The sequence below is a fragment of the Orcinus orca genome, chromosome 7 (genome assembly GCF_937001465.1).
Source record: "Orcinus orca chromosome 7, mOrcOrc1.1, whole genome shotgun sequence".
NCBI lineage: Eukaryota > Metazoa > Chordata > Mammalia > Artiodactyla > Delphinidae > Orcinus > Orcinus orca.
Window position 1 is genome coordinate 63750372 of NC_064565.1, and position 138353 is coordinate 63888724.

General features: G+C 49.2%; 10 protein-coding genes and 2 long non-coding RNA genes across 16 annotated transcripts; 10 read left to right on the forward strand and 2 right to left on the reverse strand.

Moving 5' to 3' along the window:
• Positions 1-7253: 7253 nt before the first annotated feature.
• HOXD13 (homeobox D13) lies at positions 7254-10443 on the forward strand. Its single transcript, XM_004267342.3, has 2 exons — positions 7254-8190; positions 8979-10443. Exons 1-2 carry the CDS (start codon positions 7419-7421, stop codon positions 9227-9229), a joined length of 1023 nt encoding a protein of 340 aa, XP_004267390.2. The 5' UTR covers positions 7254-7418; the 3' UTR covers positions 9230-10443.
• A 3934-nt stretch (positions 10444-14377) lies between these two features.
• Positions 14378-15462, forward strand: HOXD12 (homeobox D12). Its single transcript, XM_004267343.3, has 2 exons — positions 14378-14958; positions 15109-15462. The coding sequence occupies exons 1-2, from the start codon at positions 14385-14387 to the stop codon at positions 15345-15347; spliced, it is 813 nt and encodes a 270-aa protein (XP_004267391.1). The 5' UTR covers positions 14378-14384; the 3' UTR covers positions 15348-15462.
• A 5817-nt stretch (positions 15463-21279) lies between these two features.
• Positions 21280-24591, forward strand: HOXD11 (homeobox D11). Its single transcript, XM_033423622.2, has 2 exons — positions 21280-22656; positions 23413-24591. The coding sequence occupies exons 1-2, from the start codon at positions 21873-21875 to the stop codon at positions 23646-23648; spliced, it is 1020 nt and encodes a 339-aa protein (XP_033279513.2). The 5' UTR covers positions 21280-21872; the 3' UTR covers positions 23649-24591.
• On the forward strand, positions 23645-34433 carry HOXD10 (homeobox D10). 2 transcript variants are annotated; one of them, XM_033423621.2, is made up of 2 exons: positions 23645-23868; positions 25898-33604. In XM_033423621.2, exon 2 carries the CDS (start codon positions 31154-31156, stop codon positions 32489-32491), a length of 1338 nt encoding a protein of 445 aa, XP_033279512.2. In that variant the 5' UTR covers positions 23645-23868; positions 25898-31153; the 3' UTR covers positions 32492-33604. The 2 variants fall into 2 exon arrangements, with proteins under 2 accessions (XP_033279512.2, XP_004267393.2); XM_004267345.3 differs by lacking the exon at positions 23645-23868 and having other exon boundaries at positions 24718-32108; positions 33462-34433.
• A 1785-nt stretch (positions 34434-36218) lies between these two features.
• HOXD9 (homeobox D9) lies at positions 36219-39564 on the forward strand. Its single transcript, XM_004267346.3, has 2 exons — positions 36219-38239; positions 38587-39564. The coding sequence occupies exons 1-2, from the start codon at positions 37450-37452 to the stop codon at positions 38826-38828; spliced, it is 1032 nt and encodes a 343-aa protein (XP_004267394.1). The 5' UTR covers positions 36219-37449; the 3' UTR covers positions 38829-39564.
• Positions 39565-44449: 4885 nt separating this feature from the next.
• On the forward strand, positions 44450-47384 carry HOXD8 (homeobox D8). 2 transcript variants are annotated; one of them, XM_012532159.3, is made up of 2 exons: positions 44450-45547; positions 45918-47384. In XM_012532159.3, exons 1-2 carry the CDS (start codon positions 44998-45000, stop codon positions 46211-46213), a joined length of 846 nt encoding a protein of 281 aa, XP_012387613.1. In that variant the 5' UTR covers positions 44450-44997; the 3' UTR covers positions 46214-47384. The 2 variants fall into 2 exon arrangements, with proteins under 2 accessions (XP_012387613.1, XP_004267395.1); XM_004267347.3 differs by having other exon boundaries at positions 45921-47384.
• Positions 47385-51573: 4189 nt separating this feature from the next.
• On the forward strand, positions 51574-70724 carry HOXD4 (homeobox D4). Of its 2 annotated transcripts, XM_049712040.1 has the most exons (5): positions 51574-51709; positions 62262-62287; positions 63294-63341; positions 64481-66690; positions 67221-70724. In XM_049712040.1, exons 4-5 carry the CDS (start codon positions 66270-66272, stop codon positions 67562-67564), a joined length of 765 nt encoding a protein of 254 aa, XP_049567997.1. In that variant the 5' UTR covers positions 51574-51709; positions 62262-62287; positions 63294-63341; positions 64481-66269; the 3' UTR covers positions 67565-70724. The 2 variants fall into 2 exon arrangements, with proteins under 2 accessions (XP_049567997.1, XP_033279516.1); XM_033423625.2 differs by having other exon boundaries at positions 62262-66690.
• Positions 66081-73720, reverse strand: LOC125964954 (uncharacterized). The gene is made up of 3 exons (XR_007478301.1): positions 70986-73720; positions 67193-67291; positions 66081-66208 (listed from the first exon to the last, which is right to left on the reverse strand). It is a non-coding gene; the product is annotated as an uncharacterized LOC125964954 (long non-coding RNA).
• Positions 73721-82965: 9245 nt separating this feature from the next.
• HOXD3 (homeobox D3) lies at positions 82966-87259 on the forward strand. The gene is made up of 2 exons (XM_033423623.2): positions 82966-83506; positions 85663-87259. Exons 1-2 carry the CDS (start codon positions 82966-82968, stop codon positions 86418-86420), a joined length of 1299 nt encoding a protein of 432 aa, XP_033279514.1. The 3' UTR covers positions 86421-87259.
• A 1975-nt stretch (positions 87260-89234) lies between these two features.
• Positions 89235-90623, forward strand: LOC125964976 (proline-rich protein 18-like). The gene is made up of 2 exons (XM_049712184.1): positions 89235-89769; positions 90389-90623. The coding sequence occupies exons 1-2, from the start codon at positions 89235-89237 to the stop codon at positions 90511-90513; spliced, it is 660 nt and encodes a 219-aa protein (XP_049568141.1). The 3' UTR covers positions 90514-90623.
• Positions 90624-90782: 159 nt separating this feature from the next.
• Positions 90783-92240, reverse strand: LOC125964952 (uncharacterized). 2 transcript variants are annotated; one of them, XR_007478298.1, is made up of 3 exons: positions 92106-92240; positions 91452-91729; positions 90783-90978 (listed from the first exon to the last, which is right to left on the reverse strand). It is a non-coding gene; the product is annotated as an uncharacterized LOC125964952 (long non-coding RNA). The 2 variants fall into 2 exon arrangements; XR_007478299.1 differs by having other exon boundaries at positions 92083-92216.
• An 8992-nt stretch (positions 92241-101232) lies between these two features.
• Positions 101233-103377, forward strand: HOXD1 (homeobox D1). The gene is made up of 2 exons (XM_004267351.3): positions 101233-101959; positions 102308-103377. Exons 1-2 carry the CDS (start codon positions 101314-101316, stop codon positions 102640-102642), a joined length of 981 nt encoding a protein of 326 aa, XP_004267399.1. The 5' UTR covers positions 101233-101313; the 3' UTR covers positions 102643-103377.
• Positions 103378-138353: the final 34976 nt, after the last annotated feature.

Genomic DNA, 138353 nt, shown 5'->3' on the forward strand with positions numbered 1-138353 from the left:
TGCTGCTGCTCCTCCCGACCTGAGCTTGGCGGCTGAGCCTCTTGGCGATAACTTTGATGGTCATAATGACGCTGGTGGCAACCATTTTAACGAAGATCAATCTTCACTCAAGGCCGTTGCACGTCTCCTACCTTGCTTGCGCCCCACGATGCTCTGACCCCCAACGAGCTGTGCGGGTCCACCCACCAGCTGCCCAAGGGGAGAGATCCACGGCCACCGGCAGGAACAAGGGCGGATAGAGACGGGACCCAGAGGTCGGCCTGCGAGCTTCCGAAGCTGCCGAGAGACCCTGGCAATCTGGGCGCTGGTTTCGGGTCTTGCACCGCCAACCCAGACCCCAACCCAGGGCCCCCCCCTTTCCTCCCTGCCGCCACACCCAGCACATCGGGGGTGTGTTAGGGGCAAACCCGAGATCTATTTGCCCATCTCTCTGTTGGCGCTTTCCTTTTAACTTTGGACCCGTTGGGGGCGCGTCAGGAATGTAAGGGGAGGCGAGGTGTGAAGTATATTTATATACATTTATACACAGAGTCAATGCCAAAAGTTTCCCTCCTGTTCCCCTTGGCACCCACTTATTTCAACAACGCGAGTTCTGCTTCGAAAATCAATTCCGCCTCTTTAAGGTAATAAAACGGAATTCTCCCGCAAGGTGAGAAATGGAAAGCTGGATAGGCACCTGGTGACTGGAGAGGTGAGATGTGGGACGCATAATGGGCGTCGGGAGCTCAGAGGAGGACATCACCCGGGTCCACCTCCGCCCCTGCCCCAGAGGCCACCCGACTCCGAGCACTATGAGCCCTTCTCGCGCCGGCTTTCCGGCCATTAACGTGGTCAGAGCTCAGCCTTGCGGATGATCCCACCTCTCCTTCCCTCTCCTTCCACAGTCCAAGTGCCCAGTTCCACCATCCCTGGAAGGCCGCGCCCAGCGGAGGGGGGTTGCTGTCCCAGGAACTTGGTAAGGGTACCCCCTAGTCCCACTTAGCTTTGGGGACTGAATGGGACACTTCGGTCCAGGCTCCGGTCCGTGGGCAGCGGGGGGGGGGGGGGCAAGGCCCTGGCAGGGGTGGGATCGGGCGGAGGCGCGACTTAAGCGGAAGTCGCGGATGCCTTTATTGCTGTCGTTTGGCGCCCCCGTCTGTTTTCCTCGCGGTTTCGGCGGCTGTGAGCTGCTTTCAATCGCAGGAGCCGCCGCTGGGGGCGGGGGTGCTGACGGCAGCCCCTTCCTCCTTCACCCCGCGGGTGGGTCTCCAGCTTCCTCCCTTCCTCGGGGACCCCTCGGCCCTCGTGCCAAAACCTGTGGCAAACCGGACCTCAGTCTGTTGAAAAGGGAAAACACCATTTCTCGGCGACACCTTCATTCATTAGTGGTTTCCAAAACTATTTTGCACCTTTTAAATAACACTAATATTGCGTATTCTAGCACATTTATCATGAAAAGTATGTTCGAGACCATGTCAGGAAAACTACTCACACTAAAAGACACCCATAATTTTTCACTGAACTGCGTTTAGCAGACAGTGTTTCATGGGAGACGGTGAACATTCCATTACAATATTTAATGTCCCTTAATTTATGTAGATTCCACATTTACTAGTAGTAGTAATATTGGCCCACCTATATAGAGCTTTAACTCTGAAATTACAAGTGCTTTTTACATATATTAGCTTCTCTAATGCTCAGAGCAACTCTAGAGATCATTCTATTATTATCCCTTTTTCAGAGATAAGAAAGCTTCTACACAGAGATTAGAGAACTTGCTTGTGATTTAAGTTATCTCTGATAATATCCAAACTATACGGTTTTAAAGCTTTGGGCAGCATTTATTGTTGGTTCTTTTATTTTGCATATGTCTTCTTTAAATACTCAAAAACATTGAGTCTGCATAGAGGTAGTGAGAAAACTGACACGGTTCTGTTGGGGTTCATTATTGAAATGCCCAAACCTTGCACCTCTCCCGAAATGTCCAGGCTGAGACTGGGAACCACCTGTCAAAAGTCTCTGGTTTTCAGACGCAGCCTCCAGGCCACCAAAACCTCCTACTCACTACCAAGGCACAAGACTCACTCAAAAAAGAAAAAAATCAACCGATGCCCGCGTGGTTTGGCAGGAATTTTTAAGATGCGTTGGGGGTGAGGGTTCGGAAAGGGCTTTCTCCAGAAGGGCTGAAAAGCACTTTTTACTCCAAAGGAGGAATTACATGAAAGAGGCCTAAATTTGTTTTTGTTGTTAGGCCTCTAGACTAAATATTTGTTTCTTGAGCAGCGGCGGGTCCTCCGAGGTGAAGTGGTAAACACTTTTGGCCTTCGCCTGAAGGTTGTAAAAATTTGTCCAGGCTGCCCAAGCGGAGGAGCGGCGGTAGAGCCGGAGCTGTCGCTGAGCCCCGCAACCGCCGGGGCCTGGCTCCTGCCTTCGGCGAGGAAGGCTCCGGGTCAACGGGGCCTGAAACCCGCAGGCCCGCAGCCGGACGCAAGCTCGCTCGAGGACTGGGGCCGCCGAGTGCGGCGGGACAGCAGGACGGCTAGAACCCGGGCAGCGAACACCGGGTATGTTTTCTTTAGGCTGAGTGCGGTCCCCACGGCTTGGAGGTTTCGGTTTTTTAGGGAGGATGCGGGTCTGGCGACTGCAGGGAAAACTCTGTACTGGCAACTTTTTGCTGCCATCCCTCGGCAGGCCGGCCTCGCGCCGTCTCCTCCGGGCCTCTTGGGCTGCTTCTATTTCTCCTCCTCCTTTCCCCTACAATCCCGCGCCCACCAGGACCGCCTTGGGTGTGGGCTGGGAGGGTACTTTGTCCCTGGACTCCGGGGCTACCGCGGACTCGCTGCCTGCCTGAAGCTCGTGCGCCCTCGACGCGACAGGAAAACTTGCAGGGACATCTAGCGCCGAGCCTGGGGAACTGCGCGCCGCCCAGCCGGGAAGCTAAGCCGGATCACTTACTCCTCCGCTTCCTTTCCTTGGCCTCCTCCGCCCACCGCGCCCCGCCCCGCCCCGCCCTGCCCCTTCGTGGTTAGGCATTTCCCTAAGCTTCATCCCTTCCTGCTGCCTGTGACCACAGCTGGATTTCCCACCGAGACAGTGGGGCTCTGCGGAATGTGGGTGGGGGTGAGAGAGAGAGAGAGAGAGATATTTATTTTCTTTCATCTCATAGGGCCGACAGACTGAGCACTTACTGGACTTCAGTTAGCAATGATGCTGCTAGAGAAGTATTCTGAGGATAACCCCACACCTTGAGTTGTCGGACAAAACAGCGGAAGATGGTTTTCTGTCCCATCTTTTGTTTTGCGAAAAAAGCAGCAAGTTACCCGGGTCCTCGGGCTCTGCACCCACCCTCCGGGTCCCCCTTCGCAGTGAGATTAGTGCTTCTTTGAGAGGGAAGCCTCTCGCTGTGTTTAATTCCCGCCAGGACTGTAGGAGTTCTCTCCATCCCAAGCAAGGGCTCACCGCCCTGCGGGAGGTAAACCTGGTTTCACCAAATAACGCTTCGGTTTGAAGAGGTTTTTTGTTGTTGCAAACAATTTACATTTAATAAAGCCTAATTGTGCTGTTAAATCCAAATGGAATACATCTCAGACACAGAAAGTGCCTAAACTCAGGATGCCACTGTCTGGCTCTTGCTAGAGACCCCTTTCTTCACCCCGGGTTTGCTGTTTTTTTAAATCCTTTTGGTATCTCCAGCCTGAGTGAAATTGGGTATTGCCTGCAGAGGGAAAATTAGCGCCAAAGTTGGCAGAGCACAGACTTGGTTAAGAGCACTGTCCAGCCAGTTCTGCTGGACTTTACTTTGGAATTAAGACTTTATTTCTACACTGAAGTTTTGGCTTCTTTCAAGTTAATTAGAGTGGTGTCCTGCACTTTCTGCTGTGGCCATCAAGGAAAACACTTTCAAAGGAGTCCCCAGGACCCCATTCTGTTAGGACCCGGCTATTGTTGTCCTGGCCCTAATGGCCACCAATTAGGTGGTTAATTGAGCTCATTTCTGTCTTGGCAAGCAGAGGAACTTATGTTCTTCAATACATCTAAATCGCAGCCTGTATCTACCCCTTCCCCAACCCAGGACAGGGACATGATTTGAAAGATCAGCTACAAGGAGGAAAAGAGAGGATGTGACTTACAGAATATCATCAGTTCCCAAAAAGGGTGCTTGGGCAGGCAAAGGAGGGAAAGGAGCAAGGGATGGGAGGGGAGACCAGAGGTGACCTGATTCTCTCTGGTAGAGTAGGACTTTGGGCAATGAAGGGCCACCTTGAGTTTCTCACCAAAATCAGGAAAGATGGCAAAAATCACTGAATAACAACACATCAGTTTTGGGGGATATTTTTGTTTGCAAAGACTTTCGTTTAACAGAGAGTATTTTTGTTGTTAAAGCCCCAACATAATACACCTACCCACCCACACACAGCGTTCAGTCTGTGCTCCTGGCCAGCTAAAGAAAGTTATTCCCGTGAAGTTTAAACCTAAAATCAGCTTGGATACAGGGTATACAAGCTAAATGAAATGTTCCTGCAAATTCAGCCTCAAAATCCCTCCACTACCTACCACCCCCAGCTTGTAAACTATGTGTCGTCTTAGTTCATAAACAGAGCAGCCCTGACTTTGCCTGGTACTCAACCACTGCCCTATGATCCAATAGCAGCAGCTTCCCTGGGATGCTAGGTTTAGGGGGCCCTCATAGGGTCCAGTCAGAGTCTCTTTCCTAAGGGGAATCCCCTCCCCCAGGGCCAGGACCTAGAAGGCTGTACTGGAAGAAGGTTCAGCTGCAGAATAGCAAGAGGCTATGCTCCTTACTGTTCAAAACTTCCCTGGTCTCTGAATACCTGCTAGGATGGGTAGAGAAGCTCCAAGTCTTGCCAGAGTTCCACAAGGAAACTGGAGGCAAGGCCACCATTGAGAAGTGTCTTTCAACGAGAGCATTAATTCAGACTTTGCTTCCAGTCCTGCACAACTTAATTTGCTGCATGGAAAATTAAGCCAAAAGTGAAGGCTGTCCGAAATCAGCAAAACTTGACAAGTTCTTCCTTCCTATCTTAATTTCACTTTCTTCATTTTTTTAGCATATAATCAGTCATTAAAATATATTTATCAGATAGAAAATGGAGCAGAAATTCCAGGGCACAAAATCACAGAGATATTTAGTTTTGAGAGACTGAAAGTTTGTTGGTTCTAGTTATGTCTTAGAAATATTTCAACAAATGTATTTGAGGTAACAGAAAAAACAATTTTTTAAGTATCTCCATGTTTCCCTCTCTGAGAAAAAGAAGGGGATACAAAGGAAAAATAAGAGCATTTCAGGGGGCGGCATCCCATGACTGGTTTGGTACTGAAATTGTTGGGTAAAGAGAACCCAGCCAAACTCTTCCAAAAAGTCAGCAACCCTGTCACCTGGCTCTGACTGGCATTTAAAAAAACAAACAAACAAACAAATCCAGCTTCTCTTGCTAACTTCTGCCTTCTCTCAAGTAGCCGAAATTGTTCTTACTAGCAAACTTCGATTCTCTGCAATTTTCTGCAGAGGTTTAGGCCCCTCCCATCTTTGATTGATCATGAACATGTCTAGGACTTCAAAAAGGTCAAACAAATTCTCCTGCTTTTCCTTTCCAGCACCCCTCTCATAACTTTCCCCTTTATTTGAGCCTTTTATGGTTACTGCGTTCTGCGTGTCAACACTCTCAACACCAGCAGCCCACCCTGCGATGACGGGCCAGGTCCAAGAGGGCCTCCCTTGCTCTTTTAGTTGCCCCATCTAGGTCCTGTCTTGGTCCAGGAACAGTGGGGCTAGGTGACAAGCTGGCTTCATCAATCACAGGCTCAGGGGAGTGATTTTCTTGGAGGTGGGCTGGACTGGGGTGTTGCTGGTACAGAACGAAATGGGCTCACTCTGAGGGCTCTCCCCCCCACCCCAGTACTGTCGGCTCATCAGATCTAATGTTGCTGCTAAAGTGGAGCCTTAGAGTTGCCGCAGAACTCACATAGGCTCCCCGCTAACGTCTAAGATGGAGGATGATGGACTGGGGTTCTGTGGCTGAGGAATGGAAGGGATGAAGAGGGCTCAGGGTTGCGATCCCTACACCCTGGCGGGACTGCCCGGAGCCCACCCTACCCCCTCGAAGTCAGACCCTGTTGCTCTGGGCTGCTCCCATCACGAGCCCCAAATTTGCTTGGGAAAAACACCCTCTTAATTTGCCCCTCTCACTTCTCTGCAGTTGGCAGCTTGGAAAAGAAAACGAAACAAAGGTCCCTGGGAAAGTGAAGTTTTCAATTAATTGGTGTGAGTAACGGGAGGGGGTGGGTGGTGTCTGCAAAATGCAAGAGGCAGTTCAGCTGCTGGGCGAGGCGCAGAAATTTCCTGGAGGGCGGCAGAGTGGCTTTCTCCCGGCGTCCTTCAGAGGGTCTTTCTGCGGACCCGGGGAGGCTGCGTCAGGGCTGGGGAGCCCAGCTCGGGAGTGCAACTCCCGGCTGGCCTGAGTGTAGAGGCGAATAGCGTGGACCAGGCGTTCGGACTTTTTTCGCTGGGACAGATCCTCTGGTTCGCCGCGCCGAGGACGGGTCTTTTCGTCTGCTTGATTTATTTGTAAGTCTCTGTCCCCGGCCCCAAGGGCGGCTTCGTGGGCATTTTCCGGGTGGACGGTGTGTGCGTATTGGGGGAGGGGGGTCTGCTCCAATTGGTCTTAATTCGGAGGATCGCCCGGGAGAACACGCGTTAAATGCCTTTGCCCCGTAGCAATACGCAAGGTAGAGAAAATTAGCTTCCTCGGGTTTGGGGTCTAGGTCAGCTAATCCGAGGAATTAAACAACAGGATCAAAAATCAGTCTGTTTTCACATCATTCTGATCATCCCTGTCCTTCTCCTTCATTTAGCTGTGCAGCTCAGGGAGCCAAGGAGAGGTGGCAAAAACTGCCGTGGCCGAGACAAGGCGCAGGCCTCGGCGCCCGCCTCAGTCGCAGACGGGGCCTAGGATGGGCGGTCGCGCAATCAGCTCGTGGGGGTGGCTGCGGCGCAAACGCCTGGGTCCGGGGGAGGCGGGAAGGGGCGGTGGGCTGCGCAAGGGCTGGGGAGGAGTAGGGGCCGGAGTGGGTGGGTCCAAGGGGCCGGGGCCCGGAGCCAGGCTGTCCCGCGCCCCCACCCCCACGTGGCCCTGCGCAGCCAATGGCACGGCCCCGAGGGGGAGCCCTCGGGGAGGGAGGCGGCCCCCCGACCGGCTCAGGCCCCCTCCCAACCTGAACTTCGTTTTTATAAACGTCCCGCGATGAGCTAACCTGTTGGAGGGCGGGCTGGCGGGCGGGCGGGAGGCTCGCAGAGGGAGAGAGGGCGAGAGGAAGAGGGCGGGAGCGAGAGAACGAGAGAGAAAGGAGAGGAGGGAGGAGGCGCGTCGCGCCATGGGGTCGTGCACGGGGCCGGGGCCGGGGCCGGGCCAGGCCGGGCCATGAGCCGCGCCGGGAGCTGGGACATGGACGGGCTGCGGGCGGACGGCGGGGCCGCCGGGGCGGCCCCGGCCTCCTCCTCCTCCTCCTCCGTGGCGGCAGCGGCGCCGGGCCAGTGTCGCGGCTTCCTCTCGGCGCCAGTGTTCGCCGGGACACACTCCGGACGCGCGGCAGCGGCGGCGGCGGCGGCGGCGGCGGCGGCGGCGGCGGCCTCTGGCTTCGCGTACCCGGGGACCACTGAGCGCGCGGGTTCCGCCTCGTCGTCGTCATCTTCGGCTGTGGTCGCGGCGCGCCCGGAGGCTTCCTCCGCTAAAGAGTGCCCGGCGCCCGGCGCGGCCGCTGCAGCGCCCCCGGGCGCCCCGGCCCTGGGCTACGGCTACCACTTCGGTAACGGCTACTATAGCTGCCGCATGTCGCACGGCGTGGGCTTACAGCAGAATGCTCTCAAGTCGTCGCCGCACGCTTCGCTGGGAGGCTTCCCGGTGGAGAAGTACATGGACGTGTCGGGCCTGGCAAGCAGCAGCGTACCGGCCAACGAGGTGCCCGCGCGAGCCAAGGAGGTGTCCTTCTACCAGGGCTACACGAGCCCCTACCAGCATGTGCCCGGCTACATCGACATGGTGTCTACCTTCGGCTCCGGGGAGCCTCGGCACGAGGCATACATCTCCATGGAGGGCTACCAGTCCTGGACGCTGGCCAACGGGTGGAACAGCCAGGTGTACTGCGCCAAGGACCAGCCACAGGGCTCCCACTTTTGGAAATCATCCTTCCCAGGTAGGGACGTTGGGAAAAGGGGCAGGACAAGAGGGAGAGATGCAGGGAGGGAGGGAGAGGAAGAGAGAAAAGAAGGAAAAGAATGGACTGGGAGTCTATGCCCCTGCTTGGGAGTTGGGCACCTATCCTCCTCCCCCCAACCATGGTTAACTCAGTGGAGCAGTCGGCCCCGTTTGTGTGAAATCTGTAAATTCATCCTTTGATTTAAATTGCCTCTCTCACAACCCTTTTCTGCCTGTGTGCGGGCATAGGCCTATTTTTCTCCTAAAGTTGAAGGTCTTTGCTGCCCTTTGCTCAGGCCTTGGCCCCTCCTCCCCAAAGAGGTGTCACGGAGTTGAGCCCCACTTTTCAAGGACATGAATAACCCAGAGTGACCACTAAAGCTTCCAAGAGCTCACAAGCTCCAAACGCAGGAACACGAAAAGTCAAAGTTTGAACAAACAGCCTAGCTATTTCTTTTTAAGTCTGTGTATGTTTGTGTGTTTGCAACCAGCATTTGCAGAAACTGTCCTTATGAGAGTCCCCAGCAACTACACCATAAAATCTCAGGCTTGTTAAGATGCCGGTTTGAGAAACCATGATGATCCATCATACTGGCCTTCACTTTGAAGTGTAAACAATCTTTCTTTAATAACATGTAAATAATATGTCTGTGTAAATAATAATAAAGTGTAAACAGCCTGTCTTTCTTCATTCTCTGTACCCCCTCCAAGTCTAAACACACAGTCCCCAGCTGGGTGCTCCAGATATCCCGGTCTAATTTTTCCTGTGCTGTTTTTTTATACCAGGGGATGTGGCTCTAAATCAGCCAGACATGTGTGTCTACCGTCGGGGGAGGAAGAAGAGGGTGCCCTACACCAAACTGCAGCTCAAAGAACTGGAGAACGAGTATGCCATTAACAAGTTCATTAACAAGGACAAGCGGCGGCGGATCTCGGCTGCCACGAACCTATCCGAGAGACAAGTGACCATTTGGTTTCAGAACCGAAGAGTGAAAGACAAGAAAATCGTCTCCAAGCTCAAAGATACTGTCTCCTGATGTGGGCCAGATTGGCCACAGAGAGTTTAAATGCTTCCACTTGCCTCCAAAAGACCTTTGGAAAGACTTGAATATGTATTTAATTCCCCCATTCCCCTGCCAGTAATGGCAAATTTTGTGAATTGTTTTTCTCTCTTCCCCTTATCTGGCTCTAAAAGGTTGCTGCCCAACCTGATTTTGTAGTTCTGTTTCTTACTTGTTTATTTTTTATTTTGCTCTTGTCTAGGTTTATTTTTTATGACTTTTTAATGTTCTGTTTCTCCCTCCAGGCCAGTATAAAGGACTTGAAGTATTTTTAAATAATCCCCCCAGATGAATTTCAGAAGTGCCATTTTGATTTTAGGGTTTTATTTTTTTAAATCACTTTTTATGCCTGTTTCCAGCATTTCTTATCTTCATAATCCATTAGGGCAGAATGATTTGCAGTCATTCATATCCTGTGATTGGGTAATTGAATCATTAGCTCTCAGCAGTCTCCCTGAGGCAAATGGAAACAGCTCTGGGCAAGCAGTGTTCTAGGGTCACTGGGAAAGTCTAAAAATAGGAGGCTGGAGGGACTGTGATGGCTTTAAAAGCAGCTACCTTATTAAATAGGGTTTGTATCAATATTGGAGTGAAGACAATCTTTCTGACTTCGGGTCTTTCACTTGCTGTTGTAATTGTTTGTGTTTAATACACCTTGTAGATGTGTGCTTTTATAATCTTTAATTTGGAAATAATGTGTCCTCATGATGCCTTCATTTCTCTAGATGCAGATATTTAAATGGCTGCAATTGGCAGAGTGACCCACGGATGGTATAAATTCATCCCCTCTCCTTGGCCTCCAGTCTGTGGGGCTAGAATTGAGACCATCTCCTCAGTTCCCTGAAAGAGGCTTGAAGCAGTGTGGCCATGGGTGGGAACTTTTATCCAGAACCCAGCGAAGAACTTGACTGTCTGAACAAATGTATTGGGCTCTCGTGGAGCTTTAAGACATCTAACACATGTGGAGCTCTGAAGTCCAGGAAGAAAAAAAATATGTTTCTGAAAGTGATGATAAATAACTACTTCTAAAGTGCTGCATATTTATACAACTGAGAGATTATTTTTGTAGATGCAATGTCTGTGAGCTGAGATACATGGGCAGTGCTTCAGGCATTTAAAAATCACTTTTTTACTCCTAGGGAGATGCAAATAAACAGAACTCTCTTGTTTCTTCTGAGTCTTTATACACTTGTTTTCTTTTTCCAAGCTTGTGTTGCCTCTAGAAACTGGTCTTATTTATTATAAAATCTTGTTATCCTGAATGCTATGGGATTCCCTATAGATGAAGGAAACTCAACACCAGTTCTGGTCTGTAAAACCTCCAGGCTCTCCACTTCCATCACCCCTTCCCTCTCCTTTTCCTGTGCCTTTAAGATAAATAGTGATAACTTTAAATTAGCATATAATTTGTGGTGTCTAAAATTATATTTTTTACCAGACCAGTTCAAAAAAAAATTCCCAATTAAATTCTACTTCTGAAAAAGAAACATTTCAGGCTTATCCCTTATCGCCTTCTCCCGGCAGCCTGCACACAGCAGTTGAAGACTGAAACCATAATTATACACCCTAAACCTCTAGACGCAATTTTTAGGCACTACTTGCTTTCTGAGGGCTTTTTGCCACTCAGGGAAATGGCCGCTGAGGAGCTGGATGCCTCGTCGTTGTTAGCGCCCGGGCGCGATGAATTCAATGGCTGCTAACTTTTGGTATGTGAGTTAAATACAGTTGTGTAAAACCCCACACGATATGTAAACTCTTCTGGCGGTTGGATTCCCCTATGGATCTGCCAGAGAAGGCTCAGAGACCCAAGGTTCGGAGCTACTTTCGTTTTCTCCTCCTCGGCTTGATTTCTTTCGTATCTTGCAACCGACTTCGAGCAGGCAACTTCGTTTTAATTGAGACAGGCCGATAGAGAGACAGAGAGGCAGAAAAAGAAAAGTGACCACGATTCAATCTTTCAAGAAGAAATAACCCCTGAAAATGGGGCCACACCGTCTCGACCTTCCACTTCGGGAAGAGATACTGACATTTTCTCTCTTTTTCTCACAAGACGTGTTTTCATTTGAAACGGGCCTGTTTCCCCTTCTTCTCCATCGTTCCCCCCACCCCCCACCCCCGCCTTCTTTTTTGTAAATTCCAGACTCCAGGGCCGCATCCTATTTCCCAGGTCCATTTCTCAGGTTTCCTGACGTGGATAGGGAGGATTGCCTCGAGGTTTTCCTTTCATCTGTAGTCTGCCGGTCAGTTTTCCCCGCCTAAGAGAAACGGGAGGTTTGCTGAAGATTAAAACTGCGCTCAAACGCTCTCCAGTGGAATTTGAATTGACGGCTAAATCAATAACAGATGAAGACTTTGTTATTTATATGCATTCCTTTTATATTCTGAATTGAGGAGGGAGGAGCGGAGCCGGTCGGTGGTCGGAGGGCTGATAGGGAGGCCCGCGAGGCGAAGGGAGCTTCAGGGAGAGGCCTTTGCTTCGGGTGGAGACTGAAAGGCCGCAGGAAGAGCGCCTCCAAAACCTGGAAGGTTACGAGCGCCGCCGGTGGAGGATCAAGGCCGGTGCGTCTACGCGTGATTCAAGAGGCGAAGGAGGCTTCGGATCCGAGACGTACTGCCACACAAAGGGGCGGCCGCGACGCTTTCCAGTCTCTGGCAGCCCGCTGGGTCCATCTGACTCCGCTGTCCCGGCCAGCTTTGCAGCTACGATCTCCGGCTTTCCGAGACGCTCGACCGCGCCTGACAGCGGGCCTTGACCGCACGAGCTGGCGACCCCAGGCCGGCTGCGCCGCCCTTCACTGTTGATCTTGACCATGCGGCGGCGCCTCACCAGGCGTGGAGCTCGCTCGCCATCTCCTGGGCAGTCAGCGGCATTGGCAGAGCTCGCCGTTTAGCTCCGCAATCAAATCCTCTTTTCCCATTCTCCAGCTCACCAGCAAAGCCTCCCTCCCTCCCTCCCTCCCTCCCTCCTTCTCTCCCTCCCTCCCTCCTTCTCTCCCTCCCTCCCTCCTTCTCTCCCTCCCTCCCTCCTTCTCTCCCTCCCTCCTTCTCTCCCTCCCTCCTTCTCTCCCTCCCTCTCTCCCTCCCTCCTTCTCTCCCTCCCTCCCTCCTTCTCTCCTCCCTCCCTCCCTCCTTCTCTCCTCCCTCCCTCCCTCCTTCTCTCCCTCCCTCTCTCCCTCCCTCCCTCCCTGTCCCCGTCCCCAGCTGCCAGCTCCACGGTACAACTTTGTCTGCTGGATCTCGGAAATTATAAACCCAGGCGATGAGGTGGGGGCGGCTGGGCATCATCTGAGCCAGAGAAAGGGAGTCTAGTTGTTCTAGTCTTTTCTATTTCTCTTTTAATTCCTTTACATCTCTAGTCCCATAGGGCAAACCGCAGCTATGCGGCTGCCAAAACGTCCGAAGAAGACACACCTGGACCTGGCAATACCGGAGAATCGTTGTATAGTACTGAGGTAGGAAGAGAGAAGACTGCAGGGACCCGTTGGAGCTGGAGCTTTCAGACCTAGGGAGGCTGTAACTCCTCGAAACAGGGCGAGTTTCCCAAAATGAGAGCCTAGGTTCCCTAAGTCCCTAGGAACTGAGGTTGCAGCTTGCGCCTACACCCCGCGCCCCTCCCGCCCCCCCATGAAAGGACAGGGAATGGAATACGTCTCTGTTTCTGAGCTCCTAAAGAAACTCCGACAGAGCCCTGAGGAGCCCAGACTTGCCCAACCCCTACCCCTACCCCCACCCGCACCCCCTACCCCCGCCCTAGAGCAAGAAGAAGAGGCCGACTGTGTTCCCCAGAGCCGCCCAGTTGGTCGCCATAACTCACACAATAAAGTCGCAGCGCGCTGGTCAGCCTTGCCCTCCGGCGGCGCCTGTGTGGTCTCCGTGCCGGAGCTGGCGGTCTAACCAATTCCAGGTTGGCTCGGGGACCGCGAGGCAGGCTGCAAGCTGGGGCGGGCGCCAGTCACGGGGTAGCTAGGGGTCTTGGGACCGGAGGCAGGAAAGGAGGATCCTTAACCCTCCGGGAGGAGCCGTGCCGGGGACTGCCACATTGCTCCCAGCGAGGGAGCGGTGCCGCCCGCCACCCTGTTCGCCAGACCTCCGAACCCGCCAGCGGCCCGTGCGCCCCTGGAGGCGCTGAGCAGAGGAACGCTGCTAGTCCGCTGCCTCGGTGTGCCCCGCTGTTCCCGGCCGGTGGCTCTGGCTTTTCTGTTCTTCCACATCAGATCAGGGGAGCTCGTCCTGCACGCCACGGAGTGGATTAACACCTTGGAGTTCTGGTTTGAAGGGCTGCAGTCTCCAAGGTGACTGCTGGCGATTAAAAGAATGTAGCCTTTGGCCACGACTGGCCAATCAAGCTGTCTGGGTCCCCAGGCCAGCATTCTCCATGGACCTGGATGGTGACTTTCTTAGGAGCAGAGGACTGGACCATGGAGAAGCACACCAGAAGTGATGTGAATCCTCCTTCCTGGGCGCCAAACTTAGGCAGAATTTGTGATGCATTCCTCTTCTATCAGCAAACTATGCCTGCGGCCGGGGACCTAGGGCTCAGGCAGCGCTGGGTCTTCACTGCCAGATCATGCGTGCAGAGTCCAGTCCAGAGGGATGAGGTGGGGAGGGACGGGGTAGGAGTAGCTTTGCTCAGGCCTAGCGACAGAGTTAATGGCCCCACCAGACCAAGGGCTCTCTGGACAAGCCAAGAAGTGCACCGTACTGGAAAAGGCCTCAGCTGCGAGTTAAAGCTGGTAGAAGCAAGCCTGGCCCATGCAGCCAGCGGAAAATGGGAGTGCAAAGCCAGTGAAGACCAAGAAGGACCCCAAGGGACCTTGAGGCAAATGCACCCGATGCCCAATGCCCCCAGCTGCTGAACTCAGCCTGGAAACTCGAAGAGGCTTCACCTTTGCTCAACATGCCTTAGCTCTGCTTGGCAGCCTAGTCATTCGCCATCGAATATTGCGGGTGTTATCATAATACCCTGAATGGGGGGGGAGGGGAGAAACGGGTCGGGGGATGTAGGCGGTGCTGAAATGACCGGCTTTGAAGAACCTGCAGGCAAAGTTTCGTCCAATCGTCTGAGCCTGTCCTCTTATTCCCGGTTGTAACTAAATACTGCTGCAAGCGCAGCCCAAGCCCTTTGTTGGAGATGTGTGAGCGCAGTCTCTACAGAGCGGGCTATGTGGGCTCGCTTCTGAATCTACAGTCGCCCGACTCCTTCTACTTTTCCAACCTGCGGCCGAATGGCGGCCAGTTGGCCGCCCTTCCCTCCATCTCATACCCGCGCGGCGCGCTGCCCTGGGCCACCACGCCCGCCTCCTGCGCCCCAGCGCAGCCTGCCGGTGCCACCACCTTCGGCAGCTTTTCCCAGCCCTACCTGGCTGGCTCTGGGCCTCTTGGCCTGCAGCCCCTGGGCGCCAAGGACGGATCCGAAGAACAGGCCAAGTTTTATACTCCCGACGCGGCCGCCGGGCCGGAGGAGCGTGGTCGTGCGCGGCCTCCCTTCATCCCGGAGTCTAGCCTGGCCCCCGCGGCCGCTGCTCTCAAAGCGGTCAAGTACGACTACGCGGGTGTGGGCCGCGTCGCGCCGGGCTCTTCGGCCCTTCTCGAGGGGACACCCTGCTCCTCCGGCTTCAAGGACGAGACCAAGGGCCCGCTCAACTTGAACATGACAGTGCAGGCGGCGGGCGTCGCCTCCTGCCTGCAACCTTCGCTGCCCGACGGTAAAGGGTGGCCACGCTCCGCGAGCAACGCTCCCCGGGCCGGGGTGGGAGGTGGGGTGCAGGGGAGAGTGTGTAGAGGGAGGGAGCCGCCAGGGGCGGGCAGGCAACCAGGAGCGGGCCGGGCTGATTTGGGTTGGGGCTGTGTTGCAGGCCTGCCGTGGGGGGCGGCCCCGGGGAGGGCCCGCAAGAAGCGGAAACCCTACACTAAGCAGCAGATTGCGGAGCTGGAGAACGAATTCCTTCTCAACGAATTCATCAACCGGCAGAAGCGCAAGGAATTGTCCAATAGGCTGAACCTCAGCGACCAGCAAGTCAAAATCTGGTTCCAGAACCGGCGTATGAAGAAGAAGCGCGTGGTGCTGCGCGAGCAGGCGCTGGCGCTATACTAGCTCCCGGCGTGGCCCTGGCCGGGCCGGGCTGGGCCTGCCTTTTTTCACCGAGGCCTGGCGTGAAGGAAGTGAGGGGATAGGGCTTTTCCTTCTGCTCCTTCTCCGCTGGTTCCAGGTACCCTCCCGCTCAGACAGCAGCTCCAGAAGCCTGCAGGAGATATGTTTGGAGACCTGGCCGGTTGAGCATCCACCCTTTCCCCTTTCTCAGAGAAGCCTGCAGAAGTTGCAGCACAACCTTGGCCTTGAGGCTTCCAGAATGGGGGTCTGGAGTCATCGGTCCTAACTCTTAGCGGGGGGCATTATTATACCCAGGGCTCACTCTAGTGTCCTTGTACTTGGATTTCTGCTTCCACCTGATTAGTCTTCTTTCCCCCCACCCCTCCCCAGCCCTTTCTGCATCTAGCAGGCACCTAACTAGAGCTCAGAGTGGAACTGAATTTAGGTAGAACTCCCGGGCAGATTAGAAAGGGCTGAGGGCACAGTTTTGTCTCTTTGCAGCCAAAGTCCCTTGTGGCAAAGCCAGAATCTCGACTTTGGAGGAGGGAAAGGGCGCCGTCCCCCTCCTGTATGCCCTGGCTGTTTTGGGAGGACAATAGCCATCCTAGACCTTCAGACTTCAGGAGGAAAAGGGAGTAAGGGCATGTTGGCCAAACTCCAGAGACACCTCAGAGTCCGGCTGGACTGACCCCTCCGGCTGGCTGGGCTGAATGGATTGGATAGGTCCTTCCCGTGGATGGGATGAGGGAGGCTGGGGCTCCACAGCAAACTGCAGCTTCCAGAACAGACTGGTAAAATCCCCCTCCTTCTTCCACCTCCTCACACATGCCCAATGCAGAGCCCTTCACTCTGCAACTGGACCCCCAGAGCTGAGCTCTGGTGAGGAGAGCTGCTAGTTCGCTTTGAGGCTGGGCTGCACTCGGAGGAGGGGGAAATATCTGGGGGGAGGATAAGGGAGTGAGCCAGGAAGGGGGGTGTCCTACCTTCCGACTGTAAATATGGCTTTCCTGTCGAGGTAGGCAAAGGTGTCGACTTGTCTGTCTTTCTTGAATTGCGGTAATGGACCACCACAGGGAGAGGTGAAGTCTCATCTCCCCCACCAGTCAACAGTCAGGAGGGCTAGGAAGGAGGCCCTTCAGATCCTCAGCCCCTTCTCTGCTCTAGACCGAGTAGAGAGAAGCAGAAGTTCCCCTCTCATCACTCTCTCCACCGCCCACCGGCCCCACCAGGGGCCCTGCCACTGTGCTCCTTCTGAGGCCATGTCTGACCGGCTCCAGCAGAGCCTTAGAGACCCTGGGCCCTGCCTGGCTTCCTTTGTGGAGACTGAGGTTGCTGAATGCCAGATAGAGATGTCCTGGGTATGCTGGAGTGTCCTGCCTTAGCTTCAGGGAACGCAAGGGCCCCCCAAGCTCCTTCTACCATCTCTGCCCCTTTTCTGTCTCCTTCAGAGAAGTAGCACCCTGCCCCAACTCCTAGCAAGATGCCCAACAGCCAAAGAGTTGAAGATTCCTTACCAAAGTATGATGATGATTTATTTTCGGTGGAGGACCAGGCACCTCATGGGGAGTCCTAAGCCTCATCCCAACTGACCTCAGTTGACGTTTAGATGAATTGCATTTTCTCTGCTATCTAATAGTTTTCTTGCATGTTTTGTTTTGTTTTGATTTTGTCAAAAACAATAGCGTGTATATATCAGACATACAGAAATGTTTTGAGTGGAAATAAATATCCAAGTCCCAGTCATGCTGTCGTGGGACTGATGTCGATTTTTCAAAACGTTTCAGATTCCCTTCTAATGTTTTTCAGGCCACCAAATTCACTTTTCTTTCCTGGTTGCGGCTTCACTATGGGTGCTGACTGTTCATTAAAGGAGAAAATGGCTTCCAAGTCAGTGAGGAAATGGTGTATAAAAGCCTATAAACAAAATGTGTATAAAACATCCAAGGTGGGGGAACCGTGAGCAGATTTCAGCGTGTCTCACACACTAAGCGAACCCTCGGCTTGTTGCTGGCTGGAGCTTCCACATTTTGCCTAAATTCTCAAACTTTGAAGCTTGCTGTTCAGGGGGCTGCCAAGATATGTTCCTCGGGTTTCAATACAAAACATCTCTCCCTGCCATGTTTCTGGGTCAGCCTTCTTGTGGGCAGGCAACGCCCTGTGGAAATCCTCCACACTGGCACCTCTGCCTGAAACCCAGCAGACTCCCTTGGGAAACGTGGCCTCTGCACCCCCTAGGCTTTCAGAGCCTCTATCTCAGGCCAGGAAAGCCAGGGCCTGCTTGGTATTCACCGAGCTCTTGCAGATCCCAGCTCCCAGCTAGCTCAGTGATGGAAACTAAAGAATTGCTAGCTTTTAGTAAGTGGGAGAATTAGCAAAACCGTTAAGTCTCTAATTCCGAGCGTTCAGTGGTTCCAACTCCCCTTCCCTGAAGCTAATTTGATGAAATATATTTTAAACAGCTCCTAAAACAAACAAACAACAACAACAACAAAAAAAACAGGAATAAAGGAAACAAGAAGCTGCCGAGGGAGGCCCTATCATTAGAAATGTTTCCCCGCCTGGTGGGGCTCAGGGAGGTGATGGTACCAGAACTGAGTTTCTCTGAGTCCCAGAAGGTTTGCCCCCTTCAAGATAGCTGAACAAAGGCAGAGGCCACACTCAGACCTCAGGTCTGGAGGGCTGGGTAAAGGACCAGGGAACCAGACTTAGACCCAGGCCTAAGACAACACAGGGAGACCATTTTTTTGCAATATATACCATCAAATCATTGTGTTCTTTTTTCTGTAGCCTGGGATGTAGGGTGGGAGGAGATATTCATGGAGACCACTCCCCAAAGAGATTGAAATTATTCTAAGTGTAAAATCTTGTCTGTTAATTGGAGCTTCAGCAGTGTTTTTCGAATCCATCCTTTCTACTGATCCATACGAATACAAAGGTGGTGGTGTCCTCTCTCCCTTCCTAACCAAAGTCCTGGCAGAGATTTGGAACCACCATGAAATTTGAAAGAAATAAATACCCGAGAGAAATGCTGAAATCGAAGTGTTTAACATTCCCTCGCACAAAGACAAATGCGTCCTCCGAAATGCTGCAGTCCAGGCAGGCCTCTTGACCAAGGAAAAGGTTTTTAAATGAGAAAAAACGGCTTGGTCTGGCATTCAATCGGATGCGAGCTCAGAGGGCCGACCAGGAGACGCTTTTAAGGCCTGGGGGCTCTCCCCTCGGGAGGCGGGCTGGGGAGGCTTCCGGGAGGCGGGCGGGCGGAGGAGAAATCCAGAACCGTTGTAAATATTCATGTCTGTGGAGGTGGAGGGAGGGTGTGCCCCTTCATCCCGCCTCTCCCAGCTGCATCCACCCCCCGTTAGTGGGGAGGGGGGGCTCGATGCCTGTCCGACCGTCCTTGGACAAAGGTAATCTCCCCACATTTTTGTTCTTCAATCACTTGACTTAAGGAGCCCATTCCGAAGGCTCTGCAGGGAAGGGACTGGCTCTGGGTGCTTTCTCCGCGTTTCTCCTCTTCTTTCGTTTCCTAAAAGAGCATAAATAATTAAAGTTTGGCAGGGAGGAAAAGCTTTCTTGCAGAACTGTAGTGGCAATAAATGAAATGACTCAGAATCCCTTCCCCAGTCAGCTTTTACGAGAGCTGCCAGACAGTGTCTGTTCACGTTCTCCAGATACCACGGGCGCCCTGACAAAGTTAAGGTCAAGTTAGTGTCTTATCTTGGGTGGCTCGAAATTACCGCATCGTGTCCGGGCGCCGCGCGGAAAGCTACCGCTCGCGGAGCTGCTGGCTGTGCCCGGAGGGTCCGGTGCGCTCCCTGCGCTTCGAGTGGGGCCGCGCAGGCAAAGACAAGGCCACAGCTCTGGGATCTTCACGGTAGGTTCTCGAGCGGGACGCGCGGGTCGGGAAGCTGCGGTTTTCGGGGAAAGGATGGAGGAAAAAGCTGGGGCCAAAGGGCGAAGCGGACTGGGCCCAGAACGAAAGCCTTGGCTTGGGGGTGGGGGTGGGGGCCCGTGCTAACGCGCAGAGAGGGGCCAGCCGCCCCTTTCCCTCTGCACCCGCGCGCCGCTGCAGATGGCGCACCCTCCCCCGCCAAAGCACGGTTCCAGCCCGAGCGCCGTCGCCATGTCGTTGAACTTGAATGGTTCGTCCTCCCCCACTTCCCTCTTTAGCGGTCAGCAGGCTCCACTTTGGGGGCAGCGGGCTGCCTGCGCCCCACCCGTGCAGAGAGAAGGTACCAGAATCTTGCGCACTTGCAGACACATAAAGACCCAGCCGGGGGCCCCTGCGGTCCCTGCCCTGGGTCCTGAGCAGCCTCTTGGCTTGTGTTTAGTGTCCGGGGAGCCATTTTAGGAGACAGATCCAGGGGCGTCGACTACGAGCCCGAAAGGGAGAGAGGCTTGGGCCGCGGATGGAGATGGGCAGGCAGATAAGTGTGCCGGCGGGCTGGGCTAAGGAGAAGGGGGCGAGCTGGAATCAGGGCGAGAGTGCCAGCTGCGTGGAAGGTGCACACAGGGTGGGCAGTTCTGGGGGGGGGGCTTCTTGCCCTCCAGTCCCACCGACCTGTTTGCACAGTGTTCTGAGAGAAGCTGAGATGGGAGGGGGGCGGAGAAGAGAGAGTGGGAGGGAGAATGCGGAGGGAGGAGAAAAAAGAGGAAGGGGGGAAACATTGGCCAGAAAATAGATATGAGCTCTGATCACCCGCCTTTTTTCTGTCTGTCGGCATGGTGGGCAGAGCTCACGGCACCGGCACTGCAGCGGCCGGGGCCAGGGTGGGAACCGTCTTCACAACCTGCACTGCCTGTCCTGGGCGTAGGGCTGAGGCCCAGGACCAGTGCTGGGATTGCCTGGCAGAGGAATCCTGGGGAGAGGGGCAACTTCCTGCCCACGGTTCTGGGATTTGGGTTTGGGGACCTTCTTTCTGAGACACTGATTTTTACCTTTGGAAAATGCTGGCTTTCCCAAGGCGGGAGCCCAGGCCTCGCTTGGACCCCCCCAGGCTAAAAAAGAGGGACGCAGCCACTGCCGAGGAGACTGAGGCCTCGGGGCGAGTGGATGGGGGGCCCGCAGAGCCGAGTGGAGAAGAGGGGCTTGAAGAAGGAGCCAAGAGCTTCTGAGAGCCCGCCCCCCACCCCCCAGAGCCAACGGACCTCCGGGGGGCCCACAGTGACCCTGCAGGCCCGAGGGTGCCGCAGGAGCCTTGGAAAGGCACGGCACGGATGTGTAGGCCTTGGCGGGGCTCCGACGTCGAGAAGGGGCTGGATGTGAGGCTAGTTGGTCCCAGTCCAGGCCATAAGGCAGAGAGGGTGAGGAGGGCGGAGGCACCGGCGTTTTGTCTCCGCTTTCGGGAAAGCGGGAAGCCAGGCACCCTGAGAGTAGGACTCCAGATCCTTTTGTTCACCAGGCCCCCCAGCTTCTAGAGGGCCACGGGGTATCTTCGCTGGCTGAAGTTCCTTCTTGCTTTAGCACTGGGGGAGAAAAGGCAGAGAGGTGACAGGGAGAGAGATAGAGGCGGTGACACATAGCTAGGGGAAAGGAGGGGACTGAGACAGGAAAGGAGGGGAGTAATAAGAGGAAGGAAGAAGAAAAAAGGAAACGGGGAAGTGAGAGAAGAGAGGACAGGAGAGAAAGAAGTGAGAAGAATGAAGGGAGACAAGGAAGGAGAAAGAGAGACAGAAAGGAGAGAGGGCGACAAGGCCGAGTGGGCACCGAGGCCCTGGGCCGGGTGAGCTCCTGGTAGGGTTTTGGCGTGAGTTTTTTGAGGCTGGCATTCTCGCTCCCGGTCGTCCATGGAGAAAGCCCGTTACTCCGCAGCGTAAGCGCTGGGTAGAGAAATATGTAAATCAGGGCTCCTGGCGCCCCGAGAGAGGCGCAATTACGCCCCTTGAACAAGAAGCAACAAGCTCCCGGCGGGCAAACTGAAAAGGGTGGCGGCGTTGCGGGGGAGGGAGCGCCTGCAGGACGGGGTGTGGGGGGTGGGAAACTCACACCCTCACACCTAGTCCCCTGTGCCCGCAGCTGGGGCTCCCCCCTCAGCTCTCCGCTTCTTTCCCTTCCCCCTTCCTCCGCCTTCCTCCCCCTCCCTCCTCCTCCCAGCCGGCCTCGGTCCGCGTACTTAAAGGCGCGGGCGGGCGCGGGCGGACGGCCCAGCCGGGCGGTGGCAGATGCACCCAGCAGTGGCAGCCGACGGCGGCGCACAGGTGACCTGCCTGAGGCACAGCCTGATCAGGGGGCGCCCGGGGAGAGCTGGCTGTAGAGGGAGGCCGATCCGCCCCCAGCGCGCGCGCGTCTTGGCGCCAGGAACTGTCCCGGAGTGTGTTGGCGAGCACTGATATAGATATAAGGACATTTCTCTCCATGGCGTCACGTGACATAATTACCACCAGAATCAATCAAGATGAATAGCACGTCAGCTCCCGGTGGGGATTTTTGCTTAGTTGATCCTGGCCCAAGCCTCTTGTGCAATCGATGGCTCAGGTTGGCGGCGCGGGGAGCGGCCCGGGGCTCGCCGGCGCGCACGCCGCGGAGCCATGAACGACTTTGACGAGTGCGGCCCGAGCGCAGCCAGCATGTACCTGCCCGGCTGCGCCTACTATGTGGCCCCGTCGGACTTCGCCAGCAAGCCGTCGTTCCTGTCACAACCGTCGTCCTGCCAGATGACTTTCCCCTACTCTTCCAACCTGGCGCCGCACGTCCAGCCCGTGCGCGAAGTGGCCTTCCGCGACTACGGCCTGGAGCGTGCCAAGTGGCCATACCGCGGCGGCGGCGGAGGCGGTGCAGGGGGCGGCGGCGGCGGCGGCGGCGGTCCCGGCGGGGGCGGCGGCGGCGGCGGCGCCGGTAGCTACGCTCCCTACTACGCTGCAGCGGCGGCGGCAGCGGCGGCGGCGGCGGCGGCGGCCGAGGAGGCGGCCATGCAGCGCGAGCTGCTCCCGCCCGCGGGCCGCCGTCCGGATGTGCTCTTCAAGGCGCCGGAGCCGGTGTGCGCCGCGCCCGGGCCGCCGCACGGCCCCGCGGGCGCCGCCTCCAATTTCTACAGCGCCGTGGGCCGCAACGGCATCCTGCCGCAGGGCTTCGACCAGTTCTACGAGGCTGCACCCGGGCCCCCGTTCGCCGGACCGCAGCCCCCTCCGCCGCCCGCGCCGCCGCAGCCCGAGGGCGCCGCCGACAAGAGCAACCCCAAGACGGCGGCCAGTGGCGGTGGGGGAAGTCCCTGCGCCAAGACGAACCACGGCTCGGAGCCCAAGGGGGCGGCAGAGGGCGGCGACGGCGAGGTGCCCCCAGGGGAGGCGGGGGCTGAGAAGAGCGGCGGCGCAGGTAGGCACCGGACGCGGGGTGGGCGGCTGGGTTCGGGGGCCGCGGGCGCGGGGGGGGGCGGAGGGGGCCTTCCTCTGCTTGCGCAGTTTTATGTGCTACTTTATAAGCGTTCGAAGGGGTTTATACATCCTATAAGATTTCCCGGGCCGTTGTAAAGCGTGTTTACGATAGGAAACCAATTTAGGTGGGCTTAAGGTAGACTTCGATGAGGACATTAATCGCTGCAGAGAGCTTTCCCCCAGTTTTGTGCGTGCGGTGAGGGGGATTGGTCCTAGAGACCATGGAAGAAGGGAGGAAGGGAGGAGAGATTTTAAGCCAATTTGTGAGTGTGGACACTCGAGCCTCCTGCTTTTAAAGGGGTGGGGTGGGGGGTTGGGGAGAGTTTGATGCTTGAACTGGACTTTATCCAAGCCGCTGGCTGCCCGGCGCGCTCGTGTTTCTCTCCCTTCCGAGTCCAGCTCAGAGCCTGCCTCGCCCTCTGCTTCCCCACCTCGATGCCAGGCCGTGTGTGTGTGTGTGTGTGTGTGTGTGTGTGTGTGTGCACGTGTGTGTGGCTGGGCGTGAACACACGTCCACGCCCGCACTCTCTACTGTGACCGCCCATATATCATCCCCCACGACGCAGGCAGGGCCTTTCAGCGGCAGCAGGGGACGTCCCCAACGGGCCGAGGCCTGGCCCTCGCGCGGGCCCGGGCGGGCGGCCGGGGGGTGGGCAGGCAAAGGCCTCTCTCACCTCTCGGTCTTTTTGCCTTGCAGTGGCCCCCCAGCGATCCCGAAAAAAGCGCTGTCCCTACACCAAGTATCAGATCCGCGAACTGGAACGGGAGTTTTTCTTTAACGTGTACATAAACAAAGAGAAAAGACTCCAACTTTCTCGGATGCTCAACCTCACTGACCGGCAAGTCAAAATCTGGTTCCAGAATCGCAGAATGAAAGAAAAGAAACTGAACAGAGACCGTCTGCAGTATTTCACTGGAAACCCCTTATTTTGAGAGCTCCAGGAAGCACCCCTCTCCCCTGAGCCCCACTCACCCACTCTCCTCCCCACCAGCCTGCCCTGGGCAGGCCCAATGTCCTTGGGTTTAATGACGCCTCTTCTCTGTGGAACTCCACGATTCCTTCCCACGGTCAACTCGGGACCTCCCAGCGACCACTGCAGCCTGCGGACGAGGTCGGGGACTTGGCCGAACGGATCCTAATAAGGGGAAAATGGTAAATGCAAACGTCCCTTTACAATTTTGCCGCCAATGCGCTGTTGTTCTCCCTCCCTCTCTCTGAGCTCCCGTGGGCACGCTGTGGGATCTGTAGAGAGTTAGGCCGAGGGGCTGGAAGGCGCTTGTTTTTGCTCTGAGTTTAAGGGACCAAATCCCTTCCCCTTGGTGAATGCAGATTATTTAAACTCTGGGGAATGTACCTTTGGTCTGTCGTATCAAGGCATGGGTCACTGTCTTTTGTGTGAATAAATGGTTTCTAGTAAAATGGAGGTTACAGCTTCAATACACTGTATGAATTTTCCTCTTTGAAGAAGTTTAGTGTCTGATTAGGATATTTTAGTGGCCAGAACCTTCCCTTCCAAGCAACTGAAAATCAAGTGAAATGCTTTTTAATCCCGCTAAAATAAGGAGTCGTTCCCTCCCATTCTTTCTAGGCTGCACTGGCATTAAAAATCACTTTAGGGATGAATCTCTGAATTGAAGACGTGAGCCAGCCACACTGGTGCTGCCTTCTTCAGGCCATGAGGTTGGGGCAGCAGGAACCTAAGAAACAAATCTCCTTGCCCACCCCACCCCCAATGTAGTAAACTTGGAATTCCTGAAAAAACAAAAGAAACTTTAAAAAAAAAAACTGCTTAGGAGATCCAAATTCACTCTTAACAAGCTGTCAAGGAGGAAGCGTCCCTTAAAAGAAGAAATTAAAACTAGAACCTGTCATTGGGGAAAAAAAAGTTTGCTAAAGGGAAGGTATCAGTGGGTGGAGAGGGCCTGGGTCCTTGTTAGTGTCACACGGGCCTGGAGCAGAGAAGGTAACCCCTCATCCCTGGAAATAGGGCCCAGGGCTGCAGATCCACTTCTCACCACATTTACTGCTTCAAGGTAAAGAATGTGGTAGGGGCCGCACTGCACTTTATGTTGCAGGGCCAGGCCAGGCTGTTTACAAAACCTTGAACTGTCTAGACAACACCATAAAAGCCAAAGTTCTAAACAGCTTAATTGGGTTATATTATACACCTTCTGGTGGGCCCAAAGGAGATTTCCGCAAATGTGCAATAAACTGGAAGAGTGAGAAGAGCTTCTCTTTCTCTGAAAAGAATAAAGTGAATCTTATGACTCGTAACCTCTCGTAAGCCCAAAGTCAAAAAATAATCCACGAGAGGCACAGCACCCCATGCATCTTCCAAGGGGGCATGCATTTCCAAATGCAAAATTTTTTTGATTACCAAAGCTTTTGGGGGGAAGGAAAAACATAAGTGCATAAGTGTATGCCTTTGAACTTCCAAAATGTCAAGGTCATCACCTTTAACCTTTCTGAATAATTAGGTGCCTTAAGGTTCTTCTGTGATATTCAACTGCCACCCACTGTCATGCACACATGCTCACATACATCCAGACCCACACACACGTTTATGACCACACAGAATCATATCGGGGGCTCACCATAAATCTAAGCCAATTCCTGATTTCAGGATCAATAACAATTTCCCTTCAAACGTTTGTGTAATTCTATAGCAATTGACTGCTTTTAAAAATACTGGTTATATTAAAATGTCTACCAGCATGCTTTTAATACAGCTAAGAAATGCTGAGATTGTTTTGGGTTTTTTTGTGGGGGGAGTCATAGATAGCAGTCCTTTAGCTCTAATGAAGAACCGAGGTTTTAAAAGCAGGTATTTGAAAAAGGAAGGTATTACAGACTTACTTCGTTATATTTGAAAAAATTTGTCACCCTATTAAATAAATTATTGCACTTCTTATGATATGGAACAAAAGAAAATACATTTATACTGTTTCCAAAAATGTTCCTCAACCTTTGGTTAAAGATGCAATAGAAACAAAGCCTACAGTGGAATAACTTCGTTCTGAGGGGGATTCCTTTGTTTGGAATTCTAGGCATCCGTTACAGTGTCAGTGCCCTAGTAATGTGATCGTTCCAGGAGATTAAAACTGGTTTATTTCTTTCTCTCTCCACCTCTCTCTCTCTCTCTGTCTCTCTCTCCTCTCTCTCTAACTGCGTCTAAATGTAGCAAGCTTGTATGTCCACCACCGTAGGAGAGCCGAACCTAGAGATACAATTTCGCGTTTGCCTGGCCTTGGAGAGCCACACGGGGGCGTGCTCACGTTCCAGAAGCCGCATTTGTCGGAGAGGCAGCGGTACCATATCTTTCCAATACTGGATTCTAATAGCGGTTAGAAATCGCGGAGGTGTTTGGTGTTTGTTTATTCTAAGCAGCCGTGAGGTTGGGAAGTTGTATAAAGCCAGAGGAACGGGAGCAGATTCCTGAAACAAGAGATAACCTAATCGTTGTCTTCTTAAAGTTGTTGCAAAGAATACCTCGGTATAACCTGGTGGTGTCGAGGAGAGGGTTTTAAAAGACAAATATGTGCATTTCAAAATAGGTCATGCCACTGCGAGTTAATTAAATTACGGAAATCAATTTTCTTGGTGGTTTGAGTGTGGAGAGCCATAGGAAGGTAGAACCACCCCTGCCCAAAACCGCGTCCTCCTTGCACGCTCTCCGACCGCCTGGGGTGATTAAAAGGCTTTTGTTTAAGACAGATCAGGGCGCCGGCAACTTAGCTGAGTGTGGTCTCAGAAAAATGAGACGCGTGGGGACCTAGCGGGTCATTCTGCGCGAGGAATCCCCCTACCCCCGGTCGTGCCTGGCGCTTGGGGCTACCGGTAGCACCGGGAGGCGCAGGCAGGACTGAGTTGGGGCTCCCGGGCCAGACTGGGCTAATGTGGCTGCGGGGAAAGTCAGGCAGTCCGGGAAACGTTTAAACTTCAAGGCGTCGTGGAATGGGGAATGCATTTGAAGCAAACGGGCTTTGCTTTTGACAGAACCCTGGCCAGCCTTCCAAGCCGTCTGCTGGCCTTGAGCGCCGAATTTGATTTTGGCACAAGCTCTTGGAAGCAGTTTTCTCACTGCGTGCCCTCCTCGACCCCACTCCCACCCTGAAAAGCCCCTGACATTGCGGAGGGCCTGTGCCACCATCCGCCGTCCAAAAGGGAAGTTCCAACATGAAGGGTGGCAGTTCCTTCTTTCCCGAAGTTCATTGTAAGTACATGCAACCTCGGAATTAGTGAGGACCTCCTCAGCCCCGCTGTCTCTGCCCCCTCCCTCCAGGCCCTGGACCAAAGACTCTGGGTCCACCCCTGGGAGTTGGCATCTGCTTCAGTGGAGGCTGGGGGCCATGAGTCTCCCCACCCTATGGGAGGCGCCAGCCAGAGGCATTGATGTTCCCCACGCATACCCTGGCTCCTGCCTGTCTGACCGTGGGTCCAGCTTAGCTATTGTGAATCGACATTTCCGGGAGCCTAACCCGGGCCTCAGTCCAAGTGGGGTGAGAGCCCCCCTCCCCAAATGTCGTTGCGTTCCTCTTTAGGCAGCTCCAGTGGGGGCGCTTGTGGCCTTTCAGGGACCTTTGGCTTTGGCTGGCAGCCTCCCCCAGACCACGGATGCTTAGCAGTCTGCAGTTCCTTTCCTCTCAGCAGCGCCCAAATTGAGCCTGAAAAAGGCCAGGGAATTGGATCAGGACTTCTGGGGTCTGCAGACCTGACCCTTCTTGATCATTCGCAGCGTGTGGGGCTCATAGAGCATAGCCACATGTCTTGAGTCGCTGAGGCCTCAGATCCTGAAGTGGAGGGAAATTGGGAGTAGTCTTTTGTGTCTGCAAAGGGAAGAGGTCCCTAGACTGCTGGTCCTTTTGCATGTCTCCTTAGACCCCTCTTTGCATTGGTGGTGGCTTCTCTAGCCTCCCCAGTTGCCCCCTTGATTTCTTTTCACATTGGCTGGGAGATGCACGGTGCACTCTGGAAGGGTGCTCTGAGGAAGCAGCTTTTAAAATTTGTACCCATCCACTCTGCCCCCCAAAAGTGGCACAGCCCTGAGAGGCCACTCAGGGCCCAAATTCAGGGTGAACCTAGACCCAGGTCCACTCAGGCCCAGGGCCGCTGCCCTTCTTCCCGGTGACAGGAGAGCAAAGATGCAAGCCATTTCTTGAATTACAAATGCTAATTTCTTGCTAAAGCGACCCTTTTAATTTTTCTCTGGAAAGAACTGTGCCAGGGCGAAGGATGTCTTGGTACAATTGTGGATATTCATCTCCTTTACTGCGCAATATTGATTTATTATTAATGGTAACTGCTCTAACTGATCTAAAGATGATCGAAAACAGCAGCTACGTAGCTGTATTAAATACTTGTAAGCAAAATAAAGCCTGGCCTTGAAAGCCTTGCTTTTTCATTCCATTTGCTTTATCTTAGCCTTAGAGTCTTAGGCAAACTTTCCATCCTCCCAGGCTCAGATCATTATCTTGTATTATTTCTGTTTTGCTTGATTTTTATAATAAAATCTCTCTGAAATATTGGCAGTCTCTGGCCTCAAGGAGCTGGTCTGAAGACAGAAATTTGAAAAAGAATAAAAGAGAATTTTGTAATAATAGATCCAAAATTATATCTGATACACATTTTTCCCCTGTGGGTGAAGAAGACCTATTTAAAACCAAATCCAATGTGGGAGTGACTTTTGAGCTTGAAGGCACAGGGAGCTGAAACAAAGTCCCCCCACATTCGGAAGGCAGATCCTGCCTGTCCTGGCTCATGGCAGACCTACCCGTTCGGTGAGGAATCGCTGGGTTTTAGCTTGATGTTTTACTCATGTATAAATAAAGATTATGAAAGGGCATTTGATGGGCATAAAATTCTCGATTAGATTGAACACTCTTGCCTCTCTTGTGTGATAGAGAGAATTGGACAACGGAGTTCCCAGCAGCTCCCTTGGCCAACAAGCAAAGGGAGGACAGTGCTGGGGCGCCAGGCTGGCGTCAGGGCGCCTGCCACGAGCGTGTGCAGCGGGCACTTTGTCCAGCCCTGGGCATGCTTAGCTGTGGCTGAGATCATGATCTCCGCCTTGAGAGAAAGCAAATTTCAGGGTGCTAGTCATTGGCTGTTAGCTTTGAACAGGACCTTAGCAGACTAGAGTCAAAAGTTGGGTTTTTTCCCTGCCTTCCTCACTCCCCCACCCCCAGGCTTTAAAAACACTCACCCCTGCCGAAGGTAATGTTTAAACCTCCGCTTCATCCGCGGCATCCCGCAGCCAGAGCAGTTAGAGGCGCCAGGCTTTTAACCTGACAATGATGTTGTATTTGAACAGCTGCGTAAAGGTTTAAAAGGTCTGTCTCACTGCCACTGCGGAGTTTTTTAAAAGGGGTTATTGTTTGGGCGAGGGCACTGTGAGGGGACAGCCGAAGCTGTCCCAAGGCCGATAATAATGTCCAACGACTATTTCCACCAGGCCAGGGGAGATTCCTTTTGGGGAGGGGTGGACAAAGAGTTTGTTGGGAAAGGTCTTTGTGAAGGAGCGAGCGGGCTATTATGTCCCCCAGTAGGCTGAGCATCAGGTTCCAAAAAAAAAAAAAAAAAAGTTCTGCTGAGGCAGAAACCCAATTTGCCCACAAGTTCAGTCTCTGGGCTTGAAATCCAAGGCCAGCCCATGACAGGACTAGTGTGGGGAGAAGAAAACACGGATGCCTTCCTGGACAGAGAACTGGTTTACGATCAGAGTTTCCAGGGCCCTTTTCCTTTCCCAGATGGAGGAAAGGGGATCCGGGAAGCCGGATCGGCTCCAGCGCCCTAGCCGGGGTCCCTCGTCTAGGGCAAGCCTTTGGAAATCAAGGTTAAAGCTCCCTGCTGCTGCCCGGAGGCCACGGCTTCCGAAGGACTGCTCACCGCCTGCAACCAGAGAACAAGGGAGGAAGTTTCTCATAAAACTCTGAGTTTCCATGGTGGTGCTGGTGGTTGTTCTTTTAATGAGGCTGACCACAACCCCAGACTAAACCCTCTTTATAGAACTTTCCCTCACCAAAGGAAACAGAGGACTGAGGTTTCCCCACCTCCTTTTTCCCTCCCTTCCCTTACCCAAGCAGAATCGAATCACGTCAAATACTTTTAGGAATTGTCCAAAACTATAAAACTCAACTTCTGACAAAAGTATGCTTTTAATATTTGACAATTTGTGTTAAAACAAAAATTGACCTTCTTGGTTAGCAGCGAAGGGGAAAAATCAATAGTATAATTTTCAATAATTCATAAAGCAAACGCCATTATGCTAAATCTTAACTATTAATCTTATCCTTTACAAAGTCTCAATTGATTTGTTAATAAAATATCTTCCCGTGTGTGGCAACAGCGGGTGTAACTCTTTAAAAACCTTCAGAAGCCAGAAAATTACCAAGTAGCCCAAGAATGTAGATGAGAATTTTATTGATCACCCTGATTCTTCTTAATATGTATTAATAAATTCCACAACCTTTTGTGCCTTGCACTTGTCAGAAACCAGTGCTTTTACAAAATCCATAAAAGGAAAACATTTTTCTGTGCAGAAGAACCAAATGACACCTTTGCATCTCTCTCTCTCCTGCTTGGCCCAGTCAGTTTTCTAAAACTTCTGGAGTCTGAGGGCGAGAGTTTCCTCCTTTCCTAGAAAACATTCTTTTCTCTCTTCCTTCCTCTTTGCCCTCTACTATCAGGGCGTGTGGGGAGGGAATCCTCGGTTTAGTTGGTTTAGTTCTTCCGCTGGGAACCCGGGGGATGCTTTCGCGGATAGCGAACTGCTGGCGAGGGACTGTCTCGGGCTGAAAGCTCCCAGCGGCCCGACCCTCAGAGATTGGGGTGTGGTTCCACGGAGAGCCGAAAGCTCGGGTAGCCCACCGGGGCGCGGAGGCGCCGGGGGATGGGGCAGGCGGGCCGAGTCAGAGGACAGCGCCGAGGCCGGGCCGGTCCTCGGGGTTCCGTGGGGCCGGCCAGCTGCGTGGCCGGCCAGCTGCGTGGCCTCTCGGCTCTCGCGGCCCTTCTCGCCTCCGCTCCCCAGGATATCTTGGCCGCGTCTCCGCACCAGACCTCTTTACAGTGGACCCCTGGGGTGGTACGTCTCAGAGCCTGGGGAATCCAACTCACCTTCCCAGGCTGCCTGGGACAAAATGAACCAGGCTGGGCCCCCAACCCCGCCCTGGCCCCGGCCCTCTTGGGCGCCTTCTGCCTGGGCGTGTGCGGAGAATGCTTCTGTGTGCTGGCGCCACGGCGCCCCGGCTTCCCTCCCTGCGTGTGTCCTCCCGGAGACCCCTCGGGCCGAGCCTTTCCTTCCGCCTGCGGGGCCCAGCGGCTGGAGTGGGGGACGCGAGTGGGGCGGGCGGGCGGGCCGAGCGAGCCCCGGGAGGCTGGCGGACGGCGGAGAGTGCTGGGCCGGTTGTTTCCAGCGCGCACTATCGCGGGCGCGTAGTAGATGTCGCTGTTGTCCGTGCTTACGCGGCCGGCTGGCCGGGCTCTGGAGCACGTGACCTGCGAGGAGGCTGCGGCTCAAGGCCATTTTCAAATCTCATTGGCTTGGTTGTCATGTGGTCGACAGAGGCATCCACAATTACACGGGGAATGTTTTCGTAGAGATGTCAGCCTACAAAGGACACAATCTCTCTTCTTCAAATTCCTCCCCAAAATGTCCTTTCCCAACAGCTCTCCTGCTGCTAATACTTTTTTAGTAGATTCCTTGATCAGTGCCTGCAGGAGTGACAGTTTTTATTCGAGCAGCGCCGGCATGTACATGCCACCACCTAGCGCAGACATGGGGACCTATGGAATGCAAACCTGTGGACTACTCCCGTCTCTGGCCAAAAGAGAAGTGAACCACCAAAATATGGGTATGAATGTGCATCCGTATATACCTCAGGTAGACAGTTGGACAGACCCGAACAGATCTTGTCGAATAGAGCAACCTGTTACACAGCAAGTCCCTACTTGCTCCTTCACCACCAACATTAAGGAAGAATCCAATTGCTGCATGTATTCTGATAAGCGCAACAAACTCATTTCTGCTGAGGTCCCTTCGTACCAGAGGCTGGTCCCTGAGTCCTGTCCCGTTGAGAACCCTGAGGTTCCTGTCCCTGGATATTTTAGACTGAGTCAGACCTACGCCACCGGGAAAACCCAAGAGTACAATAACAGCCCCGAAGGCAGCTCCACAGTCATGCTCCAGCTCAACCCTCGTGGCGCGGCCAAGCCGCAGCTCTCGGCCGCCCAGCTGCAGATGGAAAAGAAGATGAACGAGCCCGCAAGTGGCCAGGAGCCCGCCAAAGTCTCCCAGGTGGAGAGCCCCGAGGCCAAGGGCGGCCTTCCAGAAGAGAGGAGCTGCCTGGCTGAGGTCTCCGTGTCCAGTCCCGAAGTACAGGAGAAGGAAAGCAAAGGTCGGTATAAGCTGAGTTGCCACCCCAGCGGGGCGCGCAGCCCGGGAACCCGGCAGAGAGAGGGAACGCCTGGGTGCCCAGTGCCGAAAGCGGCAGCCTGGGGCCCCGACTGGCAAGTGCCACTCCTCCCCGCTCTTAGAGGGGCAATCTTAGTCCCGAGATGGTTTCCGCTTTTCCCGCGCTGCCCTCGCCCTCCTGGCTACTCCTGGCCCCGCGCTGATGGCGCCCCGGCAGAGGAAGGGCTTGCTGGGTTTATTTTTCCTGAGCTAGACCTGAAATGCAACAAAAGAGCGCAAATGAGACCTGCGGCTGGTAAACACGGCCCCAGAACCTCCTTTCTCCTGCTCAGATTTGTAGTCCCAGCCCTGCCTTTCACCCAATGATGATTTTAAGGTGGTCCAAGGCACCGTGTTCGTGTTCAAGTGTATGCACCCCGCATCCTGCGAGCTTGGGGGCGGCAAGGGGAATGAGGTAGCTGGGCCGGTTGGTGCTTGGGCCGAAGAAAGAGCAGGGCTCCTTGCCTCTGCGGAGCTAGGTAACCTTGGCTTTGTCTGGGGAAAGTGCCTCAAGCTTTGCAATCCATTTGCAAAGTGGGCAAAGGCAGAAGGGGGAGAGAATGGAATGTGTGTGGCCCACCCAGCAGGGCCAGCCTGAGGGCTGGGCAGGGCAAAGAGCCAGGGGCTCTGGCTTTTCTGCCCCTGATCCTCTCCCCCAGTGCTCAGAGTTGGGCCACAGCAAGGAGCTACATTTCTGGGAGAATGTTTTTGTGTGGGGGCAAGAAGGCATAAGAATTCAGGAAATTCTTGGGCACACAACGATGCCCAAGCAGGGCGGAGAAGGTGTACTCGGTTATCTTTTGAAAGAGAATTGGTACCTATAAACCTGGCTGTGCGGGGCTCCCTGCCTGCCTAGGAGAAGTGGGAAAGAAGAGGCAGACATGAGGATCTGAGGAAGCAGTGGCGTTTGTAGGCTTGTCAGGCTGTGACTTGCTTCTTCCACTCTAGTCCCGTTGTAAGATGATCACTTAGAATGTTGCTGGTGAGATCCTGAAAGTTTACTATTGTACTAATATTTTGTGCAGGTCAGAAAGGAGAGAGAGAGAGAGAGAGAGAGAGAGAACACTGACACAGAGGGCAAGAGTACCCACCCATCGTGTCATTTTGGGGTATTTTAACTAATCTGGCATCATTTACAAATCCCTTCCAGGGCCTACTTCGTGTGAGTAATGTGTAATACCAGCATTTCCCAAAGGGCCTGGCTGCCAGAGGGGTCATGGCCAAGGGTACATTTGAACAGACTGAGAGAAAAAAAAATTCTTGATTTTTTTTCTTCTTCTCCCTTTAATTTTGTTAGAGGAAATCAAGTCTGATACTCCAACCAGCAATTGGCTCACTGCAAAGAGTGGCAGAAAGAAGAGGTGCCCTTACACTAAGCACCAAACGCTGGAATTAGAAAAAGAGTTCTTGTTCAATATGTACCTCACCCGCGAGCGCCGCCTAGAGATCAGTAAGAGCGTTAACCTCACCGACAGGCAGGTCAAGATTTGGTTTCAAAACCGCCGAATGAAACTCAAGAAGATGAGCCGAGAGAACCGGATCCGAGAACTGACCGCCAACCTCACCTTCTCTTAGGTCCGAGGCCCGTCAGAGGCCAGGATCGGAGAGGGGGCACCGACTTCCAGGGCCGAGTGCTGGAGGACTGGGAAGGCGGACACAAAACCTTCATTGCTCTTTGTTTTTTGATTTTGTTTTTGTTTTTTTTTTGTTTCCTGCTAGAATGTGACTTTGGGGTCATTCTGTTCGTGCTGCAAGTGATCTGTAATCCCTATGAGTATATATATATATATATATATATATATATAAACTAGCACATGTAATTTATTATTTTTTTCATCGTAATGCAGGGTAACTATTACTGAGAATTTTCGTTTGGGTCTTAACTTATTGGAACTGTAGAGCATCCATCAATCCACTCGTCCATCCAGCAATGTGACTTTTTCCTAACACAAAAGGTCTGTGTGTGTGGTTAGTCCATGAGCTCATGGTGTTTTGAGTACATCCAGTACTTAAAAGTACTTTTACATATATATTTTAAAAAGATTAAGAAAACCCACAAGCTTTGGGGGGAGGGACTAAAAAAGCACATTACAATGTATCTTTTTGCAAATGAGTTTAGCAATTGTCCTTGGTGAGATGGAATATTGAGAATTTGCCTTGTAGCCTTTCCCTTGTGGTGCATCTATGGTTTGGTAGAAGTACAACAGCAACCTGTCCTTTCTGTGCATGTTCTGGTCGCATGTATAATGCAATAAACTCTGGAAACGAGTGTACTTCCTCTGCTTTCTGACATGGAAATATGTTACGGTGGAAATGAAAGACTTTGGTGAGATTGCTTGTTTGGGTCAGTTGACTGGGTGGTAGAGAGCAGGGGAGGGGAAATGGGAGAGAAAAGCTGAAGGGGGTCTTTTGTGCTGAAATTTGGCAGTGGTCAGGGGAGTGATAATCCAGACTGTGTGTACTGTTTTCCTAGTTGGGAAGAAGGAGGGTCCCCTCTCCCCCTCCCCCCATGATAGTAACATAATTGATTTGTCAGTGGGTGTGAGCTTCCCCTCTAGTCTCAGCCTGGTAAGTTAAGCCTGTGCCAAACCGCATTTTCCTCGCAGCTCCCCATTTGTGTGTCTTCCTCTCTTTGGTTTTGGTTGTGTTATTTTTAATGCTTTCAGTGGAGTCTTGGGGATTTCTGGCTGGTGTGCCATCATGAGGGGCTGGGTTAAAATCTGTCTTGCCCACCTGGAAGCCGCCAGGCCTCCATTACAGGAGCAAGGACAAGCAGCAACCTAGCATTGCATCGGATCCAATTCAGCCCCCATTTCCCTCGCCCCCACCCCCACCCCCATCCCCATCCCCACCCCCGCCCCCATCCCAAGCGCAAGACAGCCAGGCCAAAGTGAAGTCGAGGATGGGTGAGTTTTCCCATCCCACGTTGCCCTGGTTTCCTTGTGGAAGGATTTTATGCTCAGTCATTACCTTTTGGTGGCCTACAAGAAAAAATTTTTTAAAGGAAGAAAAGGTTTTCCCCAGTTAATCCTCCCCCTATTTAATTACAAAATGCTGGTTGGAGCCATTGTATCTGGGAGGCAAGAAAATATACGAAGGGTGACCGAAAGAGAATTTACAGATAAATATGACTTCCCATGAAGTCCAATGTTCAAGCTACCACCATGGCTCAGAAAACTCCAGCCAGCTTTCACGTGTGTGTGTTTGTGTGTGTGTGTGTGTGTGTGTGTGTATGTGTGTGTGTATAGATAGATAGATAGATAGATTGCAGGATCCTCAGCCCAAGAGGGTCCAGACTTTAGTCTGGCCAGGGAGAAGAGAGGAGAGGCCTTGGGGGGATGATCTGACAGAGAATTCGTTACCCCATGTCGTACTGTGGTTTCAGAGGGTCTCCGATAGATTCAAGCAGCTTCACAAAACACGTCCTTTTCATTTGTCCCCTTTCTTAGGGGGTCTGAGCCTTAAAACCCTCATCCAAGGAGTATTTGGGAGACTCAGTATTTATTCAGAGTTTTAAACTTCCTCCCGAAAACGAAGAGTCTTTCCCAGTTCCAAGACAGAACCCTTTAGGGGAGCCTTTTCCTAGGGTGGAAGAGGGATGGCTGCACATCAGTGCCAGGTTGGGAACACTGGAATAGATTTGCCCAGACCTCCATTGGTTAGGCAGAAGAGGAGGGCAATTTTAGCTTCTCAGTTTACCCCCCGCGATGTGGGGAGCACCATTCGTTGTTGACAGGGGGCCATGTCTTGGAGGAAAACCCGTGCTACAGGCAAAGGCAGCTCCTCTGGAATAAAATCAGAAAGCCATTGGCAAAGGCAATCGATTAGGCCAGAAATAGCCATTTCCCCCCTTCCTTTCCGGTGCTCGAGGTGGGCTGGGAGCCCTCCAAGGGTGCGCTGGGCAACTTGTAGAGCGAGAAATATATCCTCCACCGCCGGCGGCCCGGCTGCTTTTGTCTCGGCTCCCAGCCGGGCTTCCGAGGCTCTGTACCATGGATTTGGGAGTGACAATGGGCATTTCCCTCAGATTCAAGGCTGCCCAGCCTTACCTTTGGAGGCTTTAAAAAAAAAAAGAAAGAAAGAACAGAATTCCTAAGAGAGTAGCCCAAGGACCAAGCCATTTAAAAGACATATCCGGAATCCACTCAGAGGCCGTTAAGTGGGAACCATGGGAATCGGCCTGGCCCAGGGAGATGCTGGCCTCTTTGAGGCGAGTTGGGGGCAGGGGGCAGCGGGTGGGAGCGGGCCTGCTCTACAATCTGGGTTCTGCCCTATGGCGTGTTTTCTTCCAGGACCTTTCCAGAAGTCCCGAAGAAGACAAGGCACCCTGGCCGCCACTGTCCGCGCGGTGCCCACTGCCAGCTTGCGGACACTTCCGAGGGCAGACAGAGCCCGGGCGGTGGCCGCCGCCACGCCCAGCCCACGGGCCAGGCCGCCCCAGCTCACCCCTCGGGCCTCGGCGTGTGCTCAGCCTCACGTCGGGGGTGTGTGTGGCTGCGCGCGCGTGTGTGAGTGTGGTAGGGGGAGGGGGCCCTCCGAGCTGCTCCATCCGTCCGTTTTATTAGGGACACATTAATCTATAATCAAATACACCTCATAAAATTTTTATTGAAAGGCATAATATCATTACAGAGGTCTTCCACCTGTTTTAAACAACACGACAAGCTGTGAGAGAGCGTGTGTGTGGGTATGCGTAGGGAGGGGTGGGTTTGGGTCGGGAGAGAGGCACGGGGAGAAGACCTCCCCTCTGGCGCCAGGGGGGCCGCCTCCGAAGGCCGTCCTGTCTCGGGCCGCACCAGCTCTGCGCTCCCCCCCTCCCCGGGCTACTCTGGGCTCTGCCAAGTGCTGGGTGCGCCCAGCACGCACGGCCGGTAGCTCGGAGCCGAGGCACTGGGGAGGCAGCACCAGCTCGGGACTGCAAGACCGAGTGCGGCCAGAAGTGGGGAACAAATAGTCCCCAGCGCCTCCTCCGGCCGCGATCGGGCGTGTGGTCCCAGCCGCCTCTGGGCTGGCCGAGTCAGGCCGGGCTGAGCCCGGCGCACGGGTCGGGACCCGCGGGCTCTAATTGCCGCGCTTATGTTGATGATTTTTTTTTTTTTTTAAATCACAGCAGCCCCCAGTTTAGCGGACTGATTTACTCCCGGTATTGGTAAATATGATCACGTGGGCCGCGCGACCAATGGTGGAGGCTGCAGCCTGCGAACTAGTCGGCGGCTCGGGCGCCGGCGGGGAGCGGCGCGGCGGCGGGCAGTGTAACCTTGGGTGGGAGCGCACGGCGCCTCAAAATGTCCTCCAGTGGCACCCTCAGCAACTACTACGTGGACTCGCTCATAGGCCATGAGGGCGAGGAAGTGTTCGCCGCGCGCTTCGGACCTCCAGGGCCTGGCTCGCAGGGCAGGCCCGCAGGTGTGGCCGACAGCCCAGCCGCCGCCGCCGCCGAGTTTGCCTCGTGTAGTTTCGCCCCCAAATCGGCCGTGTTCTCCGCCTCGTGGTCCGCGGTGCCCGCCCAGGCCCCAGCGGCGGCGGCGATGAGCGGCCTCTACCACCCATACGTGCCCCCGCCGCCCCTGGCCGCCGCCGCCTCCGAGCCCGGCCGCTACATGCGCTCCTGGATGGAGCCGCTGTCCGGCTTCCCGGGCGGTGCGGGCGGTGGCGGAGGCGACGGTGGCCCGGGCCCCGGTCCCAGCCCTGGCCCCAGCGGTCCACCCAACGGGCGCCACTACGGGATTAAGCCTGAAAATGGAGCGGCACCGGCCGCCGCCACCGCCGCCACCACCACCTCCACCTCCACCTCCTCCTCCACTTCCTCGTCTTCCTCCTCCAAACGGACTGAGTGCTCCGCGGCCCGGGAGTCCCAGGGGAGCGGCGGCCCCGAGTTCTCGTGCAACTCGTTCCTACGGGACAAGGCGGCAGCAGTGGCTGGGGGAACCGGGCCCGGGGCGGGGATCGGGTCTGGGTCCGGGGCAGGCGGCTCATCGGAGCCCTCGGCTCGCAGCGACCACCCGAGCCCGGGCTGCCCGCTGAAGGAGGAGGAGAAGCAGCAGCCGCAGCCGCCGCAGCAGCAACTTGACCCAAGTAAGTGCAAAAGAAATTGCCCCCTGATTTATTGCTGAAACCTGTAAGGCTCGAATGTGCAAAACTGATAGTTTTACTAACCTATAAAAACGTCTAGACGCCTACCCTAGCCTAGACGAGCAACACGCATCCATAAAAAAGCTTCCCATAACCACCTACCCTGGGCGCGCGGTTTGTACGGTAAACAGAGCGCGGGCATTAAGGCTTTTTATGATAATTCCCCCCAAGTTGTGAAAAGCAGCCATCCTTGGTGAAATTAATTTAACGACCTCTCTCCCCCACCCTGTCGTCTCTCCCTGCCTCCCCTCCGCCCCTCACTCCCCTTCTCCAAACACCCCTCTTCATAGACAACCCCGCAGCAAACTGGATCCACGCTCGCTCCACCCGGAAAAAGCGCTGTCCCTACACCAAATACCAGACGCTTGAGCTGGAGAAGGAATTCCTCTTCAACATGTACCTCACCCGGGACCGGCGCTATGAGGTGGCAAGGATTCTGAACCTCACAGAGAGACAGGTCAAAATCTGGTTCCAGAATCGTAGGATGAAAATGAAAAAGATGAGCAAGGAGAAATGCCCCAAAGGAGACTGACCCGGCGCGGCGCCGGTGGGACCACTCGGCTTTGCAGTGGCAGAGGGTTTTTGTGTGTGTGTGTGTGTGCTTGATTTCCAGAAGTTCTTCAGCGATTCGGACATTTCTCCCCCCCCCGGCCTTTTTTTTTTTTTTTTTTTTTTTTAGGTAGAAGTGACTGTGTGGTTGGTTTCTGTGAGGTATTTGGGGGACTGTATTTGCTCGCTTATGTGTTGGAGAAACCAAGTGGCTTTGGGGTGTTGCCCTATCCCGCTCCCCTGTTTCCTGTCCCTTTGGTTCCTTAGGAAATGCTATATTTTGTGAGTGCACGCCGGCTTGAGGAGCCCTCTCCTGTGTAAATGTCCCCTATGTTTCTGAAAAGTGCTGTAGTTTAGCCCCCAGCGCTGCTCAAGCAGGGGCCAAGCGCACCCCACTTCCGACAGCGAAGGCAGAGCGACGACAATGAGGAAGCCGGCCTAGGCTGAGCCCCGGCCGTGTTGCCCACCGGTTACGGAAGCCCACTTTCCTCAGGGAGCCCGCGGGCCCTCCACTGAGACCTGGAATGAGGCCGAGAGAGGAGCCCAGGGCCTCCGGTGGGTCGGGGGTTTCTTCTCAGGGCATTGGAGGAGCCACTCTCTCCCCGGGAGGGCTTGGCTCCAGTGGGCGGCCGCGGGTGTAGGCCCTCCCGGCTCCTGCCTGAGGACCAGTTGTAAATGTTACCGCTTCCTACCAATAAATGCTGACCTGATCAAATGGAGCCCAGACGCTGGCCCTGAACATTGTGTGCTTGCTTTCTCCGGCTCTCTGCAAAATGTCACCCTCATGGGACTTTTCCCTCATCCCTGGGAAGGAGACGCTGCTAAAAATCCGGGGCCCTTCCACCTGAAAGGTCTCTCTGATGTGCCTCTGAGTCTCCCTTTGGGTGGGCAGACCCAGCCTTGAGCCCGGCCCCTGGGGGCACTTGGCCGTCCTCCCCTGGCCGCCTAGCCTGCTTCCAGTGCCTCTGCGAACTCTGTGCCCTGGGCCCAGTGTCAGCCTTGCAGCAGTGCCAGCGGCCCCACGGGCTCCAGAAACCAGGCATCCTCTCGCTGGGGCTTTGACATACCGTGCCCCACCTCTCCCTCTGCTCATGGAGTCGCAGCCATCGACATCGTCTCCAAACCAGGGAGAGGCCAGTTCTGCACTCTGGGGCAACTCTTCCAGGTCCGCGGGGCTGGCTGGCTGGCTCCGGGAGGGCTGAGCCGGGTAGACCGTGAGCTTCCGCTCCTCCGCACGGGAGCCCCAAAGTGACCTTAGCAGATCAAAATGGTCAAGGCTCTCCTCCGCAGCTATCCCCACCCCGCTGCCCCTCCCCCTACCCAGTTTCTGTGTTGTTAGCCCCCAGCTCGGCCCTCTGAGGGCCGCGTTCAGAGGCTAAAATGAAGGTCATTGTAAGTGAAGGATCGGGCCCAGCCCAGCCTTTGCAGGCCGGAGAGGCAGGCGCCGGGCGGCCTGGGCTGGGCGGAAGGCGGGGGCGATGGCAGAGTTTGGGGGGATCCGGCCGAAAGAGGGGACTTGAAGGAAAAGCAGAGGGGGGCTTGGAGGGAAACCCAAGGCCCCGATCCGGCAGAAGGTGCTGCGTACCCCCGCCCCTGCGACCAACCCGATACCTTGGGCTCTTTGAAAACAGGAAGAGACAAGGTGTCATAAAGCCATCGAGCCGGCGAGACGTCTGGAGGTAATGAGTTTACGACAAGCCCGGCGCTTCTCTTTGAAACCATCTCATTTTGATGTTTGTGTTTGTGGGAGGAAAGGAAAAATGCAGACAAAACTGGGTCTTAAAATCTGGACAATAAAATGTAAACAGGACTCTGTTGGACTAAGAAGGCAGGGGCTTGGGACCCCCGGATGAGGTGTGAGCACCTAGGGAATAAAAATGGAGGGCGGTAGGAAGGAGGAGACGATATATTTCTGATTTTTAAAATGGGTTGGGTATTAGAAGTAGCCGGTGGGTGGCTCTCAATAATATTTGACTATGGCCGCCTTCTAGCTTGTACTTTAAAAAAGAGAAAAATAGGCCTGTTATTTGGGGGTGGGAGAGTTAGTGATCTTGGGTCATTTACTTAGGCCGAGCGTCCCCCAGCCGCATGGTCGGCGGGAAAAGATGCAGTTACTTAAATGACGTTTCACAAAAATATCTGGCCCTCCACTGCAAACCTCGTAGCAGAAATATTGTTGGAAATTATATATATTTGCTTATAGAAAAATTAATCGTTACAGCTGAATTAGAGGAAAGAATTTTTGAAAATGAGAAAAAAAGATTAACCTCTCAGGAAACACCTAAACTGATTGAAGTCTTGGCTTTTAAAAAAAACAGGTGGAATGCTTAGTCAATTCACTTCACTATGTGACTTTTGGTATAAATTTAATGTCTCATTTATTGTGCATAGAAGTTCCAGTGAACACCGCCCAACAGGGCCTTTTCAGACAGCCATTCAGAGATACAGCAAAAAGCTTTTAACTTGACTTCTATCCCCCCTCCATTGTCCAGTGAAATGGGCCTGAAGCATTAAAATTACAAAGTTAAAGTAGCAAATATTCACGATTTAATGCTAAGTGTAACGGCTTTAAAAGAAAAAAATTAACAAATGTAACTTCTATAATTTCTTAGTTTTTGAAGTCCCTGGCTCCATTGGGGAAAAAAACAGGCCTGTTGCAGTTGTAATTTTTAAAAATCTAGCCCATCCTATAATTGTGGGCGATTACAGAATGGGGACTTACTGTGTCTGGCAAAAGAAGGGCTGGAAGCTTTTGAAAAAGACACTACTGGAAGCTCTTGGGAGCCCAAATATCTTTGGCATTCAGGAGCCCCTGTTTGCTGCACTTGACTCGTCGACAAAGGGATGAAGCATTATTAGTGTCAGTGATCCAAGCCCCAGTCAAACTAAAGAACAAGATTGGAAATGGTTTGTGTCGAATAAAGAGAAGTTAAGCTCCGTCGGCTAGAGATGGCATTTGGCCACTAGAGAGCGCCGTTGCTCCACTTTGTGATAGTAAAGCTGGAGTTGCGGCGGAAGGTTTTGATTAAAGATACTTACAGTCTTATTTTAAATTCCAAATTAGGATAAATTTAAGCAAAAAGAAGCAATGTGCACTGTTAAATTCTCCGGAAGGGTTTGTTACTTATAAAATTTTGGCTTAGGATTTCAGAAAATTTGGACTACGGCACAGCTGAAACTATAAAACGTTATGGTAAGTCAATGCATTGTATCACAGAACAGAAATGTGTAAAAGCATACATCTTTATTTACGAAGTTAATCGCACTCTCTTCCCATTCAGATTATAAACAGAATGCTTGAAGGAAAAAACAAAAAACTAAGTGTTTTGTCCCAGGAGGAAATGTTGTGTTATCATGTTTTCTTAATTAGGCCAGAATGCGTAGAAATGAATTTTGTAGTGTTTCTTTTTCGCTCCCCGCCCTCCCGCCCCAGGAATCACAAAGTTCTAGAAGGTGCCTTGTATTATTGAGATCTAGGCTCGTTCTTCTTTTTCCCCCATTCCATTCCAAAACCCACTATCGAGGGTTTAGACACGCACACGCACACATGCCAAACAGTGAAATAAAAAGGCACAATTGCATTCCAAGGCTTTATTGAAAATAATACTCTTTTAATTGGGTACTTGCAAGGTTGGAGTACAAATCGTTAACTGTCAGAATCAGTTCGTTCGCCTTCGGATTTAAAGGAAATCTTACCTGGCGATAACTGGCAGAAAACAACAAGAAACCCTTACCCGTCACCATGCCTCCAACAAAAGCCTCCTTGCACTCCCTGCTAATTTAAAAGTTAAACAAAGCATGCCTTTATCATTTGATTCATTAGAAATCCGTTTACCTTAACCATTTTCAGCTATTCCCTGTAGAAACAATTGAGTCTTAAACGTTATCTTGTTATGCCTTTCCATCTCGACCTTATTTTCTCCATTTGCAAAATATGATATTCAGTCCACTCGTACTGACCTCAGCTCACTCACAAGCTGGGCCACCCCACAAGGAGAGAGGGGTAGTTGAAATCACTCGCCTGCTGCACCTTTGGGAGCCGTCTGGGGGTTCTAGACGTTCGCATTTGGCGTGAAAAGCCGGGGAGGTGTGTTTTAGCTTTAGCTGGAGCTTCCTCGGTGGGCTCGGGAGTCTTTCTGAGGTCGGTTCCCAAGGCCGGTGGGCCTGCCGCCCTCAACAACAATGGATCATCCCAAGAAAAAGGGTCACCCAAAGAACCCACGAAAAAGGCAGAATAGGCAAAGGAAAACGCACTCAAATGTAGAGACCTATTACATTTATTGGACATGAAAATGGGAGGGGGGAGTGGGAGATGTGGAGAAGAGAAGGTGAACGGTGGTGTAACGCCAAGCGGCTTCAAAGCGAGTTTCTAAAATCAGGAATATTTTGCCGATTCACACTCGATTTCCCCACATGACACGGGACGTTCCTCTTCCTCATCGCTCATAAGCTAGAGCGAGCTTTCTCTTTTTTTTTCTTTTGGAAAGATCGGTAACTTTTAAAGCTGAGCCCGGCACCCGCTCTCGGCGGTAACTTCACCGGCTTGTTGGATGAACTAGAATCGTCAGAAGACGCGCGCCGCCTGCAGCTGCTTGGAACCGGCGCGATCCGAACGCCGGCCCGGAGGCTCCTTGGGGGGACTCGCGGGCGTCGGTCCCCCGTGCTCCGCCCGGGGCCACCGCCTGCCCAGGTCCGCTCCGCGCAGGGGCTGAGACCCGGGAGTCGTGCGTCTCGCCCGAGGAAATACCACCCACCTCAGCGTGAGTCCTCCCTTCCCGCCTTGGAACATTTCTGTCTGCTTTTCTATTTACTGCCTCAGCAATGCTAATGTTCACCCCCCTGCCCCGCCACATTCTTCAGCCTCCCCCCTGCGCCTGGTACTGACGTCTATCGAGGGTGAAATTATGGAAACTATATTCATGGGCATGATTTCCATTAAATATCAATTAACCTGGGAGCCTCAGCCAGGCGTGCAGTGCTTCAAGGGTAAATGTACATCTCATTTCCACAAGGCCCGCTCGGCTGGAAAAGAAGGGCTTAGATTTGCTTTGATAATGCAAGGTATTGGGGTCACCCTTGTGGCCTTTAATCAAATTACTTGTATAGGACCTAACGCAAATGTTCGGTCCGGATCTTCTACATGGCTTGCCCTCGCTCCCTGGGCTGCGCCCGCGTGTCCAAAGGCGCAAAAACCACAGCCAGCCTCTGAAGGGCTGCTACAGGGGACCGGGGAGGGAGTCATTTGCTCCACAGCCTCCTGGGAGTGTCCTCCCTGCCTCCCTCCCCGCCAAGTGTAAGGCTGTGCTGCGCCCCCGCCCCGCCGGCCGTGGCTCGCATTCCCTCGGCCCCCGGGGGCACGGCGAGCCCTTGGCAGTGCGGCTTTATGGGCCCCCTTTAAGGCCGGCGGACGCATCTCCCAGCCACTGTGAGGCGTCCATCGTGTGCAACAGTGTCGCCTCCTCACGGATCCCTCCGCGCGGTTATCTCGCGTCCATCTCGCTCCGTCTCTGAGCAGTGGCTTGGTGCGAAAATGCCTCGCCGGGGCGCACCGGGGTGGCAGCCTCGGCAGCGGCGGCGAGAGCGGTGGGAGGGGGCTGCGGGGGGGGGCGAGGTGAGAGGTGGCGGCGGGCAGAGGGTGTTTTTTTCCTTTTCCCTCCAGAGCGGGGGTTTGTAAACCGAAGCCAAAGAGTGTCCCCGTGGGCCGGGCGTACTTTTTTTCTTCTCCGGTGCGCTCCTGCAGGGCCGCCTGGTGCCTGAGAGGAAACAGTGGAGGCAGCGGGGCAGGTCACCCGGGGCGTCGGCGATTTTATTGAGCCCGAGCCGGCGCGCGCCGGGAGAGGCCGGGCGGGCGGTGGAACGCGGGGACTGGGTGAGGCCCCGCGACCCGCCAGGGAGGCGGCGCGAGGTAGAGGCGGCGGGCGCGAGAGCGGAGCATGAGCGCCCAGTAGCCGAGGCCCCGCAGCTACCCGGCCTCAGAGGCGACGCGAGGGCGGGCGGGTGGCAGCAGCAACGTAGCCCAGCGGCCCCAGCGGCGCCAGCAGCCGCCCCAGAGGCCCCCGCGGCAGTGCGGTCGCGCTGAGGCGCGTTCCCTGCCTGCTCCGCGCCGCCCGCCCGGGGCCGCCCTTCCTCGGCCCCCGGCCGCCGCCGCCCCGATGAGCTCGTACTTCGTGAACCCGCTGTACTCCAAGTACAAGGCGGCGGGCGAGGCCATCAATCCCACTTACTACGACTGTCACTTCGCGCCAGAGGTCGGCGGCCGCCACGCCGCCGCCGCCGCCGCCGCCGCCTTGCAGCTCTATGGCAACAGCGCCGCCGGCTTCCCGCACGCGCCCCCGCAGGCGCACGCGCACCCGCACCCGTCGCCGCCGCCTGCCGGGCCGGCTTGCGGTGGTGGGGGAGGCCCCGGTCCCGGCCAGGAGTACTTCCACCCCGGAGGGGGCAGCCCGGCCGCAGCCTACCAGGCCGCCCCCCCTCCGCCGCCGCCGCCTCCCCCCTGCGGCGGGATTGCCTGTCACCGGGAGCCCGCGAAGTTTTACGGATACGATAACTTACAGAGACAGCCGATTTTTACGACCCAGCAAGAGGCCGAGCTGGTACAATATCCTGACTGTAAATCGTCCAGTGGTAATATTGGCGAGGACCCAGACCACTTAAATCAGAGCTCATCTCCTTCTCAAATGTTTCCCTGGATGAGACCACAAGGTTGGGATGCTTTTTTTTTTTAAGCGGGCAGAGGGGGAGAAATCTGCTTTCATCTCACGTTCTAGCTTTAAAACTCCCTTTTCCTCTCCCTCTCCTTTTCCTTTTTGTGTAGCTTACAGTGACTCTTATAAAGTAAGATAAACTTTTTTATTTTAAGTGGAAACCATGTAAAGACGATGGGGACAGAATGATTGCGAAGACGTTTTCTCTGCCCCTCTTGACTGCCCATCCTATATATATATCAGACCTAAGGAGAGTTGTGTATATTTCACTCCTTAGACCCGTTCCAGAAACCTTCAGCAACCTGCAGATGCACCATTACATTTTTAAAACATTTATTTTCCTTTTTTTTTCTGTTTGTTTTAATCAGCAGCTCCTGGTAGACGAAGAGGAAGACAAACCTACAGTCGATTCCAAACCCTAGAGCTGGAAAAGGAATTCCTTTTTAACCCTTATCTGACCAGGAAGAGAAGAATCGAGGTTTCCCACGCCTTGGCCCTCACCGAGAGACAGGTAAAAATCTGGTTCCAGAACAGGAGAATGAAATGGAAAAAGGAGAACAACAAGGACAAATTCCCGGTTTCCCGACAGGAGGTGAAGGATGGGGAAACCAAAAAGGAAGCCCAAGAGCTGGAGGAAGACCGAGCCGAAGGCCCAACAAATTAACTTCCACCTTTAAAATTTTACCGCAGATTATTGAAACTAATGATCAGCATATGCTGGTGAACACCACCTATTTTCTTTGTTGGAAAGGACTTTACCTGTATTTCAAGCTACCTTCATGTCACTGCTCTTGAGGTTTCTGCGCTTTGAGAGGGATTTGGGTGTTTAAAAAAAGTTTCTAGTGTCGTACAGGAACAGCCCTTGAGCTGTCCTATGTAAGAGTAATTTGATTCTGACCTTGTAGCTATATTTTTATAATGGTAGTTTTTAATGGCTGAGCTGGTGATTTTGCCTCAACAACGTAAACTTCCTAATGTTTAGCACTAAATAATTGAATATAAAATGCTTTATTAATCAAACAAGTGCACTTGAACATTTTAAATTTTTTCTTTATGGTGAGTAAATTAAAAGAAGTCTATTAATTTTTTTAAAAAAATTATGCCTGCAGAATATTTACTTTATATTATTTGATTAAAATGTATTATTTATATTTTTCTTTCTACTTTTATAATGAATGGTTCGGGTGCCTTTTGTTTACTCCTAAAAGGTTTCTTTGAGTATTTTGTAAATGTAATATCTCTGGGAAAAAGTCTGGGCCAAATATTCAAAAAGCACATGTTAGCTGAAGAGTGTAATGTGTAGTCCTGGCTCTGCAGCTTCCTTAAACTTGGGGAAAATGTTGGGCCAGTGACAGAAGTTTCAGGACAATGTCAAAGTTGACATTTAATCATTTTTCTATAGTTTATACAAATTATGGCAATTTAATCATCTAGAGTGAATGAATACTTGAAAAGCCAATTATAACATTTTCACTCATATACCTTTTACTTTGGCAAGTCGCCTTGTGGAACGCCTCTTGTTTCTGAACTTGCTTTCGTTTTGAACTGTGCTTGGTATTGCCTGAAATTGCTAGGTCTCTGTGCTGTGGCCGCCGCTGTGATTCCGTTTTTTTGAGGAGGTGCCATATTTATTTGTATTCCCTTCGCTCTGTTTGCACGCCCATTGTGAGCCAACTTGCTGTGCACGTCTCAGATGTCGGTTGGTACGTCCTCTGCTGTTCTCCAGGTTGGCCTCACCTATTTGAAACAATCCTTGAGAGCAAACGCAGAAAAATCCGAGTGTAAACAACCGCTGCAGAACATAGCTAGCTCTTTAATAAAAGAAATGAATCTTTTTCTAGAGCTAGTGTCTTTGAGCGCCGTCAATAACCCTTTTCCTGAGTCAGGAACAATCGCCTGGGCTCACGTGAAGGCAACATCCTGCTAAAGCGTCTACTTGATTTTTTAAAAGGGGGGGGTATGTGCACCCTTGCTGTAAAAATAAATAAATCAGTGCAAGGAGGGGGGCCTCTCTTTCATTCCAGAGAGAGCTGGCCAGGCTATCCCAGCTTCATCTTGCTCTAAATAACCTTGATAAGATACTTGGAAAGCTTTGAACTTCGCAAAGGACTGGAGTCATAGGTCCAGTGGGGAACAATCCGGAGTCCAGGTTACACCACAGCTTATTCCACTGAGCTGGCGCTGATGCTGGGGTTTGGGATCTGTTATTAACAAGATACCGATTTTCTATTTGAGGCTGCTCCTACAGCTGCCATTTTATGAGGGAAGAGGAGGGGGAAGAGGGGCGGGAGGGAAGAGGAGAAATTCAAGTAAACTAACATTTCTCCCCACAAAAGGAAAAGCACCTTTATCAGGTAGGCATTGAAGAATTCTCTTCTTTTTGTAGATGCCTGTGTATTTTTAAAGAGGTACATTTTAATATCCAGAGTGGCTTTTATTGCACAGTTAAGAAACTGGAATCCTATAGTTTTAGGCCTGTATCACCCCCTCAGGCGTTGGTGAGCTGTCTGCCTGCTGTTTCAAGGACCAGGGAGATGTTGGCACTGGTTCGGCAAGAGGCGAAGCACCACCTGGCTTTCTATCCAGGGAAGAGGCCATGGCTGTGGCATTCGCTGACCTGAGCCAGGAAAGACAATTTTAAATCAAGGGTGTTGCACGAGAGGAGACAGCTGCAAACGTGCATGCTGCATTTGGAAACATTTTGCTCTGTGTGTTGCCTGAGACTCTGCTGTTGACTGGTTTAGAGCAAGTATACCAAGTGCCTGAAAGCATGGCTAGGGAACAGCCTGGCTGGGGAGAGGGTGGGAGTAAGCTGGCTAGAGACTGGTGCTGGCTGAGCTCCAGCTGCCCTCCATTTAAGGGACTCCTCTATTAGCAAAATTCGCTCTCTCCTACACAACAATGCTCCCCCCAAATCATTCTTAGAGCCATCGATATGGGCAAAACTCTCTGTATGGTGTGGGACCTGGTGCATGGATATATGTGGAAATCAGTGAAGGAAGGGAGGTAAAAATGTTCTTATTTCCTCTCCACTTTGTGCTCCTCTGAAAGTGTTGTACCTTCTGGCCTCATCGGCCCCCTAACCCATGATAAACTCATAGCTCATGTACGGAAAAAGGCTGTTGCATAATTAGTACATTTGAGCGTATTTGTACATTTACAAATTTGGTATTTTTGGTATATATTTGGTGTATTTGTACATATACGTAGATTAGTCATGTGTAGAAAGTGTTGGTAATAAATGTAGGTATATATGCTTCCTTTTGTAGCTAGGAAAAGCATAGATTTGTCTCCAAATAAAGAGCTTGTGGAATTACAAATCACACACACTCACCACCTTCTTTCTTCCAGTGGCTAGAAACCCCCATCACAGTGTTTCATGCAGACAACTCGCAATGACGAGTGCAGGAGATGCCCTTCTAATTGGCTCAAACCTGAAAACATCCGAGGGTTTGCCGCAATAAGCAAACCAACATTTTTGCTGCAGCAATTTGCATAAACCTTCAGAGAACCCTTTGCAAACAGCCGACACTCTGGTGCTCTGGACTGCTTATAGAGTCTGCTTAGAGAGGTTTGTAAACCGTTGACAGAGAGATCGGACCCTCCAATGTTAACACTGGATGAAAAAACCAAGAGTCCGAAGTGATTTAGGTTCTCTGTTTGCGTGGACCAGAAACACACAAAAGAGGGTGTGGGTCTCAATGGTTCCTAGAGAAAAGTCAGTTCAGGGGCTCCCATTTTGTGAGATTCCACAAAGCCCAGCACATGGCTTACAGGCTGCACAGTGGGGAGAAGTGCAAATATGGCTTCTTTTTAAAAAATGCGGAGTCTTTTCCCAGCCCTCCTTCCCTCAGCCGAAAAGGAGGGTCATAAAGCTCTGCCTTTATTTGGGTAGAGGAAAATTGACAATTGAAGTAATTTCTCAGAATATTTCAGAATTGAACAAGCTCTGTTCAGTTCCACACATACAGACCAGTGTAAAGTGCTCTAGCTTGGGAGGGTCCAACAACGTGCTTGATTTTCCTGTATAATTAAAAATATTGTTTAATTATTCTTCAGTGCAGAAGGTGTTGCTATTTCACGACCAAACCTCTGTCCTCTGCTTCCCCAGTGTTTGCTGAATCCTCGAGCATCTGGTGGTGAACAGGGGAAGAGAGAAAACATTTTAATGGACCCTGGCTGCTGCTATGGTTACCTCCAGAAAACTTGGAGCCCACTGACTTTTTCTAGAAAGAATATGACTTTTGCTGACACGTGGCAACAGAAGTACTTTAATCAAAAACATCCAAGGTCATCGGAGCTTTTTCAAGGGATACAAATGGCCTGCTCCAGAGGGTGCTGCGTGCTTCCTGCTTAAGTCCACGTCCACTTAGGTACTTACTGGGTGTGAGGATGTTAATAGAGAACTTTCAAATAGACATCCAATGCAAATGTTTGTAAACGTATTACTAGAAATCCAAAGACAGTGTCCTTGAAAGGATGGGGGGTGAGAGGTTACCTCTTAACAGGCAGGTTCTAAAGCCTGATGGCCATGCCCATGCATTAATGATGAGGGGAGCCAGCCAAGGACATTTACTTTCATCTGGGGTTCACTGGGGCAGCTTCCATGAGAAGTGCAAAGGGAATGTGACTCCTGCCTTTGAAGAAGAAGGACTATTTTTTTTTCAAGCCTGAAACTGGGGAGTTGCTTTTTTCCTAAACAAATGGAGCCCCTCTCCTCTTCAATGTTGCATTGACCAGGCTTTTCAGCGGACAAACATTTGGGGGGCAAGGGAAGAGGGGCTACAATTAATTCCATATAAATGAGAATTGCACTTAGGGGAGACTTAAACAAGGGGTTTCAGAGGGAATCCAAAAATATTGCCTTTCCTCTAACCCAGGACTGTTCAGGAAGATGTTTCTGCTGAGAAAAAGAATAGGCATTGGGGGTTCAAACTATTATTTTGGAGAAGTTGACAAGTACATAAAACCATGTCCAGCCTTTGAGCTGGTTGGCAATTCTACCGCAGAAACTGGAAGAAATGGGAGGGACCCCAATTTATGTAGGAGAGGGTGGGTGTGGGGAGAGCACATTTTCTTGGCCTGCAGAGCCCAGGTTTTCTGCGCAAGGTCAGACGGGCTGGCTTGCCTGGAGATGAGAGGGGCAAAAACCGAAAGTGCTTGTCTCCTCTTTCAGAGCGGCCTTTTGGTGAGGTAAGGGGAGGGGAAACCAAGTGAGGGGAGAGTTGGAGGGGTGACCGCCAGGATCACCTCCCCAAGTGAGCGCGGGGGGCAGCACACCGCACTCATTCTCCCTGTAACACAGCGCCCAATGAGCAGAGGTCTCAAGCCAAACCACCAAAAAAAAATAAAAGGAAAAGAATTCCTAGAAAAAGGAACCGTGAAGGCAAGAAAGGCAGAGAGAGCAGTGGAGAGGGACTTAGAGGAAGAAAGAGGAGAGGAGGGAGGGAGGGAGGGAGGAAGAGGAGGAGGAGGAGGGGGAGGAGGGGGAGGAAGGAGAGGAGAAAAACAGAAGAGGGAAGACGAGAGAGAAAGAGAGGAAAAACATGGCGCTTGCGAGCTGTATGTGCAAAATCCGCAAGGAATTGCAGTAAATTCCTTTTTGTTTGAAGAAAATTTACAACTTGGTAATAGACCTTTTTATGACCTATTTGCGGTCGTCATTGGCTGCGGCTGGTCATGTGCAGGCTCCGCTCGCCTTCACGGCCTTTTTCCTGATTTCCCAGGCGAATTTCCCCCCGCATTCTGCCTTCCTAGAGCCTCACCCCCTCTTTTTCTAACCTTTGTCTCCGCAGAGGTGGGCTCCAGTCGCCGGCTGCGGGATTGCGGGGTCCGCGGCGGTCTCGGCTCCCGCCCGGCGCCCAACTTGGCCCCGCCGCTCCTTCGCCCCGGTCGCGCCGCTGCCGCCCCCGGAGCCGGTGGGGAGCCCGGCAGGCGGGAGAGCCCGGAAGGAATCCGGGGCGCCGAGGCCCCGGCCGGCGCCGACACCGCCCGCCGGGAGCAGCCGGCCTGCTCTGGGTGACCGAGCCGCGCGGTTCCGACGCGGCTCCTTCTCTAACATGAGCGGGTCCCTGCCGCGCAGAGCGCGCGTAGCCCGGCAGCGCCTAGTGGATTACAGCAGCCGCCCCGGCCGACCGCCGCCTCCAGCTCGGCACCTCCGGTAAGAGCCGTCCCCTCCCCGCGCCCCCAGCGCTGCCACCGAGAAGCTCGAGGCGCCCACCCGTTTGGGCAGCTCGGAGATCCCTGCCCGACCCCCTCCCCTTCCCCGGGACCTGGGAGTGGCTGCCTGCGCCCCCTGCCCCAGATCACTCCATCTCTGAGCGGGCGTCCCCTGGGGCCCCGGGTGGGGTCCAGCTGAGCTCAGAAGTCGAAGGGAAGCCCTATTTCCTCTGGAGATTATGGGAGGTGGATAGCGGCATAGATGGAGAGCCCCTCGATCCCCACCCTGGGAAGAGTGTGCAGATGCTTCCTGGATGTGTCAGCTTTGCTGGGGGTCACTAAAGGCACTCTGTAGTATAGAGCAGTGTTTTGCGGTTTGTCTGTGGTCAGAGGTACCTGGGAGGCTAACAGGTGTGTTTTGAGGGTTGGAGCTTGGGGGTGGGGTGGATTCTGTGTATCCAGGATGTGCTTGGTTTGTTAACCTAGGCTTTGACGAGTGATGCTAATTTCTAGGGTTGATGGTTTATTGGGCCTTGTATATGAGATGGAATTTTAAATATTAACTGCTTCTCTAGTTCTTAGATAATTTTTGTAACAATTCAAGAAAGGTTCCTCACACATCTAATAATCTGTCAGGTGCATTTGTATTATTCTATGCCACAAAATGGATGCATGTTTTGAGAGGTGGTAGTATCAGAAAATCTGGTGCAGGTCTTGGGGAAAAACCAAGAGACATTTCAGAAATTCGAAGCATGTCTAAGTTCAGACATCGCGTGTGTTTCTTATTTGCCGGATTGGGAAAAGAGTGGATATTTTGCTCTCTAAATGTACTGTCGTGGGGTGTGTGTGTGTGTTGCCTACGAATAAATATTATATAGCAACATTTCCAACTCTACTTCAAAATTACTGGACCAAAATATCTATGAGTCGAAAGAAAATTATTTGCAGAAAAAAATGCTATTTTCTCCCACGGATTTTGAACGGCACTTGAGGATGCAGTTCTCAAATCCTATTGCCTATTCTCTCGTGGACACGTTGTGAAATGTTAAAACCTTTGGGACAATCTGCCGCATTGCGCATGAGGTTGACCTGCGCGCGGCGGAGTATCGTTTTTTCAACCACCCAGAGGAAAACCCTAACATTTCAATGTTCTCCCAAATCTTCCAGTGTAACCGTGTTGGCCGTAAAAGCATTTCAGAACAATAAATGACATCTTTGTAGAAAGGTATTTTTAGTAATTAACGACGGAATCATGCGAGTTTCAAAATGGAGGGCCACGATTAGTGGTCAGTTGACGTCTAGCAGAATTGTTGTGGATCGCTATGATCACTAACAAATTAGAAACTCAGTGATTTTTAAATCTGGAACGTCTGTATTCTGTAAATACTTCTCTATTACGGTACTGCTGAGATCATTCTTTCATATTGGTTTACAGCATTACCTACTGAAAATCAGGGCCCTGGTCAGGGGCTCACAAGGCCCTCCCCTGGCAACTCCAGAGCCTAAGGAGCCCCTAGGTTGCCTGAAAGCTCGGTGGGGGTGGGGATGAGTTGTGGCCATAATGGCCAAGCCCTTGTGTTCAGAGCTTCAGTCGCCTTTCCCTGGGTTCGATGGCTGAGCGCGCCCAAGTGACTGAGAACCTGGGCGGGCTGCAGGTCCGATTACGCAGCAGAGGGTGACGTCATGGGCAGATATGGAGGACTAGGGGGCTCTTTGTAAGTCCCGTGGTAGCATTAAGAGTTTAAATGGTCAATTGCATTAAGACCTTAAATGGTCAATTGCATCTAAGGGAATAAATAATCTGCAAATCACATTTGAACGCAGGCCATTTAGTCCAAGAGGAACTAGTTAACGCTTTTGCCACTGCCAGAAATGCCCCCACTGTCCCAGTTAACCCAATTTTTAAAAAATTAAACGAAACTAAAAAAAACCCACTTGGACCCTAGGACCTCACAAGTGGGAGAGTGTAACTCTCAGCGTCCTTGGGCCGAACCTCTATCCCTTTGTACATCAGGGAGCCGGTGGCACGTCCGGGCCTTAGTGTCTAAGGTCAGGCAGTGAGCTGGGCTTGCGCTCTCCGGGAGGACCAGAGAAAAGCTCGTTGTTATAAATGTGGTCAAGCACCAGGGCTGAAAACCAAACGTATTTTCCTGTCAGATGCTCCTCCAAATAAATATATTTCGCCAGAATTCTGTTTTCCGAGCTCGAGAAGCAGGGGAAGGAACAAAGACAGTATTTCACTCTGGACTGGCAGGCAGCTGTTAGAGGTATTTACGGCCTTGCCGCAGTGCGGCCGCCGGACAGGGCACGCGGGGGCACCGGAAGCTGGGGAGAAGCCACCAAGAACTCGGAATTCCTATTTAAGTCCAATTTAGGGCCACTTTTCCGGAATTGGTGTGAATAGATACCCTCTTTCTAGGAACTGGTCCCTTAGACTTCATAGTCGTGCAGACTGAGGGAGAAGTTGTGCTCTCTGAACGTAAGGTGGTTCTCCCCCACCCCGCCTTGATTAACGACTTGGGAGAAGGCGTGCACTAGATGTGAAACTGCTGATCCAAACGAAAACCTTGAGAGGGTTCACCGGCAACATGGCGATTTTGCTGGTTTGGCGCAACAGGGCTTGCAGATCAGAAAGGACGTTTGAGGCTTTTAACACAGGTTTTCCTGAAAAAGTATGTTTCCTGCCTCTATAAGATGGGGCGTCCAAGCGCTTCTGCAGGTAGGCGCAGAAGCAGTGCGTGGTGCCTCACACCGCCCAGCACTGCGCACAGCTACCGTACAGCTCAGTGCCCCGAAGCGCCTGCCTTGCCCGCTTGCCCAGCGTCCGGCGCATGTGCAATGAAATAGCCCAGCCTGGGGATCCAACCAGCAAAGCACGGAAGGGGGGAGGGGGCGAGTGGACTCAGAGCAGGAAGATATAACCCGATCTCTCCAACTCCTCCCTCAGGATTCGCCACTCATCTTTCCTTTATTCCAGCCTTCATTCTAAATATAGTCAAACATCTTGCCCTTGACTACGTTATTTTCAATCATCTTGACTCACCACCCCACCCCAATTTAAATCTGTACTTTAGAAACAGTCTGCAAATGCGAGCTAGTGGCCAAAAGGAAACCAAATCTTCTTTCAAGGTGTTAAAATAAGCACTCACACATACATTTAACACCTTAAAAGAAGATATATATATATGTATATATATATATGTGTATGTGTGTGTGTGTATATATATATATATATCTGATCCTTGGGGAAGTGTATAGATTTTCTTCAGCCTGGTGTTTCTGCTTTGGGAAAAGGCCTTTCCTCTTGGCGCCTGTTCAAACCGCCAAACTTCAGGCCAATCCTTCAGCCGGACCATTCCCAGATCTTGTTACGCCAGCGCAGCACGTTCGAGGGCTCTGTGGGGACCACTGGCTCAGCAGAGAGCGGTCAAACAATAAATAAATAAACGGACAAACTGGAGGGCTTTTCCGCCCGGACTCGCCTAATTAATTGAAGATGCATGCTCCTGGGCCGCGAGCTTGTTGTCAGTGCTGCGGGGGGAGGCGGCCTCAGAGCCCTCTCAACTCCTTCCGACCGCCCCAGGGGACGGGAGGACCAGCTCGCAGCCTCCGGCGCGGGAAGACCTCCGCCCGCGCGAAGAAGCCCGGGCCTCGGGTTTCCGGGGCTGGCGCAGTCCCCCTGCTCTGTTGTCTGGCGCCTTGTCCAGGAGGAGGCGCTGTAGGACAAGCGTCCTGTGGGCTACGGAGGCGCGGGAGATGTCCCGGGCGCCAGCGGGCTGGGGGAGGGGAGGACACGTGACCCCGCCCCTCCGCCTCCGCCCCCGCCTCCGCCTGCTAGGAGAGTGTTTTCCGCCTGCGAGGAGAGTTGGCGGTGCTGCGCCTACACTCAGGGGCGGCTTCCCGAGCAGAGGCAGCCCAGAGTCCCGGGAGCCAGAAGGCAGGTTCGGGGGTGGCGGGCCACCTCAGTTCCTCTGCCTTCCCGGAGGGGGCGCGATTTTCGCGCGCTGGGCTCCTAAGAGCAGAAAGAGTTAGGGTCCGGTGGTGGGGCAAGCTGCGCCCAATCCCAACCAGCCCCCTCATTTGGGCTGCTGTTCTTGCCACTTTCCTTTCCCGTAATTCCTGGTACCTAGAACCGGCAGCCTTGAAAAGCCGAGCGTTCAGCCCCTCCTCCCTCAAGCTGACGGGCCTCGCCCTGGCTCACCTAGAACAAGGCCTGCGTCCTGGGGTGGGACTCCCTCGGGCCTCTCTCGAGGTTCTGAGATCCCGGGTGAATCCCACTGACTGTGCGGCTTGAGAACAACGCAGGTGGTCCTCTCTCCCCTTTTCCACACCACCCACACACTCTTCTTTCCCCATTGCGCCCATTTCAGGCCTTTGGTGGGCTCCATGGGGTATTGCATCAGCTGTGACACCCAACTTAAACGACTGGCTCAGATCCAAGCCCACTGTTCCTCGTTGCCTCCTGGCAGCACAGTCTTTTGCCTCCCTCTTTTCCCTACTTTAGGTCAGTGATTCTTAATGAAGGCCTGCATTCAAACCTCTTGTTTATAATGCAGGTTCCTGTGTTTCATGCCATACTTACTGAATCAGAATGTCCAGAACCTGCAGTTTGTAAACACTCTCCACCATGGCAGTTAGAATGTACGCTTATGTTTGAGAACTGGCCAAGGGTATCTCCTGGTTCTTCTAGGGTTCTTTGGTCTCCAGAGGCCAAGTTCTCTCTACCATTCAGCAACAGCCATTCCCCTAGGTTTGGGGGCTCCCTCCTTAATTAGGTTTTCTAATGTCACTACCCCATAAGCTGACTAGTTGCTCCCATATAGGGAAGGAGACATTGATCCCTTGCTAACTTGGAGATTTTTTTCAAAGAGGCGAGTAGGTTCTGGGTACAGACCTGCCTTCTTTCAAATCTTTATCACTTACCTGCTGTGTGACTTTAGGCAAGTAGGGCAAATTCTCTGGGCTTGTTTCCTCATTTAGAAAGTAGGGATAATAAGAATACCGTCAAATGTTGTTATGAGGATTTTTACTTACGTAGCACTACTATATGCCCAGCACTATTCTAACTACTTTACATACATTAACTCACCGATTAAGCACTTAAAAGTTTTTTTTTTTTTTTGCACAAGCCAAACATTCAGTACCTGTTTCGACCACATATTGAATAGCAAGCATTCAATAGGAGTTCTTATCATCACTATCCTTTTTCTGTTCAGTAATCAGGCCTAGACTTTTAGAGCTGAAAGAGACTGGTTCACTCACCTAATCCTTGAATTGTACAGAGAAGACAGGATGAGGTTTGGTCACAGGAGAACATGGATCTGGGACTTTCCCTTTTGCTGTAGTGGGCCTCATAGGCCCCACTCCCTTGGGTCTCAGTGTCTGGCCCCTGCCTACAGGTAGACTTCAGGGCCAAACCTAGGAGGAAAGTGCCCCTAGCTCCTCAGTGGGCAGATGTCAGGTAAGGGAGGCTTCACACCCACACAGGCACATCTGTGACTCCTACAGAAGGCTCAGGCCTTACCACAGAGCAGGCCCTACTTTCCACCTTCTGGAGTCACCTTCTCCACCACCACCCATCAGTCGCACCCACTAGGCCAAGCATCCTCTTTTACAGCCCCAGGGCAAGTACCCTCTTTTCAGTCTCTTGAAAGCTGGGACAGGGTGGGAAAGCAAAAGGCCAGTGAGCAACAGCAAAGGAGGCAAGGAGTGCCCAACTCCCCCTTAATCTGCTTGTGTTCCAAGATCTGGGCTCCAGGACCGTGGCTGAGCCACAGCTCCAAACTTGGGCCACAGTGATGTCAAGGTGTGTCTTAAAGAGGCCTATGCCCCCCAAATCTCCATCAGCCCTTCCAATTTTTTAGATTATTTGTATCTTTTAAAAATAATTATATGTATACTATTTCAGGCTATAACCCACACATATGCATGCACACACACACACACCCTGCAACCAGGTTCTACGCCTTAGTCCTGGCCTCCATGACTTCTGACTGTAGACTTTTTGTAAGAGGGCCTCCGCAGCCCTTGGTCAAGCTGCTTCTCTTGGTTTAACCAGGAGTCCACCTGGGTCAGATTTTCTGTCCAAACCCACCTAGTCTCTTCTGCTATCAACCATGTTGGGCAGAGTTTGGCCCATGAAACCGGGCAGTGCTGTAGCCACCCAGCCACCTCCATCTCCTGTGCCATCTACCCTCTATTCTTGGTTCTCAAAGGACTTAGGTGACCCCCCAGATCCTGCTTTTCTTGGGACTGCTGGAGCCTTATCCAATCTCTGGCCCTGCCATCAGAGATCCTGCCCGAGAGCCTGTTCTTTTGGATGGCACATCTCACTGTTAGAGTGGTTCCCTCTGGGGTCACCTTTCCTTCCCAGAGGACACCAAGGCAGAGCTCCAATGAGCAGACTCCATTTAGGGGGGGAGGGGCGGGGGTAGCAGGAGAAGTGGTCCTCTTTCAGTGATGGGATATAATGCCAGGAATATGGAATTATATTTCTCTCCTGCTTGGGACTCCCTGTTCAGCCCTTTTCTGGCTCTACCGCCAGCCTGTGTCCCTAAGTGCCAGGCCTGGCAGTCTTTCTTTATCTGCCCCCAGCCTAGGGAGTTCATCCAAAGTTCCATCCCCTATCCTGGTCGTGCAGACAGTTTAAGGGAAGAGTTCAGTACCACTTCAGTACCACTTCTGGGCAAGAGGCCTCTTGAAAGTCAAGGTCAGGATATTCTTTCCTGGGCCACATAGCAAGGGCCCTTAGGGTGGGCAGAGAGTGGACCTCAATACATTTGGAGTGCAGCTGATGCCTCTTGGGGCCCCTTCAGTCTCTCCTTCTTCCTGGGAGCGGCTCTGGCATCTGGGTTCCTTCAGGGAACCCTAGCTCATGGAAGCTCTCTGAGCAGAAATTCCCAGGACTGGGTTTTTCCAGCCCAGTGAGGAAGGACAGTGTCTAGAGTCTCAATTTACCCAGAAACCAAATTCCTTACAGGTTTTTAAGAAGGCCCCCACCCCACCTCTTCTCCCCGACCTCTTCTTCAGGACTGTTACCACCACCATTGAAAGTCCTTGGAAAAACCCCAACAAATTGGCCCAAAGTAGTCTTCTGTTCTCCCTGGTGCTTAGCCTTCTTACTAGACAGAGTTTGCTCTTCCCCATCTGCACTCTGTCATTCATCTACAGAAGCCCAGCATTGAGGGCAGGGGCCAAGGAAGATTGGAGGGAGGTAGACACTTTCTCCTTTAATCATGTCGCCTGGCTGTCCTAAGACTAGAAAGTAATTGAAGTTGTCTGCCTCAGTGTCTTCCTTTCTTTTCTCCTTTTCCCTTACGCATAGCTAGTTACTTTGCTGTTATTATCTAAATGTACAGAGTAGGCTATATAGTTTTATTCTTACGAAAGCCACTGTGAATACTGCAGGCAAGTCCTAGTTACCATCCTTTATCACCATTCATTCAAAAAATATCTACCGAGCCCTGAGTAGGTGTCAGACATTGTTTCAAACACCATTCTCTCAGCCTGGTCTTCTCTTTACATGGCCCCTCCCCCATAAAAAGCTCATAACAATTGCCTAGAATGTCATAGGTCCTTTGATTCATCCTCTTTTATTAACTTAAGGAAAAATAAAGAAGGCTTTTCCCAGCCCCTCAAACTTTTGTTATTTTTTACAGTGGATTAAGGGGGGCTTGTTTTGAAGCTGCTCACCTAGTGCTAATAGAGTCAGAAAACATTTTTTTAAAGGATTGATCTTTACTCATATTTTAAAAACAGATGCTACCAACTGTAAAAGAAAAAGGTACTTCTAAGTGGCTAATGGCATGGGGAGGGAAGAAGTAGATGCCATACAGTCTGGGCTAATAGCCCCCTGCTTTCTAGCCAGTGAAAGTGAAATCAAGAAATGGGTTTAGAAATGCACAGAGAATGGGTGGAAATTAGGATGCAAAGAGACTTTTGTGGAAAGGAGTCTCTTTCAAGGGCTTGATGGGTTTGCTGATGAGAACTTTTACAACTGAATTTGATTTAGAAATCATAGACGTATATGTGCTCTACAAAGCTACACAGAACACCCATTCTTTTAATCGGAATAGTAAAAATCATACGTTTTCACACTGTTTGGTAGCAACTCTGCCAGGCTATGGAAGGATGTTGGGTGTCAATTCTCTTTTCACTCACAGCCCTTGGTGGGAGCTGGGGGTGTCTTCCCCACCCGCGCCTACCTCAGGCATAGCGTGGCACATTCTACCCCATGGATCAGTGCTCGGGCCCAAGCTCCTTCTCTTGGCTTTCACAGCAGGAGAGCCCGCTGCCTCCCCCTCTCTTAGGCTCTCCCTCTGGTGCTGGTGGAAGGGTAAGGGTGGGGGAGAGAGAGAATCCCACCCAGGTTTGGACCCCTAAGCCCTGTGGTTGGGACACTGTGGGACTGGGGACATCTGACTTCCTGGGCTTGGGTTCCTTGAGAGCCTCATTTACTTCCTCACACCCTGTCCCCTTCACACCAGGGCTGTTTTTATTGTTTTATAACCTTCTTTAGAGTTTCAGTCGCCAAAGATGCCGATGGGGCTATTCTCCACTTTCTCACTTTACCAAACCCCAAGTCTTGCTGTTTTAAGCAGTTTGGTCACTTGCAAAGGCTTCCCTTCCAGATCTAAGCAAATTATAGAAACCCCTAGGCATGTGGCTACCTTCAACTTTCGCTGAGCTCATTCGCAACAATACAGAGCCAAGTGTTAACTCCAGCTGCCCCCCCACCCCCAAGCCCACCCAGCATCTCCCCAACCACCCTTTTCTTATCGAAGCTAAAACAAAATCTCAAATAACTTCTGGTATAAGCAAGTAAGAAGTGGCCTTTGGCTTTCCTCTTTATTTACCACATTCAAAGCTAAAAAATGATTGAAATAAAGGAGTGGATGGTACTCACAGCGGATGCAGCCAAAGAATCATAAGACATGCCCATCAACCAGCCTTTTCCAAATAGCACTATCTCGCAGTTTCAATAGACATCCCTGAAAAGATGCTATTTGAAAAGCCTGGGGTATTGATATGAATATGACTCCCCCCTTGCATCCTAGATATTTGGAACTATTTAAATGTGAGGGAACAGTTGCAGTGAACCTTTATTTAGTGAATAAAAGTTTAAAGCGGAAGGTTATTTATGGTTCTGCCAGAGATGGAACCTGAGTGGCTATTTACGAACACGTGATCCCAATAAACTTTGTTTTATGGCTTGAGAGTTGACAAGCCAAAATATAATTCCCACCATAAATTAGGTTAAGAGCATACAAGTGCAGATACTTGGTTCCTGAAGCAGCAATAGAAAAGTGAGAGGCTCCAGCTAGCGCCGGGCGCAGGAGACAGGTCTGCTCCCAGCTCCCCTGCCCACTAGGAGAGAAAACCAGTAAGTCACTTATTACTTTTTCCAGGACAACTCCAGGGGTGGGGGATTTCTCTGCCCCATCTTTTCCACCTGGTGTGGGGAGAAGTCCCCTGGAAGTTAATTTTAATTTTAGCTTAAACCTAGATCAAGAAATAGGATGGAAATCCTGGTTTTCTCCTCTCCCTTCTAGACATAGAAAGTTAGGAATTGAGGGCTCCCACCTCACAAGAGGGACATTCTGTCTCTCTCCTCCTCATAATGGGGCATCTGCTTCTGAAGTGGAATCAAACGGGTAGTCTAGGTGGACAGAGAGAAAGGATAAGGATGGAGATGGCTTTGCCTTTGTGATTTCTCAGAGAAGACTGCCATCCCAGAATAAAACTAGAGGAGACTGAAAACTTAAAGCTGGACACCAGCCCCTGTGAGGATCACTGCTTTGTAAGATTGCTTTGTGGGTCCTCCAGAAAAAATGCTGACGAAATGATGTCATATCCATAGAGCTGGATAAGAGTCTAAAGCATTGCCATTTACCTTTAAACCCATCGGTTTTCCTCTTCCTTGATTATCATTTGGGTCCTCATTTCCCTTGGAAATTGCTCTTTGTTTTGAATTAGAGCAGAAGTGGGAAGGCAAGTCCTAGCCTTGTCTGGTACTTCTTTGGGAAGGAAAAGACAGTTTTAGGGGAGCGCTGGTTGGAGCTGGGGAATTTGAAACCAATCTGAAATTGGAAAAGGGGTCTGAGTTGCTCCTAGCGCGAGACAGACGGGGAGCTGGGGCAGGGGACAGATGCAGCGGCTAACCCCCTCCCCAGTGGACCTGCGCCCACCCCGCCGATTGTGCAGAAGAAAACACACAAAGGCCCGTTTTCTCCTCGCTTCCCGTTTTCCCACGGGGGAAACCCTGTTACAGACAGCCTGAGTCGGGCCAAGCAAAAAGTAAGGTTTTGCTCAAGGGGTGCATAGAGTGGGGGAGGTGATGGGGGCCATACTCTCCTACCTCGTGGGTCTGCCCTTGAGCACTGCAGTCTCCCGCTCCGCGCGCGGAGAACTTGGCGCAGTTCCTGGGGGCGGGCATCCGAAGCAGGAGGGAGGTCTGGGTATTGGCGGGGTGTCTGGGCCTTGTCATTTTTCTGTGTATCATCTATCTTTATTATCCTGTGGAATTTAAGTGACCCCCGTTTTCATTGCAACAGGTTCGGGACCGTGAGAAACCGCCGCTGTAAGTACCTTCCCGTTTCTTCCGAATCGAGAAGGGGCGGTATTGATAACTGGGGTGGTAGGGGCGAAGGGCCGCGCCAGAGGAGTGGGCGGGTGGAAGAGCAGTCCTGCCTCCCCAGGCCTGACTGTGAGAGGGGAGCTCGAGCTGGAGGTGGAGGATCTAAGTTGGACTCTTGGAAAAATTTTCTGGGGCCTGGTTTACAGTCACCTAAAGTAAGGGAACGGGCCGCGGCCTCTCGCCCTTGTCTCCTTGGACCTCCCTGGACTTTCCCGGCCTTCCCAGACCTCCCCAGCTCGCACAGGTGCAGCTCCGCCGCAGCGAACGCGTCTGTGAAGAGCTTGCAGCTAATTAGCAGCCCGCCCTATTAACAAGTCGCGGCGAGCATCGCTTTCTGCTCGAATCAACCTGCTGAACACCCAGGCAGCGCGATCCCCCTTTGCCGCCCAACCCAGCTCAACCCGGTTCAGCCTGGCCCAACCTTCTCTAGTTTTTTGTAAAAAGAAAACAAACAAACAAACAAAAAACCCGCAACCCTCTGTGGCTGCGGGTGTGTGGGGTTGGCCGGCTTCCGGGAAGGGCTGCGAATTCTGAGCTTTACGTGGAAGTCCCTCCTCCCCCCTCCCTAGGCCCCAGCCCCAGCCGCGGCGGTTTAGGCCCTGGGTTGGGGAACTGCGGCCGAGCGAGGAGGGAGGGAGGGATACGGCCCTTCTAGTTCACCTCTGCTTCTCTATAACTGCAATTTGAGAATTTCTGCGCCTGAGCCGCTAGCGTTGCAGGCAGACGTGGCGGGGGGGGGTGCGGGGGGGGCAGAGATTCTTGGGGTCTTGGGCTTGGAAGTTTGGATCTTTCTGAGTTGCATATGCCGCAGAAGACAGGTACATTTCTGAGGAGGCCTGTGAAATCTCCAGGAAGGCTCTCTCATTAAGATGATGGTAGTGGGGAGAGAATCAAGGAAAGACCAGGGGCCCCTCCCTCATGCAAAACGGAGCTGATTTTATTTTCATAGGAGATGGAATGTGCGAAGATGTTAGGAACCAGGCACCCTCCCTCCCTGGTGAGACATCCTCTCTCTAGGGTCCGGGAAGCTAAGGCTTGGCTCTGGGCCAGGTTTCTGCCCTCCAGGCTGGGCAGCCTAATCGACTCGCTGGGGGCTGTGCCAACACCCCAGGAGTGGAGGTTCCGCCCAGTACATAGTTCACCTCTATGAATCAGGCTGTCTCAAGTGAAACAGGGCTCAGGGCTCCAGGCTGGAAAATCCGGTGTCCCCAGGAACTCCTGGTCTTGCCTTCTTCCTGAAGCTGCCCTGGCTCTGGGTGCTTATCTCTGTGGATGCTCCTTGCTTGCAAACCCACGATCAGCACCCTGTAGCTGAACACAGCACAAAAAGCCGGAGACATCAAAAGCATTTGTATGGGCAGTTGGGCGGGAGGTGAATATTTAATGCTTTTGTTCATCAATAACTCATTGGCTTTGACCTGTCTGAACAAGTTGAGCAATAAGGTGAAATGCAGGTCACAGCGTCTAACAAATATGAAAATGTGTATGTACCCTCACCCGGCTCCCCACCTGTCCCAGCAGCCTCCTCCAATTTGTCTGGATAAAGCCTAGGCCCAAGGTCCCCAGGAAGGCAGGTGTGTGGGAGCTCTTGGCATTAGAGGAAGTTGGGGGGAGCCCCCCTGGGACAAGGGGGCTGGGTGTGGGGCAGCCTCAGAGCTCTTGTTAGAATTGGCACCCAGGATATCCCTACAAAATAGCCAAAGCACTGGACCCAGAGGATGGCGGTGGGGGAGTGAGCAGGGAGCGTGCACAGTGCAGAGTAGGAGAAGCCAGCCAATTTTGCCAGGCAGAGGGGGGCTCCACCGCACCAGGCCCAGGTTGGGGCTTGAAAATAATTTTTGAATCATGAGGGTAAAATCAAAACAATCAAAAAAATTTAAACACCTCTAGCCTACAGTCAGGGATCCAAAAGCCCCACCCGAGCCCGGGCATCCCTCTGCCTCTGAAACCCATTCGGGCCCTGAGTGCTCTTGGTGCCCTGAAGCGAGGGGTGAGCCCTGGACTGCGCTGGGGCGGGCACAACTCGTGAACTTTTGTACTCTTGTGTGCTGCTGTCGGCAAAGCAAAAATAATGAAACTTTGTGATATGTTTGTAAATGATTTCGAGTGACCCCTTGCCCTGCCCTTCACCATTAGTGCGCCGGCCCCAGCCCAGGGCAGCTCGGTGCCTGCAAGCGGCGCCTGCCTCGGGGTCTGCAGCAGCAGCCGGACGGAGAGGCCAGCCGGGCTCAGGGCCCTGGAAGGTAAATGCGCGACTTCTTGGAGAACTAGCTTTGTCAGCCAACCTGGCTTGCCCTGACAGTGGGCAGAAGAATGAGCAGAGGATATTCCCTCTTGCCTCTTTTTCTTCTGCCATTGAGGGCATTTGCTCCTTTCTGGAAAATACCACTTGCTAAGGGAGTGGGGGTTATGTGGATCCGGAGAGGGGGGTAATAAAGCCGCCATTTCTGGGATGGATTATTTTTCTTCTTTTCTTTCTTTCTTAAGAAGACTGTCCTGACTCCTTGGCTGCTTGGTAACCCCGGCCCTGGTACAAGGATGGGGAACTCGTTGCTGCAAATTGCCACCAGGCGCTTCAGGCTACCTGAACCATCTCTGAAAGGCAGGGTGGCCGCGTTGGGCTGGTGGCGGCTCCGAGGAAGAGGCGGGGGCTGGCAACGGCCTGGGTACTCGCTCTGGGTGGAACCCGGAGGTAGTAACGTTGTCTATATATACCCTGTAGAACCGAATTTGTGTGGTATCCACGTAGTCACAGATTCGATTCTAGGGGAATATATGGTCGATGCAAAAACTTCACATTTCTCCACAATAGCCAGAATTAGAACTGGAGGCCAGAGGCAGCCGGCGGGACAGTCGCCTCTTTCTGTTTTATTACCTTGGACTCCAGGTGGATCGTCTGAGCCTGGTGACATAGAGCAGCCTTTTCCTGGAGAAGCTCCTCACCTTTAAACAGGGCCCCCTGTGTAAAACCCTAATTGGTTGCGTGAATGCAGGGCCAGAGGGTTAGGTTTGGGGGCACTGGGGAGCAAGGTGGGAGTCCAGGTCACCCCAGCCCCAGGTCTGCCCTCCAGGGGCATAAAGTTGGAGGGTGCTCAATGAAGGGCCTCATTGGCCGTTACTGCCATGTGAGAAGAAGGTGAGCTGGGCAGAAGGAGTTTAGGGTCCTTTGGGGTCCATTTGGGTGAGCTGGGGGTGCCCTCACCACCTTCCTGGGCTACCCTTCAGCTGCCCTGGCTAGAGCAGCACGGGGGCTTCTTGCCATACCAGCAAGGGCCAAGATTTGGCTGGAAACACCCCGGCCTCGAAGAAAGCTTGGCAGTTACTCATTGCCTAATTTGATTCAGGCCAGCCAGATTGTAGTAACTTTTGGGTGACCCTGATGAAGACAAAGCCGGGATTCGGCCTTTGTATGGCAGAGTCCCCGCTCCGCAGGCTGGGCGGGCGGGAGTCCTGCCTGCCTGGGGTTCTCTGCCCAACTCAGAAGCCACCTCTTCCGCCCACTTTTTGATGCCATGCACCCTGACAGATATGAGGATTCATTCCCGCTTGAACTGTGCCCATTTTGGGGGGCTGATTACAGGCGGGGTGAGTGGCAGGGGCACTGGAGGTTAGCAAAGTCAGTGGCAGACAAAAGCTGGGGTTACCTGTGGGGAATGAGGATGCTGGGATTAGAACTACTTTAACATCTGGCGGGGGCCCTCAAATGTGCCACGGCAAGTCACTTGATTACACGTATGTTATTTAGTTAAATTTGTGAAAATTATGAGATGCTCACCAACCCGGTGATAAACTCACTCCCTCGCTATTGGCTGGTCTGGTCACATGGCCGCCAACTTTATTCAGTTGACAGCAAGTAGGAGGGCCCTATGGAAGGAGAAAAAAAGACAACACGAGAAAAATTAGTATTTTCTACCTTCTGAAATTAATGGCCATGAGTTCGTATATGGTGAACTCCAAGTATGTGGACCCCAAGTTTCCTCCGTGCGAGGAATATTTGCAGGGTGGCTACCTAGGCGAGCAGGGCGCTGACTACTACGGCGGCGGCGCGCAGGGGGCCGACTTCCAGCCCCCGGGGCTCTACCCACGGCCCGACTTCGGTGAGCAGACCTTCGGAGGCGGCGGCCCCGGGCCTGGCTCGGCACTGCCCACGCGGGGTCACGGGCAAGAACCCGGCGGCCCCAGCGGCCACTACGGTGCCCCGGGAGAGCCGTGCCCCGCGCCCCCGCCCCTGCCCGGCTCCCGGGCCTGCAGCCAGCCGGGCGGCCCCAAGCAGCCGCCCCCTGGGACGGCCCTCAAGCAGCCGGCCGTGGTCTACCCGTGGATGAAGAAGGTGCACGTGAATTCCGGTAAGGCACGGGCCCAGGACCTCTCAGTCTCCACCCCAGCCCGGCGGCCTGGGCCCCGCGAGGGGGTGCGAGTGGGTGGGGGCGTGTGGGGCTTCAATGGGCGCCGCAATTACTCTCTCCATAAATTTTTATAGCCGAGGGAGCAGGCCGGGACCATGTGGCTGGCTGCTTGGCTCTGGGCGCAAAAGGGGGTGGAGATGGGGGTGGGGTGGGGGAGGACTCCATTTTCAGAGCGGAGGGAACGCGGTGGAAGAGGGGATTTCCAAAATGCCTGGGAATGCTGGAGCGGGAGGTGGGCTGGGGAGATGGGGCACGTTTGGGGATCCCCGCCCGAGAGCCCAGGAGAGCAGGTGGGTCCGAGTGGTTGGGTGGGAGTGAGCGTGTGCGCCTGGGAGGGCGGGCGAGAGGCAGGGAGTGGGCCAGGAGCGCGCCGGGAGGGCCCGGGCCTCGGGGCGCGCCAGGAAGTGAGCGGCTGTGGCCTAATCCGAGGCCGGGCGCTGACCTGACTGTGCGGTCTGCTTGTCTCGCAGTGAACCCCAACTACACCGGCGGGGAGCCCAAGAGGTCCCGGACGGCCTACACCCGGCAGCAAGTTCTAGAACTGGAAAAGGAATTTCATTTTAACAGGTATCTGACGCGGCGCCGTCGGATTGAAATCGCTCACACCCTGTGTCTTTCCGAGCGCCAGATCAAGATCTGGTTCCAGAACCGGAGGATGAAGTGGAAAAAAGATCACAAGCTGCCCAACACGAAAGGCAGGTCCTCGTCGTCGTCGTCTTCATCCTCCTCCTCCTCTTGCTCCTCCTCAGCTGCCCCTGGCCAGCATTTGCAGCCGCTGGCCAAGGACCACCACACGGACCTGACGACCTTATAGAAGTGGGGACCCTGGGCCCATCCCTCCCTGAGCTCCCGGCTGAGCCGAAGCTGTGGGGGCAGGCCGGGCCTGCTGTCACCTCCCTGGGCTCTAAGGTACTGTAGGGTGGACCTGGGACAGGCAGGCCTAACCTCGGACTAGGTTAGCACCCTGCCCGAGGGTAGCCCCCTCCCTGGAGCGGGGATGGGGGTCGGGGGGGTGGTGGGATTCTCTCTCTAAGTATATTATCAAATGGCAGGAGCTACTGGGAACATAAAACCTTGGCGAGTCATTAAACTCCTGAAAATCTCCGCTGTTGGATTTTGAATTTGCAAATGAAGGTTGGATGCTTTATCCCAGTGTGAATTTGAACATCCTCCCCGCCCCCCCACCCCTCCAGGGATCTTTGTGGTTTCATAATGTGGGCGTGTTGAATCAGAAGGCTGGCCACCCTTGCGCTAGGTGCTTTCAGTGGAAGCAGGAGGGCTGGGCCAGGATTTCTGAACTTTCTGGGTTGTCTGTATAATTTCCAGTGTGAAAAAAAATTTTTTTTGCTCCCAGTGGCCCCATGCCCAAAGAAATGAGTCTAAGAAGGAAGTGCAAACGGGTTGTTGTATGTTTAGATTATATTTGCTTAAGTATTTATTTGTTGGGGAATTGGGGTGCAGAAATAACTGACATCTTATTGCCAAAAAACTTACCATGGTGAAAGGGGCTGGGTTTCAGGGAGCAGAATCAAGAGATGCGTGGACTTACTTCTGGCTGTAACCGGCATTTTGAACTCCACCCCCTCCCCACTCCCCGGAAATGTGTGTAGGGGGCCCTTAACCCTTCTAGAGGGAAGCAAAGGATCCACTCAAAGTTGAGTTCCTGAAAATATATTTCCACATGTGCTTTTCTCAGCACTGTGCTTACAACCAGTTCTGGGTGATTAAAGGAAAGGGAAAAAAGAAAGAAACAAATGGTCCAACATTTTCCTTCTGGGGAAAGAAAACAAAACCTCTGTGTTCTGGGTCATTAGATAATGACTGAATTTTCTGTTCCAACTGGATTCCAAATGTCCCCAAATACCCCATATAGCAGTATTTTATAAGCATTGGTGTATGGCCTGCCTATATGAAAGAGGGAATGTGCATTGGGGAGAAAGTGGGAAGGTGAGGAAGTCTTGCTGTAAAAAATGAAAGAAAAACTAATTGAATCTAGAAGTCCACAAAAGTTGGTCTTAGGGTTTTTTCCCTAAGTTTTAATTTTTTAAAAAACAAATCTAAGGAAGTTTTCCTCAACCCATTAATTAGCAGAATTTGTGAAAGTATAAAAGTTTTCAGGCCCTCTCCTCTCCCTTGCCTTGAGAATAGTGGTTTAAAAACAATCGCTCTCAAACAACAGGAGAGATGTTCTTTAGTCATTTTTCTTATGCCTTGCCTGGGAAGGGTTCAAAGCTCACTTTTCTAAAATGTTGACCCTTAAGGATAAGGGAAAGAGTCAAAGGTAATGGCCAGAGTTCATAGACTCAAATGAAACAAGGCTTCAGAAATTTAAACCGCAAAGCCTCGGGCTCCAAAAAGAAACCCCTGGTTGTAGCTACCGAAAAGTCACAAAAGTGGGGAGGGAGAGGGGGTGAGCTTGAAAAGGAGATTCAGAATTGGGGCTATTTTTTCAGTGCTTGAGAACACTTTAGAAGATTTCAGAGGTAATTTTTAAAATATATTTAAGTGTAGGGGGAAAAAGACTTTCTCTACAGGCATGTTCTTTGGTTCTGTGTCTCCTGAGAGCTGAGGGCAGGTATTCACTGGAGTCCCTAGGCTGAAATTCCACTTCTCTAAAGTGTCTTCCAAGCCTTGCTCTTTTGTATTAGACCCTAGGGACAGCTCTTTGTTCCTCCTTGGGGTGAGCCTGGCTCTCAGACTTGCACATGGCAATACTTGAATATCGCCACGTCGGGATATTAAAGATGGATATTCCTGCATTATTCGCATCATTGTTTCTATGACAAAAAGCACAGAGTTCATACATAGTCAAGACGTCTTTTTTCTGATGCCCTCACGTTGAGAAGCTGAAAAGGTATTTTACTGAAGTTCGGCTAAATTACAGAATCAGGTTCATCCAGAGGACAAATTTTCTATTCGATTAGCTGTATTTCAGCCAGGAGGACTGACCTCTAAACCCTTAACCTTTTGGACTCTAACTACCCTTCTCTTCTTTTTTTCCCCCTCGAACATGGAGAGCAGTCTTTGGATGTAGGATTTGAAAAGGGCCGCTATCCTTAGGCAAGTTGGAAAGTTGCTCAGATTCTTTCCTAAAACCCGAATCTGTGAATACATTGAACCTTCTCCTTGGGAGGGGGTAGTATATATTTTCACAACATCCAACTACATATGTATTGCAAAGATTATTATATAGATTTCCCCCTTCCCAGAAGTTCAGGTTACTCACTCCAGCTTCAGACCAAATGCCAAACTACTTAACTGCCTTCACCCCTGCCCCAGAGGAAAGCCAAGAGGCATGTTTTGATGAAGAAAACCCAAGGTTCTTCTTAAAAATAGCCCCACTACTTTGGAAAGTAACTTAATCAGAGAAACAACTTGTTTGTTTATAAGTCTCACTTCTCCTTCTCCTCTTCTAGGGATTGTCTTTTGAAATGTTAATGGAGCCTGGATGGCCCAGAGGGCGGCCCTCAACCCTGAGGTCCCAATCGGACCCCAGCGTCCATTTGGGCCCACAGGAGTGGGGCAGGGAAGAAGCAGGGCCCCCCAGTCACCTACGGCAGGGAAGGAAATGAGTTTCCATCTGGGAACGTACTCTGGAGAAACCTAGATGTAGGAAGCCTCAGTGCCCATTTGCTTTTATTTGTTTCCAGTTTGTTCCCCCAAATATGAGCCAGAAGTGTTTGTTTTGAGTTTTTTCAATGGTATGTTGGGGTCGTGACTGGGGGGAGTGAAGTGTTTGGCGAGGACATTGCTCCTCAGACTCCCATCTCACTTTGTCCATTGCAGCCTTTTGTTGGGCGATGACATTGTCAGTCAGCCCCATGGTGTCTGTTCACACAAGATGCTTTTTTAATAGAATTGACCAATGTTCTGCTGCCACTGATTAAAGTATTATTTATACTAATTGTTGCCTGTAGTTTTGATGTAATTCATTGATCTATATTTGAAATAATAAAAGGTGTAGCGAAATCTCCCTCCTGTTTGGTGCCTCCACAGAAGCATTCTTCATTAGGTCTTCTAAAAGCTAACATCCAATATAAACAATTTATTATTTTCTGTAATGTGCCTGATGTGTGAAGGTTAAACTGTGTAAGGCTTAGCAGTTCTACCATTTTCTCCCTCCCCCATACCTACACTCCCAATTTGGCCATCATATGTTGTGAGAATTGGGAAGCCTAAGGCTGGATTCAGGCTGCAGCGGGGTGGACATTATTTTTTAAAAAGAAAATAAGTACCTTCCCGGGCTAAAAGGAGGCTCCAGTTTGGCTCTCAGCATGGCCCGGATCAGCCCCAGGCCCCCTCGGTCTCTCTTTGTGACATGGTGGGTGAGAGAGATCTCCTGGACCCCCAACTCTGAGGGCGTGTCTGGTGCTGGGTTCTGGGCCAACCTGGGGCTGGCGGGTGGCTGCTCGGATCTCACCCCTCTGGCCTCCAATCTTGGGCTCCTTCTACTTCTTCTGTGCTGTTCAGCCCCACCGGGGCCTCCAGCACCTGCCCCTCCTCCCCCGAGTGCCCCCTCCGCCCTCCAGACCACAATAAACACTCCCCACTATAAAAAGTGGCGTGTGCTGTTTTTTTCACGAGGGCTTTTCTCGTCTTGGCTTCGCCTTGAAGAGGGGGCCAAGGCAGGAGTCCCAAAATAGATGGGAGGGGGCCTTACTCGCGACAGGAAATGAGCAGAATGCATAAAATCAGACATGTGTCCTTAATATATGGAAGGGCTCGCCTCAGACGCGTGGACATGTGTATTTATAAGTGCGCAGACAGAAGTTTAAATATTCAGACACATTTTATGATTGTTCTCTGCCCGTCTTCTGCTTAATGGCTCCTCCTGTGCCCACCAATACATCAGTACGGTTGTGTGTATTGAATCGCGGGCAGGGATGAGGAGGAAGCGAGTGCACAGCCAAGCCCGCCGGAGTACAGTACAGTAAATCGGGACCCTCGGCAGACTGCGCTTCCCGCGCGCCCGCCATGTTGGGGAGCCCTCCCTGCCCCCCGCGCCGGGCTGGGCGGCCGGGGCTCGCCGCCAGCCGGGGGAGGGCCTTTCATAACCCGGAGAATTTTCAAAGTGCGAGGAAGATGATAAGAATAGATTTCTACAAGTCCCGACCACGTGATTGGTGAAATAATTAATTCAGCACGTCCCTTAAGAAACACGGAGTCGTCATTAATCTGCCACGCAAAGGGCTCTCTCCGACTTGGAAAGTGCAGGGATCCCAAGAATATCACCCGCCGAGGGGGGCCGTGCGGCGCCCCCAGCCCTCCACCCTCGGCCCCAGGCGGCGGGCGCGGGAGCGCGGCCGGCAGGTAAATATTTTCGCGACTTTTATTTATTCTGATTTAAATCCTTAATGAACTTAGCTGTCAGGCCACTGACAAATAGTTCCCTTTGCTTCCTGATTTGGAACCGTGCGCCGGCGAGAAGTTGTTAGTGGCTTGGATGGTGACCTTTGGTTCAGCAAAGCTTTGCACTTATGAAAAATTACTGAGAGCCGCCGAGTGTGTGTGTGTGTGTGTGTGAAAGAGAGAGAGAGAGAGAGAGAGAGGGTGTGTGAGGGTGTGCGGGGGGCGAGGGGCGAGGGTGCGCGCGGGCTGCTCAGAGGCGACAGGAGTAGTAAAAACCCGCCCGGCTGGGGGACGCGCCTGGCGCACGCGGGCCGAGGTTGCTCGGTCGCCTGTGTCTACCGGGAACAATGGTCGCTGTCACGGCATCTGCTGCCTATTCTTAAACCGGTGAGAAAAGGCCTCGGCCCTCTTTTCAAGCGAGGGTCGTAAATTTTTCTTTGCGTCATAATGGAAGGCTATAAAATCGAGTTGAAATTTTACCCCAGGCAGGTTTCAACCAACAGATAATGATTTCCGAGTTGCTTCTCCCACTACCCACCCACGCACCCACGCTCTGCTGCTTCTGTCACCCCAGCAAGGAGTTTGCCCCCCTTCCCCTCGATTTTTGTATCTTTAATTTGGGGAGAAGATCTAAAATAAAGGCAGGGAGAAGTCCCCGCCGCCCGAGGAATGGGAGACCCTGGGGTGAGGGGAAGAAGCCTCGGGGGAAGGGAAACGGGGTTGGGGGGGAAGAGGCTAGGGTGAGAGGCAGGAGCTGTCTCTCCCGCTGGCTCCAGTTTCAGCCTTTTTTCTCGTGCACTCCAAGGAGCTGCGAGGTCCCACGGACCACTCCACTCCCACCCCCTTACCCCACCCCCAGCTTGCCGGAGATCTGTGCTGGGGGCAGCAGTGGGCATTCTCCTCCAGCTCGCCACTCCGGCCCTGATGCCGGGGAGGAGGGCCTCTCTTTTTTTGCCTCCTTCCCTCTAGTTGGCTTTGAGGATGACATCGGCGAGCTGGGGGCTGTCTGCGTGTGGTGGTTGTTTTGGGATTGTGTGTGTTTTGATTTCTTTTTTGGTGTGTGTATATTTCCTCGTCAGGACAGAGACAAAGTTTCCTCCGTTGTGAATTATACATTCAAACAATAACACATTAATTCAATTATTCAAAGATGACAAATGTTTATGTGCTTTGCAAGTGACTCTGGCGCAGATTCTGGGCGCTTTCTCTGAGCTGCTTGTGTTTTTTTCTCAATGAGAATTGGCTGCCCTCCCACCCCCCAACCCCACCCACCCACCCCGACATCCCCTGGTAGGCCCAGAGAGGAACCCACAAAAAACCTCCTCAGCCCCGCCGCCAGCCCGGCAGCCAACAGCCTCCCAAGGCCCGGGCTTGGCGGGCACCGGCCCGGGCTATTTTATCAGTGTGACAATTGCCTGGGTTGGTGTGATAAATCATCGTAAGTAATTCCTGAAAGGGTGCGAGGCTGTTGGGGGCCGGGCGAGGACTGTAAATCTTTCCGGTTTATTGCTCTATGAACATATGCTCCGATTGAAGAAGGCTCAGATCCTTTCCTGGAGACAAATTCCCGCAAAGCAGCCCCCCTCTTTGGCTGGAGATTAACACTTACTGCGGGCCGGCTGCTCGGCCCCTGGCGGGAGGCTAGGGGGCGGGGTCCTCCGGGTGAGGGTGGACTGGGGGCACCCACGGTCTGACTCCAAGAGGCGCCCCGAGTGGGCCTCCAGCCAGGCCCGGCCGGGTGAACAAAGGAGGGGCTCGCTGACAGGTCTGGGGGCTCGAGCCTGTGACCTGTTCTCCGGGACTTGCCCGTGCTTCTGGAGTGGGAATGCGGAGGATCTTACCCCCTTCTCCCTGGCTCTTCCGCGGCTGCCGGGCACATTCGCCTTCGCCTGTCCGAGACCTTGCAAGTGGCGACAGGGCATCTGCTCCGTGCCCGATGCCGCTAAGAAGCAGAGCTGGCTATGAAAGCGAGACTTCGGGGATGGAATGGACACCCCCAGATGGTGCGGGATTCCGGGGTGCGGGCCGAGCTGGGGTAGTGCCGTGGGGCTCACCGCAAGCCGGGAGCTGGAGGCTGGCTGCTCGCCCTGGCCGGGAGCTTTTAACTCTTCTTCCCGCAGGCAGAATTGTTACTGTAAATTCCACCCGACCACTCGGAGAGTGCTGGAAACCTATCCTGATTTAATATTTCTAAAATAGAAGCTCCCTCTTCTCCCAGATAAGCCCAGCCAGGACTGATTCGCAGACCCCCTCGCGTTCTTGGAGGCGCCGCAGGAAGCGGGAAGCCGCGGCCTGGCGGTTGCTGGGCCTGCGGGATCCGTGGGCCCTGCCTGGATCTGGAGGCGCACAGGTCGCGGCAAACAGCGACTTCGCGCCTCGGCGGCTCCAGGCCGCGCAGGACCTGGGTGGAGTTCGCCAGACGCAGAGAGGGGAGAACGCTCCGGGTCTCGGCCCGTGCTTCTGCGCCTTTTCTGGCTCTGGAAGTGTAGGCTCATCGGCCGCGTCCGCGGAATGAGCCAAGGCCCCAAACTGTGGTGGTGGTGAAGAGGAGTGTTCCTCGGGGTGACCAGCCTGGTCTGTGAGCTGGAGCCTCTCACCTTAGGGCCGGAGCCTGCGCTGTGCCACAACGTAATTGCCTCCCCGGGGAGGGGAAGAGCGGCGCTTCCGACTAGGCTGCGCCTTGCCCGGGTGCTTGAGGATGCGGAGTACCGGGCGCGGCCGGGGAGCTAGGCGAGCCCTGGGCCTTTGATACTCCACGGCTGCCTCCGGAGACGCCCGTAAGAGAGGCAGCCTCTAAAATTTCCGATCCCCGGACCAGCCTGATGGAAGGCTGGGCCAGGGTCAGAGGTCGTGGGGGAAGAGACTCTCAGCGCTCGCATCCCACTGCCGGCGGCCAGGCTGGAGCTAGGTCACTCCCGAGCCGCGGGATGGGGGCTTTCCTTCCGCCCCATACCCACCCTTGTCTGCCCAAGGGAAGGGACCGCGAGATCCCACGTCTCCTGCCCCTCCTCCCAGCCCCCAGGCCTGGCTGCGCTCCGGGGCTGGATGGCGTGAAAGTTTCAGCCTCAATCAGTACAATCTTCCCTCGGGGTCACGTGAACAAATATGCTCGCATTTGAAGGCAGCGTCTGTATTTGCCGACTATGAGGGGGTTTCCGGGGCTCTCTTCAAATCCAGAAAGGGCCACATTCCGAAAGGAAAACAAACGCCGAGCTCTGGGGGGCCTGGGAGGGCTGGGCAGGAACCCAGGAGTGGGTGGGGGCGCGGGTGGCAGCCGCTCTGGGCCTGGGAGCGGACAGGCGGGCGGGTGGACCGACGGTCGTGCAGCGCAGGCAAAGCCGGCGCGGGGACTACGAACTCGTTCTTCCTGCGTTTATTGGTAGCTGAACCTCAGTCTGGTTCCGTTCTACCGGGAATTCCGTATGCTCGGGTATATGGCCGAGTCTTCGAGCGCGCAAGACCAGGGTTGGGACAGTGTTGTCTGCAGACAAAGGGGGAAGGCTAGCTCTGCCCCCCACTGGCGCCCACTGTGAGGCCGAGGACACCAGGTTTATGATAAATTAGGATCCAGGTAAGCAATTGCATGACAAAATGAAATCTTCGGGCACGGGGCTACTTGCTGCCCTGAGTGGGATACTAAATATGATTTATTTTGTGTAATCTGTGATTTTGATGATTGCCATTGGTGAGGCAGCACTCGTAGACCTAAATACACTTCTACATATACATCCAGGACGGTGATTGATCGTAAGGAGGTGAGCTTTGTGGAGATGCTTCCCGCCTACCCAAAGGTTAGAAGGACACACTACCTTGCCAGGCTGGGAGGGTGGCCGGTGGCATTGTGGGGGGAGGTGGCAGTTTGAGGAGAGGGCCGGTGAGGAGGGTGGGGGCTGGAGGAGGTATTTTGGGGGTAAATGTACAGTTATGAGAACGGGTTGAAAATGAAATGAATAAAAAGAAACTTTTTTTTACACTGTCACTGCCAAAGTAAGATGGAGCATCATATTAATTCCATGTCTTGAGCCGCCTGGCTGGGTGCAGGCAGGTTGATTTATACGTATTTAAAAGAAACTCTGTGGCCAGCCAGCTCCCTGCATTGTTCTGGGAGTTAGCTCCACATACGTATGCCTTTATCTCTTGCTGTTGGCTTAATATTTTTTTCTTGCGAGGTTAAAGTGCTATTCCATCTTCTCCCCCAAATTCAGTAGAACCCCCAAACTACCCAAAAGAGTTTGGGAGGCTCCTCCCCCTCACTAATTTGGTTTTTGACTGCGATAGTGGCAGAGAAAAGGTTTAGGGCTTCTGGGTCCTTCGCCTCAAAGAACCCCAAATGAAAACTAAATCATATTTTGGTTCCTGCATCCCAGACATCCTTTTGTTTATTGTGTCCTGTGGCTCCTGGATGTGGGAGGACAGGACAGGTCATCCTGGGTCTTTCCCCGGGGCCAAAGCTTGAAAAAGCCGCTCCATGAGTTGGAGTGAGCGTCTCCATGCTCCTGGGAGCCGCAGGGCAAGGCCAGACTGGGCCTCTGTGGGGAAGGGACCCAGAAAGCAAGGCGCACTCCCTTAGCCTAGGTTGGGACGGGCCCCAGCCGGAGAGGGACCGACTTCCAGGGGTGTTGCCATCAAAGGAGAGCAGTAAAGTTGTTTTGTCAGTCTCCAGCGCTTGGCTCCATCAGAACTTAAAGTCGCTGGACATTTTTCTTCTCTCGCTGCCTTGGAGCTGCGCGCCTGCCAACTTAGTCAGCTGAATCCAATTACTGCGAGCAGCATTTCATTTGGCCCCATGGAGCACTCACTTATAACTTCCCCGAAAATTTCAATAATCTGCACCAAGGCTCCCTATTCAAAAGACTTTTCCTGGTGGGGGATGGGGTCTAGGGCCAGGTCTGCTAGGAACCAGCTCTTCCTTGACAGCTCTCAGACGGCTCTCCCTCCCGTTTGCTCACCCAGTTCCTGGCTGTGGAAAGGGTACTTGAGGCTGGTGGCTCAGAGCCAGCCGGATAAAGCCTGCGATTCTGGGCAAGCAGAAGGCTGAAGCTGGTTGGGACCGTGCTGGGTGCTGGGTGCTGGGTGGGCTGGGGAAAGAGCGCGGGAGAAGATGGTGGGGGCTCTGGGTAGCCCAACTTTGGCCACCTTGGGGTCCTCTTTACTTTCCCCTTCCCAAGCCTCCTGCGCCCAGAGTGCACCGAGCACCCCAGAACCCCCCGGGAGCAAACTTACCCTGTTCCTCCGCGGCTGGGAAAAAAAAAATCTAGCTACAGCCACGGGGGAATCACGGCACCGGGTGGCCTCCCAATTTAGCCCTTCTTCTGAGGGGAAGCTCCTAATTTTAAAGAACTCTTTTTTCCCAAATAAATAAATAACCAAGCGGTGAAAGTTGACGTCCGCTCACGTGAATGTATCATATAAAGTGGCTTCGGGACCCGCTGATCCGGTCCGGGGGCATGGGTGCATCGTGCTTCCACCGAGCAGCCCTCCGGGCCGGCTCGGTGGAGTGGGGCCCCTGGGTCTGGGGCTGGCTGGGGAGCTGAAGCCCGGGCGCGATGTTAGGAGCCCTACCGGTACGGGATCTCTCCGAGGCGCTTCCGTTGGGTGTTCATTAAGGGGTGAGTTATTGCCGCCTGAGCCAAAGGTCACTTCAAAGGCTTATGGCTGCGCGCTCTGGTCTTTAGAAGGGCCCTGAACGCTTTGTGTGGGGCTTTCCCGGGCGCAGTTTGGTGTTTGCAAACTACTGAGTCGACTAATTGGCACAGGGCAGATGCAAGAGGGGGGATTGCGTCTCTCCTTTCACCTGACCGGGGCGGGCACCCACTGAGCGCAGGCAGTGGTGGGCAGCTTGGTCTGTTTTGGGGTGAGGTGGAAGGGATGTTTGCGTCTTAGGCGGTTTGCAGCCCAAACTCGACCCAGTTGTGGGCAGCCCAGGCCAGGAATGTGGTGGGTACCTACTGGAATAAAATAAACTGAGGGAAATCATCGGAGATATAACGTACAAACCAAGAAATAACACCCAGCTCCCTCTTCACTGTGGCTGCCTGCGGGAGCCTTGACTAGGACCCACCCAGGCCCATCTACATGTCCACCCTCCTTTTCTGGTGCCCTGTGCTATAGCTTCCCTCCCATCCCAGTACTGCACAGTCCCTCCCTTTAGCTCCTAAGAGGGGTGGGCTTGGCCTGGGGGATTGGGGAACCTGGGGCGTTTAGGGCTTGTTTGGAGTAGGAGAGGAAATGGCTTCCCTGTGCCTCTGACCCACTTGGCTCACCCCCTGCGGAGGCTCTGGCCCTTCCCTACTGTCCTGCCTCCCCCTTCTCCCATCCAGTCAAGGATTTTGGTGTTAAAAGCCACCTGCTCCCCAGGAGCCAACTGAGTCTCCTTTCTGCCAGTAAGAAGGTGCCTGGAGTGGCTGCGGACACCATGTAAAATAGTGACATTGATTATGACACCCTTAAAGGGAGTAATGAGTCTCTGCATGTGTTTGTAAGAAAGAACTGGCTGCCACTGAGAGTTTTCCATTTTGTTCCAGATCACCTCAACAGAATAGACTATCAAAAGGAACCCGAAGAGCCTTCAAAGAGTTAGAAACAAAATTCGAAAAATCTCTCTCTCACACACACACATACATTGTGGTGAGTGGTATGATTTTTAAAAATAATTTCCACTACATTTCCATTTGTCCTGCAACTCAAGGTAGCCATCTCAGGATTCATACATCAAGACATAAAACAAAGGGCGGCTTTGAAGTGGATCACCTCAGTGTGAACTGCCGCCGGTTACATGATAACCGATCATCGGCCTTCAAATTTATGGCGCTTTAATGGGGTGAGCCCAGTGCCTTAAATGCAGGGCGTATTACATATTAAGTTATCTGGGCTAAATAAGAGTGATTTAGAAGGCGCGTCCAGGGCTTCCCATAGGGCAGAAGAGCTCTGGCTGAGAGATCGGGAGAATGTGGGCAGAAAGCTACCTCAGCTCTGCGGTAAATACATCCCGTTCTGAGCAAACCCGAAAAGGAGTAGTTTCGAAATGAAATCCCGAGGTAGTAAAGCCCACAGAGAGGGAAGAATCGTTGCTAGGTTCCAGTGAATTAATGGGGATGCCCAGCAATATTGGTGTCCGCCAGAAAGAGATCTGTGGGTTTCCAACGCCCTGATTTAGGCAAAACAGAGAGAGGAACCGAGGCCAGCTCGAACCTTAGGAAAAATTGAGAGGAACAGAAGCAACCGTTACTCCAACGCCTCCCCCTTCTCTTTCAAGGCGCACGGTCTAACTCTACCAGTCCGGGATTTACGACGATCGCGGCGCTAGTCACAGCCCAGCGACTGCAGCCGTCTCTCTCCCCAGTCCCCTCGGCCTTTCCGCCGCCACCGCGGGCGGCGGGCGAACAGCGCGGGGCCGGCCTCCGCGTGTCCGGCGAGCCTCCCGGCCTCCCGAGACCGCGGAGGGCGGCAGGTCTTCGGCCCCCGGCCAGGCTACGCACGTCCCGTCCCGCGTCCGGCCGCCGAGCAGAGCTGCTCCGAGAGGCCGGTACCGGCCACTTTATATAATCCCCCGGCTCGTGGGGCGCGGGGCCGGGAAAAGTGCGGAGCAGGGAATTCTTTTGCTGCGCTTCCTCCTACGCGGAGCCTGTTTTCCACTTCTGAAAAGTGCCAGGCCTTGGGAAGTGTTTTTCTTTTCATTCCTTACTGAAGCGTTTACTGCAGCCGTGCTCGCAGTCATAAATTTTGCTACAAACCACAATGACAGGTGCATTGATATGCACCGTGAGAGCTCCAGCTGCTTAATAACTCCGTCCCCCGGCCGCTGTGAGCGCCTTTTATTTATTCGGTATCATATTTAGGTATTGATCCCGGGCAGAATTAAGTGCAGTCAGTGAGCAAGCATCAGGGTTCGGCTGATTCGGAGGCGCGGCGGGTGCGGCGGGCCACCACGGCCCGGGGAACGGGCGGTGGTCGCTCCGAGGCCGCCTTCCTTCCGGCTGGGAACCGTTTGGCCTTGCATTCCCGGCCTGCGGTTGGGCCTCGGAGCTGAGCTGGGCAACTTCCCGGGACCACGAGAAAGAACCAGCCAAACCCCGTTTGGTGCCCCTTCCCCAGGAGGAGCCGGGGATGGCGCCGGCGGGGTTCTGGGGAGGCTGCCTCGACCGGTGTTCCGGGCGGGGGGGGGGCCGGGGGGGGCTGGTTGTAGGGTGGGAGCAGGATTGGGAGGTAGAGGGCAGGAGGAGAGGAAAGGGCAGCTGAGGACTTCGAAAACCGCCCCTCCCCCTACGCGAGTTAGTCTTCACCCCAAGGCATTTGGGTCGGGGGCCCAAATGAGCAGAGGTACCAAAGGGCGAGAAAAGAAAGCCTTAAAAGGGGGGGGGGGATCGAAAAGATGAGCCACTGAACAGTTGACCATTGTCCAAGTGATTTATGACCCGTTCCTGCTTCTTAGGTTCAAGCAGAGTTCACAAGGAGTAGCGATTTCTGGAAAGAAATAAGCTTTTTTTAAAAAAAAACCAGTTTTGTAACAATATCCTCAGGTTCTGTTTTAGGAAAGGTGACTTCTTTGGGGCTCTACATTTTGGGGTGGGGGAGAGGCTGCAAAGCCCTTTTCAGTGAGGAGAGAGCTACTGCCCTCGCCTCTGGGAAGATGGACATTTGGGTGGTGGATCATCACTGAGTGACCCTTGAAATTCCTTAAGACAATGAAAACAGAAGTGGGAGAACAGACTCTGCTTATTCATGGAGCTGCCCAGTAGTTGCACTTTTGAGGTACATGCACAGAGGTTTGTCTAAGAATATGCCATGGGAACAACTATATATGTAAAGCTATCTGTTTCAAAGACTTGGTCAGTTCCTAAAGAAGCTATTTTAATGTGACTGGTCTACCTATCAAGATAAACTTGGTCATCCTGGGAGGCAAGAGGGGGGATGTTTTGCTTGCACTGCTGTAAATGGAGTGACAGAAACAGCAGCGAGTTCTGGTGGTCTGAATGTCAAATGTGACCATTTTGACATCCAGAGGGACCAAGGTTTAAGACTGGAAGCAGGATCCCAGAAAAGTCCAGAGATTTAACCAAACTCGGAGTACATGTAGTCCTTTGGCCTGTGGGCAAATACATACAAATATTAGTCACAGGATGAGGATGTAGCTGTCCATTTAATATGCAGTAACTTTAATAGTCAGAGAATGATACAGAAAATGAATGAAAGATTAAGACCAGCTTTGTTTGGTAGATATCCTAATTACATAAGTTTAAGAACAACAATAGAAACTATTCCTAAAACATTACATCCTAGTATTCTGTTATTCCATTGAGAAGGGTCTTTCTCTTATCAAGATTAATGGCATATTCGCTTTTATTTGAAAACAAAATGGGCAACTCTACTACCAAATAAAGGCTAATATGAAGAATTTAAAAAATTGCGTTAGGCTGTTTGGTGAAAGTGTAGGGGAAATGAGTAAACGGAGGAGTGGTTTTAGTACTAGTGGTCAAATCCATTAGGCTACATAAGTTGTCTAGATAATGTGGTCCATCATGATGTCCCTGATGGAAACCAGGGAGTTTGGGGGAAGGAAAGCTGCCTGAAAGATGAGATCAAGAATTCAGACCTGGGAGCTGACCTATGAGTTTTCTTTATCAAGCAGATGAAAGTGGTTGAATGGTATTAGTTATACTTTAACTCATTAGGGGCTTTCAGGAGAAGAGGGGGGTGGGTGAGAAGGTAAGCCCCCCATCAAGAGTCAGAGGACACAAAAGCGGTAGAATTTTTCTTAGTTTTTTTTTTTTTCTTTTTCTAATTCTGGGTCCATTCATCATGCCAAGAGAGGTTCTCTCATTGGTTGTAGATTGGGTGGGAGGTGGGGTGGAATGGATGATCCAGAGCAGAGGTCAATAGTAGTATCTATTTATACAATGGATGCAGGATTAAAATGATAGAGTTATAACATAAAGCATTTTTCATTCGCCCATGCTCCATGCATTTCAAATTCTAAATCTCTTCACTCATTTCCAGTGGTATCCATTTAAAAGTAGTGGAGGAAAAAGTTAAGCATCTAGAAAAATGTAGACCAAAGAGAAGAAACTTTTCTAGCCTCAAAATAAGTTTGGGAGTCTTTAAGTCCTCTTCTTGGCTTTTATCTCCTAGTAGATTTCACAGTGCTGACCCATGAGCTAACCGGCCAATTCTCACCCAGTCACCGGAGAGTGGACTATCTGCATCTCTGTGAAAGATGCTGTGATTTTGAAACCAGGTGGGGGAGATACTTTTTTTGAGAGCTCTGGCTTTTCTGAGTGTTATAGGACTTTCTTTTGCCCATCAAAACCCTGGGATGACCTAATGACTGACTGATCCATTCACTCATTCACTCATTCAACAAGCATTTACTGCACTTACTACATGTGGTGCGCTGGGCTGGATGTTAGGAATACGCAGGTGAATAAGACACAGTCCCTTCCTGCAAAAAGCTCAGAGTCTAGTGGGAGAATCAGTCATTAAAATGCATCAGGCCATAAATGCTCTTCTATGTAGTTTCAAAGGCTAAATTGACAATATTGGAGAAAGAAAATTGTATCTGGAAAAAAAAAAAGCCCCTTCCCTTGGATAAAGGAAACTCTTTTTTTGTGTTTATGAGAAATTCCTTCTGACTTTTCCAAGGGTTCAAATAAGTTGAACTTTATAAAATCTCAGATCCTCCTACTATTAAGTTGGTGGGAAGCAGAGAGCCTGGGCTAGTCCTTCTATACTGACTGGTCTTGCCAATGACAGTCCCTCTGGGGCCTCTCATTTTTCTTCTTTGCAGGTTGTCTGGAGCCTGGAGCTGCCCCAGCTCTCTCAGGATTTGGCAGACATTGGAGGTGGTGGTGAAGGAGACAGTGGTGGTCAATGTTATTTGAGCAGGGTCAGCAGGCCCCGGAGCTTCCTGAGTACACGATGCAGAAGGCTGCTTACTATGAAAGCCCAGGACTCTTCGGAGGCTATGGCTACAGCAAAGCTGCTGACACTTATGGCTATAGTGCCCCCCATCAGCCTTATCCACCCCCTGCTGCTGCCAACTCCCTGGACACTGATTACCCGGGCTCTGCCTGCTCCATCCAGAGCTCTGCACCTCTGCCAGCCCCAGCCCACAAGGGGGCTGAACTCAATGGAAGCTGCATGAGGCCTGGCACTGGGAACAGTCAGGGAGGTGGGGGTGGCAGCCAGCCTCCTGGTCTGAACTCAGAGCAGCAGCCACCACCACCCCCTCCTCCCCCACCAGCCCTGCCCCCATCCTCGCCCACCAACCCTGGAGGTGGAGTACCTGCCAAGAAGGCCAAGGGTGGGCCCACTGCTTCTGGCTCCTCAGCCACCATCAGCAAGCAGATCTTTCCCTGGATGAAAGAGTCCCGACAGAACTCCAAGCAGAAGAACAGCTGTGCCACTGCAGGTAGCTCTCTGAGGGGGCTCATGCCTGGGCTAAGTCCCCCAGACTGACCCCAAGAGACTAGCTCGCCCAGGAATTAAGAGGCTCAGGGCTGGAAGGGCAACTTTGGAGGCCATATGTGTAAACTCCTCATGCAGAAAAAAAGGTTTTTTTTTTGGCTGCGCTGCGCAGTTTGAGGGATCTCAGTTTCCTGACCAGGGATTGCAGAGATTGAACCCGGGCCACGGCAGTGAAAGTGCCGAATCCTAACCACTAGACCACCAGGGAACTCCCTGTTCTTTCTTTATAGTGTCTCTGATTGTGGTCATATCCTTACAGTGACAGGGTGCTCATGTCCATTCCAGGCTGCTGGCATCATTGCTGGACATGTCTCAGAGTTACTCATAGACAGCTCTTCCTTATACTGCCCTAGTATCTGCTCTCCTGGGCTGCTGGTCATAACTCAACTCCTTCTTCCACCAACAGCTCTTCAAAACTTGAAGACAGATACTATGATCCCCAAATCCAGGTGGTTATGTAGCTCATATCACATGATTCCCACTCGCTTAAATTAATAAGAACTAAAGTCTATGGAATGCTATGTTAAGAACCATGTTAAGCGCTTTACAAACGTTGTCTAATTTCATTTTCCAAAGAACGCTTTGAGGTAGGTATATGACAAAACACCCATCAGGAAACTGTTAGAGATAAGTCACTTGCCCAAGATAACAAAACTACAAAATGGCACACCTGGGGAATTCTCTGGCGGTTCAGTGGTTAGGACTCCTCACTTTCACTGCCGAGGGCACAGGTTCAATCCCTGGTTGGGGAACTAAGATCCCGCAAGCTGTGAGGCCTGGCGACCCCCACCCCCACCCCCGCCCAAACAATAAAAACAAGAACAACAAAAAACAAAACCAAAAAAACCCCAAATTACACACCGGAATCCAACCAGGGTCTGCAAAGAATAACCATGGGACTCTACTTAGCCCACCCCAGCTCAGTTCTCCCCATCCCATTAAATCCCTAATGTGGAAGCACAGATCCTAAGGGAAGAGGATGTACTCTGAAACAGGAGCAGCCTTGGGTTTTTCTCCCTGGAAAAGGAGACCCTGGAGTTGAGAATATTTCCCGTAGGTCCATTTAGGGGGTGTGGAAGAAGACAGGTAGGGCCCGGAGCTCTGAGGCCTTCTGCCTCTCTGTGCTCAGCCTGTTTGGTTCCTGAACTTTTCTGGCCTTGTGCTCTCTGATGTACTTTATCTTCAGGTAGATGAACTTGCTCCCAGACTCAGGGCTAGCTTGAGGCCTGGGATGTAGTTAGCTTGTTGTCAGCTCTCTGGTTTGCCTGCTGCTCTGTGGGGCTGCTGCTCGTAGGGGGACGTGTCTTCAAGTCTTTAAGTTCCTTCTCCTTCTGCCCCTCCTTCTCAGCTGCACACCCAGGCCCTCCCTCCCAGGAGAAATCCATTTGTCTTCCCAGGGAGGGAGTGGACAAGCTGCTGAGAGGTGGCAGGGGTGGTGGAAACCAGGGCTGAGGCTGCTGCTCCTAGCATTGCAGTATTCAAAATACGCCCAGTCTGGTCTTGGATCCTCTAAAACTCTGGGGCTGTAATTTTATGGTTTGTCACCTCCCTGCATTTGGGTACTGAGCTCATGGGTACAGCTGAGCTGGAGTGAGGTGCCAGGATCTCCACCCTCATTCGGTGCTTGGGGTGCTTTGCCCAGGAGCCAGACTCTGAGCAAGGCAGTTTGGGGCTGCCTCCAACCGCACCCCCCCAACCCCTTTCCCAGCTGTAGAGGCTGGAAGGACTGTTCAAAAAAGTCTGGCCCTGCTTTGACAGGGGGGAAGGCCTTACCAGCTGCTACTAGTCTCTCATTAAACTCCTCCTCAGCCTTTGGGACGAGATGATGGGCTAGGCTGAAGGGGAGGGGGTGGGCAGAATGAGTTGGACTTCAGAAGGCAGATGGGAGTTTCAGGTGCCACTGATAGGTAGGCCTGGGGCCTTTGAGTTCTTGGAATCTCTTGGAATCTCACCTCTCAAACGCCCCTCCCCCACTCCATCCGTGATTAAGGTGGTGGGAGGGAGGGAGGAAGAGGCAGGAGCCTGGGAAGCACCTCTCTCTGGCCCAGGGTGTCCCCACCTCTCCCGCTCAGCGTCCCCTCTCTCTCCCTCCTTGCCCAGGAGAGAGCTGCGAGGACAAGAGCCCACCGGGCCCAGCGTCCAAGCGGGTGCGCACGGCGTACACAAGTGCACAGCTGGTGGAGCTGGAGAAGGAATTCCACTTCAACCGCTACTTGTGCCGGCCACGCCGCGTGGAGATGGCCAACCTGCTGAACCTCACCGAGCGGCAGATCAAGATCTGGTTCCAGAACCGGCGCATGAAGTACAAGAAGGACCAGAAGGCCAAGGGTATCCTGCACTCGCCGGCCGGTCAGTCCCCGGAGCGCAGCCCGCCGCTCGGCGGCGCCGCGGGCCACGTGGCCTACTCGGGCCAGCTGCCACCCGTGCCCGGCTTGGCCTACGACGCGCCTTCGCCGCCCGCCTTCGCCAAATCTCAGCCCAACATGTACGGCCTGGCTGCCTACACGGCGCCGCTCAGCAGCTGCCTGCCGCAGCAGAAGCGCTACGCGGCGCCCGAATTCGAGCCCCACCCCATGGCGAGCAACGGCGGCGGCTTCGCCAGCGCCAACCTGCAGGGCAGCCCGGTGTACGTGGGCGGCAACTTCGTCGACTCCATGGCGCCCGCATCCGGGCCCGTCTTCAACCTGGGCCACCTCTCGCACCCATCTTCAGCCAGCGTGGACTACAGTTGCGCCGCGCAGATTCCCGGCAATCACCACCACGGACCGTGTGACCCTCATCCCACCTACACAGATCTCTCGGCCCACCACTCGTCTCAGGGACGCCTGCCCGAGGCCCCCAAACTGACGCATCTGTAGCAGCGGCCACCGGCCCGAACTCGCGGCGCGATTACCTCTTTTGCTTGGGTGGCGGGGGTGGCGGGCGGGGCCCGCGGGGCAGCTCGGTGACCCCCGCCCTCGCTCAGGCCCGGTCGCTGTCTTCCGGTCTCGGGCCAACAGCGGCCGAGGCGCAGGCGTCTGGGCCTCCTCTCCAGGCTCGCCCTGCTTTGGGTGACTCGCCATAAATCAGCCGCAAGGATTCTCCTCTGTAAGCCTGACAGTGCCACATAACTGCGGACCGAGGGACTCTAATCTGGTAATGGTGTCCCGAAGGTAAGTCTGAGATCCGTCGGCGACGCGCCCTGCAGAGGGTCCAGAACCCGGCGAGTCCGGGCATGGCCCGCGTCTAGTTTAGTTGCGGAGACCTTAATTTATATGCTTCTTCCCGTCCCGTAAGGATTGCATCGGACTCAACGATCTGTATTTATTATTTGAAGCGAGTCATTTCGTTTTCCTGATTATTTATCCTCGTCTTAATGTATTTATGTGTATATCTGTAGAATTCTCCAGCCGAGCTTAGGAACGCGCTCCCAGGCCGCGGGGGCCACATTTCACCTCTTTAGTCCCCTTGGTCTGAACTAGTTGAGAGAGTAGTTTTGAACAGTTGTAACCGTGGCTGGTGTGTGTAGTTGATGTAAAGGATTAGGACCGCAAATTGTCCTTCACGGGTAGAGTCAGGCGGCCCCATGGCGTGGCATGACACCCGTTATTCTCTTCCCAATAGCCACAGCCCTCGCCACTCGACACAGTTTATTGATTTCAAATTGTCTGGTACTATTTGAACAAATATTTAAAATAAAAAATTTTCTCAGTCTTAAGTGTATCTGTGTTAATCACGCACACTTGCAAGTAGATCACTTTATCTTGCGCACAATCCCGGTGGAAGGCCCCCCAGTAGGCTGACACTTTGAAATATTTTTTCCACTTATTTGGAATCCAGTACACAAACTGGTTCTGGGGATACTTGATTACCTTCCAACTATTGACTTTAGGTTGTGTGTGTGTGGGGGGAATATTTGAGGATGCAAACCTAGAAATGTTTTGTGTGGGATGACCTGGGTAGGGTGTTTCACTGCTGCCTGTTTTGCTCTTTCTATTGCCCTCTTTCTAGACACAAATCCACTTTTTTAGATTGCACTTACATTGGGGAGGCCAGAGCTCACTTTTCTGTACTAAGTAGTAAAAAATAAACTTTGAAAGAAAACTGACAATCAAAGACACAAGAGAAGTCATAAGAAGAACTGAGTTATGAAAAAGCTAAGATGCAGAAAAAGAAATAATCATTTGAAGCCATGCACCTAAGCTTTTTCTCTAGGAAATTCTGTCACGATTTTTTCCTTATAGAAGTCAGTAGTTCATTTCTCAAGAAGACAAACGTTCCCCGTGATGTAAAGTAATAAAAGTTTCATTAATGGAACATAACAAGTATAAACACTTTGTTCACTCCTGCTTCTTTGGACAAAATGGGCAAAATGTCTTCGAGGATTTATAACCATTTTGTAAATATTAGTGTGGTTTTAGCTGGGGCGCACTACTTACCCCCGCTTCTCTAGAAGGAGGCACTCGGAGAACGCCTTCAGATAAGGTTCAATTCTTTTGTATTTCAGCAAAGTGGGCCCACGCATCTCTATTTGGTTTGACAAATAATGCAACTCCTACTACATCCCCGGTGACACGAGGTGACATTCCTATTGTGTGGAAATAATTTAACTTCTGATCTTCCGGTGGAACAACAATCGTTTCTATTTGGATGTTTGTGTTTCGCTAAATAGTGATGGCTGAAAATAATATTTAGTTTTCTTGTTCCTCTGTGCTGTTTTTAAAATGGCATGTTAGATTGGGGGGTGGGAGGGGATTATCCTTTTTGCTAAATTTCACTTCATCCGAGCAGGTTTAAAGTATACATGTTGTAGAAGTGTATCAACAGAATAAATGACTTCAACCGAAGGGATATTTTACCCACTTTCAAGGCTTAAAATTGTTTTTCTGTGAAATTTGCATCCATAGGCAGAATTTCTAATTGTCTTGTAAGAAATTATTTTTTAAAGCTATTAGGGAAATCAAAGAAGAGCTTGCTGCCTTGCAGGGATTACAACAACCCTTCTTAACTGGCTAAATATTAAACAGATGAATTGTCAGGCTGTTTAGATTCCGCCCGGTTTTCCCTCATCTCCTCTTCCCACCATAAATAATAAAAATACATAATGCATCATGGCTCCAGGCGTTTTCCAGCGCGGTGTGTTACCGCAGGAGTATCTGCTGAGTCTGCGGGTGTCTGCAAGGCCCCAAGTGTCATCTGCGGCTTAGCGTTTCATGGATTAGATTTTAAACGGTGTCTAGCCCGGCTGACATAGCCTCCTCTCACACTCGGGCTGAAAGAAGCGCGGGGTTGGGGGCTCCCTCTTCAGGCAGCCGCAGCCGCCCCTCGCTAGTGGGGTGGGAGTTCTCTTGGGACAAACCTGCGGTCCTCTCTCACCTCTGGAGAAAGGTTCCCTGAAGCTTCTGAGAGCCGCTCGGATGGATCCGTTCCTGCCACTGGCGTGAGCGTCATAGGATAGCCACACTCGGTGGCTCCCGGCGCGAGTGCGGGCGGCGGCGAATCTGGGGAGGGCGCTTCCTGCGCGGCCGCCGACCAGGGCGAGAGCGGGGGCCCGCGCACGGCCATTTAAAACTTCATAAATTATAAACAAGCCGCCTTGGCCTTCGCCATAAATTCTGCTGCTTTTGAGCCTGCAATTAGTGTTAGGAAGCACCGGAGTCTAAACACAACCAAACGCCCTCTGAAGGGCTCCAATGCCCGAGGTTGCAAACGTTTATTTCCCAGTGCCACCCCCTCCGCACCCCGAGGTTTGCACACAGTCGCCTCCTCCCCCGCCACCACCGGCGGTGTACACCCGGCTGGCTTCCCGCTCTGCGAGGGAAGGTCACAATAGCTGCTCTATCGGCGAAGGCGCCCGCCTCCTCCCTCCCGGGTCTCGGAAAAGCAGAGAAAGAAGACTGGGGGAGGGGAGCCCTGGGCCCGGCCTGGCGCTCCGGGTCCAGGCCTCTCCTTCTCCCGGAGCGGACTGCAGCGGGAAGGGGCAAGTTTGCAGCGGAAGGAAACCGCCATCCCAGACCGAGGCTTCTTCCCGGGAGCGGCGCGCGGGGGGCCGTGGGGAGCTCACCACGGCCTCGAGGCTGCTGGCCTCTCGCTACCGGGCGCTGGGTCCAGGGCGCCTGGAGCAGCGGGTCTTCCGGGAGCGGCGGCGCCATTGTACGCGCGGCTTCCCACGGGCCCCGCGGCGGGGAGGCCGCACAAAGGCGGCGCGGGGGCCGACACCGGCAGGTGGTGAGGGGCCCGCCTCTCTCCGGGCCTTGGGCTCCAGGAGGTTTTTACCTCGTCTGCGCAAGGGGAGGAAATGGCTGTCTGGCTGTGGCCGTGGCCAGCTCTGCCTTTGTCCTACAGAGAACGCTTTGAGGGAGGTGGGATCAGGGAGTTTGTGGGGGAGTCTCCTGGGACCTGAAGAAAGGGCTCGGGGCCTCAAGCCCAGGCCCACGTATGGGGGGTGGCGGTCATTCGGGAGCCCCTGGTTGCTCCGTCGAGGCAGTCAAACGTGAATTAAAGCAGCGCTGAGGTGAGGTAGCTGGAATGGCCAGCTGCAAAATGGGAGGTGGGGTGGGAAAAGATTTCGGCCGAGGGAGAGCCTGCCCTGGCTACGAGGAGAAACTCAGGACCCAGCCTGAGTGGAGTCAGAATACCCAACTGAGCTAGCCAGGGGGGTGGGGAAGTTGCCGAGGAAAGGCCTGAAGAGTAGTCCTGGCCCCTGGAAAGGTGGCAAGAAAGGGCGACTACACATTCTACCTCCTGGCTTTCAGACCTCAGCCTTATCCAGCGACCTGACAGAGAAGAATCCGCCTCTGATGGAATCATTAAGTTAACCCTCCATTTGTACCATTTCTTTGTACAGGCGTTCAGATGAGAGAGGGAGAGAATACAGAGCAAGTGCTTTCCCCTTGGAGCAACCCAAGCCTAGTCTCTATCAGAGACACATCAGCCAAATTAGTTTCCCAGGCCCCGGAGGGAGGCTGCTAACCTTGCTGAAAAGGAGTTTTTGAATTTCTATCTGTAAGGAGTATTAAAAAATAGTGATTAACTATACTAGCTACTCGTCCCTTCTCCCTCCCCCATTCTGTACCAGCCAACTGACCCTTGAGTGAAGTGATCTTCTCAGCCAGCAGGCTTGGGAGCCTAGGCTCCCCATCTGTTGAGGTTTTTCATTAGGGAGGGTGAAGAGGATATGTGTGTGGGTGTATGTTTGAATAACAAAGAAGAAACCCAACATTCTAATAAAAAGTGTTTCTCTGCTTGACCTGGGGGAGCCAGAAGCTTGTTTACACCATGAATATTCAAGGAACAGTCACAGGCCTGTTTTGACTTTATCCTGAGAATTAGTTGAAACTTCCTCCTATAGACAAGAATGGGTTAATCCCAGTTAGATCCAGGAAGGTCCTCTTCATCTGGCAACTCTTGGCCTTACTCTGCTCCTTCTTTCAGAAACTGTAAGAAAAGAATAGGGCGAACAGAAGTTTATATTAAATAAAAATAAAAAGAGAGAAGTCTCCAGTCCCCACAGGCCTACAGCCTGATTACTTCAGGGCACTGCAACTTCCCTTAGAGGGGCCTGGGTGAGCAGACCCATCCCTAGACACTTTGGGCACAGGGAGCTGAGGCTGAGTTGCCAGCCACACCCTCATCACCTCTGACTACTGGCTCACTTAGACCTCTCTTGCAGAAGGCTGGGATGGAGAGAAAAAAGATAGGGTAGATGAATCCTCTGTACTTACTACACTGGTGATACTGGTAGTGGAGAGGATCATCACAGAGGATGAAATCTTAGTTATCATTGCTCCCTTGTATTCTACTCCAGCTACAAATGCCCTTATTTTTGGGGCTCAAAGTTGGTTCCCAATGGATTTTTATACCTGGCCCAAAGCCCATGCCTAAACACTTCGCTCAGGTCTCATACTCACCTTGGCAAGTTAGGAAAGTACAAAGACAATTCAAAGACCCACTTTCAGGCCCGGTTCAGCCTGAAGCACAGTGAACAAAAGGTTTCCACACATGCAGGAAGAACCAAGGTAAATAAATGCATGTCCAGTCATTTGCAGTAGCAGAAGCAGGCGAAGGGTCCCCAGGAGATCAGCATGATGGGAGATATGACGGAAGTCTTCTTGTCCCAGGTCTTGTGGCAAAATATCTTGACTGGTTCCTATATCTAGTCTGGATCATTGTTATGGAAGAATAATAACTGGAAAACCATTCGAATAGGATTTTAACATTAGTAAGAGCCCAAGGAGGAGATCTTAATTTAAATGAGGATGCATGGAGAACCCCGATACAAATGCAGTGTTTTTGCTGGGGAAGTGGGGCTAAAACCGGGCCAAGAGGACCTGTTGGACCAGGGCCTTTTTGAAGGATCGGAAAAGAGTGTCCCTGACTTATGAGGAGACAGGGAGAAGGTCTTCTGATGGCTCTATTGTTCAGAGTGCTGCCTTACAAATACCACATCCCTCCCAACTTCCACAAGGGCCCAAGGGCCAAGGGAGCGGGAAACTGGGTCGCTTGGGCTGAGCTCCAGGCAGTGGCAGAGCCACGACTGACCTCCCTCACCCGCGTCTCCTAACCTCTTGGGGCAGCAACGATGCCATCTCCGCCGCCGGCAGAAAACACACAAAGGAGGCCCCCACCCATCCTCGAACCTGGGGACACACTGGGGAGGGGCTGGCGTGGACCCCGAGTCCGAGCACCTCCCACCCCCGCGGGGAACAATAGCCGCCGCCTTCCCGGGGCGGCGGGGCGGTCGCGCTGCACAAAGGCCGGCTCGGCCCGCGCCATGTGACGCACGCTCGATCCCGTCTCCCGGAGGCGGCGCGGCGCGGAGCGGCGGGCGGGTGGGTGTTCCTGATCCACCTGGAACACTTTCTGAGAGACAAACGGTGAGTTAATCACCCAACCGGCTGGCGACCGCGTCCCCCTGGCCCGCGGGGAGGCCGGGGGAGGGGCGGGGGTGAAGGCCTGCTCTGCGTGTGTGTCTAGGGTGGGGGCGGGAGAGGTTAGTCCTATTAAGAGTTCATCAATCACCGGTGTGCACTTTTCGCTCGACAGCGGTCCCTCCTACTTCGGAGCAAGTCCGGGCCAGCTGGGATCCGACCAGAAACCGCAAGCGGAGGAGACACAGGCACGCAGGCTGAGCGCTGAGGGCGCGACCCGCCGCCACGCGCTCTGCCGCGCGAGGCCCGAGGGCACCGCGGCCGCGCGGCCGCCCGCCAGCCCAGCCCGCGGAGCACGCAGGGCGCGCAGGCCCCCCAACTGCCCGGCCCCCAACGCCTCCCAGCCCCGCCTCCCACGCACCTCCCACCGCCCCCCCCCCGACCCCCTTCAACGCTGCTGTCCCCCCAGAAAGGGACAAATCCATCTCTGAAGGCAGGACAAGAAAAATCTCAGTGGGTCGGAAGGTTCTTGCATACACTTTTATTTAAGAGTTTTATACACGATGTCCCGAGGGATCAGAATTAGGGGAGACGCTGAACTAGTTTCGTTCTCTCATTCACCTGCAGGACTATTTGTGTGGGAGGAAGCAGGATGAGACCTCTATTGAACTTGGAACTAAACTTGAATGCCATTTAAAATAACCATAAAAATACATTTAGAACACTAACCACAATGATATGTCTCTTCTCTCTTTTATGGTGTGAGGGAAGGATTGCAGTATTTCTGCTTTGGCTCTTTTGGGTTCATTTTTGAAACACCGTGAAGGAGGAGACTACAAGCGGTGGGGGCGGGGCGGGGGCAGGCTTCAAGTCTTACAGCTGTTCACAGCAGGAAGGCCTGGATGAGCGGGTAGCCCGGGCCTTGTACCCCCTCTTGAGCGGTACCTGTTGTCCTCTCTGTAATAAGTTCTAAGAGAGTTCTGGGCTACCCTCTCTTTAACCTTTGTTCTAAGTGACAACAGATGAGAAGTTTCTCAAGTTAATGTGTTTGCCTCAGCCCATAGGAAAGAGCCCCTGAAGGATAGAAAGTCCCAGATTTCTCTCCCTCCCCTCAGCCCTCTTCTCTCTCACCGTCCTCTTGGGTGGAAAAAACTTGCTCTGGAGGAATGGTCTACTGCCATTTTCCTCAGAAAGATATAAACTGAAGCATTAAGCCTTGCACAGGGTCCTGAACTTCTCAAGCAATTAAAATACAATTAAAATACTCTTGTCCTTGGTTCAGAGTCCTCTCTCCCTTCACCAATAGCTACTGAACAGCTCCTATGTGCACTGTGCTGGGCTCTGGGATACAAAATTGATGTGTACGCCCTTCGATCTACTGGGGGGAGAAAAAGAATTAATCCTAAGACAGTGTGACAGATGCTATAACATAGGTGTGGCCAAAATGTTCCTGGAATAAAGGCTCCACTAACAGTATCGTCGTGTCAAAAAAGGCTTCTCAGAAGAGGTGAATTTGGGTCCCTGAAGTACAGGAGTTTTTTTAGGCCCAGGAAGGAGGGACATACCAGGTGGAGAGAGCAGCACATACAAAAGCAGGGAGGGAAGAAAGAGCAAGGTGTGGACCTAGAACAAGGATAGGAGCTGGAGTGGGGCATCTGGCTGGACAAGAGAGGTTGTGTAAGGGCCATGGAAAGGCGTCTGGACTTAATGTGTAGGCAAGGGAGAGCCACTGAAGGTTTTAAGCTGGGACATGTGGTTACCTATTATCTATATTTGGAAAGCTGACTCTTGGGGATACTATGTCTGAGGGGACAAAGGAGAGATAGCAAGCAAGAAGAACAAAGGAGGAGGCTGCTGCCATCATCAAGCCTAGAGAGGAAGAAACTGAATACGGATGAAGAGGAGAGCATTTAGGAGGAAGAATTCACAGGACTTGGTGATCAATCGGATCAGTGAAAGAGGAGTTGTGGTTATTAATCCCTAGGTTTCGATTCTGACGCCTGAGGGGGTAGTCAGGTCATCCACCAAAACGAACAGTGGAGGGGGAAGAGAAGACTCCATAGGGGAAATGAATGAGTTCAGGTTTAGGTCTCTGTACATTTGTTTCTGCTTTGCTAACTGATACACTGTGTGACCCTAAGAAATTCACTGAATCTTTCTGGCCTTCAGTTTCATCATCAATAAAACAGTCAATAAAGACATCTACTTTGTAAGTTTATCATTAGAGCAGTGTGCGTGTGTGCATGTGTGTGTGTGTACTCCCACACTTAGGTATTATCTTTACCAGGTCCAAGTGAGTGTCCTATATAATGCTAAAACTTAGGGAAAACGTCCTCTTACCCACACCATGATGATCAATACTTAGATCCTGGGTGGCCAGTGAGAAATGTCTCAGGGAAATTAAAAACAACACCCTACTGCTTCCCAGATATTGAATCCAACCTAATGCTTAGGGCTAGGTCAGATCAGATTGCTAATCAGAGTCCCTCAGCTTCCAGAGGGTACTCTCCAGGGGAACATGCAGAAATGTGGTCTTGGTATCAGACCACTAAAGGAGAGGGCTCTTAGCAGATGTCAAAGCTTCTGTGGTTTTTTTAATACCATGTGTCTTTCAGGGAATGCTCTTTGAACCTCCTTAGGCTTCCTTATGGCACAGTGTAGTATAGGAAAGAGTGCTGAACATCTGACTTTGGCCATTTACATTGGATGTGACTACAGTAAATTGTTTATCTTTTTTCTATGTCAGTATTAGCGTTTGTAAAGTAAAATTATAAGAGGATAAAATACGATAAGGAAGAATGACATTTTTGGAGATGCTATAAGGGTAAGTAAAAGGTATTATTTTTCATTGATCAGATTGGCAAAAATAAAAAAAAAGTTTAATATCCCACTGACTTGTCAAAGGTGTGGGGAAACACGAATTTTCATATGCTGCTGGTAGAAGTATAAATTGATTCACTTCTAAAGAGATCAATTTAGCAATATATATCAAAATTGCCAGTGTACATACATTAGACTAAGTAATTTCATGTCTAGGAATTTTTCCAATAGGCAAAAATTTGAACATGTGTTTCTAATACCAAAATGAAAATAAATGCCCATTAATAAGGGACTGGCTAAATAAGTTGTGGTAGATGCATACAATAGAACAGCATAAAATTGTAAAAATAAAGTAGAAAGTTCTGTATGAAATGATCTTCAAGATATAATAGGGGGAAAAGCATGGTGCAGAAGGGTCTTGTAATATGTTATCATTTGTGGAAAAATGCGGGGAGATGTATCTATAACCAAATATATATTTGTCTATAATTGTAAAGGTATAAAGTATTTCTGGAAAGATATACTCATAAAAGTGGTGAAGAAACTCGGAAAATTGTTGTCCATGTGAAGGGGAACTAGGTGGCTGGGGACAGGGGTGGGAGAAGGGCTTTCACTGCACACCATTTTGTACCCTTGAATCTTGAACCATGTAAATTCAAACTTAATACCCTTTATAAAGATAAAGGAGCAAAAAAAAAAAAAAGATCAGTATAATTGACCTGGGTGTACCTATGTGTGTTCACACATGTCCTTATTTGTACTTGCCTATCCAGCTACATTAATCTAGGGACGCCTCTTGTTTTGTCTCCAGGGCCCTGATGCTGATCAAACTGAACAGGAAATGAGGGGATCCTTTACCTTTGCTTGGTGGAGGGTGTGAGGACCCGGGCTCAGTTCTGCCCTTTCTCGCAGGAGCAGCTCAAGGTGGCGCCTCAGAAGTCTGGGGCACAGGTTTAGCAAACAAATGGCAAAGGGAGGGATGCAGGCCTCCCAGTCAGCCCCACTGGCCGTGTGGTGTCCTTGAACACTACTCTGTTGCTCAGCGTGGAGGCCACCACTGTGCACAGGACGGGCTGCCTGACTCCGTCCTCTTTGCACACTGTGGGGATTCAGGAGACCCAAGCTTGTTCCCTCATCTTTTGAAGGATGGCTTTGTCTTTTAAAGTCTGAGTAAATAAAGTAACTTCCCCACTAAAATGAGGGGTTTGATGTCGCTTATCTCTAAGGGGTCTCCTAGCATTGACATCTTATGCTGCTAAAGGTCAATCTCTAGCCAGAGTGAGAGTCACACCTTAGGCCAAGGGACGGTTGGCCCCCTCTGGATCCTGAGGGCTCAAGTGCTCATTCCAGGCAATCTGGGAGACATGGAAGGAAATGAGAGTTGGCTCCTCTCTCTTGAGACCCCCATTCCTACTCCTTCCTTCTTCCCATTGCCTCAGAGCCACTCATCTTTCTCTGAAGGGATTGGGAGAGACAAATCCTTTCTTTCACTTCCTACCCCACTGGCATTCTCAAAGCCAAGTTAGGGAAGTGGCAAGAAGTAAGCTGGGTCTCTTCAAAGCACTATTTTGTCAGCAAAACTTGAGACATTCCTACTGACTACCTTTTAAGGATATTTTCTGGAACTTCAGCCCAGCCAGACTTAAGTTTGACCTTGACATTGACCTCTCTGCCCCTACTACCCAACAGGCTTCTGGACACTTTTCAGGTATAATCCTGCTCCATTTAGCCATGAACTCTCACTTGCTGGTCAAGAATCACCCCTCTCTCCCCACACTGCCCCCCCACCCCCGCTCCTAAAGCAGAAATTTTCAAAGTGTGGTTCCGAAGAACACTGCTTTAGAATCACCCAACAGGCTTATTAAAAAGAAAGACTCCTGAGCCAGACCTAGTAGATTAGAAGCTCAGTGGGGATGCAGGGGAGGCTGAGGAACCTGCACATTTAAACAAGCTTCTCTGGTGATTCCTACCCACCTGGAGTGGTGCCGGGAGCCAATAATCTAAGGATATCCTTTAGCCAATATTGGTCATGGTGAAGACACACCATTCTGTCCATTTTTATTTCTGCCTAACAAACGTTTCTTTTTTTCCCCTTTGAATTTTATTTATTTATTTTATACAGCAGGTTCTTATTAGTTATCTATTTTATACATATTAGCGTATATATGTCAATCCGAGTCTCCCAATTCTTCCCCCCCACCGCCACTCCCCCCCACCCCCGCTTTCCCCTCTTGGTGTCCATATGCCAACAAACGTTTTTCGAATGCCTCCTGTGTGCCAGACACGGGCTTGACCCACAAGTCTTTCACAAAACTCTAGGGAAAGGCACAGCACACTAAACTGTTTTCTTCAGGGAGGGTCACGTTATCAGACTTCAGACAGGTTTTGAATTCCTGTCTTTAGGATCCCGTTCATCCCTACCTCTACCTTCGGATAGAAGGATGCTGCAGAGAGCTGCAAATCTTGCTTAAGAGAAAAGAACCCTCCTTTTTATCCCAACAAGCAAGAGCCTTTCTGTCCTTTGGGGCTGCGGAGCCAAGAGTTTGCATGTGCTCAAGCATCTCCAAGGGATAACACAGTGGGGCTTGTGGAGAGGGATTGTAAGAGGCTTCTTAGGAACAACTGTAAACACACAGAAGACCAGACTGCCACCCTCCATCACTTCTGTCTGCAGAAAAGAAGACTGTTGTTTGAGTGGGAGAGAAAGGTAGTCCTGGGGGGTGGTTAGGGGGTGACTGCTGTGGTGAGTACGATGGGACAGATTTCAAAGCATTCCTACATCAAACACAACCTGGCAATCAGGCCCCTAGGCTGTCACCTCCTGCTGAGAACTCACAGCACCAAGACCCAGCAGGGTAAGTGACCCTCAAGAATCCATGACTCGAACAAGCAATAAAATCAGTAAGACATTTCTTCCATACTCTGTGAACTTCTAGGAGACAAACTTTAAAGTTACCAAAAATATCCTATATTCGTATCTTTATACACACAATTGCCCCAATAATATCTTCCAACATCTCCTTAGAAAATTATAGATTCAGATTTTCCTAGAGTAGATTTATAGTATAGCTAACATGTGCCAGAAATGAATCCCTTGTTCCTTTGGTTTGAGAATATCTTTTTTCTCAGCCTAACCTTCCCCTAACAAAAAAGTTCTTACACAGTAGGTCCTTGGCAAATGTTTATTGAATCTGAGTCTGAGATGATCAGAGTCTTGACTTTCATACTGAGTAAGTCAAGAACCAGCCCAGGAGTGGAGATGTGGCCACTCTGAGCCCCAAGGTGTAGCATATGCCAAAGGCTGGGAGACGAAAGGGAGTAGAGAGAAGGAGGAACAGAATGTAGCTCTCTGCCTGCAGTTATCAGGGAACTGCTACTGGGTCTGAACACATACTGAACACCCCACCCACCCACCCTCACCCACAGTTGTTAAAATAGCACGATTTTTAAAATCTAATTTTTAGATGATTAATTTTAGATGTCCCTTTCAGGACATTCTCTTCTCTCAGCAAAAGCTCAATCTCCAAAATTTCTCTTTGGGGAAATAGTGTGCACAGCTCACTGGTGCACTAAAGTCAATGCTCAACTGTGACATGAAGGACCCAACCTTTGCTCCAAACGCTTAGCATTAAAAACCTGGTCTTTGTTGCAATGAAGGTTGCCAAGGCACCTAGGCTGCCTGTTTTTCCTGAAACCTTAGAGAAAAGGCCCTTAATTTGCTAGGTTTCGGTCAGATTTGCCAAACAATCAGGCTGGGTTTCCTGTCCTACATCCGGGTTTCTGCCAGCTGGTGTCTTTCTCTAGAGACGTTTACAAGGCCACCCTTCCTTCTTGACCCCTTGGGGCCTCTGGACCTAGAAGCTGTGATCAGATGAGTACCATTTGAGAGCGGGGTCTTATAGTTTTGAGACAAGAGTGTGAGAGCTGAGACATTGTGCTGGTAAAAACTGGTAAAAATTAAAGTCTAGCCAGTGGGGGGATGAGGGGGCATTGTGAACTCAGCAGCACCTGACCTGCTGATACTTTTGCAGAAGGGCACAGAAGGAGGACAGTGAAGAAATGCATCTATATGTGACGCCTGAGCTAGCTCTGAAGAGCTCTATCATTTCCCAACCAAGGTGCTAGAGAAGAGCCTTTTTCTCTTTTTAAAAACTATTAAAAAAAACAAACCTATTTAGGACCTTTGTTGTGGGACTGGCTACAGGAGAGAACTGAAGTAGCAATGTCAAGTTTGAAGGGCTATCTTCCAGCCCAGGATTTTATTTCCCAATTAAATCCAAGAACTTCAGCAGTGCAGGAATCCTCGACCTCTTTAGCTTTGTGCTCATTCCTAGCTGTCTACCCTCTACCTACCCTCTCCCCTCCAGGCTCAACCCTCCCCCATCCTGGCTCAACTTCAGCCTCAACACTGGTAACACTTTTGGTGTGGCTCTGTTTATTCACAAGTTCACATCCCTGTAAGGAACTGGCTCCCTGGACTGTAAAAGCTCCTATTTTCCAGACTTCCTCAGACTGGAATTTTAGGCAAGGGCTCAATCGCTCTTTCATGACAAGTGGATCAGTAAAACAATAATAAAACCTCGGTCACCATAACTTAGAGGCTGTAATAGATCAAGTCCTCAAGGGCACTTGAATAAGCCAAAAGTAGACTCTCTATTCACACAGAGTTTTAGGAAACCACCCTCTTTCATTACCGCTGTGTGTAAATAACATTTATTTATTTAATTTGTTATTTGTCCTGGAGCCCCAAAGAGGGAAACATTTAAAAAAATGTTCAAGGAAGTTGGAAGGTTTATCCATGTAAAGCTTGTCTTTGTAACCATTCTACTTTTCATTTCCTGTGCCAATTGCACTTTTATTTCCCGTCTCTCTACACTCAGTAAACAAAACCATATTATCAAGGGAAAGACGTGAGTCCATTAACATTGTGAGACCTCAGATTTCACTCGCAAGAGACGACGCAGCACTTATCTGATGGAACAGAAGCTTTAATTGCTTCGAGGTACAAGGCTCTCCAAACCTCTGAGATCTGACCGGTCCCTGGGAAGCCTTTGCTCCCTGAAGCCAAAGCGCCTCGGAGAAACCGTGCGCAGCAACGGTGCGTGTGCCAACCGCCCAGAGAGCAGCACAACGAGCGTTCCACTCCAAGGGCAGTTTCTTTATTTTACAACCTAGTCAGAGGGGGAGAATCTGCTAAACGTCCCACAAGGCAGAAACTTTCTTCTGTCCAAATCAAACCCCTGGACTCCAATACTCGCCCTTATCATGCCGCCACAAATGGAAGCAATCGAAGAAGCTGCGAAATAACGTGAAAAATCTAGCTTAAAAGTGAAGAGTTTGTGCCGCCCCTGCTACACAGCACCTACAGCATAAAATTTAGTCCCCAGAATCGGGGCGAGAGGGAAAAGAGGGAAAATTAAACGTCTACTCAAGGTTTAGGAGAGAGATTAGGAGGAGTGCCAAGAACACTGAAAGCGCTTAAGGGCTCAGAGAAAAAGGGAAGAGGAATAATTTTACCTTCCCAGGAGGAGGCTAGGAGCGGTCCCCGATGGCCTTTTAACACTTTCCACACCGCGGCGCCCACCCTTCACACCCGAGAGACTAGCCACCCACGATGCAGAAGAACGAGCTCACACCCTCTCCATCCTCTTGTCCTCACCCGAGCGGCCAGTCCTGCCTTTCTGCCCCCACCTGGTCCAATACCTGTCCGGGAAGCAGGCGTCCCGCGCTCTCGCCCCGCCCTTCCCCACGCAGCCCCAGGCCAGGGCGCCTCTCCGCCGGGCCGGGGTAGGGCGCTGGTCGGCGGCCACCCGCCGGTTGGCAAAGTTGACGGCCGGGCAGGCGCGTGCAGCGGCGCGCCAGTCGGGACCCAGGCCGTGCTGAGACGGCGCCCATTGGCCGGCCGGCGCCACGTGGCCACCCCGCCCCTATATTAGGCCTCTACTTACCCCCGGCTGGCTTGCCATGGCTCGGCGAGGGTAGTTCGGCTAGAGAGGGAAGGCGGAGCGGCGCCGACCGCGGCGGTCCTGCGGGCCCCGCACCTGGGCGCGGCCGGTGCGCTCAGGTGGGGTGGACCGGAACCATGAGTTCCTACCTGGACTACGTGTCGTGCGGCAGCGGCAGGGGCGGCGGCGACGTGCTGAGCTTTGCGCCCAAGTTGTGCCGCGCCGACGCTCGGCCAGTGGTCCTGCAGCCCGCCTTCCCCATAGGCAGAGGCGACGGCGCCTTCGTGAGCTGCCTGCCCCTGGCCGCGGCCCGAGCGGCGCCCTCGCCCCCGGCTGCTCCGGCGCAGCCTCCCGCGCCGCCCCCGGCCGCGCCCGCGTACGCCCCGTGCCCCCTGGAGGGGACCTACGAGCCGGGCACGGCACCTGCCGCGACTGGCGGCGCGGACTACGGTCTCCCGGGGCCCGGGCCCCCGTACGACTTCCCGTGCGCGCTCGGGCGGCCGGCCGACGACGGCGGGGCGCACGTCCACTACGCCACCTCGGCCGTCTTCTCGGGCGGCGGCTCCTTCCTCCTCAGCAGCCAGGTGGACTACGCGGCCTTCGGCGAGCCCGCCCCCTTCCCGGCGTGTCTCAAAGAGCCGGCCGACGGCCACTCCGGGGCCTTCCAGACCGCGTCCGCCGCACCCGGCGTCTACCCCAATTCTGCGTCCCCTTCCTCCGGCCTCCCCGCCGCCTTCAGCACGTTCGAGTGGATGAAAGTGAAGAGGAACGCCCCGAAAAAAAGTAAGTGCTTGGGCCTTGGATGGACGGACGCCACTGGCGTTGGGGACGGAGCCTGCCTCGCGTAATTGCGCCGGGGGCGTGCTGTAGCTGTCCCTCTGGACGGCGGTTTGGGTTTTATGGGGGAAACGCGGTCCGAGGCATCATTAAAGCAGGCGAATTCCATTGAGCGTGCCCCGAGTGCCAGGCGTTGAGAAAATTGCGGGAAGGAGCACTCGGTGAAGCTTTTCTCCTGGCACAACTGTGTTCGGAGACCCAAGAGTGACTTTGATTCTAATGTGGCCCCAAAGCTCTCCCGAGCCTCGTCTCCGCGTGTTCTCGCCCCGCTGATTCCCTGTCTTTACGTTGCAGGCAAATTTGCCAAGTATGGAGCCGCCAACTCGTCCAGCGCGATCCGCACGAATTTCAGCACTAAGCAACTAACAGAACTAGAGAAGGAGTTTCATTTCAATAAGTACTTAACTCGGGCCCGACGAATCGAGATAGCCAACTCACTGCAGCTGAATGACACCCAAGTCAAAATCTGGTTCCAGAACCGCAGGATGAAACAGAAAAAAAGGGAACGAGAAGGGCTTCTGCCCTTGGCCACCACCGTGACTTCCCTCCAACTTCCCCTCTCAGGAACGAGCCCCACCAAGTCTGGCAAGAACCTGGGGAGCCCTTCTCAGGCCCAAGAACCTTCATGAGCCTTAGTCACGAGGCTGAGGAACTGTGGCCTGTAGAACTTACAGGCCACCCCACCCCTATCTGGACTTATTAGCTCAGTTTAGGATGGAGGTGGGCAGGGCAGAAATAATAAGAGGTTTCACTTGGGAGAGGAAGTATCCTGGTGGCTTCTGAGTTCGGAGCTGTGGGTGTCCAGATGTTAATTTGAAGTCTCTAAAGCCACCGATCTGTGTATTAATTGTGTCTTATCAGGGAAAAGGAGCCCAGCCGCCCGCCCAGCCCTGCTGCTATGTTGCCTAACTTAGTCATGTGCAATTCTCGGTGCAGAGTGGCAGAGCATTCCTTGCTGAGCTCAACCAACACCTTGATGTGCTCAGAAGAGCATCTACCCAAAGTTTTATCTGGTTTTAATTTAAAAGACAAGACTACATGTATTCAGCTTCTAGAGATGACCAAAGCTAGTTATAGTTAGGGCCTCCTTGATGTATAAGCTGCTTCAGCAATGATCTTCACGTTTGCACTACAGGTTTTTTTTTTTTTTTTTTAAAAAGCAGTTTCTACCTCTCCATGTGCCTGAGTGAAGATACAATCTCTGTTTAGTTAGTAGCTGAACAAATCCGCAGGGTGGGTAAAGATCCTGAACTATACCTTGACACCAGTTACTCAAACTTGAATGTAAATATATACAGTATGTATATATTTTAAGAGGTTTGCTTGTAGTGAACTCATATATGACATTTAATGTCATAGCATGTAAAGGGTTTGAACTTTTTTTTGTAATAAAAAACAGAACGTGCTACCTTTTGCTTTTCCTTACACTCTTATGTTTTGATTATCTTTCTTTAAAGCTGATTCAGTTTCTGCTGTTTGGAATTTCTTGATTCAGCTATGGGAATTTGTTAGGCTGATAACTTTAAAAAACAACACTTCTTAAAGGCTGTGTATGTGAACTAGTTAGGGACGATTATCTGAGCCGTTTAAGGGAGAAAAAACTCTACTCTGCCCAATATCCAAGTAATTATGGAAGTATTTCCTTACCTTAAGTGCCCTAGTTTTATGGTGAATATGTAGACTGCACATTAAGTTTAGATGTCCACTGTGGGAATGTTGTATAGCCAAGGGGACACTGCAGAGAGATCTCCTTGTCTTTTTCTCTCCTGCTCTCACAAAAGGAAGAGGAGAGACAACTTGAAGACTTTGTTAGTTGGTTAGTGTTCTGAGAAAGGTAGCTGCACATCAAAATATCTCAGTGGCTGAATTCCCATTTCCAAAGTCAAGAATTACAAAGGAGGATGGGAGAGGCCAGTAGTCGCAGCTTTCCACTTCCTGTAACCCGGACTGTCTAGCCTTGTAAGAGCACAGGGGTGCCTTTCTGTTTTTTAAAAAATGATATATTTTCAAATGAATTCTTTGGAAGAAGTACAGGCAGAAAATTGGAAAGTTGGCAAGAAAGTATGTGATAAAAAACTTCTAACCTTATTTTCATCCAGCCCCCCAGTTCCCATCCCTGAAGGCAACTGTGGTTTTTCAAATATGATTTGAAAAACTGTGGTGTTAATACACAAAATCATCTGGATACTTGGGACAATTGTTGGGGGAGAGGGCAGGTCATTTCCCTCACTTTATAGATAGCTATAGCTCTATCTTTAAATTCTCTGTATAGTTCAACTGAAAGGCTTAAAGGCCCAAAATAATCCAGCTAAGAGCTTCAGCTCTCCTGTTAGCTGAATTTCTAGATTCTAGTGTAGTACTTCAACCCAATAATTCAGAAGTTTAATAACTGTGGAGGAATACTTTCCCTATAAAACAGTCGTGATTGTCTTAGAAGATTGAAGTTACACTTAAACTCTTGTCCATTGCACCCACAGTTGAATGGATTTGAAGAAATAAAATGATCAGCTCTAACAAACTCAGCTGATTAGGGGGGAAAGATATCATTTAAAAAGCAGGTCTGTCAATATTATTCTTGTGTTTCACCATCTGCCCTTCACTAACTTGATGCTAATCGGATCTTGTTTGAGACAACAGCTCCCCCTCTGAGCTCTGTAGCCATTTGAAAGGACTCGTTAAAGACTTGTGATCTGCTTGCTCACAGCTCTCTCTGGGCTTACCCTGCAGTGGTCTTTGACAAGACAATGTTTCTTTTTTGATAAGCATTCAAAAGTGCACCTAAACAAAAAAATACCAACACGCTTGGTCATTTCCTTAATCTACCACCCTCTTCTCTGAGAAAATAAAGCTTTTCCTTTTGAAGCTACTACTAGCACTTAGCCCTGATGGATGTCTTCCCTGATGAAGGTGGCTATTTTGTCATACGTATAATGCTGTTCTATGAATCAGGCCAATATTAGCTATTTTTTGACCAACCCCAGGGATCTTTAAAAGCTTTCTTAATGCATATCGCTCTACAGCTATATTCAGTATTAGGGAGAGTCCTGGCTGGAGATTGGGACGAACTAGGTGACCTCTGGAGGTCCCTTCCAGCAATGAACATGTTACAGGAACAACTCAATGACTTCTGCCAATTTTGTTTTAGGCCTATCATTGGAAGAAAGAGTTCAGTTCTGAGAATGCAGCCCCTAGGATTACAGTGATACTGTATTTATACAGGAAAAGTGCATATTTGACATTATTAAATACATCTCACCATTGGAGATAACCTGGCCCATGTGGATGTTTGTAGAACATTCCCCTTCCCATTATTCAGAGCCTTGTGTTACTTTGAGTCAGATCCTCGATGAAGTATGATGGTTACTACACAAATTGTGAAATTGCTAAAACAATCCATCCCATTTCTATTTTATAAGGTTTCGAACTAAATATGCTAATTTACCCTCTAGCAACTCGCTACAAGAATGAATACACAGTGGACAGCTCTATCTGTTATATAATGAACTATTCAATGTTCTTTTGTCTTCACAGAATGACCATGTGTCTATTTTTCTGGATTCAGGATAGCTGGGAGTGAGGATGAAGAAATAAAGCATTTAGGGGGCTTCCCTGGTGGCGCAGTGGTTGACAGTCCGCCTGCGGATGCGGGGGGCACGGGTTCGTGCCCCGGTCCGGGAGGATCCCGCGTGCCGCGGAGCGGCTGGGCCCGTGGGCCGTGGCGGCTGGGCCTGCGCGGCCGGAGCCTGTGCTCCGCGGCGGGAGGGGCCGCAGAGGTGAGAGGCCCGCGTACCAAAAAAAAAAAATAATAAAAAAAAATAAAATAAAATAAAAAAGAAATAAAGCATTTAATAACATAAAAACTTTTCATTACTGTTCCTGACTACTGGCAAACAAAGGACTTGCTGATGTAAAAACCAAAAGCAATGTCACCTAGATCCTCAAAAGATTAATTGTATGTGATTTATTCTGCCTCAATCTTACATAAGGTGAGGCCCAAGACCAGAAGAGGTTATGTCTGATTATCATGTCATCAGAAAAGAGGAACAGGCTCAGGAGAGTTGCATTAACTCCGAAGTTCCAAACAAATGCTCTGTATTTGCTGAATATTGAATTTGAAGACATCAGGACCTAATCAGCTTCTAAGAGATGTTTAGCTTGACCACAGACCTCTCAACGAGAAAAATACTCATTGTTAAAACTTTATTTGTGGTTTTAAAGTGAAACCATACTGGACGTATCTCACAACTAATGATAAATCTCTATCTAAATAGAAATCAAGATTTTCATGGCTTTGAATTCTACAGCATATTTCTGGGGCCTGAACATGCAACAAATATACAAAATAGTTCTATTTAACATCTCACTTGTAACTGCTTCTGAAGTTATACTTGTTACGCAGAGATATAATTTCAATAGAAACTGTTTAATTCAAGCCAAATGGAAAGAAATCCTAAATATTGGTATGAAAGTAAGGTCTATTATTTAGATTGTAAAGTGTTAAACACTATGTTGTCTATTTCTAATAGTCTTATGGGTATATTTAATAACTATAAAGAACAGCCAAAGAGTGGTCATTTGGACTTGTAATAGCTAATAAAGCAGGTCACTGACATCTTCGAGGCAGTTCTAGAGGGCTCTAGACTGTTTAGCACATCCCATTCTTAGGGGTTTTGTGCAGCCTAAACTACAATTTGAGGGAAACTCTTTAAGAAAAAAAAAAAACCCTCAAAATCATAAATACAAAATTGCTAGGGCACCTCCCTAGACCTGGTAGGGCCCAAGTTAGTGAAGTTTAAGTTTCTCTGGCTTCATCTCTGTCCCTTCCTGAAATGGTTGCTCTATTCCCACTACCCAGCCATTGCCTGTAAGATGATATCAATAATTGCTTTTCTCCGACATCTTGGAGCCAGAATTACTGTTTGCTCCTCTTCAAGTGTATCAAATAGTAGGTAATGTGAACAATGGCAGACTGGGGCTCTGTTCTGCTCTCTGAGCATCTCAACCCCACTCTGTTCTTCTGGACTGCCGGCTGGATGAATTACTTCACTGCCTTGGAGTGGGAGCTCTGTCTCATCCTGGAGGTCCTTTTCTGGTGTGTTTCCTTCTCAATGATACAAAGAGAAGAGAATTGTAGAGCTAAAGATGACACAGCCGCACTGCTGACTTCTAAGCATTTCCTGGAAGGGTGGAATCACTGAGGCTGAGGAAAAGGGCTGGGAAAATAACACTGTTCTTAAGGAAGGGGACCTGGATTTTAGCAGTAGTTGTAGTTTCGGATTAAATGGGAAAATAACTTCCCTGGTCTCGGTTTCTCCTATAAAACGAAGGGGGTTGGTCTGGATGATCGTTACATTTCCTTATCATCTTAGTATCCTTCCATAATCCTTTGCTGGTTATTACTGAAAAGTTTATTTAACTATAATGTAGCTCTGTAAGATTAGCATCCACAAGAGGCACTGATTGAAGTAATATCTGAGTCTTTGGTAAGTTAACCTACGGAGCTTTAGAATGTATGTGTGGTGTGTGCGAACTGGGTAATGTTTCTCATGGGTCTCGATGCACAAAAAAGTTAACAATGAACAATGGTGATAGCCCCCTCCCCTGAAGTTACCACTTTGCTCTGAACAGATAAATTAGGGTCTACTAAGAAACTTCAAATGGGTGTCAGCGCTTTACATTCAGATTCTCAATCTCCTTGTTCTTAAGTCCATATTTCAAGCTTTCAGAATAAAGAAGTAATTTTGAATTTGTCTTCTTTGAAGATATGTGGGACTCCAAAGTAAATGCTTTGTTCTGTTGAAGACAAGAGATATGGATAACCAACTCACTCCTGCTTTCCATTAGTCACCAAGTTCTGCCCATTTTTCCTTCACGGGCTCCATCATCATTCATCTGTGCAATGGATGCCTTCCTTGTCTCCTTGCCTTCAGTCTCCTCGGCCACTTCTTCACCATGTTGTTCCACTGTTGGTTTTTTTTTTAAATATTTATTTATTTATTTAGGCTGCACTGGGTCTCAGTTGCGGCATGCGGACTCTTAGTTGTGGCATCCATGCGGGATCTACTTCCCTGACCAGGGATCGAACTCGGGCCCCCTGCATTGGAAGCATGGAGTCTTACCCACTGGACCATCCTGTTGTTCCACTTTTAAATTCTTGGTAGCTCCTGGTTGGTTGTCAGTGGGAGAAACTCAAATGTCTTTAGCCTGAGACTCAAGTCCCCCAACATCTGTATTCATCCATGTTAATCTCATACCATTGCCTGACATAAAAACTTAACCCCAGGTAGTGTGAACTGTTCATTCTTTCCCCAAGGCAATTTATGCTTTTCTGCCTCTGAACCACTTCTCATTACATTCCTCTCTTGTAATTTTCTCCCACCTTCTCTTTGCCTATCCTATGTCATCCTTTATGGCACAGCTCAAATCCTATCACCTCTGTAAAATCTTTTTGCATCATCCAAGTTTCAAGTGAGCTCCTCTGAGCTTCTGTAGCATTTATTGTTTGTATTACTTGTTCAGCACTTACAACCTCCTGCCATTTTATGAGACCTCTTTCTCGTTCACTTTCTCTTTCCTTCTCCCTCTTCCTCCCTGCCACTGTCTCCCTCTTCCCCCTCCCTCATTAGTTCTCTCTCTATACTATTTGCTGAAAGTTGAATGCAGTTTTAGTAGATGAAGCGTACAGTGCTACTTGTTAAGTGCCTCTTCTAGCAGGTGAAGAACACTATAACCACTTATTTGCTAAGTACTCTTTATATTTTATTATTTACTGTAGAAGACAAGCTATTCTTTTTTTTTTTTTTTTTTTTTTTTGACAAGCTATTCTTGACCACAGGATAAAATACCAATAGCAGGCCAGCAGGTGAAGGAGGGAGAACTATAGACATCTTTCATTGTGCCTCGAGGCACATTCTTTTGATTGAATACATTGTAAACTAACAAAGAGTGTGAATGTTGTCTAAAACGATCCATTTTATCCTTTCAGACTATAATTTATAATGCACTTTGGTTGTTGTTTGAGGCTTTCTAATATATTGTGTTAATTACTACAGTTACAGTTACTTGAGGACCTTATGGGAGCAGAACCTTTAGAGGAGGATTGTTGAAACCAAACAAGGTCTAGTGTGGAGTTTATTAAGAAAGGTCTGGAAACAAGTAAATGTAGTGGTTGCAAGAGTGGAGGCAGATAGGCTTGGGAGCAAATGCTGGGACAGATGACTCAGTAACACTTAGCTTCTACATTCCTCCCTTAAGAATGGCAATAATAACGGGACTTCCCTGGCAGTCCAGTGGTTAAAATTCCAGGCTTCCACTGTAGGGGGCATACGTTCGATCCCTGGTGGGGGAACTAAGGTCGCGAATGCCGCGCAGCGCGGCCTAAAAACCCCCCAAAGTAACCATAAAAATAAAATAAGAATAAATAAAATAAAATAAAAAGCTTCTGCACAGCAAAAGGAACAATGAACAAAATGAAAAAGAAAAAAAGAATGGGAATGATAACGTCCTTACTTCATTGACTTTTGGAGATGAACAGAGATAATACATGCAGACTGCTTAGCACAATGTCTGATGCTTAATAAACAACCACTAATTACTGACACAGAATGAATTATGAGAGTTGTAATAGGCAGCCAGAACGAAAAGATGCAGGCTAAAGGAGAGAAATAATTTAGATATACCACAAATATTTATTGAGTTCCTGGGTGCCAGGCACAGAATATTAACAATCAGAATTGAAGAGATATTGAGAAGAAAACAAGAATTGCAGAGAATCAGTTTGGAGAGAATAAGTAAAGTCCTAGGGTTATTGATAAAGTTAGCAAAATTTGGGGGCACATGCTAACAGACTAAGGTAAAACGGCACTTAGTGGATACCTGATGAGAGCAGTGGCTGAGAACTCTCTGAATTAAGTAAGAGCCCAGGACCTTAGAAGAAGCCTGGGGGAAATAAAAACCAAAAGGGGCATTAGGGCTTCCCTGGTGGCGCAGTTGTTGAGAGTCTGCCTGCCGATGCAGGGGACGCGGGTTCATGCCCCGGTCCGGGAAGATCCCACATGCCGCGGAGCAGCTGGGCCCGTGAGCCTGTGCTCAGCAACAGGAGAGGCCACAACAGTGAGGAGCCGGCGTACCGCAAAATAAATAAATAAATAAAAATAAAGGGGGCATTAGGCCATTAAACACTGCTTTCAATTTACTGGATCATTCCAGGCGACGCAGAAAACTTAAATCCATCACACTTCTGCTCAATTTTTCTCTATCCAAAGGACATGTGAATTGACATGCATGGTATTTTAAGGGTCAGGTGTCATAAATTAGAACCAAGTGCTGATTTACATGACTTTCCTACATTGGGACACCTCCCTGTGTTGAATGGATCATCCTTAAAAATAGACTCTGGTTGCTGTGTTCTGTTGACTTCAAAGTTAAAATATGATCAACCACGTTTTTTCCTTTGTTACTGCAGAAAGGAGGAATTCCTCTCTTTACCTACTCTGCCAGTGGGGAATTGTGAATTTCTCAACTGTGCATAACCCTATAACTATTTCCATTGTGGGTTTAAGAAAGCCTGCTCTTAACCTAAAACAACAACAACAAAACAAAACAAAACAACTTGCTGCGAAAAGGACACTTTGAGGTCTTATATAAAGTCCTATATAAATAGAAAGTATTTTATTTTTCCTAAATGCCTAGGACCTAATTGTCAAAATAGTGTTAGTATTCAATTGCTTGCATGAGTTATTATTCTACCATATATAAATGTTTATATCTTCTCTTCCATTTGAAACCTGAGCTACATTTCAAATTCATGAATTGTGTTGGCTTCACTATAGGGGGCAAGAAAGAAATTATCAGCTTATGAAAGAATTGTAGAAAAGATAGATTCAATGTAAATAAATAAACTGAGCTCCAAAGGACAAATTAAACTATAATATTTCTCATTCAGATGAAGATAGCATACTATTTGTCCCTAACATCTTCAATTGACTTTAAAAGCAATTTGCATTTTCTTCAGTTTACCTGACAAAAAGCCCAATTTATTCTTCTGTTTTGACTGCAGATAAAATCCCACATGCAATCAGAATAATCTATTTTTCTAGCAGCATATGGTTCGTTTGCAAAATTCAAAAGCAGCTGTGTTTGTACCTCTGAAGACGCTTTGGAATTTGTCACATGTTTACACTATCCAAGAACTAAGTCCACTGTTATCGAAGGTTTGTGATTTTTGCCTTGGCCCTCGATTTTGAAAATGTATATATTTTATAAGAAAATGTTACAGGTTCCTTAACTCATCCCACATAAACACAGGCTATTGTAAGTTACATATTTTGTTATACCACTGCACTGAATAATCTTCATTCTGAATGATCAAAGATAATATAAGTGTTGCTTTATACCTGTCCCTAACTCAGTATGCATCACAAGGACAAAGGCAAGCTAGCCCCGGGTTATTCATAAGTAACAGTTTCATATTTTCCAATTCTGTCCTCTTTCAATTTTAGTTATAAAACATAATTATCATTTGAACGCAGGACAAATAGAATTAACTTAAAGCTTTCTTAATTAAGGTTATGTGGTATTAGGGACACTTTAATAAAATTCAAAAACACATTTGGGTCACTAAAAAATCCAAACTTTTAAATATTTTCTTCCCTTAATGTCAGAAGGCTCTATTAGAAGCTGCTCTCTTAGTGAAGAAGAAACAGTTATCTGTTAGTTTTACCTGTTTCTCTCTTTTGTTAAATTTAATATTTTTATTTAAAAAATAATATGCATGGTATGTAGCCAGTTTTATAAAATTATTTCTGTGTACCAAACTATCTCTCTATGTGTTCATCTATCATTCCTCACATCTATGTATATATAGAGATGTTAATATTAATGATGATTATTTCTACATAGTAGAATTTTGTTGATTTGTTTTCTCTGTAGTACATTTCTATATTGCTTAAAATTTTCAAATAATGAATCATTAAATGTAGAGATAATAAAGTCGTTACTTTAAAATATATGAAAAAGGGAAAAATGCGTTTGGTAGCCACATTCTTTGCATTTATTTTTGCCGGTGGAAGACCCCAGAGGAATTAGATAATGCATCTCATGTGCCAATTCCTGAATAATTAAATAAAAATGTCTGTAATATACATGGGTGTACACACGAGTCAAATAAATGATAGATAAGGTCTATCATTCATTTCTTCAATAGGGAATTCAGTACTTGGGTGTCACATATGTTCAATTTTCATCCTACCAGTTGGAAACCAGCTCTGAATTGTGCTGATAAAAGCAGAATTCATGACTAGCATAAGAATACCTTTAGCCTAAGGAAAATGGAGAACCAAGAAATATGGAAAACTACACTTCAGAGTATCATTTTTTCCGTACTTATAAAGCAAAACTAAAGAAATATTGGCTTTTATTTTATTATTATTTTTTTTGCAGTACGCGGGCCTCTCACTGTTCCGGCCTCTCCCGTTGCGGAGCACAGGCTCCGGGGCCATGGCTCATGGGCCCAGCCGCTCCCCGGCATGTGGGATCTTCCCGGACTGGGGCACGAACCCGTGTCCCCTGAATCGGCAGGCGGACTCTCAACCAGTGTGCCACCAGGGAAGCCCCTGCCTTTCATTTTAAAAGCAAGTTTATAAAGATACAAACAAACTTTTTATAAGAATGCGTATTCTTTTTTTTTTTTGGCTTCGTTGGGTCTTCCTTGCTGCGTGCGGACTTTCTTTAGTTGCAGAGAGCGGGGGCTACTCTTCTTTGCGGTGCGCAGGCTTCTCATTGCGGTAGCTTCTCTTGTTGCGGAGCACGGGCTCTAGGCGCGCAGGCTTCAGTAATTGCAGCACACAGGCTTAGTAGTTGTGGCTTGTGGGCTCTAGAGCACGGGCTTAGTTGCTCCACACGGGCTTGGTTGCTCTGCGGCATGTGGTATCTTCCCGGACCAGGGCTCAAACCCGTGTCCCCTGCACTGGCAGGTGGATTCTTAACCACTGCGCCACCAGGGAAGTCCCTATGAATGCACAGTTTTAATGAGCTTTGCATTTTCCTGGAGAGCAACACCAAAATATTCTTTAATTTCTTTCTTTCATTTCTGTTGCAGAAAGACAAAATTTCATAGTGGTCTGTGAGATAAACACACAAAAGAACAAGTCTAGTTAAGCCTCTAAGAGGGTAGTTAGGAATTAGATAACCATGATGAGAAAATGCTAGTTCTTTCACTGTTTTATTTCGAAGTTGGCTTATTTCATTAGCAACTTGATACCTCTACGTATGTGTGAGAAAACTTAAAATAGATGCCTATGTTTTTCAAACTGTGTTGGATATCTCCATTTGCCTGAAATTGTGAACATTCTGTGGAGCCTCTGCTCTACAACGGCTGCCGTCGTTTGGTTGTTCTGGACTGCCCAGTATCCACTCTTCCTTCCCGTAACAGCCCTTCACTTTTCCTTAAGGGAAAGGAACGGTTGATTCTAGTGGCCGTGGTGGTGATGCCAGCTCTGAGGCCTGAGCCTGACTTACTTTCAGGGTGTTCTCAGCCACCTGTGGAGCCACCTGCAAGCCTAGTTCCATGGCCCTCCTGGAGATATAACTAAAATTAATCTTTTTTGTTTTCTGTTTAAACTGGCTTGAATGGGTGCAATATTTGTCTCTCAGAACCCTGTGTGATGCACTGCCCTCAAGGAACTTATAAACTCAGGAGTAAGGGAGATCAGACGAGTCCAAAAATAACGTTAAGTGCTTTAGGGGAGCTTCACATGCTGCGGACGGTGTCTACACAGCACAAAATGAAGTGGCAGTTGGGCATACATCCAGTTGCTTTAATAATTTTGGCAGCCCATTGAATACATAAGGCTGCAGGGTGGATCATGAGATCTCTGGAGAAGGGGATCCTACAACTTCCCCTGGGAGCTTGCTGGGAGTCGCTTCACAGACTCTGGCAATGGAGAAGAAGAGTGGGGTTTTTTCCTTCGTCTCTTTTGGTTCCGAAGAACTTTCTGAGCTCAAAGTGGGAATTTTGGACTAAATGATAACAAAGCTCTCACTACCAATTGCTTCTTGCTTGGTTTCATAGTCTGATTAATTTTGATTCCTTCTGTTTCCACACCCTTCTGTGCTCCACTCTGTACTTCATACACATCTTTATTGTATTCGGATTGCTGGTTATTGCAATGATCTGCGTCCACGTCTCTCTCCTCCAGGGCAGGAACTGTAATATGCTCATCTTCCTAACTCTGGATTCTCCACCACACCCATTTTTGCTATGTTTGGTGTTATGCTGATTTTATGTACCATAATTACTGGAGAGATTTTTTCTTTTAGAAAGTTGTCCATGTGCTCCACTCTGATCCTTTTAGAAGGTGCTTCCTTCCATGCTTGGGTTAGAATGAAAAAGTAAGACAAGTTTGTCTCTGTATCTCCTTTTTCTGAGGCTCCTTCTGTCATAACTCCCCTGTGGGTCTACCCACACCTTCCAGTCAGTCGTGGATTAAGTCAGCTCTAAAGCACTCACTGGCAATGTTCTGTCTTAACCTGGTTACATGAGTGGTCTCTTTTATTGTTTTTTAAACTGTACCCAAAATTTCAATGCGCCCTTCTCCAATCAAAATAAGTGAAATAATGCACATTAAGAACATGTATCTTGGGACTTCCCTGATGGTGCGGTGGTTAAGAATCCGCCTGCCAATGTAGGGGACATGGGTTCGATCCCTGGTCCGGGAAGATCCCACATGCCAAGGAGCACCTAAGGCCATGTGCCGCAACTACCAAGCCTGCGCTCTAGAGCCCGCGAGCCACAAATACGGAGCCCATGTGCCACAACTACTGAAGCCCACGCACCTAGAACCCATGCTCTGCAACAAGAGAAGCCACCGCCATGAGAAGCCCGTGCACCGTAAGGAAGAGAAGCTTCCCCTCGCCGCAACTAGAGAAAGCCCGTGCGCAGCAACGAAGACCCAATGCAGCCGAAAATAAATAAGTAAATAAATAAATAAACAATTAAAAAGAAAAAAGATGGGATGCCCAGTTAAATTTGAATTAAAAAACAAAAGGACATGTATCTACCACTACATATACTGGGTTTCGCTCTGTGTGAGAGAGAAGACTGTTTTACTACATTTTAAGCTTCTTCTAGAGGCAAGAACGAGACACTGAGAGTATTAAGCTCTGAGATGACATGGAAAGCAGTGTTGTAAGATGGATTAGATGGGAAGAGATGGAAGTCAGCCAGGCCATTTCAGGGTTCATTTCCATAGCATTGATGAGAGATGTTGAAGTCTTGAGGCAAAGAAGACAAAAACATAAAACAGGCACTTTGGAGGAAAAATGGGAAGGCGTTAGTGACTGATGCAAAAGAGGAGTGATAAGACCAGATACAGACCTTAGAGCTCTAGAAACAGAAATGACTAAAACAATTTTTTTTATCATGGTAATATACATAAATTAAAAGTTACCATTTTACCCATTTTTAAATGTACAATTCAGTGGTGTGAAGTACATTCATACTGTCGTGCAATCATCACCCCATCCATCACCAGAACTTTTTCATCTTCCCAAACTGAAACTCTGTGCCCATTAAAAAGTAACTAACTCGCCATTACTCTTCCCCTCAGCCCCTGGTAACCTCTACCCTACTTTCTGTCTCTGTGAATTTGCCTATTCTAGGCACCTCACATAAGTGAAACATAATACCTGTCCATTTGTGTCTGGCTTGTTTAAATTAGCATAGAGTTTTCAAAACAGATGAGTTTGCTGTGCCTCACCTCCATTACAAGTCACTTAAAGATAAAGTTGTATTTTTCAAAATGACATCCATTATGTATATGCTTAAATTTAAAAAGCCTATTTCTGGGTTTTCTGATTGCAAACTTCTGGATAATTGAAGCCAAACTTTTCTCTCTATGTGTGTCTGGGGTGTGAGTGGGGTGTGTGTGTGTATGTGTGTAGGGGGTACTCTCTGCTCACCTACTAAGTAAGCACTCCTCCACTGCTCAGGAGGCCTTCCAACACCTGGAAACGCTACATTTTCAGATCTTCCTTGGACTCACCCCAGATTCAAAGGTATCTGGCCAGTCTCCTATTCCCTTTGGGCTCTGTTCTCTGCTAATAGGTCAAGGAGGGTAACAACAGGTTGGTGTGCATTTCCCAGGTTAAATATTTACACTTTAACCAGGAGTATTTTTAATGGACCTTAATGAATCCTGGAGAAAATGTGGAAATGGAAATGTCAGAAGAACGGCAAGCTGATGGAGAAGAAGGTGAGACTCATGTGGCCAGGGCAGGCGTGGGGCTCTCCCAAACCTCCCGTGCAGATGAGCACCCAGGATGGCTGCAGGGTCCTGGCACACACCTAAAGGTGGAGGTGCTTTAAGTGCCATGACGTAGGGTGGAGGAGGAGCCCCTCACGGCACAGAATCCTAACTGTTTGGGTGATTGCCTAGTCCAGTTCCAGAATATGGGCTTGGAAATTAGAGGGCCTGAGTTTGAATTTCGGCTTCATGGCTTCGTGCCTAATTTGGGGCATGTCATTTGACCTCTTCTGTGCTTTCCCCACAAGTTGCCTTGTGGGGAAATGAACAAATGGTATCTACGTCATAAGATTGTTGTAAGGATTAAATAAAGACAATCTATTAAAGAGTATTTAAGAATGTTTTCTGGTATATAGTAAGCACTAAATCTATGTTAGCCACGCTTCACTTTACTCTTGAAAAAGACTGAGGCCCAGAGGTATTGCCCTGACGGCTCAGTGTAGAGCCAGGGTTGGAGCTACAGTAATAGGAAACTTTATGTGCCCATTAGCTCTCTGGGTTTCTTTTTTTTTTTCCTATTGAAATATAGTTGATTTACAGTGTTATATTAGTTTCAGGTGTACAGCGTAGTGATTTAGTGTTTTTACATCTCTGGGTTTCTTAAAGCCAGGAGGAGGAAGAATAGCAGGTCATAATCAAGAATGTTTTTATCCAAGTCTGAGGGAGAAGGTGACCTACTGCCCAAAGCACTGCATTTTATTTTCCCACGATAGAAAGAAGGCACGGGGCGGGGGGAGCCTGGTGACGCAGAGGCTGACTGCCAGTGAGACTCTTACGCGTGTGCACGCACACGCACGCACACACACACAGACACACACACACACACACACACACCCCTACCTGTTATTTCGGCATTTTTTTAAAGTGAGAGATTCTGGTTAAAGTATAAATGCCCCTCAAGAGGGGTTATATATTAACCTCCTGCATTAGTTATCCATTGTGGTGTAACAAGTCACTCCCAGACTTAGTGGCTTAAAACAACAATAATCATTCATTAGACCCCCCAGTTTCTGGGGGTCAGGAATTCTGGAGCGGCGTGGCCGGACGGCTCTGGCTCAGGGTCTCTCACCAGGTTATGGCCAGATGTCAGCTGGGCTGCATCACCCTGAGGGCCTGACTGAGTCTGAGGATTCAGTCCCAACCCGGCTCGCTCACGTGGCTGGCAACTCGATCTTCTCACGTGGGCCTCTCTGTGGGGCTGCTTGAGTGGCCTCCTGACATGGCTACTGGCTCCCTCCAAAACAAGCAGTCCAAGAAGCCAAGGTCTTTCTGAACAAGCCTCTGAACTGACACACTATCACTTCAGAATGTTCTGTCAGTCGCACAGTCAACTCCACTCGGGGTGGGAGGGGACAGCAAGGTATGAAGACCAGGAGGTGAGGATCTCAGAGGCTGGCTACCACGCCCATCTTCAGCTCCCATCCCAGTCGTGAATTAACCCAGGAATTGGAGAAACATGGAGGTGGTGTGGCGTCTGGAGGGAGGTCTTAAATTGGCCCTGAGGGGGAAGGCAGGAAGACAGGAAGGCAAGCTTCATCCACCTTTCTCCGCCCTAATAGAGGGCCCGAAAGGCAGCTTGAATCACGAAGGCGTAGCCCCTGAAGGAGGCGACAGACCTCAGAAGCACACTCATCACTGATAAGTACCGATAAAATGTTTCCTCTTTGAAGCAAAGCAGTTAGAACTTTGAAGCTTTTGACAAATGTCCTGGTACTCACTGTCACCTGGCTGGACAGCAGTTTGAGATAGCTGCTGTCGCTTCTGCCAGTCTAATGTGTGTGACATCAAGTCAATCTCTTCATGTCTTACTGTCTCCATCCCTAGAATGGGTTTGACAATATTAATTCACTGGTGGTTGTTTTGAAGAACAGGTTTATTATTACCAATATACATTATACTTATTTTCATGTTATCAGTTTGCTTTAAAAAATTCATTAGTATGTTTAAAAGATAGTACAAAGATTCTCATAGATGCATTAATCAACACATTTACTTGCTCATTTTTCTTTCAATTTTAGTTTTCAAAAATGCCCAAAGGCTACATCCATTACAGGGTAATGGACTGCAAAATGTTATTTAATTGCAACGAACATATTTACTGGAGTTACGGAAAAGAAAAAATATATAATTCTATGAACTTCTATCAATTTAAAGGAATCAAAACAACCCCTGGAAAGGGGTAAGAGAACGCTTCCTCATGTTCTCACTCTCCCTCTCGCTCCCTTCTCTGCTCATTCACCTTAGCTCCACTGACCTTGAGAAAGCAGGAGACCTTGGGCCAGAGTATCTTCTACACTCAGGAGGCCCGAGACCCGTGGCTCAGAACTCTTGGGAGATGGATGTATCTAACACCCTCCTGGTTTGATTCTGATACAGGGCTTTAGAAAATTGCTCCCCACCAGCAATTTTCCAGAGCCTTCCTCCTCTGCAGCCTGAGAATGTTCAGCAGATAGATCTTCCAGGGACTGGCGGGGGGCAGGGGCTGGTGGGGGGGGTGGGGTGAGGGTGGGTGCAGCAGCCACAAGCAATCCCACTCGTTGTGAGTTATTCCGGCGCTTTCCTCACTCACCTCACAGATAGTCTGAGCATTTTTTGGAGGTGACTAACCATGGCCTTACACCAACAATCTTATTTATGATTCTTCAATTATAAAATATTTTAAGGGAAGATTTTCCCCATAAATTTAAAACTGATAATTAAAAATATCAATAGATACAACACATAAGTTCAGGTATACTTAATATACCCAGATTTTCCCGGCAGATCCTGGTACCATTACATATACGATTATATTTAATTCCATCGAAGATGATTACTTTGAACTGGATTCGCCTGCTGTCTATTTCTTGTTCCTCAGGGATCCTGTGAAAACTCCAAGGAAATTCCTTGCTGATTGGGGAGATATTAGATGCAACATATGGCCCACACATGTGATTAGCATTCCTCCAAGGAGAAACGCCAAGGGTTATATTTAGAATATGGGGTATGTGTTCAGTGGTTCTGGATGACCCAGGGGATTATTAGATTCTTCGTGTGGAATTTTCTGTAGTTAAAAGAGGAATCTGGAATTCTGACTGTGCGTTGGAGCTCATCTGTGGGCTTTGTCAGGTGTGAGGCCTGCCACATTTTCACTATTGTGTAGTTTCTTGAAAGCTATTCCTATGGCTCTTCAGAGATTTTCTGAGTTTCAGGGTCTCTACCATGTATTTTAGAGGAGGCTAAATTTTTACTTTAGAAAGTACACAGGTACTTTCTAAAGTAAAAATTAATAATTCACGAACAATGTTATTGGCCCCCAAATCAAATGGATTGAGCCTATAATAGCATTGCCAGTTTTGCGCCTACCTTAAATGAAATAATTCTACATTTTATTTTATTGTTTGTCCTGATGTTTCACCACAATGGTGTTTTACCATGCATTTGATCACGGCACTAGAGAATGGGATAGGATTTCTGATAAAATTCTGATGTTCATGTCTCCGTCCTGGGAGGCCACATGCTGATAAGTCGGGACTTCTGCTGCCTTGGTCCAAGGCCTTGGCTCATCTGACCACCTCAGATGCTCCACATTCCCTTCTCCATCTCCTGGTAGGATGCCATCTACTGTACTATGAACTCCTAGTTTTCTGTGTACCCTACTTAAGCCACTGAAGTCCTGAAGAATGTAAGGGCTGCCTATACTTGACTTTTCCACCTGAATATCCTACTCTCAACTCAGAATCAATACCCCTGACCAATTTACTCCTCAGAACTGGAGGTTCCCTTTCCCAGTTACCTGACTGCTGTCCCTGTGGTGACACCTACTTCTCTTCACTTCCAGTCAGCCAGATGAGAACTCTTGGGAAGTATACTTTTCTTCATTGTCTTACACTAATGTCTAAGTCCCTTTACTCACTTTTCTCTTCAAGTGTTTGGATTCACTTTCCATGTTCTCCTCATTTGACATTGCATGGGAAGCTTTGATTCTAGCTATTTGCCGTGACTCCTGTGTCCTCTCTCTCTCTCTCTCTCTCATTTGTGCTGCTCCCCTGGCCTCTAGGCAAACTGCACCAAGCTTAACTAGTTTATCTCACTCTCAAGGGCCACCTCTAGTAAGAATTTGCTTAACTCATCCAGCCTGGTTTTCCACTACTGCCGAAAAAACCTTCACTTCTCTCAGGTTAATTTCCTTTTGTCTTTTATTCATATTAAGATTTTACTTGCTTCTGTTTATTTTTTCAGGCATTTTTTTCTTCCTGAAATATTCCTTTTCCCATCTTTCAGTTCTCCATATTCAGACCTCTGATAATCCCGCCTCACAGTACTTTCTTCTTATCCTGTACTTAAAATTAACGAAACAGATCAAAACCATAAAAATGTGTTCATACTCTTTGATCCAGTAATACCATTTCTAGAACTGTATCCTAAGAAATGAAAAATTAACCAATGAGAGAAAGCTCTTGGGCACAAAGTTTCCTCTCCCGCACAACATTATTGATGATAATATTGAAGAACTGGAAACAAACTATATATCCAATAATAGAATTAAATAATTATCATACATCCCTCTGTGGAAATTTTGCATGCACAAAACAAATATTATAAAGACTGGAATTATATGAAATTTTATTTAAAATATAAAGTTAACTAAACAATAGAAACAGAATGCATAATATTGTATGTATATAAACATTTAAAGTCAGTCCTTAATGTGCAAATTTTAAACAAGCTTGGGTATTCCCCTTTTTTAGATAATTTAACACTAAAGACGTTACTGACAAAAGAAAAACACATCCATTTACAAGTTTCTATGTAAATAAATTTGAATTTTTGTTAAAAAGAATCTAACATCTCTTATGTGCGTATGACATTCTAGTTACTTTATAATCATTTAATCCTTAAAACGTACCCAGTGAGGCAGGTATTATTAGCTCCATTTTGAAAAAAACAAGCCAGGAGAGGGTAAAGAATTCTCCCAGGATCACACAGCTAGGAAATGGTAGATTCAGAATTTTCCCAGACTCTGATGCATGATAATCTGAAACAAAACATTTCAGAGGACTTCAATATTAGATAATGTGACTATTATCATCCTTAAAAAGTAGGGGACAAGAGAAAGAGAAAGAGAGTTTTGGAATTACTTACATGGACTTCTTCCTAAGGAGTAGTGGAAAACATCACAGAGGTTAATGACAAAGGCCATGGTGGTGGACAGGGTGTCTTCTGGGAGTCCTTGTTCACCATTCTTAGCTTAAGGTTTATGATTCAGAGGTGACAGTGATAAAATTCTTCAAGCACTTGAATGGTTTGATTAGGATGCAACCCACCCTCAAAATCAGATAGAAGATTGGATGCTACTGTCTTTCTATAGATGGCAATTCAGCTTGGTCCTTCATGAGACTTTGGTTGCAAGTAATCTGTCAGCTTTCCAGAGGTAGTTGGAGCTCCAGACTCAGGGCTGTTTCTGGAGCACAGAGGATCCTGGAGTTATCTCCCATGTATAGGTCATAAGAAGCTGTGAGGTTTGGGCAATCATTGGCTGCAAGGGATACCTTGATCTGCAGAGAATTTTGCAAAAATAATGTTGGCAAAAAGCTAATTTTACTGAATTCATGGAACTGGTAGCCACCTGGAAACGGGTATTTCAGAGATTCATACATTTTCCTCTGGGACTTAACAGTGTGGATTCCTGATTGAAGAGGACAGGTAAGATGTAGTTTTTGAGCTTCTTCCATGCTCTTCGAGCTATATGGGGGTGGCCTAGGCACCATGGATGCAGTGCTAGCGAGAATTTTAATCTCACAGTGATTTGGTTATTAGGTCAACCTTTGATTCTACCCAAACTGTGCTGTACTTGTCAGAGCCTATGGATAAATAATGCCATTAGTTAAAAAGATGAGACTGTTCATACCTAAAAAACTCAAAATTTGTTTCACATGGCTATGGGCAGAAAAAAGGTCAGTGGCTAGTTTAGTTACTCATAAGCACCATCAGATAATTTTCAGAACAGTCCATGGGGTTAGCATGAATTGGGGAAATAATGCTTAGAGACAGCCCTTTGTTACTAGAGTGACCAAGACAGACAAGGATGGAGTGTACATTTGTTGTGTGGGAGGAGGGTCGAGGTAGGATGGCTGAAGATCATGTACGGCCAACTCTTATCAAAGTAAAAGGGAATGGAACTGCCTTTCCCCCTTTCCCCACACACATTTCAGGCTTCATATTATTCATATTGCATTTATATATAGTATGATTCATATTGTTCATATATATTCATATTGCATTGTTTTGACATTTTGTTTGCTTTCAAGTCTGCCCATACTGTGTATTTTAACTTGAAATCCACTGTGCAGAAATTCTGGGGTGCGGGAGGTCGTGAGGAAATTTTAACTTCCCCAAGCATGGTGCTAGCTTTTGTATCTCCCTCGGGGTGGCATTACTTTGGTTAAAATTTGCAGTTTTGTGAAATCTGTTCCCTGTTGAAGAGTGAGGAGTCCAAAGTTTAGAAGTGCCTCATGTCCACCAGTAGCCTTAGCATTGTTACCAACACGTTGTTAAATAACTCGGTTGTGTGGTATTTGCTAATGTGGGTATTAAAATTCCAAACAATTAAAAAAAATTAAAGCTTTTAGCGTGAGCAGCTTCAGGGGACAGAATATGCTGAAATTAGCAGAGGGGCATGGAATGACTAAGAAGATCCACCAACCCTTCTACCTGAAAATCTTAATGCCAGAGTAGAGAGGCCTCTTAGATCTTTGTTTTTCTTTCTTTTTTTTAAAAAAATTTTATTTATTTATTTATTTATTTATTTATGGCTGCGTTGGGTCTTCGTTGCTGCACGCGGGCTTTCTCTAGTTGCAGCGAGCAGGGGTTACTCTTTGTTGCGGTGCGTGGGCTTCTCATTGCGGTGTCTTCTCTTGTTGTGGAGCACAAGGTCTAGGCGTGCGGGCTTCAGTAGCTGTGGCACGTGGGCTCAGTAGTTGCGGCTCACAGGCTCTAGAGCTCAGGCTCAGTAGTTGTGGCTCATGGGCTGTAGGCACGCGGGCTCAGTAGTTGTGGTGCACGGGCTTAGCTGCTCTGCGGCGTGTGGGATCTTCCCGGACCAGGACTCGAACCCATGTCCCCTGCATTGGCAGGCAGATTCTTAACCACTGTGCTACCAGGGAAGCCCTGTTTTTATTTCTTTTTAAAAGTACTTTTAAGCTTACCTAAAGTCTCTTTTTATTATGGAAATATAAAAGCAAATATGCAGTCTAAACTTATCTTGAGAATTCTATTCACTTGGATGATTTTCAAGCTAGATAACTGTGATGCAACTTGGATATTTTCTTAGCTTATGTTTTCTGAAAAAAAGATTCAATATTTTGCTTTTGATGTACATCAGATGAGCAAAGAATAGAATATCATATCTCGATATGCTACTTAGGGATTCTATTATGAAGAAATTTTGGAGTTTTCATAGTGGTTGTTATATGAATGGTATTATTTTTAATAAAAGCATGACTTTTGGCCATCATTTTATTCCCCTTTCACTGAGCTATAAGCAGCATCAGATAACTTTCTTAAGATTGTGAAGAAAAAACCCTATTATTCTATCGGTGACCTTTGCCAGGCACCTGCTCTCTTGAACTGCTCATGTCTCTGGAGTGTCTGACTAAGGTTTCTTCTGGTCAAGCCATCGACAATCCAAATGTCAAACAACAATGTGGCCATTTTTCATCTTGAGATAAGCGTTTCTCCAGTAAGATGATCAATTAGTCTCATTCACATTTTAACACTCCTCCCCATGTATTTTTATGCCATACAAGGATCTCTATAGTCCTATTACCTTCTTATTAGAAAACCTCTTCATTTAAATTTCAGGCCATTAGAACACATAATCAATCCAAACACACCTCATGTATGACCTATACATGTATTGACAATTTCATTATACCAAAACATCCTGCAAAGGTGGTATTATGAAAAAAAAACTCTCTTCTTAAGGATATGAACTAAAGTCTTTCATAGAAAATGTCCCACTTTATTTCAAGTTCTGGAAATGTTTTTTTCCCTGAAGCAAAACTTATGTTTAATTAATTACAAATAGGATTTTTTTTTACTTGGAAATAAAGCATTTCATGGAATGTTATGTAAGAAAAATTCCAAAATGTATTTGCTTTTTGCTGTAAAGACACTTAAGATGCTATATTTTATTCTAAAGAAAAGTATAATGTGGGAAACATTAGGTGTACATTTTGAGAATAATTCTCAGAGAATCATTACATATTACTTTTGGAAAGTTTGAGTGCTGTCTGGGTTTGCATGGATATAGCTATAACCACTGCTTCAAATGCAGCCAGATTTTAAATATGAACTGTTTTTTTTCTTAATTCCTTGTTAATGGTTCATCATCCACATCTACCCAAGTTTTTGAAACTGTTTTACATTACAGCTGGACGATTTATAAATCCTGCCCAAGAGATACCTATGTTTTAGAGAGACTTATGAATGCTCTCGTTTTTAGAGAGCTAATTTTTAATTAATGAAATTTAAAAAGACCCTTTCAGAGAATGTTACTTGGGAGCTCAGAGTGCTTACACCTCTGAATATAAACTGTTTCAAGTCATTTTAGGAAGCACAATAAAAATATAGTACTAAATATATATGCATATGTGTGTCTGTGTATAGTGAGAGAGGAAAAATAGTTCCATGTCCAGAATCAGTCTTTAGTAACACACTTCAGAAATTTGGAATAGTTAACATAATCAAAACAGCTGGCTTAAAATAAGAAGATACTTTTCGACATTTGAAAGTGAAACAGCAGGTCCAATAGGCATTATTAATAGAATGATCTTCATTGGTTTATTAATTCATTCTTTCCTAAGACAAGCCAGTGACAAGCACCTAATCTGGGCCAGGTAATGTACAAGGCACTAGAGATACAAAGATAAATGACAATCTGTGCCCTCCTAGAGATTTTTTTCCTCTTGGAGTTTTAATGTTTAATTTCTTTTGTGCTTTTATTAGGAAGGAAAGGCAGAAGAGGAGGAAAATGATTGTCTAAAATAGGAATGGAAGCTTGAGTCAGAAGCCTGAACTCATTCCATTATTAGAATGGTCTCAGTTCTCCAACTGAAATGAAACATACACACTCCTTTTCTCTCATGCAAAGGGAGGATGAATAGTAACAAGAAAAGGGCATGGGTTCTGGAGTCAGGAAGGTATGGGCTGGAATACTAACCCTGCTACCAGTTGGATTGTGCCTTTCTGTAATTTACTTAACTAGCCTCCTCGTAGATTGCTTTCTTCATTGCAGAATGGGAATAGAAACATAGGTTGGTCCTTGCTAAAAGCCAGTTCTTTCCCCTCCTAGTGCCTTCCTTTCCCTTCAAGCACTGAATATCACTGATCTGAAAACAAGGCTCCAAACAAAAAAAATTAAAATAATTTGAAACCTGGGAATTATAACTTTCAAACGATGTAGCTTAACTGCTAACCTGGATGTTTTATAAGTTACTGGAGTAAAAATGATGTTGGGGACCCCTAATTTCTTGGTCTGGCTGTGCATGCTTGGCACTGGTCCCAGACTAAATATAGCACATCTTGCTCCTTGGGTCAATATAATTTCTAATCCCTAGGTTGAATGAGCAAACCTTCCCAGACAAAATTTAATTCTCAAATGCATTTAGGTAGACAGTGGATGTATCTAACAGTGCATCACCAAGTGAAAACAGGTCATCAACATTAGCTCAGCTAACTGAAAAGAAACTTGCATTAGGAAGCCAGCAATCTCACCAACAATCCTGCTGGGGATTGACTAAACATAACTGTTAATTGAAAAAAAAAATGAAACATAGAATATTAGGGATATATTCTCCCACATAATTCCCCGAAGAGTAAATGGAAGCTCAGCAAGTGTATCCTCAGAAGAGAATCTACCTCTTAACATCCATGTCCGTCGCTCAAGCTCCATTCACAGACTCTTGGAGGGGGGTGAAAAAGGAAAGAAAATCCCATGGAATTTTCAGGTAAGAGTCCATCTCTTTGCACTCACCAGTTCATCACAACATAGCCTTAGCTTTAAAATGGCTGGACTGTTTAGAGTCACGTGTTCTCATCTCTGGAGGATGGACTTGGCCCTTTACCTTTCTAGAATAGATTAATGGGTTTCATCTCACTTACCCACATGAGGGACAAGGTTTAAAAAGCCAGGCCCCTCTGATTTAGATGGACTGTAAAGCACTTTTTTTTTTTTTTTTTTTTGGCCTTGGTCAAAATGTCTCTGAATTCTTAGACTTAAAGCTGAAAACAGGCTTTATGCTCTCAGAGTGTCAGGAGAAGTTAAACGTCTTTATTTTTCCATTCATTTCCCTTGAAATAAACAAGCCTATATTTTCCAGTTTCTTCACTAACTGGAATCAATTTCTGCGGTGGATGAAAGTTACTATCACAACTGAGTGTGAAAAATCAATGAGAAATTTAAGACTGCTGTTTCTGCCACCACTTGTAATGATTACGACAGCAGGCTTAGACTGCCTACACAGTAGTCCTATAAGCCAGGCCCCAAAGAATCCTTATATCTCTGTGCAATCCTTCCTAGTAAAACAACCATTTTAATCTAAATGAGACTGAAAAAGGTATCCTTTAGCAATTTGTTGTTTGGCTTGTGGCTGGTATTAGTTTTCTGTAACTGCCTTAGCAGAGTAGCACAAACTTAGTGGTTTAAAACAATCCAAACTGATTATCTTACAATTCTGGAGGTCAGAAATCTGATGTGGGTCTCACTGGCCTAAAGTCAAGGTGTTGGCAATGCTATATTCCTTTCTAGGGGCCTTAGGGGAGAACCTGTTTCCTGGCACATCCAGGTTCCAGAGGCTCTGTATTCCTTGGTTCAGAATCCTCAAAGCAAGCAATAGTAGGGTGAGTCTTTGTCATATCACATCACTCGACACTGATTCTTCTTCTGCTTCCTGCTTCCACTTTTAAAGACCCTTGTGAATACTGGATAACCCAGGATAATCTTTTTATTTTAAGCTCAGCTGACTAGCAACCTGAACTCCATCTGTAACCTGAATTCTTCTTTGCTCTGGAACATATATCCACAGTTTCCGGGGATTAGGACACAGACATCTTTGTCTGCCACGGGCTGAATAAAACCTCCTCTCAAAACAAATAAAAACAAGCAACAACAAAAAAGGCAATACATTTCCCTTTTTCAGAAGAGTAGAATAAAAACCTTTTTCAGATGAAGACATTTGTCATTTGGTTGGAGTCTTGGGAGCAACTATGTTTGAATCACAAACCCCGAGTGAGCCTTGTCGAGCTGGAGGAGTTCCCAAACTAGTGACAGTCGGAGCTAAAATAAAGTTCTGAGTCCTCTGGGGGTTCACCTCCTGTTTCAAACAGTAAACTGGAGTAAACAATTACTTTCTTACAGGTGTCTGGAGGAAACAGTTTAAATATGTATCATTCTAATCTGAACTGGGCTGAGAGAGCTAGCTGTCTCCCCTTTCCTAAAAGCTTACATTACAAGTTCCTGTACTAGGTGTGAAGACCCTGACTACCGTACTGGCAATCCAGGGTGGGCAATTTTGTAGAGAATGGCTTTGATTGGCAGCTGGCGCATAATTAGATACTTACTATCATTCCATAATTGATACATCTTTCTCTATCTTTTTCTGATAATTTGGGGATAGGGAGTCATCTTTATTTCCTCTTCTTCCTCCCACCCCTCATTTCTGCCTGATTGTGTCTTTACCCAGCGCCTTGCAAATGGAAGGGTATAAGTTATCATTCTGTGAAATGTGTGAAGTTTTTACAGCAGAATCCTATGTAACTGAGGCAAATCACTAGATTGGGCTTGGTTTTTCTCTATTGCCTTCTCATTCTTCCTCTGACCGTTTAAAAAATGTGATATAAAGGACCTTTCCCAAGTCAAAAGATTCAAAGTATTTCCATATTGCTATAAAAAATCTTTGTACTTACAACTTTTTATTTATTTACTTATTTTTGGGTGTGTTGGCTCTTCGTTTCTGTGCGAGGGCTTTCTCTAGTTGCGGCGAGCGGGGACCACTCTTCATCGCGGTGCGCGGGCCTCTCACTATCGCGGCCTCTCTTGCTGCGGAGCATAGGCTCCAGACGCGCAGGCTCAGTAGTTGTGGCGCACGGGCTTCGTTGCTCCGCGGCATGTGGGATCTTCCCAGACCAGGGCTCGAACCCACGTACCCCTGCATTGGCAGGCAGATTCTCAACCACTGCGCCACCACGGAAGCCTTGTACTTACAACTTTTATTGGCTGCATAATATTCTCGTAAGTGGAAGTACAATAACTTACCTGATTTCCTCGTTCTCTTTGGGTATGTTGGTTTCAATTTGCAGTTGAAAATAACAGCAATTATTGTCTTGTGTATCTGGTGCTGTCTTCTTTTTTTCTTTCACCACTTTGGATTTTCCTTGGTACAGTTCTCCGTTTGTTGTAGTAAGTCCTCAGATAATCCTCAGTGGTCAGTGGATGGCAAAATTTCTGAGCCACTTCATGTCCAAAGTTATCTTTGTTTTTCTCTTCATTAAATATTAATTTAGATGGCCGTTGATTTTGGGTTGAAAATTGCCACACGCAAATATATGGCAATATCAAACAAGAGAAGTTCCATCTCCTCAATAAGAAGATAATTTAAAAGTTTTCTGCTAAAATTGAATATACAATTTTATACATGCAAACAAAATAGGTAATGTATATTTATAATATTTAACTTTATCTTTAATTTCATAACACAAGCATTTAAAACAACATGTTAAAAAATCACTTGTTCTTGTTTGAAATACTGCTTTCTTTTTTCTTGTTGAATTCTTTAATATTTTTGTTGTGGTAGAATATACATAACATAAAATTTACCATTTTAACAATTTTTAAGTGTACAGTTCAGTGGCATTAGTACATTTACATTGTTGTGCAACCATCACTACTATCTATCTCCGATTGGTGTTATCTTCCTTCTGGATTAGGAATTTATTATAGGTGTGATTACGTGGTTAGAGGGTTTGAATCACCTGCCTGCTTTGAAATTCAATAATATTGTAGTGTCAAGCGCATGGATTATAGCGTTAGACAAACCTAGATTTGAGTCTTGAATCTGAGTAATATTTTACAACATTGGGGAAGTTATCTAACCTCACTAAATCTCACTTTCTTCTTCTCCAAAGTGGCGGTAATAATGGGACCTAATAATACCTAATAATAATCTGTCTGAAATGATATATATAAAGTACATAGTATGGTGCCTGGCACATAGGAAACACCCATTATTTATTTAATAATATGTAAACATATGTAGTATGTAAACCTATTATTTATCATTATCATTATTATCATCATATTCACAATCATATAGAATCAATTATTCTTCGAATACTGTGGCTTCTGGCATTTTACCTCCATATTTTAAGGATATTTTAAACAATATTTGCATTTTGAACAAGTTGTGATAGTATCAGGATTATGTAAGGTGCCACTGGGGTGATTCTTGTTAGACTTGAAGGATCACCTTTTTACAGAACATGGAATTAAACCACAGAAGTATTCACAGCACACCACAAGGCAGATTTCAATATCAGATGAAGTGCAGTGGGAAAGAATATAAAACAATGAAAGAGAGAGACAGTGAGAGAGGGAAATAGATTGATTTGGAAAAAGTCAATAACTAGGGAAGCTTCTAGTTATTAATCCATTAAGGAAAGCAATTGTAGAAAAAAAGGGGATCAATGTATAATCAAGTCCTGCAAATATCCTCACAATACACTCATGAGACAGTGAAGAGTGTCTAAGCCTAAATACAGGAAAGCTTACTATTCCCAGCCTCACACAGCCATTCATTGGCTGATTAGAATTTAGGTTCCCAATCCCATGATTCCATTTGCCCGTGGCTCACTGATTAAGGACTGATTTTAGAAGGAGGTCCTTTTTACTTGGAACAAGTGGGTCTTTACACAGACACAGACTCATGGAGAATAGACAGAGCACAGCTGAGTGGCAGAGCTGACATTTGTCCTATGAGATCCCTGCCTACCCTTCTCCACCTTGCTCCCTGCATCAGAATTGGCAGGCAGAAGTTGCACTAAAGGGCTCTCTCTCTCTTTTTTTAAATATATTTATTGGAGTATAATTGCTTTACAATGGTGTGTTAGTTTCTGCTGTACAACAAAGTGAATCAGCTATATGCATACATATATCCCCATATCCCCTCCCTCTTACGTCTCCCTCTCACTCTCCCTGTCCCATCCCTCTAGGTGGACACAAAGCACCGAGCTGATCTCCCTGTGCTATGCGGCTGCTTCCCACTAGCTATCTATTTTACATTTGGTAGTGTATATAAGTCCATGCCACTCTCTCACTTCATCCCAGCTTACCCTTACCCCTCCCCGTGTCCTCAAGTCCATTCTCTATGTCTGTGTCTTTATTCCTGTCCTGCCCCTAGGTTCTAAAGGGCTCTCTTGCCCTCCAACTTTCTGCTGGTTTTGGCCAAGGAGACTGGAGGGAGGAGAGTTTTATCCTTCTTGTCTCCTCCCTGCGGGCTTGGGTCAGGCTGGCTGTGTCCTGGTTTCTGTCTGGCAGCCCTCTGGGCACAACCCCTCAGGCTTCAGGTTCCGGTAACTTCTCTTCACTCTTGTTAGTGCAGGGTAAAAATAACCCCAGTGCACTATCGTATTGTTCCTTGTTCATTCCTTATACCTTGATCATAACCTTGTATATAGTCCTTTTACCAAAATCTCCTCAAACAGTCCCCATATTATCAGCTTTCTGCTGAGACTCCAACTGATACACAAGCTTTATTGCTGCTAACCAGAACTTTTGGGGAAGAAAGAGGAGGTGACCTAGCCTAAGAGGGATCTAGATGCTTACCACTCCAGACTGGGTTTGGCCCATGCTGATGGGAAAAGAATGTGAGTGGAGTTATTCCAATAGCTATGAGTCCTCCAGAAAACGGGATCCTTCCTCTTCCAGTCAAAGGGGATATGACATTTGCATTGATGGGGTCTCACCAGGACAAGAAGAGAGACCTGGACTGGGTGGTGTCCTGTTGCCCTGGGCTGTCCTGGAGAGTTGGCCATGAGGCCCCTCCCCTGGGTATAGCCTTTTGTCTAGAGTGGCCAGGCAATCTGGAGCTGGGCAGCCCAGGCATTTACTGATTCTTAAAAGTCATAGAGCTAAAAGGCAGCCGAATCCTTACATTTCAGACCTATCATTGGCACCTAAATTACAGTGATTTTTTTGGCCACACTGTGTAGCATGCAGGATCTTATTTTCCTCACCAGGGATTGAACCCATGCCCCCTGCAGTGGAAGCGTGGAGTCCTAACCACTGGACTGTCAGGGAATCCCTAGTATATATAATGAATATAATATCCCAGTATTATAATCAAGCTTTATATCTAAGGCTTTCAGGCTTTGGATACTTTAAGGAACAGTTTAGTGACCAAATAAAGTCATTTGTTTGGAGGTCTCTAGACTCCTGAGAAGAGATTATCCTGGGAAGCCCTACCACAAGACCAGTGTTGTCCCATATGGGGACAGCAGCTTTGACGTTGGAGTTGCTGCTTTATGCCCTCTCTTGGGAATGCTTTACACATTTGATAGGCTGCCAGGCTCTAGCCAACAGGGAGAGCTTCTTCTATTCTGTACGAAATGGGAAAGCCCAATTCTAACCTTACCTCCAAACCCCTTGACTATCATTTAGCTATCTTCGCTTCTCTAACTGCTTCAGGCTTTAATTTTCTACCCCTCACTTTGGTAGCTGACTGTGTAGAGGCTGCCTTTTGTTGTTACTTCAAAGGTGTATGTTCATTTATTTATTCAATTATTTATTGAGTGGGCAGGGACTGGGCTATAATGGGCAACTGTGAATATGATGAATATAATCTCTGCTGTCCTAGAATTTATAGTCCAGTGGAAGATACAGATACATGGAAAGATAATTACACATGCTTGTTCCTTGTTTTGCCAACTTTATTGTAAGCAAGAGGCAGAATTCATACCTACTGTTTTGTATCCATCAAGTACTAAGTACATAGTAACATTCAGTAAATACTTTGTTTTATACATTTCCTGTTAATAGTTCAAAGTTTGTTACTCTGTGTATTCTTTGGTGTCAAAGGCATCAGATCTGGCCTCTAGGCAAGGAAGGAAATCAGATTGCAAACTGATGCTTGCTCAGCCCTCTCTCTACACTCCGGGACAGCGGTCAAAGCAGACTAGCTCGCTTCGGGTGTTTGCTAGACCTGGCCAGCTCCCCCATTCTAAGCCTTCTTCCTGGAGGTACCCATGCTCCCTCACTGATGAGCCTGCCCACCGCACTGGGAAGAACTATTTTACAGTAAGGAAAAGAAAAAAAGAGGAAAGAACAGAAAGCTCTGTAGCTAAACCAGTTTCATCTCTCAGGGATAAAAAGCTGTTCTCCAAATGACTTCATTGTAGGGAATGGGAAAGGAATCTATCTGAGGCTCACTGGAGTTCAGCCACTATCTCTTACTTTGGTTTTCTTGCTACATTCTGGATATGTATTTCCACTGCTTGATGTATTTTACTATTGCTCTTTTAGGAACTAAAGCCCAGTTATTCCAACTAATATATTCTAATATTGTTTGGGAATGGTTAGTTTCAATTATTAATTTAATTTCCAACATTCTTGACATTTTAAGACTTTTAATTAAGATGAATTTGTTAAATGCATCAGGATTTGCATGATGGAAATGGTTCTTTGCGAGGTTCTTTTTAAACTGAGTGGTTTTAAATGGACAGTAACCCTTATACTGGTCACTATCATTTAGTATTAATACTAGCCTTTCCATCTAGATCAAATTAAAGACTTAAATCAAATGCAAATTCAAGAGTTAAATCAATTATAGTTATAATTACATTCATAAATTTCTTCAAAATTTTATTTTTATGAAGTTACCCACTTATGTAACTTAATTTTCATTCATCTTAACCAGTTATGATTTTTATTTGATTGTTACCTTAACCTGCCAGCATGTCCATCTTATATTTGTAGTAATTTGTTCATGATCTTAGGCTTTATTATGTATGTATTTATTTACAGTTTTATTGAGAAATGATTGACATATAACACTGTATAAGTTTAAGGCGTATAGCATAACGGTTTGATTTACATATATTGTGAATAGGTTCAGCTAACATCCATCTTCTCATATAGACACAATAAAAAGAAAAGAAAGAAGAAAAGAATAACGGAAAAAAAATTTTCTCCTTATGATGAGAACGCTTAGCATTTACTGTCTTAACTTTCCTGCCTATCACACAGCAGTGTTTGCTATAGTCATCATGTACATTACGTCCCTAGTACTTATTTATCTTATAACTGGAAGTTTGTACCTTTTGAAAACTTTCCTTCAATTTCCCCTCACAAGTCTGATCTCTTTTCTATGAGCTTGGTTTTTTCTTTTTTTCAGATTTCCCATGTAAATGAGATCACATAGTATTTGTCTTTCTCTGTCTGATTTATTTCACTTAGCAAAATGCCTTCAAGGCCCATCTGTGCTGTTGCAAATGGCAAAATTTCATTCTTTTTTGCAACTGAATAGTATTCCATTATATACACACACACACACACATATGCTGTATCTTCTTTGTCCATTTATCTGCTGATGGACATTTAGGTTTCTTACATATCTTGGCTATTGTAAATAATGCTGTTATGAACATTGGGGTGCATGTATCTTTTTGAATTAGTGTTTTTGTTTTCTTTGGATATATACCCAGGAGTGGAATTGCTGGATCAAATAACAGTTCTATTTTTAGTTTTTTGAGGAGACTTCATACTGTTTTTCACAGTTGCTACACTAATTTACATTCCCATCAACAGTGTACGAGGGTTCCCTTTTCTCCACATTCTGGTCAACATTTGTTATTTGTGGTCTTTTAGATGATAGCTATTCTGACAGGTGTGAGGTGATGTCTCGTAGTTTTGATTTGCATTTCTCTGATGAATAGTGATATTGAGCATTTTTTCATGTGCCTGCTGGCCATCTGTATGTCTTCTTTGGAAGAATGCCCATTCTGGTCTTCCGGGTTAGACTTATTTATAATTTTGAGGCCACTGGAACTTCTTCTAACACTGTCTGCAGGGAACGAGGTAAAAGGTTCCTCTGCTGTTTACTCTGCTGCTAGACTAAATCCTAAACTACTCTTCTAGACCCAATCTGGTGCTCGCCGATCCCACTGAGACTTTCTCCACAGGTGACTATAACTCATTTATCCATATAGTTCATTTATCCATCTAGTTCTTACCTTGTCCTTCTGACTGGAAGTGCTCCAGTTGTCTTCTGGCTTACAACTTCAGCATCTCCTAACTTCCCCATTCCAGCAACAACTTCAATGGCTACCGCAGGAAATGTTCTCCCAACCTCCACATTGGAAGGGAAATGATGCTTCCATCAGACTTGTCCCAGGCTTGAGATGGAACCCAGATGCCCTGTTCCTTAAAAAAAAAAATTTTTTTTTTGCTAATTAAATGTTGAATTGTGGAAACTGGTGGAATGGATTGGATCAGAAACCAACCTAGAGGTGGGCTTAGGGCTGAATGCTTTAGATAGAATTAGAATATAGCACGCTTTAGCAGAATTAGAATATGGCAGAAAGCCAATAACTGGTATTTTCAGCTATTACTTTAATGTTTGCAGCTATTCTGCTGTTTAAATCCTTTTTATAACTAGGATGAATTAACCAGAGCTGTGAAAAGCATAATTTTTCTCAAGGAATCTCTAGGAGAAGGAGTAATGATTTTCAAGGTAGAGAAAAAAGTATAAGTATTAAGAATGAATTCACCTAAGATGGAATAAACCAGGAATCTATAAGAAAATACATCAGTTAGGTTTAGACCTTGTAGCAAGTAACAGGAACCCAAAATAATAGTGGCTTTACCTAAGTGGAGCTTTATTTCTCTCCATGTAAAAATATTTCTCGATTTCTCAATTTCTACTTCTGTAGACAGTCCTTGAAGTCATCAGGGATTCAGGCTCCCCCGTCTTTTGGCTTTACTGTCTCTAGTGTTCCATTTCCTGGCCCAAAGTGGCTGCTAAAGCTCCGGCTGTCACGTTTGCATTCCAGCCAACAGGAAAGAAGGCTATTACATATATATATATTACTTTATCACATTAGATATAACTTAGTCATATGGCCATACCTAGCTGCTAGGGAAGCTGGGAAATGTCTTTTACCAAGTGGCCACATGCCCAGCTAAAAATCAGTACTATTGCAAGGAAGAAGGAAAGATGTTGGGGAATAGATAAATATGATGTAACTGGGGACTGTTGGGGGTAAAAGGATCCATGAACATTCTATGAAAACAACTGCCAAAGAATTTCTGCCTTCTAACATTACGCAAATAATTTAAAATAGATGTGAAATCATTTTCTGGAACATTTTTATAATAGAACTACAGCACAACTCTCAAGAGCCCGGTAGTAAAAGCACATGACAAGTTATAACTCTTAATGTAGGTGCTGAGAATGAAGAAGAGTGAGTGACTGTTGAAAACAAAGACCTCAGAGACTTTCGGATGAAGGGACACCAGAAGTGTAACAGCAGCCTGTCACAACGTGAGGAATGGTTTTGATCATTGTCAGAGGAGTACCTCTGAATCGCAGATTTGGGACTTGCAGAGTTTTATTTGGGTCAGGTTCTCATGGGAAGCATTTCTGTACTTAGATTTTCAAATCAGAGAAACTGAAATCTCAACTCCAGAGGATACCAATTATTTTCAAAGTAGCATTTTCCTTCCAAATGAGTCAATTTCAGTCCCTTCTTGCCATTTCCTGAAGCAATAATATATTTATCCAGTGTACTCCAAGTTAACTTAATGTGCTTAATTTGTTATGAGGGAATGAATCATGTACCCTGAAAAATAGAATTCACTAGTTTGAGTGTGGGGAAAAAATCCAAAAGAATGTTCCCTATGAACCACCAGATCACTTACCATCACATTTGGCCTCATTTGTTCCCTCTGGAGGACTTGCAGATCAAAATCTCTTGAGGCTAGGGAATCTTTCTATTTCACTTGGTATCCCAAGTGCCTAGCACAGTGGCTTTCACAGAGCTAGCTCTCCATAAACATTTGTTGAAATAGTCTGAAGATGGTTCATCAGAGACATTGAGAGAAAAGCACAGAATCAAAATTAACAACACAGCTCTTAGTTAGTCTTGGGTTGTTTTTAGTACTTCTAAGAGAAAAGAAAATTCACAGCAAGACGGCCCTGGGAAGTCTTGAGCTTTTGTAAAGAAGTGATGAAGGAAAAATATTTATTTGACAACTGCTCTTCAGTGTGAAAAATCCACAGCTGTAAACCACAACGAAGCAAAGAAAACCTAATCTATAAGAGCTTAAGCATTTTTCCATACTACATGTCAGGATACACGATTATTCCTTTTGCTACTTCTGTTTGCCAGTTCTGCCCATTTGCCAAAATAAAGACGTTCTTTCTCCAGCCAAACCTCAGCTGTGAGAGTGAACTAATGACTTAAGAATGGAAAACATGCTTCCTGCAGGAGGATTCCTGGGGAAGACAAAAAACATGTAACTAGGACCAGTTATAGAGTTTGTGAGGCTCAGGGCAAAATGAAGATGTTGGGGCCCTTTGTTCAAAAGTCAGGAAAAAAGTGCCATTAAAGTTACTAAAATATAAAGCTTTTTCCTTTCTTCCACCGCCTCTCTCTTGACTTGTCACATTGCTTTTTATTATTACTTAGTTTTGCTTTAAGTAAAGAAGAATTAGACAGTTTAAATTACTGGTATGATTTTTACCATTCATCTTTTTATCGTGGAATTCCAGTTTTGTTTTTTTTTTTTCCGGTACTAGGGCCTCTCACCGTTGTGGCCTCTCCTGTTGCGGAGCACAGGCTCCGGACGCAGAGGCTTAGCGGCCATGGCTCACGGGCCTAGCCGCTCCGCGGCATGTGGGATCTTCCCGGACCGGGGCACGAACACGCGTCCCCTGCATCGGCAGGCAGACTCTCAACCATTGCGCCACCGGGGAGGCCCTCAACTGTTTTTTATTTCACTTCTCGATACATGTACATTCTACCAACACTCCACAGAAGCCAATGTCTTCCATAAAATGCTTACCTTGTACTTGCTTTGAGTCCTGCTGAACTCCCATGCTGAGTCCACCAGAATTCTGTGCTCATGCAGCACCAGGACCGCTACATGCAAATGGGCTGGCAAGGAACTATGGACACACATATATTGTGCATATCTGCTTATGCTGCACTATGCTGTGCCTTTGGACTTCACTTACAAAACACAAGTTCAAAGATAAAATTATTATGAATTTCAACACAGTGACAGTAGCACCTTAAACCAAGTATGGGGCCCTTCTGAATGTGGGGCTATGTGACTGCCCAGGTCACACATCCATGAAGCCAGCCCTGCAAGTAACCAAAGTAAGAGTTACTCTTTCTTTTTCAACAAGTTGAAAAATGTGTAATCATAGGAGGAGCACAAACAAAATGAGCACATGCCAATAGGGGCAATATAAAAAAATAGTACTGTAATGGGTAACTCAAGCATGAGGTGAATATTGAAATATTTAAAAGAGTTAATAGAAAAAAAGAATCTGAAGGCAAAGTTCAATTGAGAGACATCTGAAGTGCAATAATAGTTGTGTGGAAAATTAGTGGATTAAAAATTTTTAAAGAATTAAACATTTTTGTTTATTGCTGCAAACCTTACAACTTTTAAGAACTAAAGTTTAAAAATTACAGAGCGGTCATATTAAAAAACTACTCACAATTTTAATATATTTTGAAAAAAATTTGTTGCATATATCTCTAACATAAATCAGGGAGATGACTTAAGAATAAACAGTCTTGTTCTTTTCATGCACTCAAATTTTGTATAACTTTGTTGATGAGAGTCAGCGCCATAATAGCCCCAAAGGAAAATCCATCTAAACATTTTCAACTTGAAGAATTTAAAGAAACAATGATAAAGAAGCCATTAATTTGTTTTCATTTTAATGTATCTTGTTTTATATTAGGGTGAAAAATTCAGCTATATTTTCAAA

Coding starts and splice junctions, on each gene's coding strand:
- HOXD13 (XM_004267342.3), top strand. CDS start 7,419: ATGAGCCGCGCCGGGAGCTGGGACATGGACGGGCTGCGGGCGGACGGC. Junction 8,191..8,978: donor TTGGAAATCATCCTTCCCAG/GTAGGGACGTTG, acceptor TTTTTATACCAG/GGGATGTGGCTCTAAATCAG.
- HOXD12 (XM_004267343.3), top strand. CDS start 14,385: ATGTGTGAGCGCAGTCTCTACAGAGCGGGCTATGTGGGCTCGCTTCTG. Junction 14,959..15,108: donor GCAACCTTCGCTGCCCGACG/GTAAAGGGTGGC, acceptor GCTGTGTTGCAG/GCCTGCCGTGGGGGGCGGCC.
- HOXD11 (XM_033423622.2), top strand. CDS start 21,873: ATGAACGACTTTGACGAGTGCGGCCCGAGCGCAGCCAGCATGTACCTG. Junction 22,657..23,412: donor TGAGAAGAGCGGCGGCGCAG/GTAGGCACCGGA, acceptor TTTGCCTTGCAG/TGGCCCCCCAGCGATCCCGA.
- HOXD10 (XM_033423621.2), top strand. CDS start 31,154: ATGTCGCTGTTGTCCGTGCTTACGCGGCCGGCTGGCCGGGCTCTGGAG.
- HOXD9 (XM_004267346.3), top strand. CDS start 37,450: ATGTCCTCCAGTGGCACCCTCAGCAACTACTACGTGGACTCGCTCATA. Junction 38,240..38,586: donor GCAGCAGCAACTTGACCCAA/GTAAGTGCAAAA, acceptor CCCTCTTCATAG/ACAACCCCGCAGCAAACTGG.
- HOXD8 (XM_012532159.3), top strand. CDS start 44,998: ATGAGCTCGTACTTCGTGAACCCGCTGTACTCCAAGTACAAGGCGGCG. Junction 45,548..45,917: donor TCCCTGGATGAGACCACAAG/GTTGGGATGCTT, acceptor TGTTTTAATCAG/CAGCTCCTGGTAGACGAAGA.
- HOXD4 (XM_033423625.2), top strand. CDS start 66,270: ATGGCCATGAGTTCGTATATGGTGAACTCCAAGTATGTGGACCCCAAG. Junction 66,691..67,220: donor GAAGGTGCACGTGAATTCCG/GTAAGGCACGGG, acceptor CTTGTCTCGCAG/TGAACCCCAACTACACCGGC.
- HOXD3 (XM_033423623.2), top strand. CDS start 82,966: ATGTTATTTGAGCAGGGTCAGCAGGCCCCGGAGCTTCCTGAGTACACG. Junction 83,507..85,662: donor GAACAGCTGTGCCACTGCAG/GTAGCTCTCTGA, acceptor CTCCTTGCCCAG/GAGAGAGCTGCGAGGACAAG.
- LOC125964976 (XM_049712184.1), top strand. CDS start 89,235: ATGCCCGAGGTTGCAAACGTTTATTTCCCAGTGCCACCCCCTCCGCAC. Junction 89,770..90,388: donor GGGGCCGACACCGGCAGGTG/GTGAGGGGCCCG, acceptor TTCTTTGTACAG/GCGTTCAGATGAGAGAGGGA.
- HOXD1 (XM_004267351.3), top strand. CDS start 101,314: ATGAGTTCCTACCTGGACTACGTGTCGTGCGGCAGCGGCAGGGGCGGC. Junction 101,960..102,307: donor GAGGAACGCCCCGAAAAAAA/GTAAGTGCTTGG, acceptor TTTACGTTGCAG/GCAAATTTGCCAAGTATGGA.